The sequence below is a fragment of the Cnephaeus nilssonii genome (assembly GCF_951640355.1).
Source record: "Cnephaeus nilssonii genome assembly, chromosome: 6".
Classification (NCBI taxonomy): Eukaryota; Metazoa; Chordata; class Mammalia; order Chiroptera; family Vespertilionidae; genus Cnephaeus; species Cnephaeus nilssonii.
This window is the reverse complement of record NC_137077.1, coordinates 59121486-59265664: the sequence shown is the minus strand read 5'-3', so window position 1 is coordinate 59265664 and position 144179 is coordinate 59121486.

Sequence of the window (144179 nt, the reverse complement as noted above, 5' to 3'; positions counted from 1 at the left end):
AGACCGCTCGTCTCGGCGCAGGGCTCCGGGGCAGCAGCACCTCGGTCTAACAGGCTCTTCAAAAACCTTTGACTCCTCCTCTCTGAACATCGGGTTCAGGTGTGTTAATGTCTGGGTCCCTGAGGAAGAGAAAGTCCTCATGCTTTCCTAGACACGAGCCTCCAATGGCCTGCCTCCCTGCTTATATTTCTCCGGGTAGAGGAAGCCACTTTCTGGGGTCCGTACCTTACAGCCGCAGACAACAACTGCCTATTCCTCAGTTTGCCTGCAGCAAGGCTGTGACTACCCTCTCCTCTTCGCATCAGAATTCATCTCTAGGAAATGTGACTCACTGCAATCACCTTCAGCCACACTGGTTATTAAGTAGCTTGTCTTTCAGGATACTTCATGTACTCTACTGACCCCAAGTTTTGCCTGTATGCTGGTAATCCATCACAGTGCCTGGAATTTCCACTATTAGAGATCACTTTGCAGTGGTGGCAAAACAAACAAAACAAAAAACATTCCTGGTGTCTATTCCCCAAGCCTACTAGTATAATAATCAGAAGGAGGGAGATCAATGAATTTGGGATGATGTTTGATTACACCTAATTATTTCCTCCCAAGAACCATTCAGAGAAGGAAGAAATGTATTATTTGCCACAACTGCTCTGTTTTCCTTTTGTTAACAAAGTTTAGAAATGCTTAGTAATAAGGACACTGTTTTATCCGGGTGTCTCCGGTATTAACAAGTTGTCTCTAATTCATGTGCTTCCAATGATACATTTTACTAACAATACTTCTCATATCATGCAAGTGCACAGTTCCATCATCAGTATTATATGAAACCTTCTCTATACCAGGACAATGCAGTTCCTTCATCCCAATGGGACTTGAGGAATGCTTTGGGAAGCCTCATGTGAACATCTCATATGCACATGCAGTTGTTCATCTCATCATCAATGTCATCCCAGTGTCCTTCCTGCTGTTTTGCCTCTGGCCCATCGTCTTCAGGGCTAAGGTAGTGTAAGTCACTATTAAAGTGGAAAAGATGAATGCTCAAGTCACTATCAATGACTAAAACCGTAGTCATAAATAAGTTTATCAGATTCATTCTGGAAGCAATCAGGAGTCCAAAGGACTGGAATGAAAGATCAAAGCGACTTAAAGCCTCCCGGAGAGACAGACGTGGTGATGTCCACAGGAAGGCCTCTGGGAGCCAGAGCGGCGTGAACTCCAGGCCCTTAGTGGGGTTTCTGTGAGGCAAGAGGCTCAAGGATGTTGGCAGAAATGGAGCTAGATCCTCAGCAGGATCTTCTTCCCTGTTCTGCCTGGGCTCAGAAGCTTCATTAACTTAAAGCATCAGTGTCTGGGAAGCAACCACAGTGACTGCCTTGACCTGAGGGCTTGGTCCTGAAAATCCTTTTGCTGTCTGGGGTAAAGAGTAGGACAGCAGGAAGAGTCCACATAGGCACTGTAGGCAAAGACAGAAAATATGCACACTTTTTAAAGGTTTGAGTTGGAGGTTTCTGAGACAGAGCAGAATAGAAATTGAGAAATAAAAATAAAGGCATAGAAAGGAAAGGGACAGACATAATAATGCTAATGGCTGGGGCTATTTTGAATGGCTGAGAGGGAGAGAGAGAAACAGGAAAAAGGAGGGAAGGAGAAGGGAGGGAGGGAGAGGAGAGGCTTACCAGCATAGGCATGAAGAGCTCACAGATAATATCTAAGCAGCTCTGAAACCTCAGGTATAAAACAATCTTAGGAACAATACATTCATCTGAATAGAAGACCCAAGTTGACATGATGGCAGTTTGAACAAATGAAAAGCACTGCGGGATGTTTTGTGGAGTATCAGCCCAGCAAGAAAATAGTGGCCTGCTTGATGTTCTCTATTTCTGACTCATCTAGTTCTATGATATGAGACCTCTTCTTGGAAAACATTGTGGCTGAGATGTGCATATCAACATTTTTCTAATTTCATATAATTCCTAAGGGAACTTCCCTGATCTATACAGATAAGGAATAAGAGGTAGGGAAATAAACTACTTCAATTTGTTGCATTTAATGGTGATTTAACTAATTCTACCTCCTCTTATTTAGTGCACACATTTTATTCCCTATGTTCCCCTCTATAACCCTTTTAGCACTAATAAAAATTTTAGAATAGTTCAAGAAGTTATCCTATTTGTGTCTTAATTTGGAGACATAAGCACTAATTATAGCTATTATATTGCATGTGTCTTATCCTCATACCTAATAAATAGCGGTCTATTACCTCTTCTAGAACATTCCTTCAAGGAAAGCTCAAGACTTAGCCAAAGCACCGAATTAGGTGAATAAACATCTGTGTAAAGATTTAATCAAAAGGAGATCACAGAAGGGTTTATAACCAGAAAATGATTAACTTCATTTCCCCTCCCCACCCCCCATGAAAAGCATGGTAAATGTGCCCATCAAAAGTTGGTATAACCAGCCTTGGCCAGATGGTTTGATTCTCAGTCAAGGGCATATCTGGGTTGTAGGTTTGATCCATGGTTCTGGTCAGGGCACGTTCAAGAGGCAACCAATAGATATGTCTATCTCATATGGATGTTTCTCTCTCTCTCTCTCTCTCTCTCTCTCTCTCTCTCTCTCTCTCTCCCCCACACCCCCCTTCCTCCCTTCCACTCTCTCTAAAAATCAATGGAAAAAATATTCTCAGGTGAGGATTAACAAAAAAAAGTTGGCATAACCAATTTAATGTACAGGAAATATTTTATACTTAGACATAATAATAGAGAATCCAGAAACTAGAGGTAGAAATAACTTAGAGTTAGAAAGAACCTGGGAGGTGATTTGGCACAGCTGCCTGGCTTGATGAAGATAAGATATTAATATTTTTCTTGGCAAATGAGGAGACTGAGTTCTGAGGCAACCCAGCAAGGTAATGGCCAAGGGAGAATTAAATCCTATGTTCCCATCTTCGGTACATGTTATCTAGAGTTAGTAAATTATTTTTAAAATTTTATGATATTTTAGAAAAGCAGAGTCACAACCCCAATATATTAAATGAGAGGCTTCAGAAGGGAGATTCATGGAAAGAATATTTGTTATCAAAAGAATAACTTAGAAATTTATGGCTATATGACCTAGCTCAGGAGACCTTGAATAAAGAAACTTTTCTTCAATTAAAGTGTGGAAGAGGAGGAAGGGAATATTTTTAAAAACAACTTTTCATGATATGTGTTCATCTGTCAAATTTTTCTTCTATATTATTTCCCCAAACCACAAACACCATCACAGACGTGCAGTGGAGTTCACTAACACAGTGGTCAGCAAACTGCGGCTCGCGAGCCGCGGTTTGCCGCTGTTGACTAATGAGTTTGCCGACCACTGGGATAGGGGCTTAATCACAAGAAGCAACAACAGCCTGTAATTATTGGAATGGAGAGTCTAGGTCAGTGGTCGGCAAACTCATTAGTCAAGAGAGCGGCAAACTGCGGCTCACAAGCCGCATGTGGCTCGTGAGCCGCAGTTTGCTGACCTCTGCACTAAGAGATCAAACACTTTGGCATCTCTTTTCTCTATTACAAACACATTACCACTGAAAGTTTCCCTGGGCTATTGAGAGAAAGTATGCTTCCCTCTTTCTATATAGGACAAATATATTTAATTCATATTCTATGTGTATAGATTTTAAAATATCACTGATATTTAAAATAAAAGTTATGATCAAAACGACAAATTCTTTCCCTGGCTGGTGTGCTCAGTGGTTAGAACATCAGCCTGCACACCAAGAGGTCGAAGGTTCGATTCCAGGTCAAGGGCATGTACCTGGTTGCAGGTTCAATCCCTGGCCCTGGTCAGGGTGCATGCAGGAGGCAACCAAATGATGTGTCTCTCTCACATTGCTATTTCTCTCTCTCCGTCCCTCCTTTCCTTCCCTCCTTTCCTTCCCTCCCTCCCTCCTTCCCTCCCTCCCTCCCTCCCTCCCTCCCTCCCTCCCTCCCTCCCTTGTACTCTCTCTAAAAAGCAATGGAGAAAATATCCTCAGGTGAGGATTAACATAAACAAAAAGACAAATTCTCTTTCCTGTTATCTATATATATAAAAGGCTAGGCGACTGGCTGACCGGCCAACTGGCCAGTAGGTAGGATACACACTGACCACCAGGGGGCAGATGCTCAATGCAGGAGCTGCTGAGCAACAGCAACTTTGCAGAGTGCCCTCTCGCACTCCGGGACCCGTTGGGGGATGTCGGACTGCCGGTTTTGGCCTGATCCCCGCAGGCCAGGCTGAGGGACCCCACCTGCCGGAGGGACCCCACTCACTCCGCAGATGCCCTTCGAGCCAAGGCACTGCCTCAGGTGCGGCAGGCTTGGGAGAGACCAGGGGAGGTTGGCTCCAGGATGTGTCCGGCCCATCTCACCCAGTCCCGCCCCGCCGGCCACCTTCTAATTAATTTCCTTTCAATGTGCATGAATCTGTGCACTGGGCCTCTAGTAGTGTAATAAAAACATCACATTTCTTCTTTGCTTAAAATAAATTTTAATATAGTAATCAAGAGTAGATAGGGCAATTTTTCTCTCTGTTTTAGAATGAATTTTGTATTTCCCTTCTCCTTTTGGAAGCTTTGAAGTGAACTTGCATAAGACTTACTATAGACAGAAAAAAACAAGATAATGTACAAAACCTGTATCTTCACAACTCAAAAGACTGGAATGGACCGAATATTATAAGACTAAGAAGACATGAAATGATTGTCTGGATAATTATCAAATAGAGTTATAGGACTTGAAGCAACTACAGAGACCATCTCTTTGCCCTTACATAGAATTATAACTAGATCTGAGGCTTTTTTACTTAAATGCAGAAAAATACATCCTTCTCTGAGGTAATTTTCTTGAATTCTCAATTGGAGGTGAAGTACTGCAGCAATTTTTAAGCAGTTGAAGGAAATGAGAAGTGCTCATCAATGGAAATTTTAGTGGACTAACATGAGTAAGTTACATTTGCTGCCTATCCAAGATGTCTTTGAAATGAGATGATAAACCAAGTAAAATTTTTCTTTTCTTCAAATGACTCATTTTTAGATTAAATTGAAGAAGACCTTACTTCATGTGATAGAACATGAAAGAAAACCAGAATCTGATTCTTGAAGAAAATCTCAGACATCAGTTAATATAGCTTGCGTTATTACATTAATGTGACAAAATATTTCTTTGAATTTTAATGTCATTTCATTCTAAGGCATCTCTCTTCTTGATAATCTCATTTTGGTAAGGTAGGATGTATATCATTTTACCCATTGTATAGATAGAAAAAAATGAGGTACAGAGAGGTTAGGTGATTTGTAGGAACTGATTCTAGGTTATGGTGTTTTCTTCCTAATATACAATGTCTTTCTAATAAGGAGTGGTTTCCAAAATGGGGACATGGGGGCTATGTGTGTATGTGTATATATATATATATATATATATATATATATATATATATACACACATATATATATGAACCAGTGACCTCTTGGTTCCTGAATCAATGCTCAACCCCTGAGCCACACTGGCTAGCCTATTACATTAAATTAATATTTGAAAATTGATACACTGAACAAGTGAAACTCTTGAGAAGCAAATAAGTTATATTTTTGTCTTCCATTGTTTCTTAAAATATATTTGACTAGAGGCCCAGTGCATGACATTCGTGCACTGCGGGGGGAGGTCCCTCAGCCCAGCCTGTGCCCTCTCGCAGTCGGGGACCCCTCAGGGGATGTCCACCTGCTGGGTCTAAGCTGCTCCTTAGCGCTCGCTGCTCCTTAGTGCTGCCTCAGAGTGGGAGAGGCTCCTGCCACCACTGCTGCGCTCGCCAGCCATGAGCTCTGCTTCTGGCTGAGCGGCACTCCCCCTTGTGGGAGCGCACTGACCACCAGGGGGCAGCTCCTGCATTGAGTGTCTGCCCCAAGGTGGTCAGTGCGCATCATAGTGACCAGTCATTCCGCTGTTCAGTCAATTTGCATATTAGGGTTTTATTTTATAGGATGAGGATGAACTTTCCCTTCTATGAAATGATGCATGAGACCAGGGCTAGCCCAGTAGCATATCATAGTCCAACTATTCACCCAAAGGTAATAAAAAGTCCTCTGGCCAGTTTAAGTTGCAAACACAGTTTTCATTTTGTATTTAAAATGGTCTAGTTCAATGTATTAACCAACACTTCAATCTTAAGTCAAAAGTAAGACATGTAGTCAACATATACAACACACACACACACACACACACACACACACACACACACACACACCCTCCTGGCTGAAATCAGCTACAGGCTGTAGACATGACCACCTGCATGGGTCTACAGGAGAGGGCAGGTTCTTCACCCCTTGCCTTCCCCTTTATCCTCAGCTTTCTAGTCACTTTAGAATTGGCATGAACACAAAGGAGCAAAATGGGTTCAGGAAAGTTTGTACTTATCTGGTAGTGTTCTGTCAGAAACTGACTCCGGAATCTTAGAGACCAGCTTACGTTTAACATGACCTTCTTGGGTGTCCCAGGACTCTTTTAGGCCCACTGCTGGGAGCCTCCTTAGCCTGGGTGATGCCTCTCCATTGCCCTTGGTGGACAAAGACTATCTTTGCTAGAGCTCCCTTAGCTTCCCAGTTGATCCTCGAACAACATAGACTGATGAACAAGAACAGACCCGGAGAGAAGGAAGCACAGATCAGACTGTCGGACCTCAGAGGGAAGGTAGGGGAGGGTGGGGGTAAGGGGGAGAGATCAACCAAAGGACTTGTGTGCATCCTTATGAGCCTAACCAGTGGTCACAGACAACAGGGGGGTGGGGGCATGCATGGGGAGGGTTTTGGGATGGGAATGGGGGGATGAGGACAAATATGTGATACCTTAATCAATAAAGAAATTAAAAAATACATATTGAATCAGAAAAAAAAGAAACGAAGTAACATAGCATAAATATATTTTTATAAATATTCCATAAATGACGTAATTTCAAAATGTCTAACTTGGACCATCAAGTATTTGATTAAACTTAAGTTACACCATATTTTCGGGAAGTGTATTAATCTAAATAGAACAATTAGCAGAACATTTCACAAGGCCTTAGTATGTCTAGGCAGAAAAGTCCAAATCCTACACAGGCGCTGCCAAATGTTTCTTGTGCTTATAAGTGTGTGAATGACCCCTTTCCTTAACACGCCATTGCAGAGTTGCTTATTTTTGTGTGCAAAGTAATAGCTTATTTTGTGTGCAACTCTCTTCCTTGAAAGAAGATGTAGTTCCAAGAATTCCTAATTCAATTGTGAGGATAATACATACACATTTGGAGTCATGGGAAACAATACAAAGAAAGCACTACCATACAAGTTCAAAATAGTCTCATACAGTACATATAAAAAGCTCCTAATTACCTAGGTTATTATCTGTAAAGCTGAATTTTAATTCCATTTGAGAAGAAAGCAAATCTGTTGTTTAATTGTTGGAGGAAGTAGAGATAATCTTATATTTTACTCTAAGCATGAAAATTTGCACTTTACAAAATTTTGAGAGAAAAGACAATCTTAATCTCTTTTGATAGCAACCTTTTTCTAAATTTTCTCTCCCTCTACTCACTTGCCCTGTCTAAAGGGAGGCATATTCTTTTAAAGTATATCATCCCAATTATTTTGTTATGGCGCTATGGTTGAATGGATAACTATTTACAAAAGGCAATTATAAAATAGTTTCTTATTTTCATTTATACTTATTGCTTGAAAACAGAGGTTTATGACAATTGTGCAATGTATTTGTGGAACATACACCACCATTGCATAAGTTTCAAACTTTAAAACAGTTCTTGTCTGTTTTCACACTCAAAACAAGGCAAGCAGCCAAATGAGAACTTTTATAGCCCAATTAAAATTCTACTTTTTTCACATGGTATAAATCCCAAATGACCCAAAGATATTCCATTTTAAGCTATATCTACCAAGTGAAGAACTAATTTGGTAGCTGACCAAAGATATGGACAGTGTTATGGAGATGGTTCATAATTGACTAACTGTATTAGTATACAGAGCTCCCCCCCCACCCCCGCTGAAGGAAGGGTTCTATTTGTGCTGAAATGATTAGAACCCATAGCCTGTCTCTTGAAGGAGCTTAGAGTCTGTCAAGGCCAGCTATACCTAGTGAAAGCACTTTGTGAGAAATTGATATTAAATTTTCTTTGAAAGCTAAATGAAATAAAAGGGTAAATAGCTGAAGGAACAGAGAGCAAGAGTGGTTTGGATGAGGTGATTTTAGAAGGCTCTCTGAGCACTTTGGCAAAAATAAATTTTAAACATTTCTGCCACCCATATGCTCCAGAGGATATTTGAGTCGTGTCAAGGAGAATATATGGTCCTTTTTGAAAGGCTTCACTCTCTGGCAGTAAACGCTTACTGAAGATTGGGCAATTAAGATTGGACAACTGAATCTGACTCAAAGTCAAGCAACACAGTGCTGTAATTTTTGTATGGTGTGACTTGGGTGATTGAGTATATATCTTTCAGGCCAGTTAATACCTTCTAGCACTCTCCAAGTTGAAATTATTTTGTTGTTGTAAGTTTTAAAATGAGTTTATTAGGGTGACATTGGTTAACAAACCATACAGGTTTCAAGTGTACAACTCAACAAAACATCATATGCATACTGCATCATGCACCCATTGCTCAAAGTATAGTCTCTTTCCTCCACCATTTATCTTCCCTTTTTCCTCTTCTACTTCCTCCTGCCTCCTGGAACAACTCTACTTTGTTTGATTCTCATACAAATACTACAAAGAAGGCACTATTATTCTAATATACACTTTGCAAATGAGAAAATAGAGGGGATAAAATTTTAAGTAGGTTTAATTACAGTCATTTTAAAAGCCATCCAAGTAGACATTTTTCCTTGGAATTATCTCCATATGGAGACAGTCCAGGTCTGTGCATGTTCTATGGCTAAGTTTTCCCCTTCCCCTTCCTCTCCTCCTCCTCCTCTTTTCCTCTTCTTCCTCCTTCGCCTCCTCCTCCTCCTCTCTCACTTCCCCGCCCACCCCCACTTCCTCCTTCTCCTCCTCCTTTTTTTTTGAAAGCTGTTTAATGCCCACAATAAGTCCAATGGGGTGGTAGAATTTGCATGTTGACAAGTGAGAAAGAAGTGGCTAACCTAGACTAAAATAGTTGAAGATGATATGATTGTGATTATTTTTTTTCCTGAGGGCTATACATTCTGTTTAAAGGCTGATAAACTACCCAGTGGATCCATTTCCTTGGAATATGATATAATGGTTAAGAGTTTGTGTCTCAGTTCTGACCCTAAAGAAGTTTCTTCAACACTCTGAACCTTAGTTTCCTTATAACAATTGGGAAAATAAGAATATATGCCTCTATATAAAATAAGTCATGTAAAGCACTTAGCAAACTTCCTGGCATATAATTAGTGGTCAAAATATTATTATTATTATCACTAGAGGCCCGGTGCACGAAATTCATGCATGGGGGGAGGGGGGAATTGTCCCTTAGCCCGGCCTGCACCCTCTCCAATCTGGGATCCCTTGGGGGATGTCTGACTGGGATCGGGCCTAAACCGGCAGTCGGACATCCCTCTCACAATCCGGGACCGCTGGCTCCTAACTGCTCACCTGCCTGCCTGCCTGATTGCCCCTAATTGCTTCTGCCTGCCAGCCTGATCAACCCCTAACTGCTCCCCTGCTGGCCTGATTGACACCTAACTGCTCCCTTGCTGGCCGGATCACCCTCAACTGCCCTCCCCTGTTGGCCTGATCTCGCTCCCAACTGCCCTCCCCTGCTGGCCTGTTCACCCCCAACTGCCCTCCCCTGCAGGCCATCTTGCGGCGAGCCATCTTGTGATGACATCACACGAGGGCATGACACCACCTAGGCTTTTATTATATAGGATTGTTGATGGAAAAATACCAAGACTGCTCACCCTGGGCATTCTTGCTTCTGATCCTTTCTTCACACTATTCCTCCTTCATAGAGCACCGTAGCACCCATTACAGCAATGGGTACACAGTAAATGTTCAATATTTATTGATTGAGTGAAGCCAAACAAAATTATATGTAAGTTATTCAGAATGAGGGAAGAAAAAGAGAAATGCCCATGTACTGAGTGCCACATACTTGTATCACCTACATTATAGAATTCATCTTCACACACCCTTATGTGAGAAAGCTTTTTCTTCTACATAAATTGGGTTTCTATGAAAATGAAATAATTTTGCATGTAAAGTGCTTATCATAATGGTTGGCACATGAGTTGCTCAATTAATGTAACACTTATTTAATACCAGCAGAAAGGAAGAGGCCAAAAATGTCACCGCATTTTACAGGTAAAGCAACTGAGATTTATAGCCTAAAGCCAAACAGTAAGGCAGCCAGGAATTGAAACTATGACTTTGGGGTTTAGTATCTCTATTATACTAAGCTGCTAAAAGTTTCTTTGAAGAAAGGCTTTGAGTTTATGGTGATGGAGTGGGACTCTTGAGATCTCTCTCCCAGATAAATTGGTTTAATTTTCTACTGTTGTCAGATGATCTACAGGCAGGAGCAGATATTGGATGAAAAGTAGGGTCAGGGAAAAGAGCAATGAATTAGTAGCCAGAATCTAGTTCTAACCTTGGCTTTGCCTTTATATATAATTGTTTTCAATTGAACCTCCCTGTGCGTGTTTCCATCTGTAAAATAAAGGGTGAATTAGAAGAGAAAGGGTCTCTTTAAGCTCCGTTTAACATCTAACTTTTAAAACCTAGCATAGAGAGCTCTGGCTGGTGGCTCAGTTGGTTGGATCCTCATCCATAAACCAAAAGGTTGTGGGTTTGATTCCTGGTTAGGACACATACCCAGGTGGCGGGTTCAATCCTCATTCGGGGTGCGTACAGGAGGCAGAGGATGGATGTTTCTCTGTCACATTGAAGTTTCTCCCCCCCCCCCCCGCCACTCCCTTCCTCTCTCTCTCTAAAAATCAATAAAAAACATATCCTCAGTGAGGATTTAAAAAACCTTAGCATAGGGAATTTTAAGACATGGCACTCAATCATCAAAGTCAGGGTAGAACTTCTTCCTATTTTCATGAAAAAGCTGGAAAAAAAATCATCTCAACTACATGCTGAACAAAATACGCTTTTTGTCAGTATGTAGTGCTGATTCTGCCATGCTAACCTTAGTTGCATGGTTACAGAAACAATGAAATCATTCCTCATTCATTGTGAGAACATTTAGGGACAGTCTATTTTCTCTCCTTCCAGAAATGTAGAGTAAACATCATCTTCCAAATCCTGTTTCTGGAGTTTTCTCATCTAACCATAATTTTAGTAATGCCATATAAGGTCCCAAGAAGCACACACATTATTCTAAGAAAAATGAGGTGGGGTCTTTGTAATGCCACATGTCTGAAAGATTGAAAGTGATGTTTATTGAAGGGATATTTTTCTATGTATAAATATTTGATACTGGGTATATTTTTTAGATATTCTGGGTGAGGGAAATAATGTTAAATAGAGTAAAATGTCCCCAAATGATGACTAATGATCTTGTATCAGAGTCACCAAAGAGAGGGCTATAGTATAGAAAAACATCTTGCTTTTAACTCAAAGGCAGATTGGATCTGTGATTTGCATTTTTATGGAATTCTTAGAATACCATTTACTAACTGCATTTGTGGGAGTAGACTGTAATATGAATTGTTAATCTCTGAACAAAACAAAGAATAGAATTATACTCTGAACTAAATGTGATATGTAGGAAACCCCGTACTGAGGAAAAGATCTCTGTGCTCCCCATGCACTCCTGTGAAGACTGACAAATAAACCCTGGTAAGCCATGTGGCAACAGCAACGTGTAAGACAGAAATAAGAAGATGCAGGAGTAGAATAAGCCAATTACATTGCAACTAAATTGGTCTAATTCAAAGGAACAAGCCAGTAGTTTGATACTATGACTTCAGAAAGCAGCATCATTAAATGTCATTCAAATGTGTCTCTTTTAAACCAATAACTCCTAGGAAACTTGGATCAAATAAATGAGAAGAAATAATGTTAAAAAAGGAAACTCAGATCAAACAGAAACATCAAAGGTAATAAGGTTGGCTGCAGTTAGACCCACTTAGAGACACTTTTGCTCAATGGATTTCAAGGTTAAAGGAAGTTCAGCTTGTAAAGCCCTGCATGGACAGAGAGTGTTTATTTTGCAACCACCTGTGGGGACCACAACAGGGCTTACCGTTCTGCTGGATTGACTTCACAGATATATTGCATCCCTTCAAGGAAGATTAGCAGAAGGCTAAGGGCAAAGAGGCCAAAAGCTTTCATTTATAGATCTACCCCAAATCTTCTTCCCACCCCATATATGTACAAATATGCTTTTTTCCCCCTTGATGTTCCTATATTCCAGATTGTACTGGGAAAATGCCATCCACAAACAGGCTCCAGTGGGTTTCTAGTCCTTGGGGAGAAAGGAGAGGGAAAAGGCAAAGTATGGAATCATTTTCTTAGGAGGAAAAGCACAACAGCAATGCCATTCTGATGATTTCCTAAAGGATTAAACAAACTTCTGTACTTGAAGGTGAAATGTTTTTGCTGGAGGAGTAAAATGTTGCTACTTCTTTTGGAAGTAAGTTTTAGATTTTATTAATCAATGTTTTGTCTTCTTGTTTTAGATTTTATTAATCAATCTTATGCCATGAAATATAGCAGGCATTTTGGAAACAGGATATATGCACAAATCCTGCACCCAGGAATAGTGTAGTTGGACTCATTAAACAGTTGAAAAACAAAGCAGGATGCTAATTGGTGAGGCACAGAATGAAACATTTCCATGAAGTTAGAACATTCGATTGGGATGAGTAGTAACTTGTGTGAGACGTCACGTGTCATTTCAAGACTATGCTCAGAAATACACATTAGTGGGACAGATCAATAAGATTTTCTCATGCTTATTATTTTCTGATTCTAACTCTTTGCTCGTGATATTCTTTCCCAGCTGGAGTATAGCTCCTGCCAATGCAAGCACTTATTTTCAAACCTGGCTCAAAGCACACCTCTGCAGGAAAACCCATTCTGCTAACTCCTTTGCACTTTATCATTTTCAAAAATTCTATCTGACTGTGCTATTTGTCATTTTAGCTGTTCTTATGTTATTGGCTTGGGTGTGTTGGTTTTGCTGACCTTAACCTACTACTAATGAACAAAAAATGTAGCACCTTGTTCATTTGAAATTTTCTGTTGTTATTATTTTCCTTTTACTATTTTGGCACCCAGTACAAGTTTTTGCACCCAGAAGGCTGCTTGTTTCATGTGAATTTATTTTCCTGATCTTTTCACAGTTTCCCCCTTTATTGCCTCCCCCGCCACCATATTTTAAAATAAATCTTTATTCAGATTTTTACAGATGTTCCTCTTTTTTCTCCTCATAGCTCCCCTCCACCTGATTCCCCACCCCACCCCATGCCCTTACCCCCCACCACTGTCTTCATCCATAGGTGTTAAGATTTTTGTCCAATCTCTTCCCGCACCCCTACATCCCCTTCCCCCGAGAATTGTCAGTCCACTCCCTTTCTATGCCCCTGATTCTATTATACTCATCAGTTTATTTTGTTCATCAGATTTTTTATTCACTTGATTTTTAGATTCACTTGTTGATAGGCATGTATTTATTGTCATTTTGTTGTTCATAATTTTTATCTTTACCTTTTTCTTCTTCTTCCGCTTCTTAAAGAATACCCTTCAGCATCTAATCTAATAATAGACAAATATGCAAATTGACCGCACCTTCGCTACGCCCAAACCACGCCCACCAGCCAAGCCACGCCCACCAACCAATCAGGACGAATATGCAAATTATCCAAACAAAGATGGCGGCTAATTTGCATACCGCGACAGCGTAGAAAGAAGCCAAGAGCTGCAGAAGGGAGCAAAGCTGCAGAGAAGCAAGCAAGCCGGGGGGAGGAGAAGGGAGGAGCAGAGGCGGGGCCGGGGGAGAAGGAAGTTGAGCAGGCGGGGCCGGGGGAGAAGGGGCGGGGCCGGGGGAGAAGGGAGGAGCGGAGGCAGGGCCAGGGGAGAAGGGAGGAGCGGAGGCGGGGCCAGGGGAGAAGGGAGGAGCAGAGGCGGGGCCAGGGGAGAAGGGAGGAGCGGAGGTGGGGCCAGGGAAGAAGGAAGGAGAGCGGGCTGGCGGAGAAGTTAGAAAAGCAGGGGGCATGGCAGAGAAGGCGGGGCGGGGGAGAAGGGAGGAGCGGAGGTGGGGCCGGGGGAGAAGGAAGTTGAGCAGGCGGGGCCGGGGGAGAAGGGGCGGGGCCGGGGGAGAAGGGAGGAGCGGAGGCAGGGCCAGGGGAGAAGGGAGGAGCAGAGGCGGGGCCAGGGGAGAAGGGAGGAGTGGAGGCGGGGCCAGGGGAGAAGGGAGGAGCAGAGGCTGGGCCAGGGGAGAAGGGAGGAGCAGAGGTGGGGCCAGGGAAGAAGGAAGGAGAGCGGGCTGGCGGAGAAGTTAGAAAAGCAGGGGGCATGGCGGAGAAGGCGGGGCGGGGGAGAAGGGAGGAGCGGAGGCAGGACCGGGGGAGAAGGGAAAAGCAGGCGGGCTGGCAGAGATGGCGGGCCGGGGGAGAAGGAAGGAGAGCGGGCTGGCGGAGAAGTTAGAAAAGCAGGGGGGCTGGCGGAGATCGCGGGGCGGGGGACAAGGGAGGAGAGCAGGCAGGGTGGGGTAGAGTGCAGCAGGAAACCCTATTGCAGGATTTTTCCTGCAACGGGAACGCTAGTTTCATATAATCCTGGTTTGGTGGTGATGAACTCCTTTAGCGTTTTCTTGTCTGTGAAGCTCTTTATCTGACCTTCAATTCTAAATGATAGCTTTGCTGGGTAGAGTAATCTTGGTTGTAGGTTCTTGCTGTTCATCACTTTGAATATTTCTTGCCACTCCCTTCTGGCCTGCATAGTTTCTGTTGAGAAATCAGCTGAAAATCTTATGGGTGCTCCCTTGTAGCTAACTAACTGTTTTTCTCTTGCTGCTTTCAATATTCTCTCTTTGTCTTTTGCTCTTGGCATTTTAATTATGATGTGTGTTGGTGTGGTCCTCTTTGGATTCCTTTTGTTTGGGGTTCTCTGCACTTCCTGGACTTGTAAGTCTATTTCTTTCACCAGGTAGGGAAAGTTTTCTGTCATTATTTCTTCTAATAGGTTTTCAATATTTTGCTCTCTCTCTTCTTCTGGCACCCCAATAATTTGGTTGTTGGTATGCTTAAAGTTGTCCCAGAGGCTCCTTACACTATCTTCATATTTTTGGATTCTTTTTTCTTTTTGTTTTTCTGGTTGGGTGTTTTTTGTTTCTTCATATTTCAAATCTTTGGCTTGATTTTTGGGGTCTTTTGGTCTTCTGTTGAATTTCTGTATATTCTTTACTTCAGACAGTGTATGCTTAATTTCTGACTGGTCCTTTTTCACTTTTTTGGCATTCTCATTAAGATCCTTAAAGGTCTCACTAAGTTCCTCAGTGGTTTTTAGAAGATTCTTGAGTAACCTTATAAATGTGGTTTTGAACTCTACGTCCAGCAGTTTGCTTTCCTCCATTTCTTTCATTTGTGACATGTTTCTTTGTCTCCGCATTTTGGCTGCTTCCTTGTGTTGATGGAGTGGTTTTCTGTGGTAGGTGACCTATAGGGCCCAGTGATTCAGCCTCCCCTATCACCTGAGATGGACACTCTTGGTGCACCCCTTTGTGGGATGAGTGCAAAGTCTTGTTGTAGTTAAGCCTTGATTGCTGTTGGTACACTGGGAGGAATTAACCTCCAGGCCAATTGGCTGTGAGGACCCGCTGTGTCTATAATGGAAGAACTGCTGTGCTGGAGACACCCTTATGGGGCAGGACTGTTTCAGTGGGGCTTTGGTGCTCACTGAGTCTGCCTCTTGAATGTGTCACTTATGGACGTGAGGAGTTGAAGTCTGGTGTTGTCTCACACTGACCACTAGTTACACTGGCTTCTGAATCTCCAATGGGGTGCAGGTCAGCTACTGTCTGAGGCCACCCAACAGGAGCTACAGCGAGATCTGCAGATTTCTCCTTTTTGCTTGGGGTTTGGAGGTTTTGGAACTGTCTGACCAGAGCTGCAGTTTGTTAGGTTAAGCTGCGAAAGGGCAGGCCATTTATATGCAAAAGCCGCTGTGCAGAGCTTGGGTGGGTTTGTAAATTGTGCGGGGCGGGGTCTCAGGGAATCACTAGGCTAGAGCATGGCAAACAGCGATGGCTGCCAGTCAGCCATCTCTGCATCTCCGAGTTTCCGCATCCCTGCGTCCCGTGCCCCAGTGAAGTAAACAATGATTCCTGCGCGCACTTCTGCAAGAAAGCCACCCTCACTTTCTGACCTGATGGCAGACAGTTCAGCTTCTCCCTGTAGGAGTCTGGGTCCCCAGAGTCTCGCCGGGAACTGGAGTTCAGAGTAATCGGGAGCTTGTGTCTCCCTTCGAGTTGAAAAAAACAGCGCACCTAGTCGCCAGCCACCAGCCCGATTCGCATGCCTCCGTACCTTAGCTTTTCCGCACTTGTGCCCATTTCAATGCTCTTTTCTCTTTCCTTCTAGTTGTAGAACTTCTACTCAGCTAGCTTTCCCATGGTTCTGGGTGATAGACCTTTTGTCTTTTAGTTGTAGGTTTGGTGTGGTTGCGAGAGGCAGCACGTGCAGGTGTATACCTTATGCCACCATCTTGGTTTCTCCTCCCCCGCCACTTTTTAAATGAGGACCTTTTTTCTGGGTTTTTCCTGCTCTGTTCTCTTCTCCATTTGGATATAAATAAACTTCCATTTTCCTTCATCTCTGCTGTCCCTAACTTGCTCAATGTTTTTAAATACGCTTTTTTGAAGGGTAATTTGCATAGGAAAAATTGCAAAATTTAATGTTTGATACATTTATACATTATCATAACTATCATCACAATCATGATCTAGAATATTCTATCACCCTGAAAGTTCTCTCAAGTGCCTTTGAAGGCAGACCCCACTCCTAACCCCAGCAAGTCTTGATACGATTCTGTTACCACAGTTTTTTCTTATCTAAAAGTCTATACAAGTGGAATTGTATAGCATGTAGTCAGAATGATGTTAAGGCTCATGCTCTTTACCTGTACCTATGGCCTCTCTTTAACAGATAGAAAACGGCAAAGTTGTTTGAATAAGTTGAAATTGAAAACATTGCCCAGGATTGCCTCTTGGCTGCCAAGGGAACCCAATCTAGTCCCATTCAGACCCAACAGCCTTATTAATAATCAGTAAATCTTAAAAAATTGGGGCAACTACATTAATAATTATAAACAACTGAGAGAGATCTTAGGGATCCACAAATGAGTGAAATATGTTCCCTGCCTTCTAGAGCTTGCTGCTAGTAGAAGAGATAAGACAAGAGCAGGAAAAAACGCTACTATACCAGAAAGTAGGGGACAGGGAGGTACAGACAAACATTCTAGGAGTTCAGTGGAGGAGGAAAGCATATTTAGTGAGAGGACTGAAAAAAATCTTTTAAAGAAGATTTATTCAATCTTGATCTTGAAAAATCACTAAGGTGTCAAAAACAAGTGATGTTGAAGTGATATTTCAGGGGGAGACAGCAACATGGGTGTGGAACACAGAATAATGGTCTCCTAAGGATGGCCATGTCCTGGTGCCTGAAACGTGTGAATATGTTACCTTATATGAAAACATGGTGTTTGCCACTGTGATTAAGTTAAGGATCTTGGAATAAGGAGGTTATCCTGGGTAGGCCAATGTAGTCACAAAGGTCCTTGTAAAAGGGACCCAGAAGGGCCAGGGATGCAGAAAGAGATGTGATGAGAGAAGCATGGATGAGAGGGAGTCAGAGAGAGAGAAGAGAGATTCTTGAAGCTGCTGTATAACTAGCCTTGAAGATGGAGGAAGGGGCCATGAGCCAGAGATTGCTGGGTCTCCAAAAGCTGAAAAAGGCAAGAAAACAGATTCTCTCCCAGAGCTTTTAGAAGGAGGGCACCTCTGCCAACACCTGGATTTAGCCTGTAAGACCCATTTCTGACTCTCACCTCCGGAACTGTTAGATAATAAATTTATGTTTTTAGGCTCCTAAGTGATAATTTTTTACAACAGCAATTGGAAACTAACACAATGAGAAAATGTGGCTTTTAAAAGAAATAGTGAGTTTGTAGTCTAAGGTATTTGTAGGGAAGCAGGAGGAAATCAGGCTGAATCTGCAGGTTGGGAAAAAGAGCATGGCATCTTGGCATATGGTGAACACTAATAACTGTGTGGTAAGTGCATTTGTTACATGTTATTTTGGCTTAAATTGTGTCCCCTTCAAATTCATATGTTAAAGTCCCAACTTCCTAGGACCTCACTTGAAAATAGGATTGTTGTGGATGTAGTTAGTTAAAATGAGGTTATATTACGAGTGAGCCCCTAATCCAATTGGACAATTTTTTTAAAAAAAATCCTCACCCAAGGATGTGTTTTTATTGATCTGAGAGAAAGAAGGGAGAGGAAGAGAAAGAGAAACATCAATGTGAGAGAGAAACATCGATTGGTTGCCTGCCGTACACACCTAGACTGGGGATCAAACTCACAATCCGCGCATGTGCCTTGACAGGGAATCGAACCCATGTCCCTTTGGTGCATGGGGTGCCTCTCCAACCAACTGAGCCACACTGGCCAGAGCTGGACTGGTATCTTTATAAAAAGGGGGAATTTGGACACAGACCCATCCATAGGGAGATGCCAGGCAAAGATGAAGGCAGAGATAGGGGTAATGATTTTATAAGCTAGGGAACACTGAAGATTGCCAGCAAGCCACTAGGAACTAGATGAGAGGCATGGGACAGATTCTTCCTCACCTGCAGACTCCTTGATCTCAGACCTCCGGCTGCCAGAACTGTGAGATAGGATGTAGTTCTGTTATTTAAGCCCCTCAGTTTGCGGTACTTGGTTATGACAGCCCTAGGGAATAATGCACATACATTTAGGAAAAAAAATGGGGAGGCTTGGAAGAAGTTCAAACTGTGACTTAAAAGATTAATTGGATAGTGGTGTGTGGGGTGGTCTGGAGAGTGAGAAGTCATGAGTGTAATTTGCATAGGACAAATTGCAAAGCATGGGAGTACAACAGAAGGGAGAGTACTCCGAGTTAGCAGAGCAGTGCATTTTGGTGATTAAAACTTCCAAACCTAAAGTCAGAGCACATAATGCTTACAGGGACAACTGGACAGGATATTTGAAATCACAGCTGACCTAGCAAACCCAACGTGTCAGCAGTTCCCAAGTGTATTACATAGAACACTAATCCCACAAAATGCTCTGAAAGAAAAACATTTTTTTTCAGCCAAGTAAATGAGGGAAACAACATTTTAAGTATTAAAGTTTAGAAGGAGTCTTGCAAAAAAAAAAAAAAGAATCCAACTTTGTATAATTCAGCACCTCTTGGATTTATGTGAACGTGCAACCCTCCCTTTTTTTTATAGAACCCTATTTATATCCATGGAACAGCCTTGGGTCATGTTGTTCTAGTTGTAGCCCATCCTCTAAGACCTATGCTGTCTAATGCTGTGTCAGGAGGCACGTGTGACTACTGAGCTTTTGAAATCCGGCTAACCTCAATAGAGATATGCTGCGGGTAAAAATATACATTTGTTTCCAAAGCCTCAGTATGAAACAAAATGCAAAATATCTCAATAATTTTTTATTGATTACCATGTTAAAATGATACTTTGTGTATACCAGGTTAAATAAAATGTTATTCAAGTTAATTTTATCTATTTCTTTAAAATTTTTAGTATGACTACTAGAAATTTAAGTTTACAGATGTAGCTAAAATTATATTTCTGTTGGACAGCTCTGCTCTCGAGTATCCTATTTGCTTAGTATTCTCTCTAATTTCTAGGTGCTTTTTGAGAATTGTGAAGGGTCTTGAGGCTTTATCCTATTTGCACACCAACATGTTAGCTTGCCATAGTTTCAAGGATGCTAGTACAAGACATGAGTCTCATGGATCAAATATAAAGGATAGTTTATTATTCATAGCAACAGTAGAAGCCAGAATAACAGTTTGAGTTCCCTGAGTCCCAATTCCCATGGGTGATATGAAGATACTTACACACCGAAAGGGTGACATTACAGTAGAATCCTGAGTTTAGGAAAACCAAATCTCTAATGATCAACTAGCATGCATAGCCTTTGCTCTAACGGGATGCATTATCTTTATTATACTAGACAGTCAGCACGCCTGCCCTTTGCTCTGGAAGACCATACTGTATCTTCTAAGACTATAAGTAAACCTGCCATTTGCTCTGAACGGAGACATCTTCTCTTTGCTACACAAATACTCATAAAAAGACAATCTGGACCAAAGACCAGTCAGTGCCTTGCTTTCACGATGGGAGACAATTCTTGTGTTTCTGCACAACAGTTATCTTTCCCAGGACTTTGTGACTAAGAACAGATATGGAAATGAAGACCACTCTTGGACTTCTAACTTGGACTTAAGAAATTAAAGATGAGAAAAACCTTATTTGGATATACAGAAGAGAATCTCATTTCTTAGTATAGAGGAGAATGTCAGAGTCTAGAAAGGGTTTTGCCTTTTCTGCCACGCTTTTGTCTTCCTGGGAAAAATAAAAGATAACCTCTAGTACTTGGACACACTTTCTGGACCACTCTAATGTGTGCGAAAGCCTGCTCAGGGAGCTCAAGCATGCAAAGGACCAGGTGCTCCTACCACCCATCTTGGTGGCACCAATCCTACCTTAATCACTTGTTTCTCCTACATAGTAATAAAATGCAATATTATTGTAACAAGTCACTACATATATAAAATATGTAAGTCAAATATATAAAGTACAATATTTATAGAACTTATATGGCAAAATATATATCATTCACTTTTAGAAATTCTTAGGGTAGCAGACATTAAATTTAATAATAATACCATTGTGCAAAATACCTTCTGTAATCATCATCTGCATTCATTTTTGGAATCTTGTTTTGATTATGCCCAATGATGGAAATTTTTCTCCTTTGGCAAATGGTCAGATTTCTGTAAACATCTCAAGGTTATTCATAGTCAATGTGAATAAGTTGAGTAATACAGTAGGCTATTATTACTTCTTAAAAAACACACAAACAAACTCTGATTTTAAATCCCTGCATTAAATGGCTAATAAAGTAGTTGTAAGGGAATTTCAAAAAAAGTTCCAAAATCAACTGAGTAAAGACAACATTTCCCAAATAATTCAATAACTTCATAAAGTGACTGATTTAAAAGTACATGCCTTTTCCAATTGCATAAACATTAGTAATATTACTTTGAAATAATTCTTTTTTTCAACAGCCATGCCCTATTCCCTGTGCATTAATAATAATAGCTAATAATTATAGATCACTTACACTGTGATAAATACCTTATATGTATTAATCATCAAAAATTCTATTTATATGGAGAAAAATGAGGCACAGAAACTTTTAGGAACTTGTCTAAGATCACCCAGCTAGTTGTGGTAGACTCAGAATTTGAACAAGGGCATACTTTTCATATGTATTATTTCATCATGACAAACCAAAGTGACAAAGTTTGAAATATGCATAATTACATGCCAACTTCTGTATCTTCAAAAACATTTAATCAAAGATTTGTACTTATTATGCTGAAAAGATAGTTCTTTTTAGAACTTATGTACTTTATACCATATATTTTGGTTCCATTCAGTTTCAGTAGTTCATTTTCATATTCAGTGTCTCTCGAGTACAAAAAGAATGTGAAAAAATCATTAGAGATGTAAATCTAATTTTTTCTTTAAATGGGTTTTCAATGTTATATTTATAGATTCAAAAACAATAGATAAAAATAAGATATAGAAGCCTTTGAATTCTAGATATAGGAAAATTGTAATTGAAGTTATTCTTTGAAATCTTGGAAATAGAATATAAATGTTAGTCCTTGATTTTGAAAAGTAGTATAAAAACGTATCCCTGTAGAATAGCCTAGAAGTAAGATTCATTCATTCATTCACTCACTCATTTAGTTATTCATTCATTCATTCACATTTTTAATTCAACAAGTAGTTATTTAGGGTATTCTATGTGCATGGTACAGTACTAGAGGATGCAGAGGATACAAAGACATAGGAAACAAGACACCTCATAGAGTTTACATTCTAGTTAGGGAAATAAAACATGTGCATAAAACATGAAGGTAGTATATGACCCAAGGAAATCTACTTCAATTCAGTCCAACCAACTTCATTGAGCACTTGTGTGTCTATGTTTTACTAGTCATCGAGGATACAAATATGAATGAAACACTTGTAGGCTAGAAAAGGTCTTAAAGTTGGTCCTTATGAGGAATCACTATGTTGCATTTAGAGGCTAAGGGAGAAGTAAGTTTCTTGTCATCAGAGGTGTGATTCATAGGCTGGTGGTGACATCCTGGAAATATCAAGAAAGAGAGTTAAAATACTGACTGATTGGTTGTAGTATTTGACCATTACATTTCTTCAAATCTTGAGACTCTGTGACTTTAAGCTTCTATGTGCTTCTTTCAGGGGTAGATAGGTGTTTTAGAAATCTCAATATACGTGTCTGCAGCTGCCAATTCTAGGGTTAAATGGAGTCTTCCTACTATGGAGAAGTTGAAATGCTTCCTTAGAAGTCCTAGCCAGTGTTCTTAAACATATAATTTCTCATCAGCCCAGAAAACAATGTTTGTTTGTTGGTTATCCTTTTATTTTCTTTTTTAAAGCCTCATTCAAGAAGCATGCTTCTCCACTTAGAAAACTGTGAAGTAATCACAAAGTTGTTCAAAATTTAGTACATGATATTTGGCCTTTACAAATGGATTCCCACAATTTGTTCAAACCTAATGCTCTCTTCTTGAAAGGGTTGATTCACTTAAAATAGCATGCAGAGGACTGAACTTGGGCATCTGACTGGATTTATCAAAAGGGAAAGAGAAAATGGAGGTCTATTGTAGCAAGTAGCATGATATGGCTACCAAGCTCATTTATAACATATATTTTGAGGTATTGTTCTCTAAGTTGGTCTGCTTTCTTATTTTGGTTTAAAGTCTTGAGAGTAATGAAAATGATTTTCACATCCAAAATAGCAATGCACCCTTCTGCTTTTGTCTTTTTTTTCTATATAATTAACCATAAATAATTGGATTCTTTTTAAAAATATATATATCTTTGAGACGTAGAATTTCATTGTAAAATTTTACTCCTCAGCCATTCTACTTCAAGCTTCTGTCATAAACTTATCTCAGGAGGGAGAAATTTACGTGATTGTATCACTACATGGGCTTCTAGGAGTTTTGTTCTGTCATGAGCCCTTACCAGACATCTACTAGGACAAATGGTGTTAATCTGGTGGTAGATTAATGAATTTGGATGAGTTGGAATTATAGAAATAAATCAATCCCATGTTTAAGTCATCTGAATCTCAGGGTATATGGATAGAACACCAGGGTCATCTGAATGGCAAACGAGGGGTGGTCCAGCTACTCATAGATAGGAGGTCAAAGTGGGAAACAGTGGGGAAGCATGTTTGCTTTTGAAAAATGGGTTTGGAAGTTTGTTCCTGTTTTAAACTAATTTTAAAAGTGCAGTGTGTAGCAGCAACTAAGACTGTAGGTTTATAATCAGATAGGTTAGGTTCATAGCCAGACTCTACTGCTTACTAGCTTTTGATTTTTTCTTTAGACAAATTCCTTAACCATTCTGTGATTTTTGTTTCCTATTGTTAAATTGGGGATAATATTAGTACTTTAGTAGTCACAAGAATTGAAAGAATAATACATATAAAGAGCTTTGACTGGTGCCTGGCATAGTAAACACTCAATAAATTCTCAACCCTTTGAGGTTAAGTGTGACAATTAATTTCATGTGTCAACTGGACTGGGCTAAGGGGTGCCCAGGTACTGGTGAAACATTATTTCTGGATGTGTCTATAAGGGTGTTTCTGGAAGAGATTGACATTTGAGTCAGTAGACTGAGTAAAGGAGATTGCCCTCACCATTCCAGGTGGGCATCATGCAATTACTAAGGGCCTGGGTAGGACAAAGAAACAGGAAGAGTGAATTTGCTTTACTTGCTTGAGCTGGGACATTCATCTTCTACTGCCCTTAGCTATTGTCACTCCTGGTCCTTGGGCTTTCAGACTTGGATTGAGACTTACATCATTGGCTCCCCTACCTGGTTTTCAGGCCTGTGTTTTATTGTAACTACCCACTAGCATTCCTGGGCCTCCAGATTGCAGATGGCAGGTCAGGAGACTTGTCAGTCTTCATTAACTGCATGAGCCAATCTCTCATAATAAATCTCTGTCTACATTCGTACCTATGTATATCCTATCTGTTCTTTTTCTCTGGAGAACCTTGACCAATATTAATAACAAATAGTACTTTATAGATTAAGGAGTAAAGGCACAAAACAATTAAGTAATTTGCTCAAGAGCACACAGCTGGTCAGTGGAAGAGCTAGGATTTGAACCCAAGCCCTGTGGCTGGAGAGTGTATATAATGACTCCAGTAGATTTGAGAAATTGTGATTAAACTTTAGTAGCATTGTCGAGATTAGATCTCAGTTTATGAAAATATTAAATACTAACAGGAAGAATGCTTTGAAATAGGACTATTGCTAATAAAAACATAGTTAAGCCTATTAAGCCTCAAGATAAAAACAACCAAAGTTTCCTACAACTATGTAACTGAACACTGCTTTAATAGATAAAAAGAGAATGTTGTCCTAAAGGCCACATTTAGATGAAATTTGAGCCAGTGGGTAAGAATCAGTGGGTTATGGTACAGCTCACTCAGGAGTATTAATATAATAAAATTAAATGAATTCCTTCCATTATTTTTCTTGGCCCACAGGAAAGGCAATAAAAGCTAAGAGTAGGGGGTTTGAGGAAATTGAATTGTTACAAATGTCTTTTTGGCTTCTCTGGACAGGCCAGAGTTACGTTTATATTGAGCTTACTATCTACAAGTTACAGTTTAAAGTATTTGCTTCCTGAAGCCACTTGCTTTCTGAAGTACTTGAGCATGACCCAGGACAGTGAGAAAAATGCCATTCTGATATTGCAGTGCAGCCCCGTGACTTAAGAGCATGGATGGTGGAGTCAGACCAAGATAGTTTATAATCCAGCTGTGCCACTTCCTGGTTGCACTGGACAAGCTACTCAATGAGTCAGCACTTCATTATTTTTTTGTGTACAAAAGGGAAATAATAACGAAACTCACCTCTCAGGGTTATTGTGAGTATTAAATGAGTTGAGTACATCTTAGATGGATGACCAATAAAGGACAGATTAGCACTTGGTAATGTTACTGCTGGTGGCACCAGCTTGCCTTGTTAATTTGGCTGATGTGTCCACTGCTGATAAATGTGCTTATATCTATATGATAGCCATAGTGGTTTTAGTAGTGTAAAACCTCAGTTTAAGTATCATGAGGCCAATCAGACCTTTTAATTAACACAATTTTTAAAAAACACTTTGATTTTATAAGGGAAAAGTAAATAAAAAGAACACCATCATATTTTAAAAACTGAGTAAAGAGAAAACAACAGTGTTTAAGCAAAATGGCAGAAAACACCCTATCTTAACCTTTCACAATATCTCCCAAGATCATTTCAAGTTCAGTCCCATTTCCAACAGCTTCGAAATCTATCATATGATGAACTCATCACTGATAAATTCTGACAGTATGCCTCATGTGTCCCAGGTTAGTCCCTTAACATTTCCAAGTCTCAATGTTCTTATTTATAAAACCAAAGTACTCTTTGCCCTGCCTGACTCACTGGATAGTGGGGAGGGAGATGAGAAGCTATTCTAAAAGAAGCCTATTATATCTAAAATATCCAGCTAGTAAATGTTGGGCAAAATATGGCAGTACTTTATGATTCTTAGGCACCATAACATCTTGAGGTTTAGAAAGGCAAATTAATCTAACCCCCTAAAATCACAAGGAGAGAAAAATAACATTGCATAAAGATTTTCACCAAGCCTTACAAGAAAAAGATGTGCTGATTAAATGAGATACATACTTCCCAGCCAATATTTTAGCTGTAGAGGACTCTCAAGGTGTGTAAGGATATTGCTCCATTGAAGAGGGATGCAGAAGGCTACTAAAAACTTTAGTTTTCTTCTGGGAATTCCAGGCTTTCGAACAGGCCAGGGAAGAGATTAGTTCTAGACAGGAAAGCTTTAGGAGACGCCACACCATGTGAGATGGTAGCCCCTTTCTCTGCCGGTGTGTCCTGAGTTCCTCTGCTGAGGTTCTGGACCCTGGAGAGCAGGAGAAACCAGGCTGCAGCCGCTGCTTCTCTCTTTGCATTCACAATAGAAGGGAACACACTGACCCAGCAGTTCCCATAAGAATTGGTCCTACAGTAATACTTGCACTAGCAGACACTGCTCTATGATGTTACTACGAGACATTGCTTGTAATGCTGATAGCTAAGAACTGGAAACAATCTAAAGGCCCATCGGTCCAGAGGCCTTTAAATAAATTATGGTACATTCAATCTATGGAATATTTGTTCTATGTTTTCAAAGCATTAAAAAATGAAGTAGATTTCCATGAGTGGACATGGAATGGTGTTCATGATGTATTAGGTGAAAACAGAGAGCTACACTACAATATGTGAAGTATGATCCTACTTTTGGAAAGAAATGTAAAGCCTTTTCTCCCTCTTCTATCTATATGTAAACATGTATACATAACATATATGTAAAAGTGCACAGAAAAGCTTGTGAAAATGTACACCATATGTTAATAGCGGTTCCTTTTGGAAGTAGGACTTGGGAGAAAGGACAATTCAATTTTTTACTTTATGCATTTTGGACTGTTTGGATCTTTTTTTCTTTTTACAGTGAGTGTTACTTTTCAATTAGGAAGAAAATTTAAGTATACATTCACATACAACCACATACATGAACTGAAGTCTAGGTAAATGTTATAATCTCTCTCTTTAGTACCTTTCTGTTTTTTTCCCTCCCCATTATCCTTACCTAGCCTAAAGAATCAAAGTTCATCTTTGGATGATTTGTGTAGGTTCCAGGTTTAAACTGAACAAGGAAGATCCTTTAAATGTAAACTGGCAGGGGTGAATGCACCCACCTCCCTCGTTCTGGGACAGATGTTAGTAGCAGTTTGTGTAACAGCCTCTGTGAGCCCACACTAAGCTACTGCCAACTCATCTCGCATTTATGACCTCAACACGCTATTCAGAATGCAGCTGCTGAGAGTCTGCTTTTAATTTTCCATCGTTATATGTGTGTTTTGTCAAATTCAGAAGTTTGCTGTTGGGTTGAACTTTTACATTTTTTAACCAAAAAGCAACATTTGTATATGTTTCCTCCTAAAAATTTCTTTAGCAACATGTTCTCTTGGTGCAGATTAGCAACTACATTGATCCATAAGCCCTGTTAAATTGGTGGAGCATCTGTTGAAACCGGAACAGCTGTCCTATTCACATCGCCAATATTGGGCAGCCATGTGACCACCGAGTGTGGCCAACCGAGAACTTTACTACCAAACATGCTCATAGTTTGCCTTCACCTCTTTCCATTTTCATGCCTGTCTCAACATTTTCTCATGATAAATGAATGCCTTTTTGGTCTAGAATTAAGAGATCTCCTGGCGTTTAAATAAATAATAGCATGAGCCCCTGACGGTTGTAAGGAATATGTTTTAGAAAGTAGTAATTCCCAAACATGATTTCCCCCAGAAGATACAATAAGGCAGCACTAAAATATTTAAACAATTACTTCAAATCTCCAATAATATAATAAATACAACACTGAAGTTATGCTCGAATCGTTTGAACTTCTTTCTTTAAGGAGGTTTTTATTGTTATGCATTCTTGAGTCAAACTTGTTTAGCATTTACAAAAGTCCTCATGTACAAGAAGACAAGTAGAAACAATGGGGCCAACTTGAGATCCAGATACTGGGCAGACAGCTGGGCTCACTAGCTGGTGAAGACTCACTCCCACATATCAGCCTCACAGGACCTTGGTGCAAAATTGGAACCTTAGGAAAATCACAACCTATCATGGGAATCAGAGTCACTTATAAATGGTTAAACCATGAAGGTTAAATTAGTGCAGGCTAAAACCTTCTACATTCAGGGTGAATTAGCCCTTCTCTCTCTCTCTCTCTCTCTCTCTCTCTCTCTCTCTCTCTCTCTCTCTCTCTCTCTCTCTCTCTTTTGCTACTTATCACTTTATAGAAGAAAAGTTAACCACCAATATACAGCTCCATCCCTGCAAATGCTTTCCGTCTGCACGAACCTCCCAAAACCTTTATGTGCAGTTCAGTGGGAAAGGGTCAGGTGGGATGATATAGTTTCTTTGTTTCAGGGTCCATGTTTTTCTTGGAAAGGCAGTGGACATCTCCCATTTCTAAGCTATGATCTTGATCAGGTTACTTAATTTCCCTACAGTTTCTATAGAAACACGACCTGTTAGGGCAGGAAATCTATATATATATAAAGCCAGCAACTGTAACGCCTTAACGACTGGAACAACCGGTTGCTATGACGCCTACTGTAGCCAGTGAACCTGCCTGATGTGGGGGCGGGGCCAGCCAGCCAAATTCCTGCGGCCCCTCCCCCCAGCTGGCCCCACCCCTGATTGCCCCTCCCACCCCAATATGGGGTGGGGCTGGCCAGCCAACCTCCTGCAGCCCCTCCTCCTGCCCAGCCCCACCCTAGATCGGCCCCCCACCCCAATCATGGGCAGGGCCGGCCATCCAACTGCCTGCGGCCCCTTCCCCCAGCTGGCCCGGCCCTGATCAGGCCCCAATCGGGGTGGGCCAGCTGGCCAACCTCCTGCCATTTCCTCCTCCCCCTGACAGGCCCAGCCCCGATCCGCCCTGATTGGGGCTGGGCCAGCTGGACCCCACCTGTGCATGAATTCACGGGCCTCTAGTAAATCTATAAAGCTCCTGAGCTTCAGAATCAAATATCCACAAGCCTGTTTGATCATTCCCCTTGGATATTCTTTGCAATCCTCTAAACATCTCAAAGGTAACAAGTCAAAACAAATTCATAACTCTTCCCATCAGATTTGTTCCTATCTTGGTCTTTACTTGTTCCATTTCAGGGAAGGGTTTCACCATGTGCCCAGTTTTTCAGGACAAAAACCTAGGAGTCAGATGTCACCAAGACTGCAGTGTAGAGACCCGAGACCCCTTCTCCCCAAAGGTTAACAATTAAACAGCTACCCACAAATAAGACACCTCAACACAGTGGAACAAAAACTGACAATAAACACACACAAAAAGGAAACAGCTTCATTTTGCCTGTATCATCCCATTAGCCAGGCAACAGCTTCATTTTGCCTGTATCATCCCATTAGCCATTGCTCAGCCCCAAGAGGGAACTTCCATCTGGAAAGGGAAAGGGACAGTGGGGTGAGCAATGAACTCCCCAGCCTTTTGTGGTGCCACACAAAGGTTCTGCCACTTCACCCGCCACCCCCCACCAGTAAAGCTGAGAAGTAGAGGGACAGCTCGGAACAAGAAAGAAAAAGAGCAGGGGCTACCAGTGTAAGCCAGGCAGCGGAAGCAACTGTGTTTCCCAGTGACCTGCTCTGCAGATGGCCCAGGCAGCTTTCTTCATGGAAGAAATCAAGGGCCAGCACAACTGCCACAGACCACCTGCAGATTTTATGAGAACAGATATTCTTGTTCACTGACTGCAGTCGCCTGAGTCCCTCCCTGTTGCCTCTCTTCCCTCTGCCCCCAAAGAGCCAGGACCTTCTCAGGCAGCCAGTCCAGGCCTCTGCAGCTGTGTGAGTCTAAGATGCCAGTCGAGACTTCCCCAGTTGATGCTGTGCATGCACTCCCTTGGGGCTAGCCCCTCCAGCTGTGCACTTGCAGCCGCTGGCCTGACAGCTGTCACTGGCCTCCATTAAAGTGTGTGTACCCGTGGGAAGATACTGTAGCCATGGAAATGCATGCTGACAACCAAGGCTCACATAGCTGCTTGTGGGTCCAGATTTGGCCCTATCGCCTGTCATTGGCCTGTATGACTGGGCTCATCGGCAACTAGTTCACTCAGCTGGGCACCTGCACACCTCTGGCCTGCACCTGCTATGTGCACACCTATGGGGAGACTGTGCAGCCGCAGGAGGGCACATTGCTAGCTGCTTGTGGGCCTGAATTCAACCCTGTCTCCTCTCAGTTGGCCTGTACTACCGGGCTCAACTGCAGCTAGCCCTCCAACTGCACACCTATATGCTCCTGACTGACTCCCGACACTGGCCTCCAATGCAGAGTGCCCATGGCATTACCCAGTAGCCGCAGTAGTGCACATTGACAACCTGGGTCCCATCACTATGTCTGTAATTGCCCCTGTCACTGCAGCACCTGCAGCCAGCCCCTGCAGCTGAGTGTGTGCATACCACTGGCTCCGGCCACCACTACTGTTTCCCCCGGTCCCGACCACTGGACTTGCAGGCACCACTGAGAACCCCAGGAACCCTTGCAGCCTCTGCGGACTTTCCTCAGTTCTTGCCAAAGACCACACAGCTGTCAAAGGTGTGGACTCCAGTGGCCTGAGCGGACAAATCACCAGGCCCCACCCATACTCTGGCCACCAGACAGGGGGCTGCCACATGCCCCTGTGTTTGGCACTCTGCACTTCTAGACCCAGGGTCACAGCATGCTCCCGTGTGCCCCAACCGGGGTGAAGGCCTTTTTAAAAAAATCACAGTCCATAAAGCCTGAAAGAGGTGACTGCTTTTTCAAATGTGCAGACATCGGTCCAAGGCTTCAGGGATCACAGAGAGTCAGGGAAAGCTGACTCCACCCAAGGAACACAGGAAACTTCCAGCCACTGGCTCCCAGAAATGGAGATCCAGAAATCGCCTGACAAAGAACTCAAAGAATTGTTTAAAACATGCTGAGAGATCTACCAGAGAACACAGATAAACAACTTCTGCCCTTGGAAAACACCAAGCTCATTCCAATCTTAGGGCCTTTGCACTTGTGGCTATTTCTATTTGCAAAACTCTGCCCAGGATCTGTGCTTGAATGCCTCCTCTTCATCACGCAGGCCTTCTTCAAATGCCACTTTCTGAGAGAACCCACCTTGCCAGTCAGCTGACAGGGGCACACCTACCTTCCTGTCACTTTCTGGCTGACTACCTTGCTTAATTTTCTTCATAGTACTAATCACCACTGAAATGATCTTAAATTTTTTTTGAAATCTTCACCTGAGGACATGCTTATAGATTTTTAGAGACAGGGTAAGGGAGAGAGAGAGGGAAAGAGAAACATTGACGTGAAAGAGAAACTGATCGGTTTCCTTCCCTCTGTGCCCCAATCAGGGACTGAGCCCGCAATCTTCTGGTGTACAGGATAATGCTCCAACCAACTGAGCCATACTGGCCAGGGCTCTTAAATTTTTATTGATTTATTTGTAACTTCTCCAAGGACAAGAATTTTGTTTTGTTCATCTCATCCTTTGTATCCCTAGTGTCTGGCACAGAGTAGGTCCTTAATAAATATTTATTGAACAAACGAATACAACTTACGTACCTTTAAACAGGTACGTAAGTTGTATTCGTTTGTTCAATAAATATTTACCCTTCTTGATAACCATGATGGCCTTAACAAATAAGAATTATTTTAAAAGGATTACATTTTCTAATTATCTTGTTAATCAATAAAGGATGAGAGAAGAAAGTAATGTTGAAATCCAATTTTATTTCCAAAGGCTGTAAGTCTTTATTTTATTTTATATCCTTACGTTTTCTTGCCTGAAGAATGGTCTTTTATGCCCATTTAATTTCCAAAGTGTAAGAGACATGTCCCACAGACATCCCTACCAGTATTGACAGGCAACATCTACTTTCCTTTTATCGTAATACCCACTTAGTATTTACTTGACACTTTCCTTTGAATCATCATCAATTCTTATATAAATTGACCTGGTGCCAAGTCAAGCATAAATATAAATTTATAGGTGAAAAATTAAAGCAGAGGTTGTAAAAATAGCCAATTGCAAAATAGGCAAAAACTGATCTAAGGGAGCAAAATAATTGGACCACTTTTGTGTCTCTGCTGTTGTTGCTGAAGACCAACCATTTTGGCTTAATCATTGACATGCTTAGAATCCAATCTGTAGTGGAGTCTATTGCATAGTGATTAAAATGGATGAATACTTTAGTGTTGATTCAATTTGCACTGACACCTAACTAAAACAAACCACAAACAAAACAAACCAATAACTGGGCTATATTGGTTCTCTACTGCTGCTAAAAGAAATTACCGCAAACATAGCTGCTTAAGATAACACACATTCATTATCTTTCAGCTCTATAAGTCAGAAATCCCGGTGATCTGGCTGGTTCTAATGTTTGGATTGCACAAGGTGAAATCCAGGTGTTGGCCAGCTTGGGCCCTTACCTGGAGGCTCTGGGGGAGAACTCACTTCCAGGCTCATTCAGGTTGGTGGCAGAATTCAGTCCCTTGAGGCTGCAGGGCCCAGGTCCCTGTCTCTTTGCTGGTTATCAGCCAGAGCCTTTTTCAGCTCCCAGAGGCTGCCTGCGCTCCTCATCATGTGGCCCCCTCCTTTGAAGGCTTTCAGTCTCTCAGATTTCCTGTCAGCCTCATCTCTTCACCTTCCACCAGCTGGGGCTCAAATGATTAGATTGGGCCCACCTGGATGCTCTAGACTACTCGTTCTCTCATTAGGTCTGTAATTTAATTGCATCTGCAAAGTCCTTTTTACCATATTCATGGGTTTCAGCTGTTAGGGTGTGGGCATCTCTGCAGGGCCATTTTGCACATCACACTGGCTTATAAAGCTCCACCTGAGGTAGGGTCTGCCTCACTCTCCTTTCAGTATGCTGCATTCACACTAGCCTTCTTTCTGATTCTTCAATGTGCCATATCTGTTCTTTCCCCAGGATCTCTGCACTTGCTGTGCCTTTTGCCAGGGATGCTGTACCCTCAAGTCTTCATAAAGCCGATGCTCTCTCCTCATTCGGGTCCAAGTGTCAATGGCACCTCCGTTGAAAGGCAATCCCTGGTCTTCCTTGTAAAGCTGCCTCCCAGTCCTTGAATCACTCTATGGTCTATCCCAGTGGTTGGCAAACTCATTAGTCAACAGAGCCAAATATCAACAGTACAACGATTGAAATTTCTTTTGAGAGCCAAATTTTTTAAACTTAAACTTCTTCTAATGCCACTTCTTCAAAATAGACTCGCCCAGGCCGTGGTATTTTGTGGAAGAGCCACACTCAAGGGGCCAAAAAGCCGCATGTGGCTCGCGAGCCGCAGTTTGCCGACCACGGGTCTATCCCATTACATTATTTTATTTTATTTTATTTATAATTATCTTTGTTATTTGTTTGTCTACCTATTTATTGCTGTGCTTTCACCCACCATGATTGAGCTTGCTGAGGCCAGGGGATATAGCTTCCTTGCTTAGTATTGCATCACCTGTCTCAAGGTGTCAACACATAAAACATGGGGGTGGGGGGTGGGGGAGAATCAACATTTGTTGCCTAACCGGTTTTATTGTTTTTTTTCTTTGAAAGAATAAAATTAACAAACTTGTATCACTTTATCTTTCAGTTTTGCCAAAATGTTATTTTAATGAAAGATATAATATATTTCACCCATGAAAATAAGTACGTGTCTAAGTCTGAAACAAAGCCAGGTTGTAAGGAAATTGGGCAGCTGACTTGTGCTGTGAGTGGTAGAGCAGGGCTTCTCCATCCTGGGAAACATGAAAAAGAAACTTATTTTCAGGGCTCATACCAGACTGATGGAGGCAGAATCTCTGGAAATGGGGGTCTGGTATATTTTAAAGTCTTCCTAGTGCTCTCCCCTGATGACCAGCAGCTGTCACAAGAGCTCCAGAGCCTGAAGCAGAGCTGAAGCTGGAGAAACGCAGGTGCAGGGCCCACCCCGAGGGCCCCAGAGAAAAGGGCAGCAACATGAGGGCCGAGTTATTGGTCCTGGACCTATTCCTCTACAACAGTGGTTCTCAACCTTTCTAATGCCGCGGCCCTTTAATACAATTCTTCATGTTGTGGTGACCCCCCAACCATAAAATTATTTTCGTTGCTACTTCATAACTGTAATTTTGCTACTGTTATGAATCGTAATGTAAATATCTGTGTTTTCTGATGGTCTTAGGTGACCCTGCTAGCGGTTCTCAACCTGGGGGTTGTGACCCCCAGGTTGAGAACCACTGCTGTAGAGCCTAAGACCATCGGAAAACACAGTCAATAAGCAAATGCAAAACAAGTCAATGCAAAACGAGTCAATAAGCCTCAACTCCTACTTCACACTACATTAAAATTAATGTAAACAATTAAATTATAAAACATCTAGCAGGAAAGATAGTATATCTGATATATACCCTTATAACTAGGATGTATGTAGAACTTCTATAGGTCAATGAGAATAAGACAAAAACTTAAATATTTTTCAAACAAGGCAAAAACATTCTGTGTGCAAGACTTTATACAATGGTCAGTAGGCACATGCAAAGGCAAATTAAAAACACTGGGGCCCTCACCCCCGCCCAGTGTCCGTTGCTTATCCTTATGTGCATGCATAAACGTCTGGGGGAGGTCAACAGGGGAACAAGGAGACAGATGTACTGCTATTTGTAATACTTTAAACAATAAGAAGGAAGGAAGGAAGGAAGGAAGGAAGGAAGGAAGGAAGGAAGGAAGGAAGGAAGGAAGGAAGGAAGGAAGAAGGGAAGAGAGGGAGGGAGGGAGGGAGGCAGGGAGGGAGGCAGGGAGGGAGGCAGGGAGGGAGGGGGAGAGAGAGAGAGAGAGTGAGAGAGAGAGAGAGAGAGAGAGAGAGAGAAAGGAAGAAAGAAAGAAAGAAAGAAAGAAAGAAAGAAAGAAAGAAAGAAAGAAAGAAAGAAAGAAAGAAAGAAAGAGAGGCACTAGGGCCAATTCACATGTATAAAAATGGCAAACATTAAAAAGAGACTGAAAAATCAAATATTGATGAGAATGCACAGCAAATGTAACCCTCATACATTATAGATAATAGAATGAAATGGTATAGCCACCCTGGAAAATTGTGTGCCAGTTTCTTACATAACCATTTCCATTCCTAGGTATTTACCTAAGATAAATGGAAATTAAAATTCCATCAGTAGTCAAATGAATAAATAAATCATGGAATATTTATACAATGGCATGATAAGAAATTAAAAAGAGTGAACTACTTACTATTCCACTCATCAGCATGGATACAATTCAATAAGATTGTATTGAATAGAAGAAGTCAGACACAAAAGATTGCCTCTGAATGATACCATTTTTAGGAAGTTCAAGAACAATCAACATTAATGAATGGTGATTACCTCTGAGGTGGGCGAATGAGGCACAAAAGGGATTTTTAGAGTGAGGAACATATTCTAATCTAGATTGGCATATTGGTTTCACAAGTCTAACCTGTGAAAAGTCATCAAATTGTATACTTAAAATATGTGAAATGTATATTGACTTTAATAAAAGTTTTATAATTAAAAAAGTTTTTTTAAAAAAAAGGTTAAAAGCACATTTTAAAAGAAATTGTACCCATCCTCTGCTTTGGCCAGCTCTACTGGTAGACTGTTTGCCCCATGTGAGCTGGGTTCCAGGTGGAACAACACTGTGGGGCTCTCAGTGGTTTGTTGTCGGTTGCTGGAGCCATGACTACCCAGTGGAACTCTGTGGTGGACTTCAGTTCCACAGGACGGGTGGTGAACCCTCATGGAGCTTGGCTTTTGGCTGATCCTGGGGAAGTCACAAGAAGTGGTAGCAGAACTGCTGCCAGATGAGATGAGACCAGGGTTTGTCTACAATAACCTTCAGTGGGAGTCAGTGGTGTGCGTATCTGTCATTGGCTTTTTGGTGAGTCTTTTATATTTGTTCAGACTCAGGCATTAGATTAGAAGCTGATTTTACCCGAAAAGGAAATTGGAGTTGCACAAAGACTGGCTGCATGGATTCAGGTGAAGCATCCTTTTTTTGACACGCTTAGTTCTGTTCAAAAGGAATATTAAGATATTGAGTCACCCTTAGAAGATACCAGCCTAGAAAAAGAGTCATCAAAAATACAGACCTTGGTGGACATATATGGAAAGTTGAAGAGAACCAACCTGATCCTGGAGAAGGAAATGACTTACTTAGTAAAAAGAAGTTAATAAAGAGAGATCCAAACTATCATAAAGAGATGATAGCTGAAATTATAAGAATGACCCCGTCACCAGAAAATGACCTGACTCATCACCTCACGAGACTTTCCAAACACTACAGTGGCTGGAAGCCTGTATCTCCACTGTCCCTCACTAAGGGTCTGAAAGCAAAGCTGTTCACTTCCCTCAATCCAGACCCCTTGTGCTACCAGGTTCTGTTCTCTACCTTCCCCTCCAACATGAGGCCTTTTGTTGTAGGTGCTTCTGGGAAGCAGTTAAGAAGTCTTGTTTGCCACCTTCACACTGTGAAAACAGATGTGAGTTCCTTTAAGGTAAATTCAAATTTCAAATCAACCAACCGTTGGAACTACAGACATACACCAAGAAACTTGGGACTCTTTAAAATGGTCAGTCTTCAAAAGAAATTTTAACCTCAGTCATTATTTTAAGAACTGATGATACAAGACCAATTTAAGCTCAAAATAAAGCTTAATGAAACTTAGTTCTCAGAATAGTGGTTTGTATTATTTTCATATGAATTTTATCAGTGTATTACTTTTATTATATTTTTATCTTTATGTCATATACATTGTGTTTTATTTAATACTAGAGGCCTGGTGCATGAAATTCATGCACTTGGGTGGGGAGGGGTCCCTCAGCCCAGCCACTGTGCCCTCTCACAGTCCAGGAGCCCGTGGGGAATGTCCGACTGATGGCTTAGGCCCGTCAATGGGACATCCTTAGCACTGCTGCAGAGGCGAGAGAGGCTCCTGCCACCGCTGAGCTTGCCAGCCGTGAGCCCAGCTTCTGGCTGAGCAGCACTCCCCCTGTGAGAGCACACTGACCACCAGGGGACAGCTCCTGCATTGAGCGTCTGCCCCCTGGTGGTCAGTGCGTGTCATAGCAACTGGTCATTCCACTATTCAGTCGATTGGCATATTACCCTTTTATTATATAGGATGTACAATTTAGCAAAAGGAGATATTTAAAATGCAAAGGCAATTTTGGTTTGTATTTATTATAGTTACTAGAGGCCTGATGCATGAAAATCGTGCAAGAGTAGGCCCGCTGCCGAAACCGGTTTGACTCAGTGGATAGAGTGTCAGCCTGCGGACTGAAAGGTCCCAGGTTCGATTCCGGTCAAGGGCATGTACATTGGTTGCGGGCACATCCCCAGTAGGGGGTGTGCAGGAGGCAGCTGGTCGATGTTTCTCTCTCATCGATGTTTCTAGCTCTCTATCCCTCTCCCTTCCTCTCTGTAAAAAATCAATAAAGTATATTTTTAAAAAAAAAAAAGAGTAGGCCCGCACAAGCCCCACCTGCCTTGCAACCCTGAGGCTCTGCCCCCCACTCATCAGGTTGTTCTGCCCTGATGTCCAGCCGTATTAGCATATTAGTTCTTTATTATATAGGATAAGTCAAATGAAGGTTTTTTTTTTTTTTAATGGAAATGCCACATGTCATTATTGGGGGGTGTAGCAAAAGTGGTACGGAGGGAAACTGATAGTATTTAATGTTTCTGTCCAATAAAAATAATATAAATGTTTATATAAGAATAAAGGCTGCCCTGGCTAGTGTGGCTTAGTTGGTTGGGCATCATCCTGTGCAACAAAAGGTTGCCAGTTTGATTCCTGGTCAGGGCACATGCCTGGGTTTCAGGCTTGATCCCCAATAGGGGGCATACAGGAGGCAGCCGACTGATGTTTTATTCTCACATGGATGTTTCACTCTCTCTCTTTTCCCTTCCTTTCTCTCTAAAAATAAATTAAAAAAGAATAAAGGCTAAAGTGAAAAAAATAATTTATACTTCTTTACAGCAGTTTTTAGTAATTCTAATTCCTAGGCCACACCACAGACCATTTAAGTCTGAACCCCAAGGGATGGGACCAAGCACCAGTATTTTGAAAAGCTCTCTAGGTCATCCTCACATGTAGAAACGTTAAGGACCACTGATTCTTATGGTATGCAGAACGTTATATATAATTTCATTGTAAACCCATTCAAAACCTTTCAGTTACTTTGTCTCAATTATATAACAGAATATTTCAACCACAAAAGAATAATTTCATATAAATGGAATTCAAAATAATTGTTAACAAAAAATACTCCCATATAAATTGATAAAGAGATGGTGTGATATAATAGAAAAAAGATTATGTTTTAAGTCAGGAGATCTATTTATGGATGTATTATTAATGAAATAGTTAAGATTAATTTTTTTTCTTATTTTGTATGGTGTGGTTTGGTTCTTACTCTATCTTTCTTCAGTTTCATTGTTTCTAAAATGAATGAATAAACTAAAATGATTTCCCAGGTCTTTTATAGCTATAAAATTCTTTGGTTATAGAATAAGTAGAAAATTTTGGAGATAGAGGGATTAAGATTGAATTTTGACCTATTCAGCACAGGGCTTAATTATTAACCTTCAAAGCAAAGAATGAAGAATCTTCTCCTACAGATACATCTTTATATATTCCCCATCTCATTTTCTAATTCCTCATCACTGCCTTTTCTAATGCTGGAATTTCATTTCTTTCTGAAATTACGCTCACAGACCCAAAACTTTGTTCTGAATAAATTTCCTGCTATCTGAGTATAAACAATCACCTTTTCAACAATGTCAATTATCAGTATGGTGTCCACTAAACTAAAAATTTCACAACTTCAGTTCTTCAGATCATGAACATGAATACAGTATTTTCTTATTTTATCAATTAAATGAAGTAAAATGTGTGTGTGTGTGTGTATATATATATATATATATATATATATATATATATATACAGTATATAGCCTAGCTAATAAAGAGGGAATATGCTAATTGACCCTAACACCATCACAAAGATGGTTGCACCCACAGCCAATAAGGAGGGAATATGCTAATTGACTGCCCTGCCCTCAAAGATGGAGGCACCCACAGCCACAAGATGGTGGTGCCCAGTCCCCTCAGCCCAGCCGGGGCAGCAGGTGTGCGACAAGGCCGGGCCCGCCCCCAGGTGGGCCTGGCTGCTCTGCGCCCCTGCCTCCGGAGTCCCATGTCCCCTCAGCCCCCCAGCCGCCCAGGGCCAGCCCGAGGCATAGGAAAGCCTCGGATGGTGGCTGCCCAGCCACCCAGGGTGGGCCCAAGGTGCAGGCACGACTTGGACGGTGGCCGCCCAGCTGCCCAGGGCTGCCTGAGGCTCAGGTAATCAGGGTCGGCCAAGGCTTGCACTGCTGGCAGTGGCAGCAGCACAGGTGTGATGGGGGCCTCACCTTCCCCTGATTGCCGGGTCACCTCCTGCCCCTGAGGGCTCTCAGACTGTGAGAGGGGTCAGGCTGGGCTGAGGGATGCCCCCTCCAGTGCATGAATTTTCATGCAGCGGGTTTCTACAATACACACACACACACACACACACACACACACACACACACACACTAGAGGCCCATTGCATGAAGATTCATGCAATAGGCCTTCCTTGACCTGGCTGCCGGCACCGGTTTTCCTCTGGCACCCGGGACCCAGGCCTTTGCTCCGGCCGCAGCGGAGAAGCCAAGCCTCTTCAGTCTTCTATCTTCAGTCTTCGCTCAGGCCGGAGCCTTCAGTCTTCGCTCTGCGCCTGCGTATGCAAATTAACCCACCATCTTTGTTGGGTTAATTTGCATACTCACTCCTGATTGGCTGGTGGGCATTGTGATATATGGTCAATTTGCATATTTCTCTTTTATTAGTGTAGATATATATACAGTAACCTATTGCTAAATCATATATTCAGTAAGCTATTGCTACAGCAATGCTATTAAACTACTCCACAACTCAGAGGCAAAACCAACACAATTATTTCTTGCTCTCACATATATGGTGGGTTGGGTGTTTACCGGGGACTCAGATGATTGAGGCTGGGATTGGCTTGGCTTTGTTTTAGTCTATGGCTTGGGTCCATGTCTGTTCCAATGTCTCGCATTCTCTATGGCCTAGCAGCTTTCTGAGACAAAAGGCAGAAACACAAGAGGGATGAATGAAAACACACAATGCCTCTTAAGCAATTAGCTTAGAATTTACACCCTATTACTTCTGCCTACATTCCATTGACAAAAGTTCATAGCCAATCCTCACATCACTTGGACAGGAAGTATAGTCTACCAAAATGGAAGGGGAGTGAATATTTATTATGCAATAGTCCGTACTATCTAATCTATCTACCTATATACATGTAAAATGAAGGATAGCTGTGTTCTACAGGATATCTCTCTGCAATTTTTATTTTCTTAGGATGGCTTATTTACAGAAAATCTTTATATGTCTGCTTCAATAAATGTTTATATCCTGTTAGCTTTAAGATAGGCAAATTATTACCTCTGCTTTTTATCTTGTGACTTGAAAACCCCATACAGGCCTCAAATTTTATAAAGCTATAAGGAAATTAAATTTTTACAATAATTATTATAACTTTTTCAGACCCCGTGTTAGTATATATTACCTCTGATGTAAAACAAAACAAAATTCAAACAACATACAAATAGAAAAACCCTGATAAGGAGGTATTATTCCTATTTTAGTAGATGTAGCAATAGAATTTAAAAAGTGTAAGCAAACTGCCTAATGTCACATAGGTTCTCCTGCATCCAAAGAATGTGTTCTCCCCTTGAGTTGTAGAAATGCTCACTAGGAACCATTTCAGCAGAATTTTCTTGGTAAATGAGTTAACAGTGCAACTCACTTAATTAATCATTTCACAGTAACAATAATAGATCAGTTGTCATTCCAAGGATATTTGGTAAATTGAGTTTTCTTTGTAATTGAAAAGTTGGCATTGTCTATATTTCATGACATTATGTATCTCAGAGGAGAGTTTTATCAGTCATGTGGCTAAATTGGAAGAAAACAGATGAATTTTTTTTATCTAAGAAACAATTATAATGGCCCTGCTATGAATTCCCCTAAGCAATTCTCATATAACAAACACAATTATCCCCATTTAGACTACTAGATATTTACATTTTTAAAAACTACAATAAAATGTAGGCTCTCCTTTATTATTACTATAGGCCAAGAAAACATTTTCAAGCTTTATAGTGAGACTATATGAATAAAAACCATTATAGCTAGTCTGACCTCTCTAGGGAATATGAACTAAAATTCAATGATAAAAAAACAGGCCAAAGCAATATGTGAATAAGAATTTTGTAAATATTCCAGGGATAAGGAATTTGAAAAGGTCCTTTGTTATTGGTTAACGAATGACATTAGGAAAGAAGCCAGCAAGTCAATTGTTAGCATATCCTTTCCCACGAGATACTATGAGTAACATGATCATGATCAGTCTCTCCAGTTATCACAAAATGAAATGAAATAAAGCAGGGCTCCCTTCCCTGCTGTGTGTGAGTCCTTCATTGGGATCAGAGGCAGGTTCCCAGTGCTCCCACAATCTTAACCACGGCTACTTCTCCAGAACTAGGATTTCCTAACATTTCACTCTTCGGAACCAGGACAGCAAAGTCTGTTTGGTTGCACTGTTGTACCATTCATAAATCCCATATTCTGGATACAGAGTATTGAACTCTTATCAGGACTACAAGGATTCCTTAGTAGGCCCCCTTTTCTAGACTCTGGTGTGTAATTTCTTAGTCCTCTAGCCCCCATGAGAATGTGAAAAGAAATCTGGAGTTTACATAATCTTACTGGAACAAGGCAGGCATTCGTAGCAAGAGGTTATAAAGCCAGGTGAGTGCTGCTACAAACAGTATGCAGTAAAATAATTGGAAAGGGATAGGGTTTGAGTTTTTATTACCTCTGCTTGTTTGTTAATTTGCTTAGTGATGGGCAGTTCTATGACTTTTAACACATATCAGGATATGGGACAGTTAAAAAAAACAAACAACTCCCTCTCATCCCACTAAGTTTGTTTTTTTTTTAAATATATATTTTATTGCTTTTTTACAGAGAGGAAGGGAGAGGGATAGAGAGCTAGAAACATCAATGAGAGAGAAACATCGACCAGCTGCCTCCTGCACACCCCCTACCGGGGATGTGCCCGCAACTGATGTACATGCCCTTGACCGGAATCGAACCTGGGGCCTTTCAGTCCGCAGACCGATGCTCTATCCACTGAGCCAAACCGGATTTGGCCCACTAAGTTTTATTTGTTGCATTTTCATGTTTATGCTCATGAAATACTTTCTAATTTCCCTTACTTTCTAATAACCCATTCGTTTTTTTAGAAGTGCTTAAGTATTTTACAAATGTTTGGGCATTTTCTAGAGCTTCTTCTGTTACGATTTCTAATTTAATTTCAGTGTGATCAGACATACTTGAAAGGAATATTTATTCTACTGTTGTTGGATAAAGTCCTCTATAAATGTTAATTAGGCCAAATTGGTTGATAGTGTTTATCTAATCTTCTATATTCTCACTGATCTTTGTCCATTTGTTCTATCAGTTATTTAGAGAGGGATTTTAAATATCTAATTTTATTTGTGAATATGCCTATTTATTCTTCAGGTTCTATCAACTTTTGCTTCATGTATTTTGAAGCTTTGTTTATTCGGTACATAAATGTTAAGATTGTTATGCCCTTTTGATAAATCATCCCCTTTATGATCATGAAGTGACCTTCTTCATCTTTGACAGTGTTCTTTGCTCTGAAGTCTACTCTGCCTGCTTTAATATGCACTCCAGTTTATTTTGATTTTTGTTAGCATGGTATATCTTTCTCCATCATTTTGCTTTTAACCTACCTGTACCTTTTTTTGTTTAAAGTGTGTTTCTGAGAGAAACCAAGATGGCGGCATAGGTAAGCACGTACACTGCTGCCTCGCACAACAATTTCAAAACTACAACTAAAAGACAGAACAGACATCATTCATAACCACAGGAAAGCTGGCTGAGTGGAAATTCTGCAACTAGAAGAAAAGAGGAAAGCACACTGAGAATCAGAGGAGCTGCAAAGGGCTGAGGTACGGAGACACGAGTGCAGAGAGGAAGGGCGGCTGAGTGCCTGGCTGGCTTTCTCTGGCGGGAGGAGGAAGGAAGCCCCCGACTGCACTGAACCCCAGTTCCGACTGCACTGAACCCCAGTTTCAGGCGAAACCCTGTGGACCCAGGCTCATACGGGGGGAGTCTAGACTGTCAGGTAGAGAGAAAGGCACACGGAGACTTGGAGACTTGGGGAAGCCTTGGTGGGCAGGGGTCTGAAGGCGTGCGTGAGTGCGCACAGAGAAGACTGACTGTGGAGGTTGCCGCTAGCTCTCCCTAGCGGAAGTGAGTCAGAAGCTCCTGATTGCACTGAACCCCAGTTCCGGGCAAGCCCCTGGGGACCCACGCTCTTACGGGGGGAATCTGGACTGTCAGGTGGAAACTCAGGGGAGCCGCGGAAGGCAGAGATCTGGAGGCGCGTGTGCAAGGGCAGGGCTTACGGGAAGTCAAGACTGTCTGCTCAGCCCTGAGACTCCGCCCCATCCAAGCTGAGCACAGATGCTTTTGCAATTTTGCAAGTCTGGTCCTATAAGACTGTCTCCAGCACAGGTCTCCTGGCATAGACACAGCTGATACTCACAGCCAACTGGCCTAGAAGTCAATTCCTTCCAGTGATACCAACAACAATCAAGACTTAACTACAACAAGGCTGTACACAGAGGGGTGCACCAAGAGTGTCCACCTCAGATAACTGGGGAGGCCGACCCACTGGGCCATATAGGAAACCTAGAACAAAAAGCTACCCTACCAACTCAGGGAAGCAGCGAAAATGCGGAGACAAAGTAACAGATCACAAACGAAAGAAATGGAGGAAAACAAATGACTGGATATAGAATTCAAAACCATGGTTATAAGGTTTTTCAAGAATTTCCTAGAAAAGGCTGATAAATTTAGTGAGGCCCTTCAGGATATGAAAAAGGACCAACTAGAAATTAAACATCCACTGACTGAAATAAAAAAAAATATTATACAGAGACCCAACAGCAGACTAGAGGAACGCAAGAATCAAGTCAAAGATTTGAAATACAAAGAAGCAAAAAACACCCAAGTGGAAAAGCAAAAAGAATCCAAAAAGTTGAAGATAGTGTAAGAAACCTCTGGGACAACTTCAAGTGTACCAACATCAGAATTATAGGGGTTCCAGAAGAAGAGAGAGAGCAAGATACTAAAAACCTATTTGAAGAAATAATGACCGAAAACTTCCCCCACCTGGTGAAAGAAATAGACTTACAAGTCCAGGAAGCGCAGAGAACCCCAAACAAAAGGAATCCAAAGAGGACCACACCAACACACATCATAATTAAAATGCCAAGAGCAAAAGACAAAGAGAATATTAAAAGCAGCAAGAGAAAAACAGTTAATTACCTACAAGGGAGCACCCATAAGATTTTCAGCTGATTTCTCAACAGAAACTATGCAGGCCAGATGGGAATGGCAAGAAATATTCAAAGTGATGAATGGCAAGAACCTACAACCAAGATTACTCTACTCAGCAAAGTTATCATTCAGAATTGAAGGGCAGATAAAGAGCTTCACAGATAAGAAAAAGCTAAAGGAGTTCATCACCGCCAAACCAGTGTTATATGAAATGCTGAAAGGTATTCTTTAAGAAGAGGAAGAAGAAGAAAAAGGTAAAATAAAAATTATGAACAACAAATACATATCTATCAACAAGTGAATCTAAAAATCAAGTGAAAGAAAATCTGATGAACAGAATAAACTGGTGAATATAATAGAATCAGGGGCATAGAAAGGGAGTGGACTGACAATTCTCGGGGGGAAAGGGGTGTGGGGGGTGCAGGAAGAGACTGGACAAAAATCGTACACCTATGGATGAGGACAGTTGGGAGGAGGTAAGGGCAGAGGGTGGGGTGGGAACTGGGTGGAGGGGAGCTATGGGGGGGAAAAGGAGAAACAGTTGTAATAATCTGAACAATAAAGATTCATTAAATTAAAAAAAATAAAGTGTGTTTCTTATAAACTAATTGCTTTTTAAAAAAATTCAACCTTAGAAAATCTTTACCTTTTAATTGAAGTATTTATAGTATTTATATTTAATATACTTTGTTCCATCTTTTCCTTCTTCCTTTTTATCTGCCTTCTTTTGGATTAAAGTATTCATTATGCTTTTTGTTTGTATATTAGCTATAACTTGTTATGTTATATCAGTGGGTGGTTTAGTGTTTATAGTATACATCTTATTGCAGTCTAACTTTAGTGATAAGAATCTTACAATAATGCTATAAACAAAATGTTCATGTCCCCCCAAAATTAATGTCAAACCTAATCCCCAATGTTATGGTATTAGGAGGGTGAGGTCTTTGGGCAATCACTAGGTCATGAAGTCAGAGCCCTCCTGAATGGGATTAGTGCCCTCATAAAAGAGACCCCAAAGAGCTCCCTTTACGTGAGGACACAGTAAAAAGACAGCCACCTATGGACAAGGAAGTAAGCTTTTATCAGACACAATAACTGCCAGCATCTTAATCTTGGACTTCCCAGCTTCCAGAACTTAGAGAAATAAATTTCTATTGTTTATTAACAGTCTGTGGAATTCTGCTACAGCAGCCTGAAAAGGACTAAGACAAACAGTATACTTCCATGTAGAGTTCATTGGTCAGGCTCTGCTTATGTTCTAGCCTGCACCGCACCCGGGAACTTGGCCAAGGCAGTAGGCTGAGGCCACTGTAGCGCTCGCCTCATTTGCTGCTCTTCTCTCAGGGGTCACTGTTTCTCATTGCCTGATGTTCTGGGTCTTGAAAATCATTACTTAATATATTTTGCCTATATTTTTGTTATTTCATGGTATAGGATTAATCTAGTTCCTATTACTACATCATAACCAAAAAGCAGAAGTCCTCAGTTAATTTTCTTGAGTAGCAGACATTATATGAAAAACTGTACGAGTAATATGAGTTAGCATATACTGTCTCCTTTTAAAGAGATTAGATTTTTTTTTTCCTTCTGTTAGGTGGTTAGGAGCAATAGAAATCCCATATACCCACCATTTAGTTTATACAAATGTTAACTTTTTGTATATTTTCTTTATTTAAAACATATCTATTCATCTTAATTTTAAAGCATTTTTAAAGTAAAATGTAGACATCAGTACACCTGATCCATAAACAGTTCAGCATGCATATAGCTGGAGTTTAATATTTTGCTTATAGATTTTGAAGTAAAATTTACATAGAGCAAAATGCACAAACCTTTATTGTTCTATGATTTTCTACATATGCATACACCTGTGTAACTCAAACCACTAAGAAGACACAGAACATGTTTGTCAACCCAGTCAGTTCCCCATTGCCACCCCAAAGGCAACCACTATTCTGACCTTTTCATCAGAGTTTAGTTTAGCCTGCTCTGGAACTTCCTGTAATAGGTATAAGAGGTAAGTCGCATTGTGTTTTGGCTGAGGTTTATTTTATTCAGCATAATTTTTTGAAGATCCATCATATTTTTATTGTATGTAGCTGTTCATTTCTTTTTATTTATGAGTTGAACATTGTTGTATAAATGTATTACATTTAGTTTATTCATTCTCACATTAGTGAACATCAGGAATGTTCTTAGTTTTAGACTAAATGGAACATTTCTTATACAAATGCTTTCGTGGGCCTATGTTTTCATTTCTCTTAAATAAACACCGAGGGCTAGAAGTGCTTGCTTACAGGGTAGTTGTGTTTATAAGAAACTACCAGACTTTGCTACACAGGGTTGGAGATATATATTATGGTCCTAAAAGAAATGCATGAAAGAGCCCTTGCTGGTGAATTATTTTTATTGGAGGAGTCTCGGTGAGGATATTGGGAGCTGCATATGGCTCAGGGTACAAAGTCTTGAGTTAGAATCTGTTTCCTTGTCCTGGACTTCTCTTTTTATAAAAATCCTTCCTTCTTTAGCTAGAACCATGTAGGGCTTGCAATCCAGAAAGTGAAGAATGGAGGAAATGTGTAGGCTCGGCCAATCCATGGGCACCTGCCATTCCCTCCTTCCTATCCCAGCCAATTAACTTCATGGGGGCAAAGAGGCACATGGTGTATTTCCACCCAGGGCTGTGTAGGGGAGAGTACAGAGCCAACCAAACACGACATCATTCTTTTCCCTTCGTTGTCTTTTATTTGTGCCTGGTCCTCTTCCACTCTCAGCTGCTCTTCTCCATCCACCCCACACCCTTCTCCACACTGGGACCTAATCCATATTTTGTTGGCTCAAGAATTTCTCAGAATTTTAAAGTTAGTTTGACAGATCCATCAACCTCTGTACTTCCAAGGAGGCTTTTGAGGTGTGTCCAAGGTGGGGAATGGGCTGTAATCAACAGCTACTCTAATTTTTCATCATTTCAGGAAGCAGAACAAATATAAATATGTAAGTATTTTAACACATTGTGGGCGGGTCCCGAGCATTCTTGTTTTTTCATATTACACAGTGTTTTGCATAAATGTTAAAGACATGCCTTAAAATTAAATACCCATTGCATTTTGAAGTTATTTATTACATGTTCTTACAAGCTAATATCTTTTTAAAGTATGATACTTTGTAAAATGTTTTTTGTACTTGTCCAATAAAAACTTATCTGGCCACTGGGTAAAGCTAGCACTAAAACTACTGGTGCGCAACGTGTTAAGTCAGCTTATTGAGAGATAATTTACATTAGTGTAACCACCCTTTTCAGGTGTACAATTTAATTAAAAGTTTAGGCCAACATATAAAGTCACGTAACCAGTACCACAATGAAGACATGGAATAGTTTTGTCACACGCCCTCCCCCAATTTCCCTAATCCCCCTTTATATTCAATCTCTTTCTGAACAAAAGCCCCTGATCTTATTTCTGTCCCTATAGTTTTATGTTTTCTAAAATGTCATATAAATGAAATCATACAGTATGTAGCATTTTGTGTCTGGTTTCTTCCGCTTAGCGTAATTCTTTTTGACATTTATGCATGCTGTTGTGTGTATTGGTAGCTCATGAAACCAATATTTTTATTATGAAAAATTGACTCAAAAGAGTCAACAGGCAACATGATAATCTAAAGTGTTCTCCAGAGAAGAATTTTCCTAACGAAGCATCAGTTCTATAACATTAGATTCTTACCACTTATTCAAACTACTTTTCAATCCATCAATAACATGTATACCATCTTTTCTATTGCAAATCCTTAAAAAAGATTTCTTTCCCGTTTTAGAAATGATAGTAAGTTCACTGTCTTGCAGGAAAAGCAAGCTTTGATAAAATAAGTTTGGAAATGTTTCATGCTATAGCCCCCTCCTGGAGATTCACATTTCCATATGCAAGGTTCAGAAAAATTCTGGATTAACGAACTCCAAGGAATGTTGTTTAATCTAGCATTTTACAAAGTACCTATATAATAAAAGGCCAGCGACCATAAGCATAACGACAGGAACGACCACTGACCAGTCACTATGAGGTGCATTAACCACCTCTTGGTCCCTCCCCCTCTGCCCGCAGGCTCCGGTTGCAGCATGGCAAACAGCGAACCGGGGGGTGGGGGGGGGGTGGGGGGGGGTGGCGGCGGGGCAAGACTGGGGACTGGCAAGCAGGCAGAAGATGGCCCTGATTGCAGGCTAGGCCTAGGGACCCTACCCACACACACAATTTTGTGCGCTGGGCCTCTAGTTAAACTATAAAACAACACCATCAAATAGAGTTTTATGTGACAGCAGAAATGTTTTATAGCAGTGTCCAATATAGTAGCCAGTAGCTACTTGTGGCTATTGAATGCTTGAAGTGCAACAGAAGAATTGAATTTTTAATTTAATATCATTTAAATTTAAACAGCCACATGTGACTAGTGGCTTTTTGTGTGTTACTCTTTGTTTGTAGAGTCTTTTAAATTTTTTCTCTACATAACATTTCTTTTCACTTCTCACAGAACTATCATGCCATGCAGGAACAACCACATAATTTGCAGGGCTCAGTGCAAATAAAAATGTGAGCTCCATTTTGTTCAAAAAGCAGGGGAAAAGTGCCATTAAAAGTGCTAAACTATAGCCCAAACCGGTTTGGCTCAGTGGATAGAGCGTCAGCCTGAGGACTGAAGGGTCCCAGGTTCAATTCTGGTCAAGGGCATGTACCTTGATTGTGGGCACATCCCCAGTAGGGGGTGTGCAGGAGGCGGCTGATCGATGTTTCTCTCTCATCGATGTTTCTGACTCTCTGTCCCTCTCCCTTCCTCTTTATAAAAAATCAATAAAATATATTTTTAAAAAAGGTGCTAAACTATAAAGTAAACATTTTCTGTTTCTTCTGTGGTCTCTCTATTGAATTCTCATGAGAGTTTCTAATTTGCTGTTTGATGTCATTCTAAGTAAAGTTAAAACTGAAAATGATTAGCTTGAATTTTACCATTTATATTTGTACTAGTAGCCCGTTTGCACGAAGATTCGTGCAATAGACCTTCATTCACCTGGCTGCCTGCACCAGTTTTCTGCCGGCACCAGGGACCCCGGCCTTGGCTGTGACCACCACCTTCTGCCTTTTTCAGGGTGGGGGCTTGGCCCCGGGCGGTGGCCTTGGGCTCGGTGGCACCCAACATCCCTGCTAAGGATCGCAGGAGCCGACCCCCAGTGGTTTCCTGCGATTGGTGCAGGCTCCCCGCTGGTGCCCAAGGCCGGGAAAGCCTCCGCCCCGAGGCTTTCCTGGCCTTGGGCTCCGCCACACCCCAACGTCCCTGCAACGGTTTCCTGGTGGGCGTGGTTGGTGGGCGTGGCTTGGTTGGTGGGCGTGGCTTGGGCGTAGCGAAGGTGCGGTCAATTTGCATATTTGTCTATTATAAGGTAAGATTGTGCAATATCAGAGTAAAATACAAATATAAGGGCATTTAACTTTTATATGTAATCTCTAAAATTGTATAATTCATAATTAGTAGCTTTTACATACAGTAGTTTTTTTTTTTGTTCTTACCAGACCAGTGGAAATGCTGCACAAAACTTACTTGAATATTTTTATTTCACTTCTTGATATATGTTCATTCTATCAATATGCTCTACCTAAGGCTTATTGATGAATAAAGAAAGACTAAAAGGAAAAGGAAATATGGGTTACCTGATCTTTCTCTTTCCTTCTATGTCATTTTTTTTTTTTTAGCAGAAATGGTCAGCTAATTTGAGGAAGTAATATGAATAAAAAGGACACAATAAGGTTCCTTGGTTGTTTTTTCTTAGAACATTGCCTTTTTAAAAAGTTCTTAATAGATTTTATTTATTAGGCAGTTTTAGGTTCACAGAAAAATTGAACAGAAAGTACAGAAATTTCCCATATGCCTCTTGCCCGCACACATACAGAGTCTCCTCCACCACCAATACCCTCCACCAGAGAGGTATACATTTGTTACAATCAATGAAGCTACTAGACACATAATCACCCAAAGTCCATAGTTTATATTAGTGCTCTCTTTTGGTGCTGTGCTTTTCACAAGGAAATGTAGTTACATGTTATTCAGTGAAAGAAGCCAATTTGAAAAGACTGCATAGTGTATGGTTTCAACTATAAGACATTCTAGAAAAGGCAAAACCATAGTTTTATAGACAGTAAGATTAGTGGTTGCCATGGGTTAGTGAGGAAGGAGGAATGAATAGGTGGATACAGAGGTTTTTTTAGAGAAGTGAAACTATTGTATTCAAAATGACACCATAGGAGCAGATACATGTCATTTCTCCAAACCTGTTATTGCCTTCTTTCTGTGTACAGAGTAAATTCTGGTTCAAATGGAACTGGAGGCCTTTCAGGGACGGTAACGTGGAGTTCGTGGTGCTGCTGTCCCAGAGGCTTAAGTACAAGGGTGTTGTTTAATTGTCGTTATAAATGGTGGCTCCACCTCCAGACCGGAGTGTAAATGTCTACTCAATTCATTCTGTGGCTATGGAATTTAGCATCTGAGCTAGCCTGGGACCTAAGGTCCAAAGTTCCTAATAGGGAATGGCTCCAGGAGACCTGTGAAGCCACTAAATCTGTCTGAAAAACTAGGGCATCTATGCATATGAGAATTTTTCTAGGAAGTGTGTCCACAACTATTAATAAATTCTCAAAGGAGTTCATGACACAAAAAGCCAAAGAGCTACTAATTCAAAACATTGTTTATAAGAGGAAAATGGCTTTTCAGATCCAGAGAAACAACATACAAACCAACTTTTGGAAAACAGCCTGTTGGAAAGTTGAGGGCTACAAATACATTTTGTCATGATGAGTAATACTAAAAGATGGTTTTATGAAATTTTCAGTAACTGCTTGCTTTGATTTTTCTCAGTCCAAATGGAACTAAAAAGGGTTCTTATACTTCTTACCTACTCTTCCCTTACCCAAATTATCCAAGGGACCTGGGGCTCCAATCCCAGATATTACCATGAAATGGTTTCTCTAGGCTTTTGTATTTCTTATTTTGCATATCCTTAAAGGTCCTTTGCTCTGGGGAATCAACAGGTCAAAGGTAAGAGAGAGAGAGAGAGAGAGAGAGAGAGAGAGAGAGAGAGAGCAGGAGGCTGTGTTTAAATGTGAAAAATAGAAGTTTGAGGCTAAGGACACCCTGTCGGAGAGTGATACTGTTGATCTTTAGGGACTTGTAAGTCATTCTGAATAAACTCAGCCCTGACCCAAGCCTTTTAAAGGTTCAAAAGCTGAGGGCTAATTTTGTGTGTACTTGCTGAATTTTCACATGGTCCACAGTGCCTGCTTCCAGCTGGAACTGGACATGGAAATACTTATACTGAAATAACATTAGGAAGGGGCCCCTCTGAGGTTTCCGATCAGGCAGGAACCAAGAAAAACTAACAATCCCAGGAGACTGCCTCATTTATTATTTTCATCTTTTCTTCCACCTCATCCTAAGAAAGTCTCCGGGCTGACAAGGATCTGTATATAAGAGACATTTTTGAGACATATCAGCCTTAGAAAGTGAGTTTATCTGCCTGTGACTTGCTCAAGAAACCATCCTCTCAACAATGTTGATATTACTAGGGCGCCATATTTTTGAGCTAACCTTTTTTTCCCCCCTCAATTTCTGATTAAAGAATTAATTGAACTTTTTAAGAATCAGCTTCTTAGTTCTAGTCAGATTATGTTTTTAAGTTTCTCTCAAAATGCAATTTATGTATTTATTTTTGCATAGAGTCTACAAGATTACAAAAAAAAAAGCAAAACACATATAAATCGAAACTTAAATATTGATTCTACTTGATCCAGAGTAGACTTGTATATTCTACTCATCTACACATTGCACATGATAGCCAATAATCTCTTCAAAGAATATTTGTGTCGGCAAGACAGGTGACTCTGTCTGCCTATGTAAGAGCAACACGTTCTAACAGGAGCAACAGAAGCAAAGAAAACAGCTCTGGGCATTGGACCGCTGAGCTCTTGGCTTCTGCATCCACGGGGCAGGGGTCCTGGGTCCCTTCAGTGACTTCTCCACAGACCCAGTGCCTCTTTCCCCGCTCTGAGGCTGTATGCGAGCTGGAATCAGTTTTGTCTTTGGCTACAGCAGGAAAGGCAGGTCTATACTTGGCTTATTGTCATGTTGTGCTGTTTATCAAATACAAAACCAATTGACCACATTTTCACATTTTGTAGCAAAATTGTACTTTGATAATACAACACTTCTAAGGATATTCCCACGATTCCCCCGCAGAACTGCCAAATCTTAGCTAGGTTGGAAAATGCTTTTTAAAATGTACCTTCATTTTTCCTAATAGATGCGAACTTAATCAAATTTTTTTTTTATCCAATGCATGGATAAGTAGAATATACAAGTGATCACAGGTAAACAAGCAGAATATTCTTTCTTGAATGTTCCAAAGTTGCACTCTTGTATCATGTTATGAGTTCTTCATGGGCAAACACTAGATCTTGTTCGTCTTTGTTACGGCATTTTTTTTCTTTAATTCCTCAGAACTTGGCATGGTGACTGGCACATAGGAGAGACTCCATAAATGGTGTGTGTGTGTTTGTTTGTTTGTTTGCACAATTTGGTCAAATGGAGGGTTCAGGCTCAAATTTCAAGCATGAACATCTTTGAATAAAATTGTTAAGTGGGGGAAATGTGCCTCCAGAAACTATTTTCCCTTTTACTGTGTACATCACAGGTGCCGGTGTACTTTTGCTGTTCTCTGGTTGAGATTATGGCTTTCCACTGTAACACCGTCACCAGGACTATTTCTCTTGATCAAACTGTTTCTTGATCAATAAGAGCAGGTTGCAGTGATTCAGTATGTGGGATCTTCACATAACTTACTTCCTTTGAATCTCTGGGAATGATACCCATGGTAACAGGAGAGAGATTTTAGGGTGTGTTGTCCTTGAAAACCTCTTGGATCACAAGTCATATCAAGCAGGAAACAGCCCTAATTTCAGTCTTAGTTTTAAGGACTAGAGAGAAAGCAACACAGCATCCCCTTGAGACAACGCAGTTCCTCATTTTGAAGATGGGAACATTGGAAAAGAAAAAAAAAAAGAAAGAATATAAATGACTGCTCAATTTGACATTATGAGTTAGGGTCAGAGTGGGAAATAAAAAACAACGGACTAGATTAGATTTTCTACCATGTTAAGCATTTATTTACTCAAAGATGTATAAATTAACTTGATTTACAAATCTGAATCTTTCTTCAGAAAGTGGTAATTATATTCCTCAAACTGTAATTAATATATGCAATAAATATAAATCTTCTTCATGGGATCCTGGCATATCCAGTTTTCTGGGTCAGTATGTATTGTGCTCATAAACTTCAATAAACCTTTTAAATGCTATTTTGAATTAATTCAGATACAGAGACAGTTTTTTCTTTTTGAATGAAATAATACTTACTGTGTACTAAATTAAAATGAAGTGCTTTTCCTCCACATGTCTGTCATTTCAATTAGATATTGAAGACTGAGCAATAACATTATTATTTGACTGTGGCATTAATGTAACATTTATATACAAAGTTTTCTTGATTTTGAAAAGCTATTTCAAGAGCATATTTTTGCAACAAACTGTAATTATTGTTAAATTCTTTCAGCATAATTTTAATGTTCTACTCTTTTCTCAAAAGCACAGGGTAGAAAAAAAGTAATAAAATGAACTAGTTATTTTTAAAACTTCAACTTTGGAAGGCAAATACTTATTCATAAACAAAGTATTTTATTCATTGGGTTTTATCAAATTTATGTAAGAAAATTTATTTAATAAGACAATTTAAGGCACAGAAATGTTCTGATCATATTTTGGAGTGTGTGAAGTGAAACACAAAATAGAATTCCCTGAGTCCATCTCACATGGCAGTAGCAATTGTTTGGAGAGCTAGATTGAATATTTTGCGCAAGAAGAATATGATTTTCAGATCAGTGTTCATAAGAGAAGTATCTGGGTCACCTTTAATACCCTTTATTCATGATTCTAGCTGAATGCTCTGGTCACACACAGTAAGTCAGTAGTTTTGGAAAAACAGAACAGAAAACAGCTTTCTCCAGATGTCTTGTCAGTGGCCAATTCCAAATGAGGTCCCTGATAGTTTACTTAACACACGACACCCTGGTAATTGTAGCACATTTTAGAACAAATCACTTCTAAGATAAATTCCCAGTCCTTAGAGGGTGAGTCTGTACCTCAAAGACTGATTCATCACCAAGTTTGGCTGGTTATGCCCAAAAATTCTCACACAGCTTTCCTAAGTGCTAAATTGTATTTTGGGGGTGCCTGGAACCTCTGGGGAGTTAGAACATCCACAGAAGAGTGAGGCTCACAGCACAGCCCTATGTTGTTTGAGATGCATAGAAGGCATCCAAGCAGAGCTATAAAATACAAAAAAGTACAAGCTGTCCCTACCCACTTTAGAACTGTGTCTCCCATCAGCACTCTGCTCATTGTTAACGACTCAAGTCACACTGGTTTTGATTCTGTCTTAAGGCTTTTACAATTTTTTCCATTACCAGGACTCTCCATCTTCAGATGTTGGTGTGCTATTCTGGGACCATTTGCATATATTATGGAATAAAGCAAATGAGTAATTAATTATGTTGCTGTCACTGAGAACTGGGAATGTCAGCACTGGAGAGGGAAGATAAAGATGTAAGTTCAACAATGTTTAAGTAAAAAAAAACTGTAGTTCTGAATTTGAGTTGAAAATAATATGAATTCATGGAATAATTTATCTTAAAATTAAAAAAAATATATATATTCTATTTCTGTCTACTGAAGCAGCCAAGAAACAATGAACAACCCAGTGGCGATGAGAATCCCAATGCCTAGACTGTTGTCTAAAGATACCAGTTTTTAATAAACATAATCAGGGCTCCTTGAGGAGATGGTTTATTCTAGATGCGAGGCAGGAAATTTGTAAGATAAGCCTGGAACATTTTGTCAAAGCAGGGACCCAGAAAGTTATTAAAAATCCGTAGGGCCTTGTCAGGAATCAGGAAACAAAGATAAGATAGCTCGATCATCAATACAGACGATAACTTCAACAAACTGAAACACAATAAATGTCTAAATCCATTAGTTCATAATTATAAATAACACTTTTTTTTCGTTTTTAAATTGTCACTGCAGGATGTTATCTTAAAATCTGGTAAAGAAAAAGAATTAAGCACTTACCCTGACTTTTCTACACAAATGCATCTCAGGTTAACCAAATATTTGAGGAGGGGGGATTTTTTCCTTTGGAGATAAATTCTAGCCAATGACTAAAGAAGGTAAAGACCATTACTATTTTTTAAACCATATTTAAAGTATTAATGAATCCAAGCAATGATCATTCATAATTGCCAACATCTCAAAAATATACAATCAAGATATTAAATATTTTTGATGGAAGGACATAATACCACCCATATGGTATTGCACCAAAAAACAAACAAAACAAAACAAACAAAAAACCAAAAAACATAATCCAACCTGAATCTAATCAAGCATCTACCAATTTCCCAACAATATAGGAGGAACAAAGACCATGTTGAATGACACTATTGCAATGCAATCAGCAAAATCCAGACAATATAAAACAGTATAGGATAGACCACACCATTTATTTAAATTATATATTGCAAGGGATGAAAAAGAGAGGTAAAGAGGGAATTTATAGACTTTAGAGACCTGTTGCAATGCATGGACTTTATTTGAATTCTGATTTGAACAAACACAATAAAAAATAATTTAAGAAACAATTTTGAGACAATTGGGGAAGTTTGAACTCTGGATATTTGATGACATAAAGGACTTATATTTCAAGTGTGATAATTGGGTTTAAGTTTTCTTTTTAATAGTCCTTAGCTTTTAGTGCTATAAACATTACTACAAATGAAATGATATGATATGATATCTGGGATTTCCTTTAAAACCTGGGGGAGATGGAGGATAAGTAGGTTAAGAAGGGAAGAGTATAAATGAAAAAGATTGTCCATGAGCTGAAAATTGCTGAACTGGGTGATGGATACACTATATTTTGGTATACAGTATGTTTGAAATGTTTCATGGTGAGTAATAAAGACATCATAATAATAACCATAGCACTGGCACACAGCATGGGCACCCCGGAGCCTGGGCTAAGGGCCTGGATCATTATGAGTGCGTCTCAGCATTGAGTGAGCACAAATAGTCTGCTCATCTGTGCAGGGCCCTCCTCAACAGTATTACCATGTGACAGAAATGGACAGACCAGCTCCAGCACCTCCTTATTTGGAGTTTTAGAAGCTGGACTTAAACACTTTGGACTAGATTAAGTCCCTAGTATCTTACCTAATAAAATAGTAATATGCAAATTGACCGCACCTTTGCTACGCCAAAACCACGCCCACCAACCAAAGCCACGCCCACCAGCCAATCAGGGCGAGTATGCAAATTACCCAAAAATGGCAGCTAATTTGCATACGCTGAGGGAGGGAGGAGTGAAGACTGAAGACAACTTAGAAGGAAGAGGGAGGAAAAGCCCGGGCCGGAGCGGGGCAGAACGGGGCGGAGCAGGGCGGAGCTTGGCGGGCAGCAGTGGCGAGCGGGTGCAGGCGCGGCGGCTGCAAAGGCAGTGGCAGCGGCAGCGGCAGCGCACACGGCCCCAACGGCCGCTTGCAGGATTCTTCCTGCAAATGGGCTACTAGTTCTTGGATAAATTGTGGAGTGGGAAACGCTTCCAGAAAGATATCCTAAAATTCTGGCAAACCAGACACAAAGGGGGCTCCAAAGTGAACTGGAATAATAAAAGAGATGAGAATATATTTTGTGCATGTCAACTTAGTAAACAGTTATAGCAGTTAATTAAGACAGCACCAGTAGATTTTAATCCTCTGTTGATTCCCCCCTGCCTCCCTGCCACACACACGCTTATTAGAAAACACATTTTCTAACACTTCTGGAATTCTATGTTCCAATGCTGATCAAGAGATAAGATGATTTTATTGTAATTACTATTTGAATAAAAATTGAGGTGCCTTCATTTGCTGGCTAAAGAGTTTTCCATTGTCCTTAGGATTATATCAAAATTTAGCGCAGCCTGATAAGCTATTATCCCCCCTTTACCATACTCCAGCTTCATTTCCCCTCTTTCAGTTTTTAACTCTCTTCACTGCCTAAGATATCTTGAACTTAGTAGTCCATCTTCCCCAAAGTCCCTTTTCCATTCTCCCACCACCATCATTGCCTTAATCAATTCGTACTCATTGTTAAGGGCCAGATTAAAAGTCTCTCAGGGATGTCTTCATTGATGGTTCTGTGCAGGATATGTCTGATGAATGTTTAGCATCCTGCCCTTCTTCTTCCATAGAACTTAAACTTATCTATACTAATAAAAGGGTAATATGCAAATTGGTCAGGACCACCTCACAGTAACAACTGACTAGCAAGCTGCGTGGGGCAACAAAGCCATCAGGGGAGTTAGTGAGGGATGACCAAACGACTGAACAGCAGGCTGCATGGGCAACCAGGCCAGCAGGGCGTTGGGGAGGGATGAGCAAACGACTGAACAGCAGGCTGTGTGGGGTGTCCAGGCTGGCAGGGGGTGCAGTGAGGGGTGACCAAATGTCTGAACAACAGGATGCATGGGGCAACCAGGCCGGCAGAGGGAGCAGTGAGGGGTGACCAGGCCAGTAGAGGGGAGCAGTGAGGGCAACCAGGCCAGCAGGGGGGCAATTGGGGGCAACCAAGCCAGCAGGGGGGTGGGCAGTTAGGGACAATCAGGACAGCAGGCAGAGGTGGTTATGGGTGACCAGGCTGCCAGTGGGGGCAGTTAGGGGTGATCAGGCAGGCAGGCAGGTGAGCAGTTAGGAGCCAGTGGTCCCGATTGTGAGAGGGATGTCCAACTGCCGGTTTAGGCCCAATCACTAGGATCGGGCCTAAACCGGCAGTTGGACATCCCCCAAGGGGTCTCGAATTAGAGAGGGTACAGGCTGGGCTGAGGGGAACCCCCCCATGCATGAATTTTGTGTATGGGCCTCTAGTAATTATATAATTATTTGAATTCTTTTTGCTTACTGTTCATCTCTGTAACTGGAATGAATGCTCCATGAGGCTGAAACCATGTCTACCTTGTTCACTGCTTTATCCCCAGCACCTCAATAATATTGCCAAACTAGAGGCCCGGTGCACTAAATTCGTGTGGGGCGGGGGGGAGGCGATTTCCCTCAGCCCAGCCTGCACCCATTCCAATCCGGGACCCCTTGGGGATGTCTGATTGCTGGTTTAGTCCTGATCCCAAAACCAGCAGTCGGACATCCCTCTCACAATCTGGGACCACTGGCTCCTAACTGCTTACCTACCTGCTGGCCTAATCACCCCCAACTGCCCCCGCCTGCCAGCCTGGTCACCCCTTACTCCCCCTCCTGCCAGTCTGGTAGCCCCTCCTGCCAGCCCCCCCCTGCTGGCCTGGTCACCTCCAACTGTCCCCCTGCCAGCATGGTCATCCCCAACTGCCCCCCTCTGCCAGCCTGGTTGCCCTTTACTGCCCCCCCTGCTAGCATGGTTGCCCCCAACTGCTCCTCCTCCTGACCTGGTCACCCCCAACTGCCATGTGCTGGCCTGGTTGCCCCCAACTGTCCCCCCCCCCTGCTGACCTGATCACCCCCAACTGCCTCCTGCCACCCTAGTCACCCCTAACTGTCCGCCTGCCAGCCTGGTCGCCCCCAACTGCCCCCCCCCCCCCCCCTGAAAACCTGGTCACTCCATGCAGCCTGCTGTTCAGTTGTTTGGTCGTCCCTCAATAACCCCGCTGCCGGCCTGGCCACCCACGCCGCCTGCTGTTCAGACATTTGGGCATCCCTCACTAACCCCCCTGCCGGCGTGGTCACCCCAGCAGCCTGCTATTCAGTCATTCAGTCGTTTGGTTGTCCCTCAATTACCCCCCTGCCGGCCTTGTCGCCCCATGCAGCCTGCTGTTTGGTGGTCCGTCTGGTTGTTTCGCTTATGACGGCCCCTGGCTTTTTATATATTAGGATAAGTATTTGCTGAATTAATGAATGAAATCATTACAGTGTTTTCCTTATTAAAAATCCCTAAAGCCATTTCCTCATATTTGGCAACCTACCCTTGGGATATTTATCAAGATTTGTTTTATTTAAATTCTTAGCTGTGTGTCATTGGCAAAAAACAATTTCTTTACAATCTACTGTTTTGCTTCCTCTACTGACAATGTTTTCATCAAAATGTCTATTGTGTGAGTACTATTTTCAGTTTTAAGTAAAATGAGACAGGAAACAGAACCATTTCTCCTCTTTGCAGACAAAATGAGAAACAATAAGATCGTCAAATATTTAAACACAGATGTGTGGACTTCAAATTTATTCTCACTGTTTTCAGTCTCTTAGTCCATCAATTATACTAGCATTTCCCACAGTAGTTCCAGGTCACAGATCCTCATTTTTAGGTTTGTAGAATGACTTGGTTGTCCTTTCTTTTTTCTTTTTAAATATATTTTATTGATTTTTACAGGGAGGAAGGGAGAGGGATAGAGAGCTAGAAACGTCGATGAGAGAGAAACATCGACCAGCTGCCTTCTGCACACCCCTTACTGGGAATGTGCCCGTAACCAAGGTATATATATGCCCTTGACCAGAATCGAACCTGGGACCTTCCAGTCCGCAGGCCGATGCTCTATCCACTGAGCCAAACCGGTTTTGGCGATTGGTTGTCCTTTCTTTAAAAATTTTTTTGAATTTAGAATTACATGAAAAAAGTTTATTATTGAATAACCAGAAGATATAAACAAGAAATCACTATCCAGAGATACCCTTAGTTTGTATTTTGTTGTATCACCTATACAATTTTTGTCTCCACAAAATGGATCCTATTGTATATGCTGTTTGTAATATGATTGTTTTAACTCCAAATATGCCACAAATATGCATGTTATATGTGTGTCTACTAGGCAAGAAAACCCCATCTATTATTTTTAGGAATGGGAGGTTTTGCTGTGTGTTCCTCAGACTAGCACCATGCTCCTTGTGGACACTCAACGGACTCCTGTTGGCTGAGTCATGCTCAATTGCTGTTTTGTTTTTCTACATCATGAACCCTTTAAAACAAACCCAGCAGTAGCTGTGATGATCAGTCAATATGTGATATACAGTTCTCTGCTCTTTGTGGAAACATGTGATCTTGTTGTTCCCACATGTGGACTGATCAATTCCTCAGTGACATCCCATGGAACTGATCTCAAAAACTACCATCTGAAATTCATTACTTCTCAGTATAGCTTTGTACAAGATTACAAAGTTTTGTATTCTAAAATTCAACACTCAAAATTCCCTATAAGTCTAATGTACTCTAATTCTTTAGTTTTAAACCTATAATTTAGTTTGCCAAGCCATAAAAGTTCTGGTTGTAGTTATGTTACTAGACTTGTGAGGCATATCCCATTATCTGCCACTTTCTTTTGTAGTTAAGCCCAGGCATCCATAAATCTGTTTTTATATCAACAATATAAGAGGTAGCACTGCTTATCACATTAGTATATATGAAGGCCCATCTTCTCAAGCGAAGCCAGAACAAAACAAACACAGCAGCAGCAACAATCTGTTCCCTCTCCCAGTGTGCTTCATTATCCCAAATTGCAGAGAGTCTACCATTAAATGGTGATGTACTTTCTCATTTGTTGGCTCAACATTCTAACATCCTTCCCATGTGATAAACTTATCTCCCCACTCTTCTCAAAACAAACCGCACAACTCAGAAATAAACAGATACTCCTACAAGGACACAATGACTTATTGTATAATCACTATGTGATTGAAGGAATGTAGAAACACTAGAATAAAGGTGAAAAATTAGTTCATTCTGGAGGTCTTTGTTTATTCCTAGTCTTTGGACCCTGGCTGCACAATTTTTGAAAATATACCTTGATCCACACCTTTTTAATCAAAATCTTCTGAATATTTTCTGTTGCGTTTCAGTAGACCCACACCCCTAAAATAAACACTCAGTGGAAACTACAATGTCCAGGAGCCAAATAATGGAAATTTATTTACAATCACAAATAGGCACATCATGCATTTTTATTGCTTCCACAGTTCACAGAAACAATGCAGACATAAACATGCAACTCAAATCCCAAAAGCTTTAGAAGAATTCCCCTCTTTGTCATCCCAAGGTACTGTGGTTGCTACAGAAAAGAGAAAAAAAAAGTCCCGACACTACCAGAACTGAGTTCCTTTTCAGGATACTCTGCTCACATTCTTACTGTTGGGAGTGACAGATGACCTACTGCCAATCTGAGGTCAGAAGGAAAAGTTGCTTGACTGATATAAAAGGAAGCATGGTCAGTTCGATGGACTTTCCCTTCCCTCAGAGCCTTGGCCTCACGGGGATTGCAGAGAACTGGAAGGCATTCCACCCCATAGACACCCACGTCTAACAAAGAAATATCCAAGTTTCATGGAAACTACTTCCACTAAATAGGAATTATGAAATGTACATTTCCATAGAAACCTTTTCTGCTGAGTCCCTGGAGACAGAAATTATAAACACAAATACAGCTACGTATGTGTACAGAGCCATTTTGAATATCTCCAGGTACCAAGACAGAGAATATAGAGTACATTTTCGGGGCTCTTCTGTTTCACATTTATTGCTCCTCCTATCCTGCAAAGCCTTGTATTTATTAAGTAGTTTTGGCTGTTTGTGGCATTCATACCGACACCATAAATACTAACAGTTTCAGTAATAATCAACAGTAAACTGTCACTATTTGTTAGGCTGGGTTAAACTCTTTTCATCTTTATAAACTCTTACAATAAGCCTATAAGGATAGATAATTTTACTACCCCCGTTTTATTTTATTTTTTAAAAATATATTTTTATTGATTTCAGAGAGGAAGGGAGAGAGAGAAAGAGATTGAAACATCAATGATGAGAGAGAATCATTCATTGGCTGCCTCCTGCACGCCCCCAACTGGGGATCAAGCCCACAACTCAGACATGTGCCCTTGACCGAAATCAAACCTGGGACCCTTCAGTCCGCAGGCTGACGCTCTACCCGCTGAGCCAAACAAGCTAGGGCTACTACCCCCATTTTACATATAAGGAAACTGAGGTAAAGAGATGTTAAATAATGTGCCTAAGATTAGTCAGCTAAGAAAAAGTAGGGGCAGGGAAAAATCTTCCATCCGATTAAATAATCCATGCGTTATGGGTTTTAAGTTGAGCAGTTGAGAAGTGGCTTGCTTCCCCAGATATTCTGACTGAAGTTTGGGAGTGCTGTCCAACAGATGCTGCCTCTGTCGTGCTACTCTTGTCCAGCAGCAGGTTTGCACCTATTCACATTGGGTATAGTGGAGCGCTCTCTTTAACAATTTGAGCCCAGGTATTTTTCGTTGTTTTATTTTTGTTTAAGTATTGATCTGGAAGCAATGCTAAAGGGGAGAGAAGCATTGATCGTTGTCACCCATCAGCTCCCTATTCCCCTCTTGTGCCATCATTGTAGCAGCAGTCAAGGCCGTGCTGAGGCCTAGAGCCCCAGGAACACATCTGGTCCAAGAGCAGAAGCAAAATATGGTGTGACTTTGGAACTAAAGCAAGATTCTACCGCTCTTGGCCTGAGGACTCTCCAAGTGGTGTTAGAAAGAGAGGAAAAGCCAAAAGGGACTGAGTTGCTTCTAATCTGACAGGTGGGAATGTACAGGCATGATTATTAGGCAATTAATACAAATATGATCTTGCCTGCACTAACTGGCCAGAGAAACCTGGACATCCCTGTTACTCTTGCAAGTCCTCCTTTGCAAAAGAAGAACACTGCCCATTAGTAGTCAAGTGGATAAAAACGCTGGGGTATATTTATACAATGGAATACTACTCTGCTGTAAAAGAACGAAGGAAATCTGACCTTTGTGACAGTATGGATAGACCTGGATGGTATTATGCCAAGTGAAATAAGCCAGTCAGAGAAAGACGAATACTATGTGATTTCACTCATATGTGGAATCTAATGAACAAAAGAAACAGACAAAATAGAAACAAGCTCATAGATACAGAGAACAGACTAACAGCTGTTATAGGGGAGGGGTGTTGGGGGGCTGGGTGTAAAAGGTGAAGGGATTAAGCAAACAAAAACAAAGAAAACTTCAGAGATACAGACAATAGTATGGTTTCCAGAAGGAAAGGGGTTGATGGGAGGAGGTAGAAGAGGGTAAAGTGGGAATAAATTGTGACGGAGGAGATTTGACTTTGGGTGATGAATACACAATACAATATACAAATGATGTATTATAGAATTGTACACCTAAAATCTATATGTTGTATTAACCAATGTCACCCCAATAAATTCAATAAGTTAAAAAAAATCAGGTTATAAGTAATTAAAATAATACCTCACTTTAAAGTTATTGTTGTGCATGTACTAGTACATATATTTATAATACCATATCATGTAGGTAGAAAAATTGTTTTTCCTGTCTTTTTTTTCCCTGTCTTATTGTGAAAATAAAAGGTTTATTTAATGAACATTCTGGAATGTATCTCCTCATGTAGATATGCCAGGGTTTTCTGGTGTATATATGAGTAGAAATGGAATATTTGGGATACAGGGCTTAAGAATGTCTAAGAGTAGCTATTGTAAAGCAATTACATAAAAATCATTTGATTTTAGTAAAGTTAAATTCAGCAATTGTACTAAATTTTTACTAATTTTAATGATAAATTTATTTAAAATCATTCTCCAGAAATGTTTACATTTCTATGAATAAAGACAATTATATTTCTACTAGAGGCCCATTGCAGGAAGATTCCTGCAAGAACAGGGCTTCTGGCAGGCTTCCCTCCCACCACCGCCACCTCTCCCACTCCCCTGCGCTTTCCCTGCTGCCTCTGCTCCCCACCTCCCACCCCACGCTTTTCCTCCCACTGCCGCCGCCCCCCCACCCTCAGCGTTTTCCCTCCCGCAGCTGCTGCCCCCCCTGTGCTTTCCCTCCCACCACCATCGCTGCCCCGCACTTTCCCTCCCGCTGCCACCTGGTGCTTTCCCTTTCCTCCCGCCATCTCTGCCCCCCACCCCACGCTTTCCCTCCCGCAGCCGCCTTGCTTTCTGCTTTCCCTCCCTCTTCCTTCTATGCTGTCTTCAGTCTTCACGCCACCCTTCCTCAGCATATGCAAATTAACTGCCATCTTTGTATGCAAATTAACTGCCAATTTGCATACTCGCTCTGATTGGCTGTGGGCATAGCGAAGGTATGGTCAATTTGAATTTTTCTCTTTTATTAGTGTAGATATTTTCAATAGTTATATTTTTTCTTTAAGAAATCCAGCAAAATGTTGCTTAGAAATGTCTTTTGCTTTCTTAAATATACAATTGCTTTTATTATTTCACTTTTAAGTATTAGTATTCCTTTTCTTGCTCCTCTTTTGCTTGGTAAATCTCTTCCCATTATTATATTTTCAACCTTTCCATGTCCTTATGTTTTAGAGGTGTCTTTTATTTTGTTTTAAATCCTCACCTGAGGATATGTTTTCCATTGATTTTTATAGAAGTGGAGGGTAGGGAAGAGAGAGAGAGAGAGAGAGAGTGAGAGAGAGAGGCTCTTTTTCTTTGAGTTTAGTTTTCTGGACTAAAGATTATTATTTTCATTTTTGCTTTTGTATTTATCTTAACTTGAGATTTGTTGGATTTCTTCAGTCTGAGGATTGATTTCTTTCATTAATTCTGGAAAAATTTCAGCCTGGGTGGAGTGGTTCAGTTGGGTGAGTATTGTCCTGTGTATGAAGGGTTGCCGGTTCCCAGTCAGGGCACATAACTGGATTGTGCATTGATAGAAGGCAACTGACCGATGTTTCTCTCTCTCTCTCTCTCTGCATGTCTTCAGATGAGGATTAAAAAAAAAAAAAGAAGGAAAAATTTCAACCATTATCTATTTCAATATTGCCTCCCTCCTATCTTTTTTTGTTTTCTCCTTTTGGAAATCTAACAAGATGTAAATTGAGCCTTCTCTATCATCTACATCTTTTTTTACTTACTTTTGCTATTTTTTATCTTGTCTGTCTGTGCTTCTGTCTTCTATCTTCCAGTTCACTGGTACTCTCTTTAGCTGATTCTATCTGCTATTTAATTTGTCACACTGAATTTCTAATTTGAATTCTTGTATTTTTCAGAAATTATATTTGTTTTCACTTTTTCAAATCTTTCTTGTCAATTAGGATAGTCTCCTTTTCTTAATGGCACTTTTGATTTCTTCTTTTACTTATTTGAAGATATTAAACATAGTTGTTTAAGTGTCTTCACCTGATAATTCCAAAAACTACATTCTTGGAGGGCCTACATCTATAGTTTGCTGTTTCAGCTGATGCCTGCTCAGGAAAATTTGTTTTCTCAAGTATTTAGTGAGTTCTTATTTTAAGCCCTTGTTCCTTGAAACTTCATTATTAGGGATTATTCGAAACTTTATTTAGCACATTCTTCTAGAAAGGATTTGTGTTTGCTTTTGCTAGGAACCTGGGAACAGTGTGGGGAGCCCCATAGGTAGAGTGTTTTCAGGCCCAAACCTGTTAGAAGAGGTGGTTAGAGATTTCCCGAGAAGACATTATCTGCTTTATCTTTAGAGCCGACAAAAAGACAGGAAAACTGTCTCCCTCTGCAGGGTGACTATTTTCTTTTTGGGGACTGTGTCTCCCAACAGAATAGGGTTTTTGCTTAGTCTCTGATGTTATTATCTTTTGGGTTTTCTGCCCTTAAGTGGAGGTCTCTGGCCCAAATCCCTGACTTCATTTCACCCCTCCCCAGATTTCTCTCCCATCCCAGGTACAGGTAGCCCTAGCACTGGACCACCAGGATTACTAGATTCTCACAAGGTCATGCTCACCTTTGTGGATTTTTTTTCTTTCTTGTGACTTCTGACTTCTAAAAATTCTCTAATTTAGTCATAACTCAGTCATATAGTAAAGCATCTATTATTCATTAGTTTAATGTGAGCTGCATTAGAAAGTCTTCTCTCATGATATAGTCTACAATATTGCTAAAAATGAAGTCTAAAACTTATTAATGTGTATTTATAAAGGGATTCTTATTGCAAGTCAATATGCAACAAACCAATGCACTTAGAAAAATGTTTAAAATAAATAGCAAACTTCAAAAGAGATGCCAAACTATTACTGGAATTTCATCATTTTGATTTGTGTTTACTTAGAAAATAATTTTTATTTTAAAAACCAACTAGATAATTATTGATATACACTAACCTTTCACATATTTATGTGACAATTTTTCCACTGTAGCAATTTAGCTGAGAAACTAAATATTTTCCATAGAGCACCATTATATGATACAATTACTATAATAACTAGAGTCCAAAATGCTTCTCAATGAGCCTTGCCTCTTGGCATTCATGTCCTAGAGACTCCCTCCACCACAGCCCCCCCTCCACACACACACACTAAATAGGGCTGACCTTTGTAATACTAAGGTATAGAGGAAATTATGATGTGGAGCTTGTAGGGGGCTAGGTCATAAAAAACATTGGGGCTTCTCTGTGGATTATTTGCTCTGGGATAAGCCAGTCCCCATGTCATGAGGGCAGTCAAATAGCTGATGGAAAAGACTCCTGTCAAAAGCAGCACCAACGGCCCTGCCATATATATGAGCCCTCTTGGAAGCTGCTCATCCAGCTTTGTCAAGCCTTCAGGTTCCAGCCACGGATGATATCTTGACTCATGAGAGACTCCTAGCTAGAACCACCCAGCTAATCTGCTCGCGATGTCCTGCCCCACAGAGACTACGTGAGATAATAAATGTTTATTGTTGTGGTAAGCCACTAAATGTGGGGCTACTTTGTTATTGTAGCAATACATAAATCATACAATTGCTATACAAGTTGGGTATGCTGCTTTTTTCACTTAATTGAAAATTTTACATCACTTTTTTTTTTTAAAAAAAACAACCAACTGGTGACCTCATCTGAACATCTATTAGAATAACAAGATCCATGTAAGGACTGCACTCAGCTTTTGCTGCTACATACAATTACCAAACACTGGAAAGATGAACATATCTCTGGAGATCAGAGCGATGTCTATGACACACTGATGGCTGACTCAAGGAATAGTAAATATATGCATTGTTTATATACAAAAGCTCTTAGCCCTGGGCTAGTGGCTTAAAACACACACACACACACACACACACACACACCAGTTCTGGTGTCTGGAGGGTTTGTGTAGTGTATGTATTATACATCACAGAACATATTTCCAAAGATATGGATTGCATCACTTATTTCATATAACATCTAATCTTCTTACATACTCTATAGTACTTAAGGAGACTCTAGGATTGACATTTTTTTCTCTTTTATCCATCTTCCTACCACACAAAACTTTTACCTTGAACCCTTTACCTTCTATACTTTGTCCTTTCTTGTACTGACCTCTTAACTCCCCTCTCTTTAACTACTAAGACATTTTGCTTTCAGGGATAACCTATTGACAATAGAATAAATGTAAATTCCTCTATAATTTGGATTAAAACTAGCTTCCTATCCTCTTTCTCATCCTGCTGTTCCATGCAAACCTTTCATACCAGCAAAAATACCCCCTTCCTGCGCTTCACATATTTCTGCTCCCAATGGTTTCACTTGAGCCATTTCTTCCCACAAGAGACCCTCCCCCTTGGCTCAGGCATGTCTTTTTACCTTTCAAAGCCCAGCTATGATATCCTCCATGAGGTTTTCCATCACTGTCGTAGTGACCCCTGTTATAGCAATCTTTTGTATTACCCCTCCTGGGACTTACAGCTATCTTTTTACAATTGCTTGTGCCTGATAAGATCACCCTCCCTCACCACCCCCACTCCCTAACTGTACACAGACGAGCCTCACTTCCCCTCTGACCAACCAGCCTTTAAGTTCTTGGAAGGCAGGATTGATGTCATCTTTGTCTTCTCCAAGGCTCTTAGCACAGTTCATTCTTTATACCCAGTACTTGTTCAGAGGAGCCGGCCAGGAAGGGATAAACACCTCTCAGGACAAGGGGAACCACAGTGTGTGTGGTGGTCAAGGCCCTCAAGGGGGCAGTAGAGAACTAGTTGTTTAATATCCACCACCAGAAGTATTGATTTGGGGTTCTTAAAAGTTTTGTCAACTGGTGTGTGTGTGTGTGTGTGTGTGTGTGTGTGTGTGTGTGTGTGTGTATCGGGGCGGGGGTGGGGGGTGGGGTTAGAGTGGGGGGTAAGTTAAATCCAGAAAGTGTGAAGGAAACAAACAGGAGTTATTTGGAATTCATTCTAAATAGGATCAAAACCTGGAACACAAACCAACCACATGATGATCATCAAATGGGGACAAAACCAGGAAGACTGTAAAAAGAAAGGCATGAAGGTTCCAAAACACACATAAAAGCTAGAATTCAGGTTGGTCAAGAGACAAGGTCTAAGCCAGGTTCAGGTTTTGACAAGAAAGAGAAGTAAGCTCAAAGTATGGGAAATTTGACTCTGAGAAGGTGGCAGGAAATCATACATGGTCAGGGTCAAATTATCTTAAAACTCTGCTAAATTTTTGAAACTTGCACTTAAATTTTGTCTATGAATATAAGACAAAATCCTAAGTAAAATATTAGTAAAGAGAATTCATCATTGCCTTAAATGGGGTTTATTTCAGAAATATATAAGTATAGTTCAATATTTAAAAATATATTTATCAGAACTAATATAGATAAGAAATATTATAGGATCTTCTCCATAGATTTTTAAAATGACTTTTAACAAGATCCAACACCCATTATTGATTACACTTAATAAAATCAACAATTTCTCAACATGGTAATATATTAATACTAGAGGCCCAGTGCACAAAATTCGTGCATTGGGGGGGGGGTGTCCCTCAGCTCGGCCTGCACCCTCTCCAATCTGGGACCCCTTGGGGGATGTTCGACTGCCAGTTTAGGTGGATCGGGCCTAAACTGGCAGTCAGACATCCCTTTTGCAATCCAGGACTGCTGGCTCTTAAATACTCGCCTGCCTGCCTGCCTGATCACCCCTAACCACCTCTGCCTGCCAGCCTGATCACCCCTAACTGCCTCTGCCTGCCGACCTGATCATCCCCTAACTGCTCCCCTGCCAGCCTGATTGCCCCCTAACTGTCCTTCCCTGCCAGCCTGATCACCCCTAACTGCCCTCCCCTGCCAGCCTGATTGCTCCTAACTGCCCTCCCCTGCCAGCCTGATCACCCCTAACTGCCCTCCCCTGCCAGTCTGATCACCCCTAACTGCCTCTGCCTCAACCCTCGCCACTGTGGCTTTGTCCAGAAGGATGTCTGGTCTAATTAGCATATTACTTTTTTATTAGTATAGATAGGTGGTATTATTCACTGCAATTTAGACAACTAGATAAATAAGAGCCATGAAACGTGGAGATTATACTTTTTTAGATATTTTTTATATAAATTGACAATTCTGCAAGATTAAACTAAAACTGTACTATAAGTAATAACAGACTTCAATAAAAATTGGGTGGAATAAAAATAGTATGCAGAATTAATGTCCTTCAGAAATACAAGCAACAAGTAACTAAAATATATAATGAAGAAAAATCTCACTTTACAATGGCAACAAAATAAAACACTTAGAAACAAATCTAACGGGGAAAAGATGGCGACCGGCAGGAAGGTAGGGAGAGAGAGAGTGTGAGTGAGGAACCCATAGAGGAGAGTGTAGATGTGTGTGGTGTGTGTGTGTGTATGAGATAGGGTCAGTTAGATTCTGCAGGTCTTCCAAGGGGCTCCCGAACAGGGCAGCCCTAGACGGCGGAGCCCCGCGCACAAAGCGGACACTTCTCGGCGGCTGGTGCGGACGCAGAGACCACGCCATCTTGAGAAACAGAGCTGCCTGAGACTCAGATCCTGGCTTCTGACACAAACCAGGACCCTGCAGCCACCGGGGACAGAGAACTGCTATCACAGCTTCAGACAAACAAACAACAAGAATCCAGACTTCCTGGCAGATTTCCGTGAGTCAAAGAGCCTATCCCCCTCCTCGCAGGCGCTGATAGCGCCATAGTAACTGATAGACCTGCCCCTCCCCCAAGCTGCTGAGCGCCCACAGCGCGCGGAAAGCGCCATAGTAACTGATAGACGCGCCCTTCGCCCTAGCTGCTCACAGGAGCGCGCACAGCGCGCACAGACAGCGCCATAGTAACTGATAGACCCGCCCCCGGCCCAAGCTGCCGAGCTTTGCGCAGGGACGCGCTCCCTCTTAGGGAATTTGGCGCGCGCTCGCGCACGGGACAGAAGCAGCTCCCCGTCGGGGAAATCTGTCAGTGCGCACAGAGGGCTCCCCTTCGGGGAATTAGGGGGAATTTGGCTCGCGGGTCACAGCTCCCCCTTCGGAGATTCTTAAGAGCCTGCACAGAGGGGCTTCCCTTTGGGGAATTTGGCGCGCAGGACGGACTCCGCCCCCCTTCTGGGACTTTGGGAGAGTGCACTGAGCCGGCTCACCTTCAGGTTTTTAAGAAAGTGCGCTCTAGCCGGTTTGGCTCAGCAGAGAGAGCACACACAGGACGCAGCTCCACTTCAGGGAATTTGGCACGCCGGACACAGCTGCCTGGGATCCCTGACTCACAGCGCATTCACACTAAGAGCCAGCGACCCCAATTGTTGGTGCGTGCACACACAGGGACCCTGATTCTCAACGAGAAACCGCACAAGGCAACAGAGACTTTGACACTCGAGTCTTGGTGCAGACACAGGGAAACTCTGACTCCTGGCACATGCTAAGGATCTCATTCTCGGCACATACCAACAGTGTGGTGCAGACAGGGCCCCTGATTCTAAATGTGCACATGAGACCACACAGAACACTGGGGACACTGATCCTGGGCAAGTCTGGTTCCCACCAACCAAAGACAGCCACACATCCTAGTGTCAGAGCACTTCAGTGAAACTAGGGTGGAGCGAAGTCCCCACAGCACACGGCCCAGGTCCACGCAAACAGAAGCTTGAGCTTTCTGGTAATAGCCAGAATGGGGAAACGAAATAACTCACAGAGGAAAGAAAATGTGGAGTCGCCAAGAAAGGAAATTAGTGAAAATGAAGCTTGCAACATGACCGAAAAGGAATTCAGAGTAATGGTCATGGAATTTATACATCGGATGGATGAGAAAATCAACAACTTATGCAAGAATCAGGAAGAAATGAAAAGTGATATAGCTACAATCAAAAACACCATGGAAAGTTTCAACAGTAGACTACAAGAAGCAGAGGACCGAATTAGTGAGTTAGAAGATCAGGTACAGAAACAAGCTCAAGCTGAACAGCAATTGGAGAAAAAAATTAAAAAGCAGGAGGAAAGCCTAAGGGAACTTCAGGACAACATGAAACGAAGTAACATGCGTATAATAGGGCTGCCAGAAGGACAAGAAGAGCAGCAGGGATTAGAAAATCTATTTGAAGAAATAATGACAGAAAACTTCCCGGATATGGGAAAGATAAAAGTTACGCAAGTAAAGAGAGTCCCAAGCAGGATCAACCCCAAAAGACCCACGCCAAGACATGTCATAATTTCAATGGCAAATATAAATGATAAAGAGAGAATCCTAAAGGCGGCAAGAGAGAGACAGAGAGTTACCTACAAAGGAACACCCATCAGATTGTCAAATGATTACTCATCAGAAACACAACAAGCTAGAAGTGAATGGAAGGAGGTATACAAAGTGTTGCAAAGCAAAGGACTGAATCCAAGAATACTATATCCAGCAAGACTATCAATCAAAATTGAAGGGGAAATCAGGAGCTTTGCAGACAAAAAAAGCCTCAGGGAGTTTATCACCACCAAACCAGCAATGCAAGAATTGCTAAAGGGAATACTGTAAAAAGAAGAAATAAACAGGTAAGAAGGAATACAGACACAAAAATAGATATGACTGCAAACAAATACCTTTCAGTAATAACTTTAAATGTAAACGGACTAAATGCTCCAATCAAAAGACATCGAGTAGCTGAATGGATAAAAAAACACGACCCATATATATGCTGTCTACAAGAGACCCACCTCAGAACAAGAGACTCACACAGATTGAAAGTGAAGGGATGGAAAAATATCTTCCAGGCAAATGGAAATGAAAAAAAAGCTGGGGTAGCAATACTTATATCTGACAAAATAGACCTCAAAGTAAATGCCATAACAAGAGATAAGGAAGGCCACTTCATAATACTAAAGGGAGAAATCCAACAAGAAGAAATAATTCTGGTAAACATATACGCTCCCAATATAGGAGCACCCAAATACATAAAAAAACTCCTGGAGGATATCAAGGGAGAGATTAATAGCAACACAATCATAGTAGGAGACTTTAATACCCCACTATCACCACTGGACAAATCCTCTAAACAAAAAATCAGCAAAGAAACAGCAATCCTAAATGACTCACTAGACCAGATGGAATTAATTGACATCTTCAGAACATTTCACCCCAAAGCCACAGAATATACATTCTTCTCAAGTGCACATGGGTCATTTTCAAAGATAGACCATATGCTGGGTCACAGGCAAAGTCTCTTCAAATTCAAGAAGATAGAAATTATATCAAGCATCTTCTCAGATCACAGTGGCATAAAACTGGAAATCAACTACAATAAATACAATCCAAAGAAATCAAACACATGGAGACTAAACAGCATGCTATTAAACAAGGACTGGGTCACCAGAGAGATCAAGGAAGAAATAAAAAACATCATGGCAACAAATGACAATGAAAACACAACAATCCAAAATCTATGGGACACAGCGAAAGCAGTCTTGAGAGGGAAGTTCATAGCTCTACAGGCCTATTGCAAAAAACAAGAAACAATGGTAATAAATTACTTAACCCTACAACTCAAAGAGCTAGAAAAAGAGCAGCAAGAAAAGCCCAGTGTAACCAGAAGGAAGGAAATAACAAAGATCAGAGCGGAGATAAATGACATAGAGACCAAAGAAACAATACATAAGATCAACAAAACCAAGAGCTGGTTCTTTGAAAGGATAAACAAGATTGATGGACCTCTAGCCAGGCTCACCAAGAAGCAAAGAGAGAGGACCCAAATAAACAAAATCAGAAATGAAAGAGGTGAAATAACAACAGACCCCGCTGAGATACAAAGGATTGTTACAAAATACTACGAACAACTCTATTCCAACAAACTGGACAACCTGGAGGAAATGGACATATTCCTAGAAAAATATAACCTTCCAAAAATCAATCAAGAAGAATCTAAACAGCTCAATAGGCCAATAACTATGGACGAAATTGAAGCAGTCATCAAAAAGCTTCCGACAAACAAAAGCCCGGGGCCTGATGGCTTCACAGGAGAGTTTTACCAAACATTCAAGGAAGAACTAAAACCTATCCTCCTCAGACTATTCCAAAAAATTCAAGTGGAAGGAACACTTCCAAGCTCCTTCTATGAAGCCAGCATCACCCTAATACCAAAACCAGATAAAGACAACACAATGAAAGAGAATTACAGACCAATATCCCTCATGAACATAGATGCCAAAATCCTCAACAAAATTCTAGCAAATCGGCTCCAGCAGTACATCAGAAAGATCATACACCATGACCAAGTAGGATTTATCCCAGGAATGCAAGGATGGTACAATATCCGCAAATCAATAAACGTGATACATCACATAAACAAATTGAAAGATAAAAATCACATAGTCATATCAATTGATGCAGAAAAAGCATTTGACAAAATCCAACACCCTTTCTTGATAAAAACTCTCAACAAGGTGGGAATAGATGGCTCATACCTCAACATAATAAAAGCTATATATGATAAACCCACAGCAAACATCATACTCAATGGACAAAAACTAAAAACATTTCCCCTAAGAACAGGAACAAGACAGGGATGCCCACTCTCACCACTCCTGTTTGACATAGTACTGGAAGTATTAGCCATTGCAATTAGACAAGAAGAAGAAATAAAAGGCATCCAAATTGGAAAAGAACAAGTAAAGCTGTCTTTATTTGCAGACGACATGATATTGTACATAAAAAATCCGAAAGACTCCGTCAAAAAACTAATAGACTTAATAAATGAATTCGGCAATGTAGCAGGATACAAAATTAACGCCAAGAAATCTATGGCCTTTCTATATACCAATAGTGAACTTACAGACAGAGAGACTAAAAAGGCAATCCCATTTACCATCGCACCAAAAAAATTAAGATACCTAGGAATAAACTTAACTAAGGAGGTAAAAGACCTATACACGGAAAACTACAGGACACTGAAAAAAGAGATAGAGGAAGACGTAAACAGATGGAAGAACATACCATGTTCATGGATTGGTAGAATCAACATCATTAAAATCTCCATACTACCCAAAGCAATCTATAGATTCAATGCACTCCCCATTAAAATACCAACGGCATATTTCACAGACCTTGAAAGAACTCTCCAAAAATTCATCTGGAATAAAAAAAGACCCCGAATAGCCACAGCAATCCTGAGAAAGAAGAATAAAGTAGGAGGGATCTCAATACCAGATTTCAAGCTGTATTACAAAGCCACTGTTCTCAAAACAGCCTGGTACTGGCACAAGAACAGACATATAGATCAATGGAACAGAATAGAGAATCCAGATATTGACCCAAACCACTATGCTCAATTAATATTTGACAAAGGAGGCATGAACATACAATGGAATAAAGACAGTCTCTTCAATAAATGGTGTTGGGAAAATTGGACAGATACATGCAAAAAAATGAAGCTTGATCACCAACTTACGCCATACACAAAAATAAACTCAAAATGGATACAGGACTTAAACATAAGACGGGAAACCATAAAAATACTAGAGCAATCCACAGGCAGCAAAATGTCAGACATATGCCAAAAGAAATTCTTCACTGACACTGCCCCTAGGGCAATGGAAGCTAAAGAGAAAATTAACAAATGGGACTACATCAAAATAAAAAGCTTTTTCACAGCAAAAGAAACCATCAACAAAACAACAAGAAGGCCCACTGCATGGGAGAACATATTTGCAAATGGCATCACTGATAAAGGTTTAATCTCCAACATCTACAGGCAGCTTATACAACTTAATAAAAGGAAGATAAATGATCCAATAAAAAAATGGGCAACAGACCTAAATAGAATCTTTTCAAAAGAAGACAGAAGGAAGGCCAAGAGACACATGAAAACATGCTCAACGTCACTAATTATCCGAGAGATGCAAATCAAAACAACAATGCGGTACCATCTTACACCTGTCAGAATGGCTATCATCAACAAATCAACAAACGACAAGTGTTGGCGAGGATGCGGAGAAAAAGGAACCCTCGTGCACTGCTGGTGGGATTGCAGACTGGTGCAGCCACTGTGGAGAACAGTATGGAGTTTCCTCAAAAAACTGAAAATGGAACTCCCATTTGACCCAGTAATCCCACTCCTGGGAATATATCCGAAGAAACTAGAAACACCAATTAGAAAGGATATATGCACCCCTATGTTCATAGCAGCACAATTCACCATAGCTAAGATTTGGAAACAGCCTAGGTGCCCGTCAGCAGATGACTGGATCAGAAAACTGTGGTACATCTACACAATGGAATACTATGCTGCCATAAAAAAGAAGGAATTCTCATCATTTGCAGCAACCTGGGAGGAATTGGAGAACATTATGTTAAGTGAAATAAGTCAGTCAATGAAAGAAAAATACCACATGATCTCACTCATTTATGGATAATAAAGAACATTATAATCTTGAACAAAAAGATAGATACAGAGACAGTAAAGCATCAAACAGACTGTCAAATTACAAGGGGAAGGTTAGGGAGAGGTGGGGGAGATAAGAGATCAATCAAAGGACTTGTATGCATGCATATAAGCATAACCAATGGATGCAAAACTCTGGGGGGTGGGGGCATATATGGGAGGGGGGTGTGGGGAGGGCAATGGTAAGATATGTACACATATAATACCTTAATAAAAAAATTGGAAAAAAAAAAAAAAAAAAAAAAAAGAAACAAATCTAACAAGAAATGTATAAAACCTTTATAAGAAAAACATTAAAACATCCCTAAAGAACACACAGAGATTTTTATTCTTTTTTAATAAAAAGACTCAAAATTGTAAAGATTTTATTTCTACCTAAGGTAATTTATAAATTTAATATGATCCTTATTAAAATGTTGATAGTTTTTTCCCTTTGCTTTGACTTTCTCTTTACCACAAGCAAATCAAGTTTGTCTTCAGAAGTAGAATAATGACTTCTCAAAGTTTTCCTTTCTCCCTCTACTGAATCAGGACATAGACTAATATGAGAATGAGGCCAAGAAATATATTCCTAGTGAAGGGTGAAAAAAGGAAGAAGGAAGAGAGAGAAAGAAAAGGAATGAAGATGGAAAGAATGTATGAAATCTAAAGTTCATATAAAAAAATGAAACAAGAATAAATAGCCAGAAAATTTATTAGAAGAGCATTAAGGGTATCAGATACTAAATCACATTATAAAACCTCAATAATTACCACATTGTAAGATATAAATAGAATGGTATATAGAATCCTATATAATAAAAGCCTAATATGCTAAGTGTCCAGTCGTCAGGTTGTCCATTCAACCAATCAAAGCATAATATGCTAATGATATGCTAAGGCCGCTCAACCACTCACTATGACATGCACTGACCACCAGGGGGCAGACGCTCCAACTGGTAGGTTAGCTTGCTGTTGGGGTCCGGCCAATCAGGACTGAGCGAGATGGGCTGGACATGTTCTGGAGCCCTCCCGTGGCCCCTCCCCAGCTGGCCAACCTCCAGTATCCCTCCTCGGCCCCGACTGTGCATCGGTGGGGTCCCTTGGCCTGGCCTGTGCCCTCTTGCAATCTGGGACCTCTCAGGGGATGTTGGAGAGCTGGTTTCAGCCTGATCCTGCAGGCCAGGCCAAGAGACCTCACTGCCTAAATTTGTGCATGGGGCCTCTAGTAAAATATAAAGTCCATGAATAGACCCAAGTATACATAAGGAAGTTAGTATAAAATAAAGGTGTCACATAAAATAAGTGGGATAAAGAAACTTTAAATAAATGTTAGAGACACTTGGCTGGATTTGGTACAACTAAAAGTCCCAGGGAGCTTTAATTTTTTAAAGCAACGTTTCTTAAAATGTGTTTCTCACTATTTCATCAGAAAAATCAGGTACCTGTTGAAATTCATATTCCAAGGTTCCACTTGAATCGCCCACTAAGTTAAAAACTTTTAAGGCAGCTCCTGAGAACTTGCATAATTACCAAGTTTCCCTGGTGATTCTGATGGACACAAGTTTGGGAATCTCTCCTTTAAATCAACTTTCCCTGCTGAGTGTAACTATCCCACCAACTTAGTCCTCACTGCCTTTTTTTCCAGTTGGGTCTACAGCTTTCACCACTATATCTGTGCAGTTGAAGCCAATTGAAAAGGGCATTGAGATCTCTAACTATTCAGTTTGACTGAAATATATAAAAACCTTTTTCAAACCCTTAGTTTAGCTGAGATAAGGTTGGAATTTCTTTAAAAGAATGTTCAGTAAAAAATAAAACAAATGACAAGTTATACAATGGGTTGTTTACTGAGTACTGATTTCTTATTGACATTTATCTTAAATTGAGCCTCAGAATGACTAGGGCTGGTAAAATGCAGGTGCTGTAACCCTGTAAATGCAGATGTTGCACAAGACTTGTTTCTGGTCCCTCTGTTTTTCTTCCTGGGACTTCAAAATTCTCTCCTATGCCCTAGCCAGTTTGGCTCAGTGGATAGAGTGTTGGCCTGTGGACTGAAGGGTCCCAGGTTCAATTCCGGTCAAGAGCACATGCCCAGGCTGCGGACTCGATCCCCAGCCAATCAATGATTCTCTCTCGTCATTGATGTTTCTGTCTCTCTCTCCTGCTCCCTTCTTCTCTGATATCAATGAAAAAATATAAAAAATTCTCTCCTATGTAGTAGATGATTCGTGAATTCATATATCCAGCTTCAATATCTCCTCTAAGTTCCAGATACATATATAGAGCTAGATACTTGACATATCCTCTTGTATATCCATAATGCACCTCAAAGGCAATGTTTTCAAAACTGAATTATCTTTATCACCCACCCAGCACTATCCTCTGCAGCCCCGACCCCACCCAAACCAGTCTGCTTTCCGTGTTCCTGTTTGGAGCAAGAGTACCTCCATCCAACCAGTTAGGTGAGCCTCAATTTATCCTGGACATCACCCTTTCCTTCACTTCCAAAATTTAATCCATCTTAAACTCTTGTCAGTTTTCCCTCTCAAATATTTCTCAGGTTCATCTACTTACCTCTACTTCTGCAGTACCCCTCATCCAAACTACCATAATCACAAGAGCCACCTAACTTGTCTCTTCCCTTCTGTTAACAGGTGAGCTAACCAATATACAAATGGATCATGTTCTGTAGACACCTCAGCCTGGTTAATAACATTTTTTAGTTTCCTATTACTCTTGGGTCAAAACCAGAAATCTCTTAATGTGGTGTAAGAGCGCCTGCAAGTGCTGCTCTTAGCTATCCCTTCAGTTTCCTCTCTACTCTTCCTTTACCATCTTTGCTTCAGCAACACTGGTCTGTTACTATCTATGCTCTCTCCCAATTCAGACCTGCTCACATGTCACTACCTCCACTTGACATTCTCTTCACTCACTTTGGACTTCATTAGCTCTTATTCATCCTTCCATATCTTAGCTCCGTAGTCACTTCCCAGGGGCATTTCCCCAGAGTTTTCTATGCAGGTTAAATTCCCTTTTTATGCCCTCTCATTGCATTATGTCCTCCCTGCTCTAGTAATTATCACCCATGGAATTTAGCATTTATTTATATGATAGTTTTAAAAATATGTTTTCATTGATTTTTAGAGAGAGGAAGGGGAAGGGATGGAGAGATAGAAACATCTATGAGAGAGCAACATCATTGATTAGCTGCCTCCTACACTTCCCCTACTGGGGATTGAACCTGTAACCCAAGCATGTGCGCTGACAGGGAATTGAAACAGTGACCTCTTGCTTCATGGTTTGATGCTCAACCACTGAGCCACACCAGCCGGCTGTATGATTTTATTTTTTTTAATGACTGTCTCTGCCACTAGAATGTAAGCTTACGAGGACAGGGACCATGAGTGCTTTGCTTGTATAAGAGCCCCTGGCACAGTGACTGCCACAGGGAATGAGTTCCTTGAAAATACTGGTTGAATGAATGAATAAACTTATTCCCAGTTCCTTTACTTTCTTTAATGTGATTCAGAGTGGACAGTAGAGGGAATATTGGGCAAAGGTAATCAACAAGATGAATAATAATAATAGCCAATATTTATAGAGAGTGCTTTATATACCTGTACATGGCAGCTATGCACATTACATTCATTGTCTCAGTTTACTTCCATATAGCCTTAAAAGGAAATACCATATTTTCTTCATTTTGTCCAAAGTCCTTTAACTCAGAAGTAGCAGAGTTAAAATTCAATCCCAGGTCTTTGAATCCACAGCCTGAGCTCTTAACCACTAAGACAGACTGCTTCAGTCTTCTAGCTTGAGGTCTATTTAAACTGACCTCACTGTTATGTCTGGTGAAATTATGTCCTTCTAGAACCTTCTTACTTTTTACTCTTCTAGCTTTTGGGTTTTCAGATAATCTTATCTGGACTCAATTGGGCTGTACTTCTTTGCAGCTGTCTGGACTCTCTCATATCTCTGGCTTGTACCTGGACCCTGAGCTGTAGGATGATGGAGAAGCTTAGTATCTGGTCTCCTCTGAGCTTTAGTCATCTTGTTCTTATCTTGTGGTAACTTCACCTCTTCTGGGCATTAGGGGTTCCTGTAAATCCAACATCTACCTCTATCCCATTTGTTTTGTTTGTTTGTTTTTAATTTACATTCTTTATTGTTTAAAGTATTACATAAGTCTCCCTTTTCCCCCATTGACCTCTCCCCAGCCGCCCCACCCCCTAGCATGTGCCCCCCGCATCTGTGTCCATTGGTTTTGCTCATATGCATGCATGCAAGTCCTTTGGTTGATCTCTTACCCCCTCGCCCTTCCTCTTTCCTCACAGGTTGGACAGTCTGTTCGATGCTTTTATGACTCTGGTTCTATTTTGGTTCCTCACTTTATGTTGTTCATTATATTCCAGAAATGAGTGAGATCATGTGATATTTATCTTTCTCTGACTGGTTTATTTCTGTTAGCATAATGCCTTCCAGTTCCATCCATGCTGTTGCAAATGGTAAGAATTCCTTCTTTTTTACAGCAGCATAGTATTCCACTGTGTAGATGTACCACAGTTTTCTAATCCACTCATCTGCTTATGGGCACTTAGGATGTTTCCAAATCTTAGCTATGGTGAATTGTGCTGCTATGAACATAGGGGTGCATATGTCCTTTCTGATTGGTGTTTCTGATTTCTTGGGATATATTCCTACAAGTGGGATTACTGGGTCAAATGGGAGTTCCATTTTTAATTGTTTGAGGAAACTCCATACTGTTTTCCACAGTGGCTGCACCAGTCTGCATTCCCACCAGCAGTACACAAGGGTTCCTTTTTCTCCACATCCTCATCAGCACTTCTCATTTATTTATTTGTTGATGGCAGCCATTCTGACAGCCTTCTGTATGTCTTCTTTCGAAAAGTGTCTATTTAGGTTCTTTGCCCATTTTTTTTATTGGATTATCTTCATTTTGTTAAGTTGTATGAGTTCCCTATAAATTTTGAAGATTAAACCCTTATTGAATACAACATTGGCAAATATGTTCTCCCATGCAGTGGGCTTTCTTGTTGTTTTGTTGATGGTTTCTTATGCTGTGCAGAAACTTTTTATTTTGATGTAGTCCCATTTGTTTCTTTTCTCCTTAGTTTCCATTGCCCTAAGAGCTGTATTGGCAAAGATATTGCTATGACAAATGCCTGCTATTTTGCTGTCTATGGCTTCTTCTAGGATTTTTATCGTTTCTCGTCTTATGTTTAAGTCCTTTATCCATTTTGAGTTTATTTTTGTGTATGGTGTAAGTTGGTGGTCTAGTTTCATTTTTTTGTATGTATCTGTCCAATTTTTCCAACACCATTTATTGAAGAGACTGTCTAGTCTCCATTGTGTGTTCTTGCTTCCTTTGTCAAATATTAATTGAGTATAATGGCTTGGGTTGAACTCTGGGTTCTCTGTTCTATTCCATTGATCTATATGTCTGTACTTGTGCCACTACCAGGCAGTTTTGAGAACAGTGGTTTTGTAGTATAGCATGATATCTAGTATTGTGATCCCTCCAACTTTGTTCTTCTTCCTCAGGATTGCTGCAGCTATTCAGGGTCTTTTTTTATTCCAGATGAATTTTTGGAGAGTTTGTTCTAGGTCTTTGAAGTATGCCATTGGTATTTTAATGGGGATTGCATTGAATCTATAGATTGCTTTGGGTAGTATGGACATTTTAATGATGCTGACTCTACCAATCCATGAACACGGTTTATTCTTCCATTTGTTTATGTCTTGCTCTAACTCTTTTTTCAGCATCCTTTAATTTTCTGAGTACAGGTCCTTTACCTCCTTCGTTAAATTTATTCCTAGGTATCTTAATTTTTTTTGGTGCAATGGTAGATGGGTTTGTTTTTTTAGTTTCTCTTTCTGTAAGTTCATTATTGGTGTATAAAAAAGCCATATATTTCTGGGTGTTAATTTTGTATCCTGATACATTGCTGAATTCATTTATTAAATATAATAGTTTTTTTGATGGAGTCTTTGGGGTTTTCTATGTACAATATCATGCCATCTGCGAATAATGATCATTTTACTTCTTCTTTTCCAATTTGGATGCCTTTTATTTCTTCCTCTTGTCTGATCACTATGGCTAGCACTTCCAGTACTATGTGAAACAGGAGTGGTGAAAGTGGGCATCCTTGTCTTGTTCCTGTTCTTAGGGGAAATTATTTTAGTTTTTGCCCATTGAGTATATGTTGACTGTAGGTTTGTCATATAAGGCTTTTATTATGTTGTGTTATGATCCCTCTATTCCCACTTTGCTGAGAGTTTTTATCAGGAAAGGGTGTTGGATTTTGTCAAATGCCCTTTCTGCATCAATTGATATGATTATGTGATTTTTGTCTCTAAATTTGTTTATGTGATGCATCACATTTATTGATTTGTGGTTATTGTACCAGCCTTGCATCCCTGGAATGAATCCCACTTGGTCATGGTGTATGATCTTTCTAATGTAATGCTGGATCCGATTTGCTAGAATTTTGTTGAGGATTTTAGCATCTATGTTTATCAGGGATATTGACCTGTAATTCTCTTTCTTTGTAGTGTGTATATCTGGTTTTGGGATTAGGGTAATGCTGGCTTCATAGGAAGAGCTTGGAAGTGTGCCTTCCTTTTGAATTTTTTGGAATAGTCTGAGGAGGATAGGATTTAGTTCTTCTTTGAATGTTTGCTTAAACTCTCCTGTGAAGCAAGCCGTCTGGCCCCGGGCTTTTGTTGCTGGAAGCTTTTTGATGACTGCTTCAATTCCCTCCTTAGTTATCAGCCTATTGAGATTTTTTTATTCTTCTTGATTGAGTTTTGGAAGGTCATATTTTTTTAGGAATACGCCAGTTTCCTGTAGGTTGTTTAGTTTGTTGGAATAGAGTTGTTCATAGTATTCTTTTACAATCTTTTGTATTTCTGTGGGGTCTGTTGTTATTTCACCTTTTTCATTTCTGATTTTATTTGGGTCCCCTCTCTTTGCTTCTTGGTGAGCCTGGCTAGAGGTTCATCAATCTTGTTTATCCTTTCAAAGAACCAGATCTTGGTTTCATTGATCATTTATATTGGTTTTTATTGGTCTCTATGTCATTTATTTCTGCTCTGATCTTTATTATTGCCTTCCTTCTGCTCACTTTGGGCTTTTCTTGTTGCTCTCTTTCTAATTCTTTAAGTTGTAGAATTAGAGAATTTATTACTAGTTTTTGTTTGTTTGTTTGTTCGTTTTGTTTTTTGAGGTAGGTCTGTAATGCTATGAACTTCTTTCTCAGGACTGCTTTCACTGTGTCCCATAGGTTTTGGATTGTTGTGTTTTCATTGTCATTCATTTCCAGGATTTTTTAAATTTCTCCTTTGATCTCTTTGGTAACCCAATCATTGTTTAATAGCATGCTATTCAGCCTCCAAGTGTTCGAACTTTTTTATTGTTTTTATTGTAGTTGATTTCTAATATTATGCAATTGTAGTCTGAGAAGATCCTCCATTTGTTTTTTTGATTCAATTTAAGTATAGACCAGAGCAGTGACCTCTCCAGTGGAACTTGATTTAAACTTACTTAGCATTTGAGTCCTGTCTCACTGAGCAGCCTTGTAGCTTTGATGGCAGATGCCCTCTTTCCCTGGAATTTTCCTTTTCCTAATAATTTCCTTCCATAGACTTGAGGCAGTTTCCCCATGCCTTTCTAGTTTGAGGAATATCAGCAAGGTTTCTACTCTCTGAGGAAAGCTTCTGACTGACTCTTAGTTTGTGTAGGGAACAGAGTGAACCAAAAGACCTTGTGTCCAATAACTTGCTTTGAGATTACTTGAAATTACTCCACAAGGTTCTCTTTGATGGCATATTGCCACCTAAGAAAGTGCTTTTATAGGATGTCATCATTACTCAAAATTCTGTATATCTTGGCGAGCAATAACAAATTAATTACTGGCCTATAAAATGACACTTTTGATTTCTTCTTTTACTTATTTGAACAATTTTTCTTTTTAAAAATATTTTTTATTTATTTTAGAGAGGAAGGGAGAGGGAGAGAAAGATAGAAACATCAATGATGAGAGCGAATCATTGATTGGCTGCCTCATGCATGCCTCATACTGGGGTTCAAGCCCGCAACCACAGGGAATTGAACCGTGACCTCCTGGTTCATTGGTTGATGCTCTACTACTGAGCCATGCCAGCCGGGCTTTTAATGGGTTTAAATACATTATTAGTTTGAATTTTAAGTATTGTTGTCTCTGGAAAGAAGCCAGATGATTCAAAAGTTAAGATGATTGAGGGAGGGAGCATGGGGAATATCTGTAATACTGTCAAAAATATATATATATATATATATATTAAAAAAAGATGATGGGTCTTTAAGTCATTTTCATTGCTAAATTATTTCTTTCTGCAATGTAAAAGTTGCCACGACAGTGGCTACAAACTGGGCTTTACAGATTGCATTTGTAAGTGTATGATTAAACAAAATATAGTAAAACCTCAAGTGGCTGTCTCAGAGGATATATTTAAAAGAGTATGAGACAGTATTAAAGAATTGGTGGCCTGTGTGCCGAGGGAGGATTGCCTTCTCATCTACACCTATAGCAACCTTCCCGGCTATGAATCTGAAAGCGCCTGAGGCACAGACACAGTCTAGCTAGGAGAGCCATCCCAGAAGAAAACAGCAGCAGGGATTGTGGAGAGCAGCTCAGCATTTGCCCCATCCTGTGAAACAAACAAGTGTTAGATACAGACAAGGAGAAGAGTCTTCCAATACGTGAACCCTGAGCAGTTAAGAGTTAAAAGGGCGGGAGAGACTCTACAATTAAGATAAAATTGATCGTTTTAGTGCAAGGACATAAAAGATTAGCTGCAAATTAAGCAGAACAAGGAACACTATCCAAAGGAAATGCTCTAAAGAAAACCAGGTTCTCATGCTAAAAAGAACAAGAACAAACAATCCTGTAGAGAGGAAATGCAAAAGGATAATAAAACATAGAGAAATCCAACCTTTCTAATATTTTCATCAAATTGTCAACAATTAAAAGAATGAAAATGGTCAGGTTTTTTTTTCTAGAAGGTAAAATTCTGTGGGAGTTTATCTTCTAGTGAGAGTTTAACCAGGCACCATCTTTCTGGAAAGCAATTTAGGGGTATGTTTTAAGAGCCTTAAACATGTTTTTATATATTTGACTGAGTAAATTTGGCATGAATTTACCTGAAAGAAAAAAATTACATATTAGGATATGTGTTGTTATTTATTTACAATAGTAAAAAAAAAAAAAAAAAAGTAACACTTGGAAATAGCTTAAAGGAGCAATAAAAATTATTTCATCTAATTATATGGCAAAAAAACCCACACACATTATACAGGCATTAAATTATGTTCTCCTTAATATGATATGAAAATGTACCCAATGTGTTATTTTTATAATAAGAATGGTACTTTACAAAAATATTCTGGTGGCCAACATGGGCAGACTGGGCAGACTTGGTTTAAAAGAAAAAAAACCTCTTCTGGAATTCCTTCTGGGCAATAAATCGTCCAAGATTGCCTTTCCAGAGACTGTTCCAATTGCCAAAGGAGACCAGGAGGTTATGCTGCTGGGCTCAGATTTAGGAAGAATAACATGCACAACTAAAAAGATTATTCAATAAAGGAGACCTTCCAATAAAGCACATCTAGAAGCACATGTTTCTTTATGTAGGTAAGGCAAACAGAATAGATTAGGGCACTCAAACTTTCATTTATGAAAATGGCTTTATTAATAAAGGCAACAACAAAATAATGAAATTCCAAATGACAGTAATGATGACAGCTTCTATGAATTCTGGAATACTTTAAAGGATTGACATTTTGTCAATGGCAATAACAGCTACCCACATTTGAAAGACAGAGGTTTGCATTTGCATGAGACATTCTGCTTATTCAGCTTGTAATCAAAGCTTGGAATTCTACATGAGTTCACAGATTTGTTCCAATAATTCCATGACATCCTAGAGTAAATGGGAAACACTTGCATAGCTATTTGTGACAAGATAAACTAGAAAAATCCTCTTTCCTCCCTTCTATTAGAAGAAGCACACTAGATTTCAAAAACAATTAATCATAGTTGGTGCACTGGAAATGGCATAGTTTCTGATATTAGCAAGATACAAGAGAACAAATTCTGGCAGCTAATGTGGTGACTAATCATTTTAGTTGCTCTGAGGCTCTTCCCATCTAGTGAATCAACGACATTGCTTGCTTCTGAGGAAGGTGAAAGGTGAAGGTCAGATATAGCCTTGGACTAAAAACTAACCTGAAGTGATTTTTTTTTAACTTCAGAAGGACTCACTTTAAATGAAAGGCTTTTACTTTATAAGAACAACTGTAAAAGAGAAGTGAATATATTTTAAAATCCAAAAGGACCTAGAAAATCTGAGACAAAGCTTGGAGGACTAAATCACAGAGCTTATAAAAAAATTATACGACATGGAAAATAATGAAAAAATGCATATGAGTGGTTTCTCATATACAGAGGTCAGGAGAAAAAGCACCATTTTGCTGGGCTACACCATCTTCCTAAAGAGAAAAAGAGAGGGAATAGATTTGTCTTCTCAGGCTGTCATAACAAATTCTCAGAGACTGGATGGGTTAAATAACAGACATTTATTTTTTCACCGTTCTGGAGGCTGGAAGTATAAGATCAAGGTGCCAGTGGGGATAGTTTCTGGTGAGGCATCCTGGCTTGCAGAGAGCCACCTTGTCAGTGTGTCCTCATATGGCCTCTTCTTCTTGCATGCAGAGAGGGAAGGAGGGAGGGAGGGAGAGAGGGAGGGAGGGAGGGAGGGAGGGAGGGAGGGAGGGAGGGAGGAAGAGAGAGAGAGAGAGATCTGGTGTCTTTTCCTCTTATAAGGACACCAGTTCTATTAGATTAGGACCCCAACCTTTTGAGCTCATTTAACCTTAATCACCTTCTTAAAGACCCTATCCCCAAATCCAGACACATTAGAGTTAGGCCTTCAACATATGACTTTTGAGGAAACACAGTATAAACCAGAATGAGGAGAATAGAGGAGAAGGATTAGGTGTAGGTGAGGTCCCTGAAAGGACTTTGGCTCTGTCTCTTCCAATAGAAGACCTGGAGTTGGATGTCCTTACCCACCCTGTCAAAGTCAGAGGTCATTCAGTAAGTTGTATTTGATGAGATATCATGCTGCCTATATTACAAAGAGACGGCTTCCTGGCTTTAGGACTTACTACCCAAAACACCTCTGTGGAAAAGAACTATTCCTTAGCAGTGGAATTAACTCAGCAACACAAAATCAAAGAGATGAGCACCAGAGTATTAAACTGATTACTGTGTAGGCCTGGTCACTAGACATGTTCCAAGCCATGGTTAAAGCTTGGCAATGGAGCTGAACTACATGTGTTCTAGCCCCAGCTCAGGGATCTTAGGCAAGTTATAGAGCATTTTTGTGTCTCAGTTTCCTAAGTAGATAGAAGATGATTTGACTTTAGGTGATGGAAACACAATGTAATATACAGATCATGTGTCATCAAAATGTACTATATGATCCTATTAACCACTGTAACCTCAAAATTTTAATTAAAAAATCCTATATAGTAAAAGCCTAACATGCTAAGTGTCCAGTCATCCAGTTGGCCGTTCAACCAATCAAAGCATAATATGCTAATGATATGCTAAGGCTGCTCAACTGCTCGCTATGACATGCACTGACCACCAGGGGGCAGATGCTCTGACTGGTAGGTTAGCTTGCTGCTGGGGTCCAGCCAATCGGGACTGAGATGGGCCATACACTCCATGGAGCCCTCCCACGGTCCCTCCCCAGCGGGCTAACTTCCCGTGTTCCTCCCAGCCCAGATCATGCACCGGTGGGATCCCTTGGCCTGGCCGGCACCCTCTCGCAATCCAGGACCCCTTGGGGGATGTCAGAGAGCCGGTTTCTGCCCGATGGCGGAACAACTGGTCACTATGATGCACACTGACCACCAGGGGGCAGACGCTCAATACAGGAGTTGCCCCCTGGTCAGTGCGCTCCCACAGGGGGAGCACCACTCAGCCAGAAGCCGGGCTCATGGCTGGCGAGCACAGCGGCGGTGGCAGGAGCCTCTCCTGCCTTTATGGCAGTCGGACATCCCTTGAGGGCTCCCGGACTGCAAGACGACGTAGGCAGGGCTGAGGGACACCCCCCACCCCCATGTCCCCCAGTGCACCGTGCCTCTAGTAAATAAAATAAAATGGGGTTAATGAGTAGCTACCTCATATGTATTCTATACATGAAAATAAGTAAATACATACAAATGGCCTGGGCCAATCTATGTGTTGGATATAAGTGCTCAGCAAATGTTAGCTTGCATCATCATCATTATTATTATCTAACTTTTATTGCAAAACTTCAAAGGTAAGTCATCTACTCTATAAAAAAATCCCACCCTCAATCATAGAAAAAGCATAGTCTTTCAGGCAAATAGCTTTACAGGATTAAAGTCAAGAAACTATTAAAGGAAAAATGCAAATGTATCCCAGTTCAGCTGTATGAATATAAAATTATAGCTACTAGACCTTCGTATCATGAAACAGATTATACAATATATTTTAATTCTCTAGTAAAAGCAATTGTTCTAGATATAATTTTTTCTACTAGCTTATATCATGGGTCTTAGACAAGTAGTTTTCTACAAAATTAAACTCTGCAAAATGCATTAAGAAGAGAATCTTCATGGAAAAATATGTATAGGCTTGACCAGAGCGATGACCTTTATTTTTTTTAAAGTTATCCCATGCAATCTCATTAGTTGTTCCTACAAAATTAACTTGGAAATGTCCATTTGGATGAAGTAAGAGGTTATATAATCTGTACTAAAACATGCTCTGAACATGCCACTAAATATAACTTTTAAATGTGGAATTGTCACTAAACCGTTTGGGCATTTGATGGTAATTCTAGGTTTTCTATTGAAATGGGAGCAATAGGTGTATTTTAACCTTAGGAAAAGAGGTAGAGTTTTGAATTATACAGTGTTACATAAGACGATGAATAATTACAAATGAGAACACTAAATCTGATATTGGGTTAGAGACAGATTAATCAACGAAGTTATGCAAAGGTAATAAAAATAAGAGGAGAAATATGTTTGTGTATCTAAATGAAAGTAGGTTTAAAACTGGGAAAGACTCTCATAGTATCTTATATCTATGACCTTCAGCTCCTGGAGATTCAGTTGATTTGAGGAGAACTTGCTGAAATTGATGCTCACAATTGAAGCAAAAATAAATCAGAAAATTTATTCACCTTTCATGATTTTAATTTTGCAGACTTACTTCATGAAAATATCCTTTTTGTTCTGTGTCAAGTATAATAATTGGGAGAATATTTATCTTGATATTCTGTTATGTTAGTCTCATCAAGAAGTTTTAAGTCACCAAAAGAGAAAAAGGATGGTGATTGAATATGTATTTAAAATTTTACTGGTAATAGTCAAAGTAAATTCACCGTGCCACTTAATATTCTGATTTCTTAAAAATGCATGAACATTCTCCTTTGCTGTTTCAAGTCAATCAAGGATTTTACCAAAAACTGTCAAGAGGAAATGAGCTTTATCCACAAATTGGCCTGGCTTGAAAATAATCTCTTTTGTTAAATTTCATAAGCCTCGCTAAATTTTTGGTCATCAGATGCCCCTTATTCTGAATATTTTCAAATATAAGTAAAAAGCTCCACATGTAAGCAGTACTAATTGAATCTATAGATTCAATTCTAATTATGAGTAATAGATAACAAAACTAATTTGCATTTAGCTTTTTTAAAAAGTCAGGTTTGTTGAGGTATAATGTACATACAATAAAATTCATCTTTTATAGTGTACTGTTGTGTAAGTTATAGTTGCATAACCATCACCATAATCAAGATGTAGCACAGTCGTCCCCCTCCAAAATTCCCTAATTTACTTTTTTAGTGAATTTCTTGATAACCAAAGATTTTGTTCTGCCCCTATAATTTTGCCTTTTCCAGATTGTTACATAATGGAATCAGAGCCTATGTAGCCTTCTGAAACTGACATCTTTCACTTAGGATAATGCAATGGGCCTTCATCCATGTTATTGCATGTTATCAGTTGTCCATTTCTTTTTCTTGCTGATAGGTATTCCATTGTATGGATGTAATAGTCTATTATTCATTTGCCTTTGAATAAATTCCCATTTGATTATATGTTCTCCTAACATTTTTAATTCTCTAATTCTAGGGACACAGAAATCTAACTTATGAGGAGGAAACCCTTTTCTCATGTAGTTCTATACTTGTCCCATGTGTCTCTATCCCAACTCAGCAAGCTAACTTCTTGCCTGAACACTACTCTACGTTCTCTCCTCAATTGTTCTTTCAGAATTATTCTCAACGTTGAAAACACAAAATCAGGACATAGTAAATTAACCACAACTTTGGCTTCATAGACCATCTGGCAATTCAACCTTATCACTAAAATATTAGAAGGCTATTGAAATAGAGTTGTTAAAAGTCTGGTAGATTTGTTGGTATAAGGCATTTAAGGAAACTTCTGTTTACTCATTAGCTGTTCAGTAAATTGAGCAGACTTCAATGGCCTTAATGACAAAGAAAATAGACATTACAGAATTAGTCCAGGAAAGTCAGTAAATAAACCACAAAAACAAAAACAAACCCTGGAGTTGGTAGTAATCTTATTTTTAGAGTTGTCATATTGTTTTATCTAAAATGTCCAGTTTACCAGATATCAAGCTGTATTACAAAGCCACTGTTCTCAAAACTGCCTGATACTGGCACAAAAACAGACATATAGACCAATGAAACAAAACAGAGAACCCAGAAATCAACCCAAGCCTTTATGCTCAATTAATATTTGACAAAGGAGGCAAGAGCATACAATGGAGTCAAGACAGTCTCTTCAATAAGTGGTGGGAAAATTGGACAGATACATGCAAAAAAAAAAAAAAAAGAAAGAAAGAAAAGAAAAAGAAACTAGACCACTAACTTACACCATACACAAAAATAAACTCAAAATGGATAAAGGACTTATACATAAGATGAGAAACCATAAAAGTTCTAGAAGAAGCCATAGACAGCAAAATAGCAGACATTTGTCGTAGCAATATCTTTGCCAATACAGCTACTAGGGCAATGGAAACTAAGGAGAAAATAAACAAATGGGACTACATCAAAATAAAAAGTTTCTGCACAGCAAAAGAAACCATCAGCAAAACAACAGGAAAGCCCACTGCATGGGAGAACATATTTGCCAATGTTATATCTGATAAGGGCCTAATTTCCAAAATTTATAGGGAACTCATGCAACTTAACAAAAGGAATATAAACAATCCAATCAAAAAATGGGCAAAGGACCTAAGTAGACACTTTTCAAAAGAGGACATACAGAAGGCCGAGAGACATATGAAAACATGCTCAAAGTCACTAATCATCCGAAGATGCAAATCAAAATGACAATGAGATACCATCTCACACCTGTCAGAATGGCTATCATCAACAAATCAACAAATGACAACTGCTGGTGAGGATGCGGAGAAAAAGGATCCCTTGTGCACTGCTGGTGGGAATGCAGACTGCTGCAGCTACTGTGGAAAACAGTATGGAATTTCCTCAAAAAATTGAAAATGGAACTCCCACTTGACCCAGTAATCCCACTCCTAGGAATATATCCCAAGAAATCAGAAAGGATATATGCACCCCAATGTTCATAGCAGCACAATTTACAATAGCTAAGATTTGGAAACAGCCTAAGTGCCCATTAGCAGATGAGTGGATTAAAAAACTGGTACTTCTACACAAGGGTACTTCTAAGCTGCTATTTAGAAGAAGAAGAAGAAGAAGAAGAAGAAGAAGAAGAAGAAGAAGAAGAAGAAGGAGGAGGAGGAGGAGGAGGAGGAGGAGGAGGAGGAGGAGGAGGAGGAGGAGGAGGAGGAGGAGGAGGAGGAGGAGGAGGAGGAACTCTTACCATTAGCAACAGCATGGATGGACCTGGAGAGCATTATGCTAAGCGAAATAAGCAAGTCGGAGAAAGATAAATATCACATGATCTCACTCATTTGTGGAATATAATGAACAACATAAACTGATGAACAAAAATAGATCCAGAGACAGAGAAGCATCGAACAAACCGTCAAACCTCAGAGGGAAGGTGGGGGCAGGGGGGATAAGAGATCAACCAAAGGACTTGTATGCATGCATATAAGCATAACCCATGAACACAGACAGTAGGGAGGTGAGGGCATGTGCTGGGGGCTGGGAGTAGCTGGGAAGAGGTCAATGGGGGAAAAGGGAGACATATGTAATACTTTAATCAATAAAGAATAAATTAAAATAAATAAAATGTCCAGTTTAAACGACAAAAAATTAAGACACACATGAAAGAGGAAGTATGGCTCATACAGAGAGGTGAATAAAAAAGGCAGGTAACAGGAACTGTCCCTGAGAAAGAACAAGCCTTGGACCTACTAGAAAAAGTCACAAAAGCAGCTATTATAAATATGGTCTAAGGACTGAAGAAAACGAAATTTATAAAAAATTAAAAAGACAACATGAAACAATATCTTACCAAATAGGGAATATTGGTAGAGATAGATATGATAAAAAAAGAACCAAATAGAATTTCTGGAGTTGAAAAGTACAATACCTGAAAGGATAAATTCGCTAAAGAGACTCACTGTCAGATTTTGAGCAGCCAGAAGAAAGAGTCAAGAAAGGTCAACTGGCATTTATTCAGTCTGAGGAACAGAAAATGAACAAAATTAACGACAAAGGAACAGAGCCTCAGGGCTCTGGGGGATACATCAGGTATAATGGGTATCCCCAAAAGGACAGAGAAAGGAACAGCTAAAAACTTTACAAATTTGCCCTCCCGGGGTGGCTCCATTGGTTGAGCGTGGTGTGGTTCACCAAGAGGTCACTGGTTCGGTTCCCAGTCAGGGCACATCCCCGGAAGGGGGCGTGCAGGAGGCAGCCCATTGATGTTTCTGTCTCTCACCCCCTTTCCCTCTAAAACAATCAATTAAAACATTTCTTAAAAACTTTTCAAATTCGATGAAAAACACGAACCTGTACATTCAAGAATCTCAACAAAATCCAAGAAATATGAACTTTATAAAAGAAATATACCATTAGACACGTTATATCAAACTGTCAAAAGAAAAAGACAAAGAGAGACTTGGAAGGAGCAAGAGGAAAATGACTCGTCTCATATAAGGGATACCAAAGGACCTGGCTGAAGTGAAGGGATACTAAATAGGAAGGTGAATCCACACAAAGAGTAAAGAGTGCTGGCAAAGCTGCCTGTAGAGATAAATACATAAGACAATAAAAATGTATTCCTGTTTGCATTATTTTTTTCTGACTTAAAAGGAAACTACATAAAGCAGTAATTACAAAACTGTTTTGCTAGGTTTATAAAATTAATTTGTAAGCACAAAAGAGAGGGAAGGAAATGAAGCTATTTTGAACAAAATTAGCATTATTCAAACTAGATTGTTTCAAATTAAGATATTAATTGTATTCTCCAGGGAAACTACTAAGAAAATAGCTAAAAAAATAAATACATAAACGAAGTAAAAGAAATAATAAGGAAATTAAAATGGAACACTAGAAAATATTCTATTTAGCACAAAAGAAACAGGATTAAAGAAAGAAAGACACAAAAAGACATTGGCATAAAAATTAATGGCAGACAGCCCTGGCCTGTGTGGCTCACTTGGTTGAAATGTCATCCCATTCACCAGTATGTGGTTGGTTCAAATCCTGGTCAGGGCACATACCCGGGTTATGGGTTCAATCCCCAGTTGAGGCATGTGCAGGAGGCAACCAATTGATGTCTCACATTGATTTCTCTCTCTTCCTATTTCTAAAATAATTTTTTTAAATTAATGGCAGACATACATCCTACTTTACCAGTAATTACTTTAAATATATAGACTAAACCTCCAATCTAAGTTCCTAGTATTTCTAGAGCTGTGAGAAAAAATACAGCCACTACTTGAAAGGCTTCAAGGGACAGTGTTGTCAGGGGAGAGCCAGGTTTCCAGTGAAGGAAAAAGACAAAGAGAAGCACAGTAAGATGGTTTCAAAAGTTGAGACAGGGTAGAAGAATAGGATAGAACTGGGGATGAGCAGAGCCTTGTGGGGATTAGCATATGAAAGATGAGGAAGGATCTGGAAGGTTAGGGCTTCTTGTGGTGTCCCATGTAATTGAGATAACAAGCATGGGATTGGTCTTGGTGGGTGGACTCATGGCTGTAAGTATATTGGTGGCAGGGTTGGGGGTGGGGGGAGGCTTGTCAGTGGCTCCCTCCTGAATTTGGTTAATTTGGTCTGGAAATGGACATATAAGAGTTATGAACACATGGATGACATTTGAGGCTACGGAGGATAGAAGAGATATAGAGGGTGAACATAAAAGGAGAGAAGAGGACTGAGGACTGGGCCCTGGGGCAATCGAACATAGAAAGAAGAAAGAGGTCTGGCAAACAGGAAAAAGAAAACAACAGTTACTGAGACTGAACAGTAACCAGGAGTAATTGATGGCCCAGAGGCCGGTGAGTAATATAATTCAAAAGGAATAAGTGGTCAACTGCATTGAAAACTCATAAAAGGTCACATAAAATGAGGCCTTAGAATGTAGCACTGGCTTTGATAACTTCTCACATTCTAACAAAGCTGGCGTTGACAGGGAGCCCGGGAGAGAGATTTGAATTACAGATGTAGATTTGGCAGGCACAGCATATTAATAGTACTAGAAGCCAGAGACTGGATGAGATTGCCCAAGGAAAGCGAACAGAATAACAAAAAGATTGAGGGAAGAGGGAGGACCAACTTGGGGAACTCAGACCTTAATGCTACCGGCTGAGAAACAGGACCTTACGAAGAGAACCGGATGCAGCAGCCAGAGACATGGGAGAGACAGATTGTGATGTCATAGAAGCCACTATGGTGTCTCTGATGGATGGATCCTTTGTAAGTTGTGCATATATTCTAGGAAATGCAGATAGCTTGAAATTAATTTTTTAAATAACATCTTCTTATCATTAAAGTTATTCCACATTTAAAAAACAATCGAAATACCAGATTCTCTGGCTACTGGCCAGAGAAAAGTAAAGACGAAAAAGGGAATGAGAGGTTTGTATGGAGCAGGACACTCGCAGGGCTGAGAGGACTCCTACAGTGGACACTCGACTGAGGAGGCTGAAGGTTTACCCGAGGGCGCTGGAGTTTAAAGGGCAGAAATATTTTAAATCTTAATTTTTTGGTTTGTGTCATTTTCAACTTCACTGAGGTATAATCCTCCTATATAATAAAAGGCTAATATGCAAATAGACCGAACGGCGGAACAACTGAACTGGTTGTTATGATGTGCGCTGACCACCAGGGGCACGCGCGTAACATGGCAGGCGTTGGCAGCAGGTGGCAGAGTACAGAACATGGCGGGCATCGGTAGCGGCGGGATGGTGGAGCAGGTGAGCTGGGGTACCAGACCACGGTGGGGCGCAGGTTGCTGTCATCAGGGTGAGCCTCCGGTGGTTACTGAAAATTCTTTACACCTGCGTGCTACGGTTCTGCCCGGTGCTCGCACCTGCTGCTGGTGCCCAGCACTGGCCCCAATCTCTTGTCTCCGTCAGTGGGTGCGAGCAGTGGCTGCTGGCCTTGATCGCCCCTGAGGGCTTCTCCACTTGGCCCTGCTGTTGAGGGGCGATCAGGGCAGCAGCTGCCGCTCGCACCCGCTGACAGCACCAGCCCCACTCACACCTGCTGCTGGCTTCGGCCCCAATTGCTCCACGCCATCAGCAGGTGCAAGCAGGACTGGTGCAGTCAGCGTATGGGAGCAGCTGCAGCAGGAGAGGGGCTGCTAGCTGACAGGGGACCGGGGGTCATGGTGGGAGAAACTGGGTGGAGGCACAGATAATGGGCCCAGACCTGCCCCTGTGCCCACTGCAGCCTTGCGGCCTACAGTTCCTTTCAAGGTGCACGAATTCGTGCACTGGGCCCCTTGCTTACATATAAAATCCACTCATTTTGAGTACAGTTTTATGAGTTTTGACAAACAGTGTAAGTACTGTTACAATCAAGACAGGACATTTTGCCCAGTCCATGTGGCTCAGTGGTTGAGCGTCGACCTATGAACCAGCAGGACATAGTTCAATTCCCAGGTCAGGGCACATACCCAGGTTGTGGGCTTGATTCCCCGTGTGAGGCATGCAGGAGGCAGCTGATCAATGATTTTCTCTCATCGTTGATGTTTCTATCTCTCTCTCCCTCTCCTTTCCTCTCTGAAATCAATAAAAATATCTTAAAAAAAAAAAAAAAGGACAGGACATTTCCATCATCTTCCCACTCTAAGACATTAGATACTACTAATCTACTGTTAATTAAAGTATTCATTTGTAAGAATTTCATGTAAATGGAATAAAACAGTGTTTGTTACTTTGTGTCTGATTTCTTTTGTGCAGCATAATGTTTTTGAAATTTTTCATTTCTATGTATATCTGAGATATGCGACAGTTTGCTTATCCATTAACCTGTTGATGGACATTTGGGGTTTTTTAAGTTTTGGGTTATTATAAATAAAGCTGAAATTAACATGTTTCTATGAGTATTTTTTTTTGTGTGTGTGGAAATAAGTTTTCCTTTCAATTGGGTAAATACCTAGAAATGGAATTTCTGGTTGGTATGGTAAGAAGATGTTTAATTTTGTAAGAAATGGCCAAATTGTTTCCCAAAGTGGTTGTAGCATTTTACATTCCGACCAGCAAAGTATGAGAGTTTCAATTGCTCCACATTCTTGGTATTGTCCATGGTTTTAATTTTAGCCATTCTAGTGGGAAGTATAGTATATCATTGTGACTTTAATTTGCATTTCCCAAATTGCTATTGACAATGAGCATCTTTCCATGGGATTATTGACCATTTAAATCTTTTGTGTAGTTTCAATTTAATTTTTAAAGTGCATTGCTTGTGTTCTTATTACCTAGTTGCAAGATTTTTTTTATGTGTTCTAGATACAAGTTCTCTGTAAGTTGTATGTATTGTAAATATTTTTTCCAGGAGTTTGCCTTATCATTTTCTTAGTGGTTTCTTTTGAAGGGCAGAAGTTGTTGGTATGTGGGTTATTATTGTTTTTCTTTTTATGAAGTCCAATTTATCAACACATTTTTTAAGGTTCTTGCTTTTTATTACTTCTATAAGAAATTTTTGTCAATTCTAAGGTCATAAACTCTTTTCTTCTTTATTTTTCTAGAAGTTTTAGTTTTTATATTTAGGTGTATGATTCACTTTTGGTTAATTTTGGGGTATAATGTGAGGTAAGAATCCTTTTTTTCCCCCTATATTGGATATCCAATTGTTCCAGCTGCCTTAAAAATTATTCTTTATCACAGTATTATATTAACATCTTAGTTTCAAATCAGTTGACTGTATATTTGTGAACTTAATTTGGGGTTTCCTATTCTGTTCCATTGATCTATGTACCTACTTTCATACTAATCCAATACCACACTATTTTGGTTACTGTAGCTTTACAATAAGTCTTAAAATCAGGTAGTGTAAGTCCACCAACTTTGTTCTTCTTTTACAAAATTCTTTTGACTATTTTAGGTCCTTGTATTTCCATAAACATTTTAGAAGCAACTTGTCACAATGTTTATAAATAATTCTTTGTAGAATTTGGGGTGGGATGGGGAGGGATTCCATTGAATATACAGGGGTGGGCAAAAGTAGGTTTATAGTTGTTTATAGGAAAAACACAATATTAATAAGTAAATAATAATACAAGAATAAACTCTGTGTTTCATGTACTCACAACTGTAAACTTACTTTTGCCCACCCCTGTTTAGGTACATTGTAGACCATTTATAGAATTGACATTTTAAACTATTATCAAATCTTCTAATTTATGAACAGAGTACAGCTGCCCATTCATTTGTATAGTCTTTAATTTATCTCAGCAGTGTTTATAGTTTTGTTCTATAGTTTACACATACTTTGAAGAATTCATCCCTCAATATCTCATGTTTTTATACCATTGTAAGTGGTATATTGCTAGTATTCTATCTAATAAAGAGGGAATGTACTAATTGACCATCACACCCTCACAAGATGGTGGTGCCCACAGCCACAAGATGGTGGTGCCCAGTCTCCTCAGCCCCGCCTCATCCAGCCTCAGTCCCCCATCCCCTCAGCCCTGCCTCATCCAGCCTCAGTCCCCCAGTCCCCTCAGGCCTGCCTCATCCAGCCTCATTCCCACAGTCCCCTCAGGTCAGTTGGGGGGGCAGGGGGGGCAGGCGCTGCGTACTTCATCCAGCTGGAGTCCCCCAGTCCCCTCAGCCCTGCCTCACCCAGTCCCCACAGCATCCAGCTTCATCCAGCCTCAGCCCCCCAGTAACCTCAGCCCTGCCTCATCCAGCCAGAGTTCCCCAGTCCCCTCAGGCCTGTAGGGGAAGGCAATTGAAGGCGACTGGGCCAGCAGGGGAGGGCAGTTGGAGGCAATCGGGCTGGCAAGGGAGGGCAGTTGGGGACAATCATGCTGGCAGGGGAGCAGTTAGGTGCCAAGCAGGCTAGCAGGGGAGCAGTTAGGGGGTGATCAGGCTGGAAGAAAGAGTGGTTAGGGGCAATCAGGCAGGCAGGCAGGCAGGCAAGTGGTTAGGAGCCAGCAGTCCTGGATTGTGAGAGGGATGTCCGACTGCCAGTTTAGGCCCGATCCTGCAGCAGGATCGGGCCTAAACTGGCAGTCGGATATCCCCCAAGGGGTCCCAGATTGGAGAGAGTGCAGGCTGGGCTGAGGGACACCCCCTCCCCATGCATGAATTTCATGCACCGGGCCTCTAGTAATAGTATTATAATAATACTAGAGGCCCGGTGTATGAAAATTCATGCATGGGGAGGGGGTGTCCCTCAGCCCAGCCTGCCCCCTATCACAGTCCAGGAGCCCTCAGGGGCAGGCAACCTGGCGATCAGGGGAAGGCAATGCCCCCATCACACCTCTGCTGCTGCCACTGCCAGCAGTGCAAGCCTCAGCCAGCCCTAGTTACCTGCACCTTGGGCGGCCCTGGGTGGCTGGGGGGCTAAGGGGACTGGGGGACTCTGGAGGCAGGCACATGGAGCGGCCGGACCCACCTGGGGGCGGGCCTGGCTGTGCCCCAGTGGGGCTGAGGGGACTGGGTGCTGCCATCTTGTGGCTGTGGACGCTGCCATCTTTGAGAGCATGGCAGTCAATTAGCATATCCCCTCCTTATTGGCTGTGGGTGCTGCCATCTTTGTGAAGGCATGATAGTCAATTAGCATATTCCCTCTTTATTAGGATTGCTTCCAAAAGTTTTCTCTGCTCTGACTTGTGGGAACCTCAATGATTTCTCTTGGTGTCATCCTGGGAATTGTTTAGCCTATAATTCCCCAATATTAGTTCTTTCCCTGAAAGGTCCTCCATGCATGCGCAGACTGATTTTTGGCCAAAGACACAAGGGGGTCCCCTATGCAGATATCTGGAACTCCTCCTCTTGCGTACTCTACCCCCAAATTCTAGCCACCTTGGCCTTCCCAAACTCCAGTCTCTCTCTCCTCACATGTGACTTCTGGGCTCCATTGGTATTTCCTGTCCCTGCAACACAATCCAGAAATCACCTCCAAGCAGAAGGCCCGGGCAATGAATGGTAAGACTCACCTTATGTGTTTCCCTTCTTTTCTGGCTACAGTTCTATACTGCCTGTTGTTCAATGTCCAGAAATAGTTGTTTCGTATGTTTTGTCCAGTTTTCAAATTATTTACCACAGAGGAGCAATCTTGAGTTATTGCTCCCTCATGGTTAGAACACAAAATGTTTTAATTTTCCTTTACATTGTGGAATTTAAAAATATTTAGTATTTAAAAGTTATATCTAAGCACTTTCCCATCAGCAGGAAAACAAGTGGGTCCTGTAGCAAATTAAGCTGGAAACATCATTGGAGTAAAAAATGACAAAACAAGCTATCTTAATTCTGGCATATCACGAGAAGTCAGGGTTCTTTGGAAAAGACAATAATGATGGGGAAAATGGAAGGCGACAGGAAAAGAGGAGACCAAATATGAGATGGACTGATCCATAGAAGAAGCCATAGGTGTGAGTCTACAAGAGCTGAGCAGAGCTGCTGAGGACAAGACATTGTGGACATCACTTGATTCACGGGGTCACCAGGAATCTGAGTCAGCTCAATGGCAGGTAAGACACACACACACACACACACACACACACACACACACACACACACACGGGGTGGGGGAGAGGGAGAAACAAGAGCTCTTGGTATCTAGCTGTAAAGAATACAGTTAAAATAGGAAGCTACCAGATGATTTCATTGTTAATAATACCTACCAAAAACAACAAATTTTAATTTACAAAGTAGATTTGATGGTGCACTCAATGCTTTAAATTTTAGTATGGATTTTGTATAATCCACAGCCTTGCAAGCCCAGAGACTTAATCTTATCAGTGCCCAGAGTTTATCTGAGTTGGAAGAATTGTATGCTGAACTAATTCACAGGAGACTGACAGATAAACAAGAATGCCAAATGCATTCTCTGGATGAAAACTTATATTGGTTCAAATCCCATCTCCACAACTTGTTAATGTAACATTTGAAAATAGAGTATTTTCTAATGTCTTTGAGGTTCCATTTTTCCATCTGTGATATGAAGATAATAATAGCTAATTTACAGAATTGTCATGAAGATTACATGAAATTATGTAATAACAAGAGGTAGGGCAGCCTGCTGGTAAAGAGTAGGAACTTTGAAGTGAGGCTTGTTTGAGTTCAGATCCTACTTCTATTACTTACTAGACATGTGACCTTGGGTAAAACACTTAAATTTCCTATTGCTCAGTTTATTCAAACAAAGTTTGAATATTAATAACCCCTACCTTACCAAGTTGTTTTCAGGATTAAACCAACCAATGGACATAAAGTGCTTAGAATACTGTGAATGGCACATACTAAATTCTAAGTATGGTTATGTGATGTAAAGTTTCTATCCGAATGTCCAGCACACAAGAGGTGCTTTTTAAAATGGAGTCTATCTATGACTGCAGCAAGAACCTAAACCTATACAGAACCACCAAAATGACAGAGAAGATTGTGGAGGTGGAAAACAGAAAAATATAAGATATTTTAGAAAATAAGTTTTCTAAGTGATTCTTACAAAAATTCAATACCTTAATTCCCTAAAAACTACTGTTATAAAGATGTAATCATTAACATTCACTGGGTCATTGAATAGCATAGTCAATGGGCTTTGAGATCAGAGGGGGGTTGGGATCAGCTTACTATTTTTTAAGAAAATATGTTTTTATTGATTTTGAGAGAGAGAGAGAGAAAGGGAGAGGGATAGAAACAATGAGGAGAGAGGAACATCATCAACCAGCTGCCTCCTGCATATCGAGGATTGAGCCTGCAACCTGGGCATGTGCTCTGACTGGTAATAGAGCCAGCGACCTCTTGGTTCCTGGGTCGACAACACTCAACCGCTGACCAGCTCACTATTAGTAACTTAAAAAGTACTTGGTACTACAATGAGAGATAAAGCTGTAAAGGATACCTGGATAATCTAGCTGGTTCTTCCTCTCTTGTGGATAAACTACATAGAAATCAGGTTTAACCTAGAAGGTTTCCTGGTGCACTAGGGTTCAGAACATGGGGAATTGTTTGAAAGAATTAAAGTTTTCACATCTTCTATCATATCTAATAAAGAGGAAATATGCGAATTGACTGTCATGCCCTCACAAAGATGGGGGCCCCCACAGCCAATAAGGAGGGAATATGCTATTGACTGTCACGCCCTCAGAGATGGTGGCGCCCATAGCCACAAGATGGCGGCACCCAGTCCCCTTAGCCCCGCCAGGTCAGCAGGCATGCAGCATGGCCTGCCTTTAGAGTACCCCAGTCTCCTCAGCCCCCCAGCCACCCAGAGCTGGTCTGAGCTGCAGGAAAGTCTCAGATGGCAGCTGCCCAGCCGCCCAGGGCCACCCAAGGCTCAGGTAACCAGGGCCAGCTGAGGCTTGCACTGCCAGCAGTGGCAGCAGCAGAGGTGTGATGGGGGCATCGCCTTACCCTGATTGCCTGGTCACCTCCTTCCCACCCCTGAGGGCTCCTGGACTGTGAGGGGGCAGGCTGGGCTGAGGGATCCCCCCTCCAGTGCATGAATTTTCATGCACTGGGCCTCTAGTTAGAATATAAACTCTATGAAGCCACAGATTATTTTTTTTTACTGTTGCATTTGCAGAAACTAACTGACATATAGTAGATGTTCGATAAATTATTTTGACTGAGTGAATAAGTGGATTAAAGGACATGGGTAGATTTTACTCTTGGGTCAGGAGAGAGAGAGAGTAAACTTCCCTGGAATATGCTCGGGAAGGTTCCTGGAAAATGCTCGGGAAGGCACTGTCAGTGTGTGCCTGCTTTACTACAATTTTTCTTGCTTCCATTGCTAGTCTCACCCTCTTTTAATTGATATTTTTCTTTAAATATCTTAATACATTCAGACTGATGACTATCTTACTTGCATGGTATTTATGCAATATAGTTAAGAAGAGTTTACAAATGTGTACGATGATCAGTTCTCATTTAATTGAAAATTAACCTTCAAAGCACAAATTTAATTGTAACTTTTTCAGAGGTATAATCATCAGGAAAATTACCCTTAAACTCATTTGTAAAATGTTCTACTTTTAATGGAATAAGCTGACTGTTTTCTGCATGTACAGTATTTGTATATCTGTGGTTATGCCTTGCAAAGTGCCCATAAGTTTCTAAGTGCAAATTCTTTCACATTTTATCTAGCATGTGCCAAATGGGCTACATTTTGTTGTGTCACTTTTAACTATAGAACATAGTAAAAGACAGGACATTTTTCTTTTAGGCATAGAAAAGTTTATTACAAAATTATGTTACAAGAAAACTGATTTAAAGAAACATCCCAATTCAGATTTTCCAAGATAAAAATAAATATGTAGGTAGATAATTTGTTATTAATCTTTAACTTTAAATGTAGTGAGGCTGAATTGGCCAATATCTTTTTAGAGCTAATTAAAGTCAGTAATAATGTGGGGTAGAACTCATTCACCCTCAATCATAGATGGCTAATACATGGTTAATATGTGGCTGCTAGCAAGGCAATCACATGATAATAAAATTACTGAAGGGGAATCCATGAAGCTTACATAACACACTCATATTTATAATTCTACTAGAGGCCTGGTGCATGAAATTCGTGCACGGGGGGGGGGGGGATGTCTCTCAGCCCAGCCTGCACCCTCTCCAATCTGTGACCCCTCGAGGGATGTCCAACTGCCCATTTAGGCCCGATCCCGATGGGCAGTTGGATAGCCCTCTCACAATCCAGGACTGCTGGCTCCCAACCACTCGCCTGCCTGCCTTCCTGATTGCCCCTAACCACTTCTGCCTGCCAGCCTGATCATCCCCTAACCACTCCCCTGCCAGCCTGATTGATACCTAACTGCTCCCCTGCCAGCCTGATTGCCCCAACTGCCCTCCCCTGCAGGCCTGGTCCCCCCGCAACTGCCCTCCCCTGCCAGCCTGGTCACCCCTAACTGCCCACCCCTGGCAGCTTAATCGCCCCTAACTGCTCTCCCCTGCTGGTCTTGCCTCCCCTCCCCCAAATGCCCTCCCCTGTAGGCCTGGTTCCCCTCAACTGCCTTCCCCTGCAGGCCTGGTCCCCCTCAACTGCTCTCCCCTGCAGGCCTGGTCACCCTCAACTGCCCTCCCCTGCAGGCCTGGTCTCCCCCAACTGCTCTCCCCTGCAGGCCTGGTTCCCCCCAACTGATCTCCCCTACAGGCCTGGGCTCCCCCAACTGCCCTCCCCTGCAAGGCTGGTCACCTCCAACTTCCCTCCTCTACCAGTCTGGTCACCCCTAACTGCCCTCCCCTGCAGGCTTGATCGCCCTCAACTGCCCTCCCTTGCAGGCCTGGTTCCTCCCAACTGCCCTCCTCTACTGGCCATCTTGTGGTGGCCATCTTGTGTCCACCTGGGGGCAGCCATCTTTGACCACATGGGAGCAGCCATCTTGTGTGTTGGAGTGACAGTCAACTTGCATATTACTCTTTTATTAAATAGGATAGATGTCTGGTGCACAGGTGGGGGCCAGCTGGTTTGCCCTGAAGGATGTCCCGGATCAGGGTGGGGGTTCCCTTGGGGTGTAGAGTGGCCTGGGCAAGGGGCCTGTGGTGGTTTTCAAGCTGGCCACACCCCCTGGTGACCCAAGCATAGGCCAGGGCCAGCTGGAAGCAGGTATCTGGGATTTATTTATCTCCTATAATTGAAACTTTGTAGCCTTGAGCGGAGGCCAGGGCAGGCCAGGGCGGGTGGGAATCTTGGCTTCCTCCATCACCGTGGGCAACCCAAGCCTCCTGCTTGCTCCAGCTCTGTGGCTGCCGCCATCTTGGTTGAGTTAATTTGCATACTCACTCCTGATTGGCTGGTGGGCATGGCTTGTGGGCTTAGCGGAGGTACGGTCAATTTGCATGTTTCTCTTTTATTAGATAGGATATTTAACACTGTTTACAGAAGCATAAATCAAAGACAAAGCAATGCTATTTAAATTGAAATTGCATGCCAATGGCTTTTAAACATCAAGGATGGAAAGTTCCCAAACAAGAAAATTTCAGAGTCCTAACTCTAGCAACACTAACTTGGAAACAATTTTGTGATGTGTCTTGAGAGGTGCACAAGGTTGAAAATGCTGGTTTGTGCTAACCATAACCTTCTTGTTCCTACTCCCCAGATTTCTCCACACACATACACATATTAGACTGCTGCTGAATACTCCACAGTGTAATGGAAAGAGGGATCGTTTGGCCAATGTTGGATATTTGTTGAATACTGCCAAGGTACTCTACCCAGACTGGAATTTAACAGGTATTTATTTTTATTTATTTTTATTTTATTTTATTATTTTTATTTTTTTATTTTTTAAATTTCTTTATTGATTAAGGTGTCACATATTTGTCCTCATCCCCCCATTCCCATCCCACACCCCTCCCCTTGGATGCCCCAACCCTCTGTTGAACTTAAGCATTGGTTAGGCTCATATGCATGCACACAAGACCTTTGGTTGATCTCTCCCCCCTCCCCCCACCCTCCCCTATCCTCCCTCTGAGGCCCGATAGTCCGATCGATGCCTCCTTGTTTCTGGTTCTGTTCTTGTTCATCAGTCTATGTTGTTCATCATTTCCCCTAGATGAGCGAAATCATGTGTCACTAGAGATATACTTATAAGAATTGAATGTGCGACGAGCAATAATAGTTATGCTGACAGGCAAATGAATCAGTCTGTAGTGAGTTTCTTTCTGGACCAACAGTTCTTTTGAGACCCAATATCAATGTCCACCAGTTCCCTATGAGTACATGTCGGCACTGACCCCTCAGCTCTGGATGGTGGACAAATGGTGGTAATGAAGGTCCGACTCCCTCTGGTTTGGTCTCGGCCGGACACAGGGGCACTGATTCACCCGGATCCAGGGGCCCACGGCCTCACCCGGACCCGGGGCCAGGCTCACCCGGATCCAGGGGCCCGCGGCCCCACCCGGACCCGGGGCCAGGCCCACCCGGATCCAGGGGCCCGCGGCCCCCCCCGGACCCGGGGCCAGGCTCACCCGGATCCAGGGGCCCGCGGCCCCCCCCGGACCCGGGGCCAGGCCCACCCGGATCCAGGGGCCCGCGGCCCCCCCCCGGACCCGGGGCCAGGCCCACCCGGATCCAGGGGCCCGCGGCCCCGCCCGGACCCGGGACCCAGGCCCACCCGGATCCAGGGGCCCGCGGCCCCACCCGGACCCGGGACCCAGGCCCACCCGGATCCAGGGGCCCGCGGCCTCACCCGGACCCGGGGCCAGGCTCACCCGGCTCCGGGGGCCCGCGGCCTCACCCGGACCCGGGGCCAGGCTCACCCGGATCCGGGGGCCCGCGGCCTCACCCGGACCCGGGACCCAGGCTCACCCGGATCCGGGGGCCCGCGGCCTCACCCGGACCCGGGACCCAGGCTCACCCGGATCCGGGGGCCCGCGGCCTCACCCGGACCCGGGGCCAGGCTCACCCGGATCCGGGGGCCCGCGGCCTCACCCGGATCCAGGGGCCCGCGGCCTCACCCGGACCCGGGGCCCAGGCTCACCCGGATCCGGGGGCCCGCGGCCTCACCCGGACCCGGGGCCAGGCTCACCCGGATCCGGGGGCCCGCGGCCTCACCCGGATCCAGAGGCCCGCGGCCTCACCCAGACCCGGGGCCCAGGCTCACCCGGCTCCAGGGGCCCGCGGCCTCACCCGGACCCGGGGCCCAGGCTCACCCGGCTCCAGGGGCCCGCGGCCTCACCCGGACCCGGGGCGCAGGCTCACCCGGCTCCAGGGGCCCGCGGCCTCACCCGGACCCGGGGCCCAGGCTCACCCGGCTCCAGGGGCCCGCGGCCTCACCCGGACCCGGGGCCCAGGCTCACCCGGATCCAGGGGCCCGCGGCCTCACCCGGACCCGGGGCCCAGGCTCACCCGGATCCAGGGGCCCGCGGCCTCACCCGGACCCGGGACCCAGGCTCACCCGGATCCAGGGGCGCATGGCCTCGCCCGGACCCAGGGGCACGTGGCCTCACCCGGACCCGGGGCCCAGCCTCACCCTGACCCAGTTCCCAGCCTCACCCGGACCCAGGGGCACGCGGCTTCACCCGGATCCGGGACCCAGCGGAGTTTCGTCTTCTTAATCCCAATTCCTGTTGGTCAATTCCCTCTCAGCAATTCCTTCGGCCATTTTCTCAGAGTTCCAGGGCAGCCACCGCAGAACTCGTTGGGCGGCGGGCTCGGCAAAGCTCCGGTGTGCCCGGTGCGCGGCGGCGGGCTGGTCCGGGGTGGCTGCGTCGGCCCTTGGGTCTGCAGCGGTGGCCGGTCGCCGAGCGTGCGCACCTGGCCGCTTCCGGGGCGTTGAGATTCTTGAAGGACTCGGAGGTCAGCAAGCGCGTAGTCTCCCGCCCCATGTCTCCCAGGGGCTCGTCTGTCCATGCTCGGCAGCGAGTGAAGCCTTCCCCTCAGCCGGAGACCGCTGGGGGAACTGCGCCGAGCACGTTCCAGGCCGCCATTGTGTCGCCTGAGCCGTAGTTTTTAAAGTGTGGTCTTTGGGTCACCGGCATCAGCTTCATCCCGCGTACCCCTCTCTTTTATTCTAGTTGTATAGCATCCGCTCAGTTAGCCCTCCGGTGGTTCTGGATGGTGTCCGCTCCGCTCTCCCGTTGTAGTCTCAAAACCGTTGTGGTAGGCAGCAATCAGGCTTCTGCCCTATGCCTCCATCTTGGTCCTTGTTTGTATAGTTAAGTCTTGATTGTTGTTGGTGTCACTGGGAGGAATTGTCCTCCAGGCCTATTGGCCGTGCGGACCCTCTGTGTCTATAAAGGAAGAGTTGCTGTGCGGGAGACACGCCTATGTGCCGGGTCTTGGTGCAGCAAGGCTTCGGCGCTCACTGCGTCTGCCTCTTGAATGTGTCCCTTATGGGAGTGGTCGAAATCTGATGTCATCTCACACCGACCACTAGATGCCTTCGTTTCTGGGTCTCCAATGGAGTGTAGGTCAGCTACTGCCTGTGGCCCCTCAGCAGGAATTACAGCATCCCTTATATTCGTGACCTGTTTCGGTGTCTTCCCCTTTTGGCTGCCTCCCTATCGCTCAGCTTCCCCAATCTCCCTAGGTGGTCGCTCTTGATACCCCCCTTTGTGGGCTGAGTGCAAAGTCTTGGTGTTGTTAAGCCTTGATTGCTATTGGTACACTGGGAGGATGTGACCTCCAGTCCAATTGGCTGTGAGGATCAGCTGTGTCTATGCCGGGAGACAGCCCCATTCAACTAGATTTGCAAAATTGTAAAAGCCTCTGTGTTCAGCTTGGATGGGGCGGAGTTATAGGGCGGAGCCTACCGCCTTGGCTTCCCGTCAGCCCCGCCCTATGAGGTTCCTGTGTCTCAGTGTCCCTCTGTACTCCCAGCAAACACCTCTGAGAGAAAAGCGCCCTGGAGTTTCGCGCGCTGCCAAACAGTCTAGTTTCTCCCCCAATGAATCTGGATTCCCAGATTCTCTCCCGGAACTGGGTTTCCGTGTAGTCAGAATTGGGGCTCACCTCAGTCTGGCGCTTTTGTCTCCTTCCCTCCAGGGCGACTCAGCGGCACAGTCAACAGCTCATCCTCCGCGCACAATCCTGTGTGCGCCTCCGGTGCTCTGCTCTTCGCCGCCTCTCTGCATCTCTGCCTTACAGCCCAGCTTTCCCCAGTATGAGCATGGCTTCCCCGGGTCTTTCCCGGAACTGGGGTTCAGTGCAGTTGGAACTGGGGGTTCAGCACAGTCCGGAGCTTTTGTCTCCTTCCCGCTAGGGCAATCCAGCGGCACAGGCAACAGTCCCTCCTCTGTGCACATTCCCGTGCGCGGCTCCGGCGCAGCTCCTCTGTGTCTCTGTCCCACAGCCCAGACTCCCCCAGCATGAGCCCGGCTTCCCAGGGTTTCGCCGGGCACTGGGGTTCAGTGCAGTCGGAGCTGGGGTTCAGCACAATCTGGCGCTTTTATCTCCTTCCCGCCAGAGAACGCCAGCCAGGCGGCCAGCCGCCCCTTCCTCTCCGGCTCCGGCTTCCCCGCACGCGCGCGGGCTCGTGTCTCCGCCCGTGTCTCCATACCTCAAGCTTTTACGGCTTCTCTGATTTTCCTTGTGGTTTTCTTTTTCCTTCTAATTGTGCGCATTTCAGTCAGTCAGCTTTCCTGTGGTTCTGGATGATGTCCGTTTTGACTTTTAGTTGTGTTTTTGATATTGTTGTGCCCGGCTGTAGGTTAGGTGTTTAACCTATGCCGCCATCTTGGTTTTCCTTAACAGGTATTTATTAATACCCTATAGGAAAAGCAATGTGTTAAGGTCTGTGGCATGGAAAAATGACTCAGATTCAGATATTGCCCTCAAGTAGCTTGCAGGCATTGCAATGTTTGTAACAGAAGTACGTTACAAAAAAAACACCAAAACACCAAAAAACAAACAACAACAACAAAAAAAAACTGATTTAAAGAAACATCCTAATTCAGATTTTCCAAGATAAAAATACATATGTACCCAGATAATTTGTAACTAATCTTTAACTTTAAATGTAGTGAGGCTGAGTTGGCCTTTACTAGAGTAAAGATGGATGACATACATGCTCATTAAAACAACAAACTTTTAAAATTGAGTCAGTAAGTACAAGGTCTCTGATGACAAACTGTGTGAGTTCTAAGTAGAGAGATTATTTGGAGGGAGGTATGGTAGAATCAGAGAAGTGATCATAGCGGGATGGCAAAGAATGCAACTTGAAGTGAACTTGGAAAAATGACAGAAAGGGACAAGCTTCTACAGTAGCTACCCCTGGCATTTTCTCCCAGTGTGAACACAACAATTAGCAGCATCACTACTCTTTTTTGCCTCCCGTCCCCTTTCTCTGCTGTCCCAATAGCTTTTTAAGCCCCCATTATAACAGTATTATTTTTGTATGATTTTTCACTCATCAAAATTATTTCGAGATTCATCTATACAGGTATATGCATCATTTTAAAATTGTTGAATAGTATTCTCTTTTATGGATACACCACAATTTGCTTATCCATTCACTTGTTGATGAACATTTGGGTGGTTTCCAATTTTCAGCTATTATAAATGAAGCTGCTTTGAACATCCATGTCCAAGTCATTGTATGGGCATTTACTTTCATTACTCTCGGGGAAATATGCAGAGGTGGAATAGCTGGGTCATGTGTAGGTGCACACTTAACTTGTTGAGAAGCTGCCAAACTTCTTTCCACAGTGGTTGTGCTATTTCACATTCCCATCAGTGATGCATGAGATTCAGTTTCGCCACATCTTCACCAAAACTTGATATGGTCAGTCTTTTTAATTCATGGTGTGTAGGGTTGTTTCATTATGGTTGTAATGTGCATTTTCTAATTGGATAGTGATGTTGTATATATTTTCATGTGTTTATTTGCTATATGCATATCTTTGATTTTATTATCATACTAGAGGCCCAGTGCATGAAATTCATGCACGGGGAAGGGGGGGGTGTCCCCTCAGCCCGGCCTGCATCCTCTCCAATCTGGGACCCCTCGGACATCCCTCTTGCAATCTGGGACTGCTGGATCCTAACCACTCACCTGCCTGCCTGCCTGATTGCCTCTAACCCCTCTGCCTGCCTGCCTGCCTGATCGCCCCTGACTGCCCTCCCCTGTCGGCCTGGTTGCCCCTAATTGCCCTCCCCTGCAGGCCTGATTGCCCCTTACTACTCCCCCCTGCTGGCCTGATCATCCCCAACTGCCCTCCCCTGCCGGCCTGGTTGCCCCTAACTGCCCTCCCCTGCCAGCCTGGTCACCCCTAACTGCTCTCCCCTGATGGCCTGATCGCCCCTAACCGCCTCTGCCTCAGCCCCTGCCACCATGGCTTTGTCCAGAAGGACATCCAGATGGATGTCTGGTCTAGTTAGCATATTGCCCTTTTATTAGTATAGATTATCAATCATATTTTTTGAGTTTTGAGAGTTCATTCTATATTTAGAATATAAGTCCTTTATCAGTTATATGCTTTGAAAATATTTTATCTTAGTTGGTAGTATACTTTTCCTTTCTTTCAGTAATATTTTGTGGTTTTCAGTGTGCATGACTTCTCCATCTTTTGTCAGACTTACCCCTAAATAATGTGTTAGTGGTTGCCATATTGCAGAGCACAGATATGGGACTTTTCCATCACTGCAGAAAGATCTATTGGACAGCACTGCTCGAGAGTGTACCTTGGAGTTTAATGCACTCTCCTGTGTATGTATTCTACACATGCACGCCCACCACTGAAAAATATTCATGGCAATTTTGTAGTAATAACATGGCTTTGTAAAATATATTATGTAAAATCAGATGCATATTTTTTTTCCAGAAAAAAAATCAAACCTAGAACATAGTCTAGTGTCAGTTTCCTTGTTTGAGGTCATTCAGTGATTTTTTTTAAATGTATGCACCTCCTTTCATAAACAGAAAATCAAGTTGACTTAAAAGTTTCAAGGGATTATTTGATAATCAAACTAAAAAGGATGATCCCTGCTTATGTTTTTAAAGCAGCAAACACAAAGTTATCAGACTGCAATGTAGGATAGGCATAATGAGGAAAAGAGGTTTTAATTTAGAAAAAAAATTTGTATATTGAGAACACCCATTTAATTTTCAACTCAATGCTTTACAGAAGAATTATTTGTGAACATTACATATCTTTTTGACAGCAAAAGACATTATGTAAACTTCTGTAACTTCCTACTAATTCATCTTTTCCTTATATAACTCCAATATCTACCTCCATACAATTCCTATGAACTGCCCCTTGCTACTGTGTAAGAAGAAAGATCTGCCCTTGGATTGTTTTTCTTCAGAAACCCTTTCTTAGGAAATATCACCTGGACTTTCCTCAGCTTCTGCCCCTCTATTTACATTTACTGCCCTGAGTTGAATTTTAACAGGTTGCAGTTAAAAAGCAACAAAATCACTCACCCAGACTATCCATAAAGCAAAAAGCTACTTATTTTGTGAAACTATTCAGCATTAATCATTTTAAAGAGATAAATGTATAAGCTACAATAACTGACCAGCTTTGTGGTGCTTTTGCCCTTTCAACTAAATAGAGAAGACTAAAATTGTGAAAACGTTTTTTTTCTATTAAACGTGTTTTTTTTTTCTTTCTATTTTTCACACGGATGGCAGAATGGCACAATCCTTTTTCACACAAACGAACAGATAAGTGAATGAATGAATGAATGAATGAATGAATGGGCCAACAAAGGAACAAAACAAGAACCCACTTAACCCAATGCTTCATTCTCCTCACTCCATTCCCAGACTCTGCTTGTGTGTCCACCCGGAAGAGACTGCGCTGCCTCCTGAGAAGCCAGCTCACTGGCGCACACTAACTGCCATGGATAGCCCCTTGTGTGGACCGGAAATCATTTCCCTTATGCTTTCCAACTACAGGGCTCTAGTGTAGTTCTCTAGGTTCACGAACTATAATTCTAATCCCACCTCCCCAATATCCTTCAAATATTTGAAAATATAGTATGAAACACTTCATCTACCCTCTTTTTCTTACACACAAGCAGCACACTCTCACAATACACCCATGCCACTACCACATCATATATTTTTGTTAAACTTTCCCGTTATTTTCATCCTTTCTTTAAACAAAAGACTCTAGTTCTTTCACTGTCCTCTGGATTCAGGTTTATTGTGAGTCTTTATAGTGCACAGAGCTAACCAATTCTGGACATGGTTGAGTCAGAGCAGGTTGGGGCAGGATTATCTTCCCCTCCTCTCTCAACTCTGACTTTATGCTATACTAGCTCTTTTTTGAGATCACTCCCTTTTGGCCCCCACATCACAGTTCTGACAGATACTAGGGTTCTGACCCATGGTCCCTGAGGTAGCATGCCTCTCTATTCAGTTCTCATCAAAAGCACAAAGCAGACTTATACTAGTACAATCAGAGCCCTGTCAACTAAAACTCTCCAGTCTTTTGTCTCTTTTGTAACTCTACTTTTTATTTTCTACATGACTCAGGAGACTAATACATTTTAAAAATCCATTAGTCTAAAAGCTGGTAATTTTATAACAATGGTTTGTAAAGCCACCATTTGTTCTCTACATAATGTAAGAGATTAACGAATTAAAAATGATTACTTTGTTTTTGGACACACAACATATAAAGATGTAATTTTGTGACATCAACTGCAAAGGGTGGGAATGGAGCTGTTAAAGGAACAGAATTTGTACATATTATTGAAGTTAAGATGGTATAAAAATAAATAAATAAAAATTTATATATGTTCCAAGATGATGTATTATTGTATTATAGAATTTTATGGGCACTTAAGAAAACTGAGATCCAGAAAGGGGAAGTGACCTGCTAGTTGCCACACAGCTAGATATTGACAGATCCGGGGGTTGGAGGGCACAGAGCCCCTGGCTCCTGGTACTGTGTTCTCTCCACATACACTGTCCAGCTGTATTTTGAGCTCATAGGAGGCCCTATTATATTTTTTTCAAGCAAACTTTAACGTTACCAGAGTCATTTGGGTATACTTTGTCATAACAATAATTAAAATTTCTCAATCTTAAAAATATACACAAAAACACTACCTCATTTGAATCACATTTTGTGGTTTACAATGCACTTGTTATACATCATCATTAACTATCTTGGGTTCCCTCCCAGATCATTGTAACTGCACATTTTATAAGAATTTTTTTCCCATATCCTCACCCAAGTCATTATTAAAACTACTGCACTGGAAAGAATCAAAGATGGAGGTCTTCAACAAAATTCTAGAAACCTTCAGAGATGCATCAATCCATTAGTAATAACGATTTGGATTTGGTCAACCAACCAATTAGATTTCCTTCCAACCACCCTCATCTCTCACACCTGCCTCACTCATCATGCCACTTCCATTATTCCAAAAAGACAAGCATCCTGCTGAAATCCAATGGCATTGCTCACACTATTATAACTGCCTTATGAAGAAAAGGAGAATAGGTTTTCTGACGCTGTTGTCCATTATAGTAGTTAAAGGATTTTCTCTAAAGTCTTGCTACTCAAAGTATGGTCCTAAGAGCAGTGTTATCAGCCTCACTTCCAAGATTGCACAAAATTTATTCATGTATTTTGTTTCTTATCACCAAGTGCTTCTGAATTGTAGATGTCCTGTAACTTCATTCAGTCATCTTTGCCCAAGAATCATTTGGAGACAGAAGTTAATTCAAGTGGCAAAAAACACTTCAGTTATATCCCAGTATAACTTTATAAATATTTCTTTTGTCACAAAATACCAAATTGTACACATTTTCTTTTTAAAAAATTTTTAAACCAAATCTAACAGTAAAATAAAAAATAAAACTAATTATGAGTTTCAGGTATGTGAGTACTTTAAAAAAAATAAAAATATAATTAAGAATTCTAAGCCAAACAGTAGAGACTAAAATAGGCTGGAGAGAAACAAGTACTGAAATGTGAAAACTAAAGGTTCAAATTTGTATAACCATTAACTTTACCTATTTCTGGTCTTAGCTAGTCTTTTGAAATACCTATTTTGTTTGATGTGGGCTCCAAAATATGTTTGGCCAACAAGTGTGATAAATGTTTACCCTAATACCACACCAGCCCTACCCCATGCAAGCTTCAATAACCTTCAATGACCTAATTCATTCAAAATATGCTTCTTGTTGAGAGTGCTTTAATGAGTCCATCACCATTTGCACTTTCCTTCATATCTAAGTACTAATTTGAGGTTTGTGCTACTCATTAAACATGATTCCAAAATAGGACACAGAGATCCCCACCCCAAACTCAATCTGTCTCGTGTTTCAGTTTGTGTGGACATCTTTGAGATTATTGATCTGTTTTTTTGTGTACCCTATGCCCTTGTTGAGTTTGCACTTACAGACTGTTTGTTGTGCCCTGCATGGCTCTGATTTTGAAATGTCAATTTGGAAAGCTTTATTTACTCAGATTCCATAATGCTGATCGGGTGGTCGTTAGAAGCAGGATTTGTTCCTTCCCATGTGAGGGTTGTGGAAAAGAAAACATCAAAATTGGTCTCTTCTCAAGAGGTTCTCCATTATTTAAAAAAAGAAGGAAAAAAAAAAACATCACACACACAAAAAAGCAAGAACAAACTTGTCTCATAGGTTTTTGTTTTGTTTTGCTTTTCTCATCTGTGACATGCCCCTTCACATCCCATGTTAATGCATAAGGAATTTTATTCAGCCAATAATACAAATCATTCAGCTTGAAGAAGTTGATTGAGGAGACTTCTGTCATCAAAATGTCTAGTCAAGCTGGCAGTGTAATGTGGGGTGTGCTGTGACAGTGGCCAATGCTCATCCAGACTTCTGGACACAAATGCTGTCATGAGCACAAACTACTCTAAGTCTACCCACCTGGTAGTAAGAAAGGATGAGGAGCCCTGTCCAATGTGGCTCAGTTGGTTGACTGTTGTCTTGTGTACTGAAAGGTGATCAGTTCAATTCCTGATCAGGACACATGCCCAGGTTGCGGTTCCATCCCAGTCATGGCATGTTTGGGAGGCAACCAATAGATGTTTCTCACTCATCTATCTTACCTAATAATAGAGAAACATGTAAATTGACCGTACCTTCACTATGCCCACAGCCAATCAGAGTGACTATGCAAATTAACTCAACAAAGATGGAGGTTAATTTGCATATGCGGTGGGGTGGCCATCGCCATGGCCAGGTCCTGGGGGTTGGGGTCCATCTGGGCGAGGAAGGCTGGCGCCAGACACTGCCCACAAGGTATCAGTCCATCGGGCCAGGGAGGGGGTGTGGGGTGGGCAGCACCAGACGCCACCTGAGGGGTCTGGGTCCATCGTAGGCCCCGGGAGGGGCAGCGGCCTGCCTAGCCACGCCTGCAGGGCCCTGGGAACATTGCAGGCATGGGGTTGCTAAGACACAGACCGGGCCTCTGGCCACAGATTCACAGCTTCGCGGAGACCAAGGGCAGGGATCTGCCTCACTGCAAAGAGAGAGAGGTTCTGCAGTGGCCCCAAGACATGGGTGGGCCAGGCCAGGGATCAAGGGGCATGGAAGGAAGCCCGGGGGGAGGGGCAAGGACCCGCAGCTCTGAGGCAGGGGTTGAGGGGCGGTGCCACATCAGTGAAGGGGTGCCGCACTGCAGGGTACTAGACTGACTGACTTGATTCAGAGAAGCTCCCAGTGCTAACCTGCCTAGGCCTCGCCCAAGCGGCCTTCGCACTTCAGAGGAGGCGACTCCTGCTCCTGCCTTGACCCAAAAGCAAGCTCACGCCACCCTGCCCCACAGCAGAGCATGCCTAGGCAGTGAGTGCGAAGCCTTCCACCTGCTCCGGAGGTGGGGGGTGGGTGGGGGCAGTATAGAATGGGAGGCAGGGGACGGGGAGAGGAAAGAATGTGGAGCATCCGAAATGAAGAGGTGCTTGAGAAAGAGGCTCGGAAGCCTGACTGGAAGGTTTGTTCTGTTTGCCCGGTGGTTGCCCCTTAGGAAGCTCAAAGAGCATGGCTCCTAGGGTTCCCTGTGCACTGAGTTAAGTTCCACAGCATGTCCCAGTGCCTTCACTGAGCTTTGATGGACAATTGAGATACTATATAAGGAAAGTGATGAAGAAGTGAGAAAGAAAAGGAAAGGCGAACAACACAAAAGAAAGACTGGAAGGAACCTGTAAACCCATTGTCACTTAAATAGGGAATATAGTCAATAGTGTTGTAATGATGGTATGATGCCAGGTGGGTACTGGAAATATCTGGGAACACTTTGTAAAGGATATGATTGTCTAGCCACTATTCTGTAACTAATATAAAACCTTAAACCAATACAAAATAATATTGAATGTAAAGAAATGAAATTGGAGTGAAATTTTTATAAATTTCGAAGTTTAAATAAAGGCTGTAAAGGAAGGAAGGGGGAGAATAAAAAAAATAGTGTTTTTCATTTTACCACTTTATTGTCTTTTCAGTACATGAAAAAGACAGTTATCTTTATATGGTGCTTTTATTCTTTTCTAAGTCATTATCTCATTTTAATTTCAGGGCAACTTAAAGACAAGATAAGTATTCCCTCCACTATTCAAAGAAAGGAAATCTTGGTGTCTGGTCCCAATGATTCAATTGTCAAGCCCTTATTGTAAAGCAGGGTTAGTAAAATTTTCTGTGAAGGGTTATATCTATACTAATAAAAGCCTTGGGGGTGATCAGACCAGCAGGGGAGAGTAGTTGGGGCAATCAGGCCGGCAGAGGAGCAGTTAGGGGGCAATCAGGCAGGCAGGTGAGCAGTTAGAAGCCAGTGGTCCCGGATTGTGAGAGGGATGTTTAGGCCCAATCTCTGTGGGGTCCGGCCTAAACCTGAAGTCAGACATCCCCCGAGGGGTCCCAGATTGGCGAGGGTGCAGGCTGGGCTGAGGGACACCCTCCCCAGTGCACGTAATTCGTGCACCGGGCCTCTAGTTGCTATATAATAAATCATTTCAAAACTAAAAGATTCCTTTATTGTTCATCATGGCTTAAACAGTAGTTAATTGTTCATCATGATTCTATGTGCTGGCAATCTGGAGGTCCTTCTGCTGGACTTTTCTGGGGTCACTCTTGTGGCTGAGGCCATGTGGCAGCCTGACAGGGACTGAAGAGTCCAGATGGATTCACTCCAAGGTCTGGCAAAGGTACTGGCTGCTCACTGGGACACCATGGTTCTCCTTCATGTTTTTTTATCCCCTGGTAGATTATCCTGGTAGTCGTGAGTTACAAGAAGGCAAGCCTCAAAGCAAAATAATATATCAAGTGTCTGAGCCCCACAATCCTGTCCACACATTTACTCATGCTCCAGTGGACAGAGCAAGTCATAGAGCCAAGTTCAGAGGCCATGTTTGAGAGGACTTAGACTGCTCCCTTGATGGTAAAAGTGGCTAAGAATTTGTTGCCTTTGTAATCCACCATTCTGGCTGTTAATTCAGCTTCATTTTTAATTTTGTATGTTTGTACTTTCTTCCCTTTCTTCTTAATTAGGATCCATTGTGGTTCATATGTTTTATTGTTTCAGTAATTTTCTCTCCAGAGAACTTCAGTAAATTTCTTAGGTCCTGAGTAAATTTATTAGGTCCAAATTTTTTCTCAATGTGTTTCTAAAATATATATGTATTTTATTTATTACATAGAATACATAATTATATATTTTATAATATAACAGTGCATATCCTACCTAATAATAGACAAATATGCAAATTGACCGTACCTTCACTATGCCTGCGATTGGCCAGGAGGCGCGGGGGGGGCGGGACTCAGGGTGGCCGGGGTGGCCGATTGGGCCGGCGGGACGCTGAGCTCGCGTCGCCAGCAGTGGCGCGAGCTCAGCGTCTGCGCCATGGCTGTGCTGCGGCACAGAAGGGGCCTCTGGAGCAGCGAGCTCACGTCCCACCGGGGACCATCAAAAGCGGGGGAGCTGGGTGCCTGTCCACTCAGACACCAGGCCTTTCAGAAGCCTTCGCCGCGCCGGAGGCTTCTGAAAGGCCTGGTGCACCAGCAGACAGGCACCCAGCTCCCCCACGATCAAAAGCAAAAGCGTGGGAGCTGGGTGCCTGTCCACTCAGGCACCAGGCCTTTCAGAAGCCTTCGCCGCGCCGGAGGCTTCTGAAAGGCCTGGTGCACCAGCGGACAGGCACCAAGCTACCCTGTGATCGAAAGCGAAAGCGTGTAGGGGACCCTACACGTGCATGATTCAATCATGCACTGGGCCTCTAGTTACTCTATATTAACATAAAATTATATACAATTCACACATAATACATGTATAGTCTATCCCCTAAGAGCACTGCTTTAGCTTAATACTATTGATTTTATTTTCATTCTCATTATTTTCTAAGTAGTCTGCAGTTGCAATTCTGATTTCTATTTTGAATAAGATTAGTTAAAAGAGAAACAATCTTCAGCCTTGGCCAGGTAGCTCAATTGGTTAGAGCACTGTCCAGATGTAGCCAAGGTTGTGGGTTTGATCTGTGGTCAGGGCATATACAAAAAGCAACCAATAAATGTGCTTCTCTTTTAAATCAATAAGTAAAAAATGTAAAAAGAGAGAAACAATTTTTATGTATTTATTATAAAATTTTTGTTTTTTAATAACCAGAGACTAACCTTAGTACTACACTGACATTGTAACAATTATTGAGCTATTATTAATTGTGATCTAATTGATTAATTTATTATCTATTTTTTATAAATTAAAAATATATGAACAAAAAAGGATTATTCTATATTTTCAGGTTATAGCCTCTGACATGGATGTATATGTAATTGATAAGGGAAAAGATGAAAAAGCAGATGATATATTTACAAAAAATTTGTATACATATAACAATGTCATAAATTAGTCCACAAAGATTACCTCAGTAATTTCTAAATTTAAATACAGACCAAAGTATAAATTCTGATTTTAATTAACAAGTAATAATAAAAATGAAATACAAAAGAGTCCCTGCCTTATTAATTCCATTCAAAATAAAAGTCAAAATTAAAATTGAAGAATATTTAGGAAATAATGAGAATGAAAATAGAATGAATGGGATCAGGTTAAAACAGTCTCAGAAGATATACATATATCCATGTTCATATACATATATACACCTTTTGTTTTATTTTTATATGGATTCTTTATGTCTGTATTATATTTTGTATTATATATATATTCATTCATTCCAGTATTTCCTGCAGATTTTGCCATACTAATTTTGATAATCGTTTCATAAATAAACATTCTTAAGATCTAATCTTCATGTAAATTGTACCCTTTGTCATCATAAATTCTTTCTTTTTTATTCACTGCTGTTCACCTGGAACTCCAAACTTTCTGACATTGATATAATGTCCTTTTTTCTGGGGTGGCAATTTCCTGATATGTGTCTGCACTGATATTCTTTATCTATGAAGCTCAAAAATTTAATTTTTCCCTCCTTAAAAATAAAATTTCAAGTCCAAAATATTTTAGTTTTTTCTCATTCCAGAAATATTTTCTTGTGTTATGTATTTGAATATTTTATTTCCCATTTATGATGTTCTCTACTTTGCATTGTGTATCATTGCTTAGTTCTTCTTTATCTGACTTGCACATTTATTATTTTTTCTTCTGGTTCTTTAATCTTAGGGGTTTTTTTGTATTTTCATACACTGAATTCTTCTTCCACATCAATCACTGTATTTTTAGCTATATATTTTGATTTATTGTTTCTAGTTTGTGTTGGTTATGTAATAATGTTCATGATCCTTAATGTGTTTCCTTAGGTTTGCACTGCTGTTTTTGTCTCATTGTGTTGTTTTCTGTTGTAGGGAAGTAAAAATTTTCCTCAATCCTCCCTGGATGTGTCTGAAAATTAAACTGTGAGATTAAAGACAAGAAACATACAAAGTTACTTAATATAAATTTTTGCGTGATACAGGTGCCTTCATAAGGAAATGAAGACTAAAAGAAACAGACCTGAGTATTTTTTAATATGTTTTTATTGATTTCAGAGAGAAGGAGCAAGAGGGAGAATTAGAAACATCAATGATAAGAAAGAATCATCGATCAGCCCTCTGCTGCACATCCCCTATTGAGGATTGAGCCTGCAACCCAGGCATGTGCCCTGACCGGGATTAGACCCATGGCCTCCTAGTTCATGGGTCCGATGCTCAACCACTGAACAAAATCAGCTGGGCCAGACAAGACTATTTTTATGCTAGGTTTGATGAAGAGTAGATAGATGTGGCAGAATATGATAGGTCAAAGAATCTGAGATAATTATGGTAAACTGGGGGAAATTTAGCAAGGTCTGTTTGTTTGGGTTTTTCTAGGTGTCCCTTTGTCTATAGAGATAAGGATGCTTCTCCAAGTATAGGGAGGGCACCTCTCACAGAGAGTTTTAATGCCTGTTTCAAAGGAAAAGGGTAGAAGGAAGATTACAGTGACCTTCCTTCTTCTGTTGTTTTCTCAATCTCCTTCTTTTCAAAATATTTAGTATGCTAAGGTGGCATATTTTGGGGTAGTGTGTGTCTTGAACCACATCAGTATTTACTATTTGAATGCTTATTTGATTGGATTTGGCTCTCATTCATTTATTCCCAAACATGAAGCTCTTGTAGGAAACTTTTTTTGTTTGTTTGTTTCCTGGTACATGTCTTCACCAAACTTTTTTTTTTTTTTTTTTTAGTTTTTATTTTTATTTATTCATTTTTATTTATTTATTTATTTATTTTTAATTTCTTTATTGATTAAGGTATCACATATTTGTCCTCATCCCCCCATTCCCATCCCACACCCCTCCCCACATATGCCCCCACCCCCCTGTTGTCCCCAACCGCTGGTTAGGCGCATATGCTTGCACACAAGTTCTTTGGTTGATCTCTTCCCTTTACCCCCACCCTCCCCTACCCTCCCTCTGAGGCCCGACAGTCTGATCCGTGCCTCCTTGTTTCTGGGTCTGTTCTTGTTCATCAGTCTATGTTGTTCATTATTTCCACTAGATGGGTGAGATCCCAAACTTTTCTTGATATGTGTTTTTTTAATTGCTTTTGTATATTCACATTTTTATGAGATGGCTCAGCAGTGGTTGTAATAGAAAATCTTGGTGAAAATTGAGATAACATAGAAAGACTTGAAACTTCATTTTTTTCTCTTGGCCAAAGCCTACATTAGAAGATACTCATGTATCCCACAGTACCCTGTGCTCACTGCCACCTTAGAATTTGTCTGTATTTCCCATTAGATCATTGCTGTTCAGAGAATAGTCCCAATCAATCTGCATCAGAGTCACCCAGGGGCTTACTGAAAATAAAGATGCTTGGGTTGCTGTCCAATCTACTGAATCTAAATTAGTGAAGGTGAAGCTTAGAAATCTATATTTTAAACTCAAGTCCTGGTGAGTACTTTTGCATAAACTCTGAACTCCTTGGAGGTATCTTGCTCATCATGGCTTTAACATAGTGCCAAACAATAGAGTAGGGGATCAAGATATCAGTATTGGATAAATAAATAATTGAGTAATGAAATTTTGTACTACATGCACCTTACTGTATATGTGTTAGCCAAAGAAAGTGACATCAAATTCCGGTTTTCTTTTTTCGCCAATGCCTAGTCTAGTGAAACAGGGTAGTGTTTTATGAAGTCACCCATGGGTGTTTTCCTCTGCTTTTTCCATTATCAGGATCCAAAAAAAGTTATTCCAATGAAACATAAGAAAATGTCTCCACATCACCCTGCTTGGCCCCGGAGGATGGCTGGTTAGCCAGAGACGGGTAAGATTCCTCAAGGGAGGAACAACCTAAGACAGGCACAGTTGCAGAGGGACCATCAGAAGAGAATTTGGGGATCAACAGAAGTGGGGCACAGGCCCTCACCCCCCCCCCCAACATTGCAGGGGCCTGAACCCTAGCCCCTTCTGAGGGAGGTCTCCTGCCCCCATGGCTGCTTCGTGCTTCCCATGCCCAGCCCAGATGAGGACTCAGGTGACCGACAGAGACTTGGTCAACAGCAGATGCCCTCTCACTCCAACAAGAATTGTTTGAGTTGTCTTGTACCCATGGTGTGGGGAAGTGGGTTTATGATATCTAAATCCAGCCTACCACCAGGAATGCTCAGGACCTACTCAAGAAGGCAAATAATCCTTTCCACTAATATTTACAGGGTAAAATAAGATTGTTGTCAGAGTAATAAATTTTACAGTAATATAGTAGTCAAGTTTTCAGGCAAATTTAAATTGGCTAGTTAAAACAAGTGAATATTCTAGAAAAATTAATTGTACTGGACAAAAAGGTGTTCCTAAAGTGTTAAATAAAATTTTTATTGGTAGTTCATCTCATGATAAAAATGCGTACCATGTAATGAACCTAAAACAGTAATATTATAGTGCTAAAAATTAAAATTTAAAAGCCATCAAGACTACACTATAAAATTTTCAAAAGCATCCTAATATTTAAATCAAAAAGGGGGGGTAGTAGAAGAATATCATGTAAGGAAAAATATCCTGTAAGTAATTACATCTAGAAAATTAATACTTTAGAAAATTAATTGTAAGGCTAAAAGCAAGACACCCATGAAAAACACACAAGATGTCAAAACAAGCCAGAGGAAAATCATTTGGGCAAAAAATGAAATAGGATCCCAAGTCAAATTTATAGAAAATATTCCTTTATTAACTTTTGTTCGAGAATATGTTTGTATATTTCCAGAAAACAACTCAGAGACCATGTGGATTCCAGCAACAGAGAGGAATTGACAGGACTACTCCAGCCATGAAGACAGAAGAGAAGCAGTCCAGAGATGGAAGATGCTGACGTCGCCTTGCCATACTAACAGTTAACAGCTGTGCATCACTGCAGGTTGCCCAGGACCAAACCAGAGAGGGTCAGACCAGCATTACCACCATTTGTCCACCATCCAGAACTGAAATGTCATGGCTGACATGTACACATAAGGAACTGTGTGACATTGAAATTGAGTCTCAAAAGAACTGTTGGCCCAGAAAGAAACTCACTACAGACTGATTCATTTGCCTGTCAGCATAACTATTACTGCTTGTCTCATTTTCGGTTCTTATAAGTGTATTTCTAATAGCACATGATCTCACTCATCTAGTGGAAATAATGAACAACATAGACCGATGAACAAGAACAGACCCAGAAACAAGGAGGCATGGATCAGACTGCCGGGCCTCAGAGGGAGGGTAGGAGAGGGTGGGGGTAAAGGGGAGAGATCAACCAAAGGACTTGTGTGCAAGCATATGAGCCTAACCAGCGGTTAAGGACAACAGCGGGGTGGGGGCATGTGTGGGGAGGGGTGTGGGCTGGGAATAGGGGGATGAGGACAAATATGTGATACCTTAATCAATAAAGAAATTTTTAAAGAAATGTCTCATGCATTGAAAACTCTGTACTGAAATAACTTGGCTTGGAACATCATTTAACGGTTGATAACTATTTGGCTCCAGAATTAGCATCACCAGCAATTCACTGTTGATAAACTCTGACAGATTTAGATTTGTCAAATACCTTTCCCCTTAGTTGGAACCAAAAGGAGTTGATTGCAATAACCGTATTGTTGTGAAATACACTGGCATTGGAAGCTGAAAGACCTGTTTCAGTCTCATTTCTGTCCCTTGCTATCTGAAACTCAGCACCTTTTCAGGAGTTGTTATGATGATTCAATGAGATTATATGTAAATAATTAAGCACAGAGTATGTACTAATAAGTTATAATGATTATTTTTTAAATTATAAATAATTTGAGAATAAAATGTAATAAATAATTATGTCTGGGAGGCACTGTAGTTTAATAATTTTGGCTGTAGGCTAAGATGATTTCTGTACAAAATACTAGGTTAAATACGTAGAAAAGTATTTTAAAATTTTGTAAGTGTGACCTATATAATGAACACTTGGAAACATGGGTAAGGGTATAATCATCAATCAAAATGCTTTTAGTTAAAAGGATTCTGGGAATTACCAGGAGGTTCATTCCAAGTGCCTGAGCAGTGATCATGGAAGAAAAAAGTGTTGCTTAACTTGGCAGAAGATCTTGTTCTCTTCAACAAGAACAATAAGAACATCAATCAAAAAAATTGATAGGATGTGTTGAAAGTTAGGACACAGAGGACTACAGAAGTCCCATTAGCTTGAGTACCATGATAATCAAGATCTCATCAAAGACTCAAGAGAGACTTTGGAGACAAGCTCCACATCAGTATAAAGAAAGAATCTGCTGTCCTTAATTTCCCAAGAATCGGCTCCTGGCTAACGTTACCATCTACAATAAACGTAAGAATCAAATATAAAATTTGGGAATAAGTTTAGTGAATTGTGTGATGGAATTAGAATACACTGTCTATGGCCAAATTTGTCTAAAGTGATCTTTTTGAAATTTAGCCTTCTAAATATCACATTTTCAAACTTTCTATTGGATATGCTTTGACCAATCTTGCCTCTCCCATCAGGTTTTAATGCCAAAGCAATCAATAGCCCTCGATTATATAGATAATCATTTTTCTTTCATTCTCTTAGGGAAAAGTATTTTTAGCTTTCAGTTGAATTTAATCAGAGGCTAGATCCTGATAAATTATTTTTCTTCAACCATGTAAAATTTCATTTCTTCGGAGAATACCAGACGACAAATTAATCTTTCATGATTTCACGTCTGATATGTCCTATATTGCGGTTCTGACTTTTCACCTTCCATTGACATTCATTTTAGAAAGTGCATCAATCCTGTGTGGAATATCCCACACATTTCTCTCCCAACCAAATAAGTTGGGATATTTCTCTCCTAAGAAATATCCCAACTTATTTCTCTCCCCATGCTCTCCCCACCCTACCTCATCCCAGGGTTTACCTGCAAAAATGACTGACAAAACAAGCACTGCAACAAATAAATATATCTTTTCAACAAAACATATTTCTTTCTCAAACACACAGATTTTACCCAGGCCCAAAATTCAACTTGATTTTAAAAGTACATTGTATCTTGATATTTGAGCCAGAGAGTACCCACCAAAGTCCAAAGTTTCTTAGCATCTCTGAATCCACACCTCCTCTAGGTCCAAGTTTATTCTAAAATGTTTTGACTTAGAAGAACAATTTATAATTCACAGTGTCTGTAACATAATTATTTATAACACATTGAAACATTATTATGACTTTATAATAACCACAATGTTACTTATTGAGTACAAGCACCATATATTCTTTACACACACAATCTCATTTTTTATTGTGTCTGCTTATCTTCTCTTACCTTAGCACTAAGAAGAGTCCAGTGCTTGTTAAATAAATAAATGCATGCATGTGTGCATGGATTAAGACATATAAACTAAATTTTGGATTGTTTATATTTCTGAAGGTACAGCTAAGTAGGTTCTTTTTCTTTGAAAATTAAGTTTGCTTTTATTAAGCAGAACTCTTCTATACCTTTTATATGCTTTATCTTGGTTCATCTTCAGAACAACCTTATTAGGTATTCCCATTATCACGATTCCTCTTGTAAGAATGAGAAGATAGAGACACAATGTGGTTGATGGGTTAAGCAATTTGTCCGTGGTCATAATGTTCATATGTGGTGAAACTAAGGTTATGAACCCATGTGGCCTGACACCAGAGACTACTGTTTAACAAGAGCACACACCCTGCCTCCCAGAGGTGACATGGGTGGGGTTTACACAAACAGCTTTCTTATGCCAACACGTATCCCCAGGCCCATTGAGAAAGATAGGAAAGACACCCTAGCCCAGCCCTCTCTCCATTAGCCAAGTTGGCCATGATGCCAGTAGAGAAGAGGAGTGTGTCTAAGCATTCCCCAAGTCTCTGAGAAATCTGGATCCTGGCCCATCTCTTCAGAAAACCAGTAACCAACGTCAGGATTGCCAAATGTTCCATGTCACTATGTTCAGAAAACCAGCCAACAGTAGTTGGAGAATCTGGTAATTGTTACATGTGGTTTCATTTTATAGAATTGGAACCATGCTGCCCTGGAGAGAAAACAAGCCCAATTTTGAAAGCATTGATTGGGTATAATTCTGATTCTTTGTAAAATTGGACAGGCATTCAGATAAACATGTACAAGGTCACCCAAACCTTGACATTTTAAATACAGCATTTAAGAATAAACTTAAACTACTGTATTATAATCAGTTGAATAAGTCTGATTCATATTTAAGGTCTATAGGCATCAGGGGAGAAAGCTTCAGTATAAAGATATGACTGAAGAAGAACCAAGATGGCGGCATAGGTAAACACCTATACTTGCTGCCTCTCACAACCACATCAAAATTACATCTAAAAGGCAGAACAACTACCACCCAGAACTGCGGGAAAGCAGTTCTGGGCACTTCCAAACTCCATACAAAGAGGAGGAATCTGCAGATGTCTCTGTAGCTCCTGCTGGGCAACCCCAGACAGTGGTTGACCTTGCACGTCCTTGGAGATCCAAGAGCCAGTGTACCCAGTGGTCAGAGTGAGACCATACCAGATTACAACTCTTCACATCCATAAGAGACACGCTCAAGGGGCAGACTCAGTGAGCACCAAAGCCCCACTGAAGCAAGTCCTGCCCTATAAGGGTGTCCCCTGCGCAACAAATCTTCCAGTGTAGACACAGCTGGTCCTCACAGCCAATTGGCCTAGAGGTCAATTCCTCCCAGTGACACCAACAGCAATCAAGGGTTAACTACAACAAGACTGTACAAACAGCCCACAAAGGGGTGCACCAAGAGCGTCCACCTCAGGTAACTGGGGAGGCTGAGCCACTGGGCCCTATAGGACACCTACCACACAAGGCCACTCTGTCAACTCAAGGAGACTTAGACTTAGCAGCTACTCAGTACATAGAAACAAACACAGGGAAGCAGCCAAAATGCAGAGACAAAGAAACAAGTCACAAATGAAAGGAAAGAAGGAAAGCAAACTACTGGATATAGAGTTCAAAACCATGGTTATAAGGTTACATAAGAATCTTCTAAAAACCTCTGAGAAATTTAGTGAGACCTTCAAGAATATGGAAAAGGACAAATCAGAAATTAAGCATAGACTTATTGAAATAAAGAATAATATACAGAGATCCAGCAGCAGACTAGAGAATCCTAAGAATCAAGTCAAAGCTTTGAAATACAAAGAAGCAAAAAATACCCAACTGGAAAAGAAAAAAGAAAAAAGAATCCAAAAATATGAAGATAATGTAAGGAGCCTCTGGGACAACTTCAAGCGTACCAACATCTGAATTATGGGGGTGCCAGAAAAGAGAGAAAGCAAGATATTGAAAACCTATTTGAAGAAATAATAACAGAAAACTTCCCCTACCTGGTGAAAGAAATAGACTTACAAGTCCAGGAAGCACAAAGAACCCCAAACAAAAAGAAACCAAAGAGGACCATACCAAGACACATCATAAAGTGCCAAGGGCAAAAGACAAAGAGAGAATATTAAAAACAGCAAGAGAAAAACAGTTAGTTGCCATACGACTGTCAGCTGATTTCTCAACAGAAACTATGCAGGCCAGACAGGAGTGGCAAGAAATATACAAAGTGATGAATAGCAAGAACCTACAACCAAGATTACTCTACCCAGCATAGCTATCATTTAGAATTGAAGGTCCGATAAAGAGCTTCACAGAGAAGAAAAAGCTAAAGGACTTCACCACCACCAAACCAGTATTATATGAAATGCTGAAGGGTATCCTCTAAGAAGAGGAAGAAGAAAAAGGTAAAGATAAAAAATTATGAACAACAAAGTGACAACAAATACATATATATCAACAAGTGAACTTAAAAATCAAATGAATAAAAAAACCTGATGAACAGAACAGACTGGTGAATGTAATAGAATAAGGGGCATGGAAAGGGAGCCAACTGACAATTCTCAGGGGGAAGGGGTTGTGAGGGGGTGCAGGAAGAGATTGGACAGAGAGCTTATACCTATGGATGAGGTCAGTGTCAGGGGGGAAGGCCTGGAGTGGGGTGGGAACCGGGTGGAGGGGAGCTAGGGAAGGGGGGAAGAGGAACATCTGTAATAATCTGAACAATAAAGATTTTTTTAAAAAGAAACCCACACTTAAAACCTATATAATTTTATTAATCCATGTAACTCTAATAAACATATTTTTAATGGAAAAAAAAGAGATGACTGCAAGGAGAACCCAAGTTCCTAAAAGATTTTTTTTTTCTTGAGTCCCCTTAGCAATATATTTCTTATATGTGGCAAATTATTCAAAACAGAAACCTCTCAGAAAGAGAGAAATAGAAAGAATCAACATTATATATGAGTTCTAAGTTGCTTTGTCATGTATTAATCAAAAATAATTTATTTATACTTGGACTTAATAATTCCATTTTTAGGACATTTCAGGAACATCACTTAAAGAAATTATCAGAGTTATAAATACTTGCATTGGTGTTAGTCTATATTTGTGTTACTAGTGTCTGGGGTCCTTGAGAACTCCTAAGATGGAAATCAGGAGAGTTCACCACAAAAAATAATGCTCAGGCAAGAGGTTTACTATAGCTCGGAGACCAGGGAGACAGAATTCAAAAGGAAAAAGAAAACACTGCTCTCAGAACAAAGGCCAGGGAGAAGCTTTAAAGAAGTTGAGGCAGGAAATCTTCTGCACTGGCTTGCGCACACAGTATAACTACATGCTTGTTCATGTGCCCTGTGTCTCATTAGCGTGTTCATTCTCCACCCTGGGTGTGTTTTTTACTATTATAATGAGGGTATGGTAACACAGGGGTATTCTGGGGCTGAAGTGTGCATGTGGTAGAGTCAAGAAAGTTTCAATGGAAATTTCAGTCTTATCAGAAGCTCAGCCTATCTCATTTGTAATAGAAAAAATTTAATAATATGGAAATGAAGAAGTAATGTGGAAATAGAGAAAATTTAATAAAGTAGAAAATTTTAGTAAAATAAAGTCTTTTGTACAATGAAATATTCTCTAGCTATTATAAATCATGATATAGCAATAGAAATGTTTCTGATATTACACCAACGTAAAAAAAAAAAAAAGACATACAGCATGATCTCAATTTTGTAACAGAAAAATATATCCTATATAATAAAAGCCTACTATGCTAAGTGTCTGGTCTTCTGGTTGGCTGTTCAACCAATCAAAGCATAATATGCTAATGATATGTGAAGGCTGCTCAACCATTCGCTATTGAGTGCACTGACCACCAAGGGGCAGATGCTCCAACAGATAGCTTAGCTTGCTGCTGGGGTCCGGCTGATCGGGACTGAGTGAGACAGGCCAGACATGCCCTGTTGCCCTCCCCAGCTGGCCAACCTCTGGCCCCGATTGTGCACCAGTGGGTTCCTTTGGCCTGGCCCATGCCTTCTCACAATCCGGGACCCCTCGGGGGATGTCAGAGAGCCGGTTTTGGCCCAATCCCGCAGGCCAGGCTGAGGAACCCCACTGGTGCACAAATTTATGCACTGGGCCTCTAGTATGCTTATAAAAGGACTGGGGGGGGGGGAACATATCAAAATGCAGTGTTAGATATCTCTGGATGATAACTTTATGGATGATTTCTATATTTTTATACTTTTCAGTCTTTCTCAACTTTTCTGCAATGATTCTATATTATTTTCATACTGGAAAAATGCTTTAATAATCTAATAGTTTCATGACAAATTGCTAGCTGTAGACTTCACAAATATAGAGGCAGCTCTGTGTGGTGTTTAGAGAGGTAAGGAGACTATGTTCATTCTATCTTTTATGTTACAGATGCATATGGGGGACCCAATGATTAAAATGTGGCCAGTGAATGTGCATTAGAAGGGAATAAGATTAGCATTTCTATTGTTTTTACAACATGAACATGAAGATCACTAAGTTTTTCTTGAGTGAGTCTTGCTTCATCAACCAGAAAAATAGCTTTAATTTTATTTTTATACTTTATTATGTGGTTGATATTTTAAACATTTATCCCTAAAAGTAATGCCAAGTTCTTTTGATTATACTTTTACTCAGCTAGCAAGAGCTGGCTCAATGAAATGGAATGCCCTGGACATTAGTTACTAGTGACAGAAGTCAGTTGCTTTTTTAAAGACTTGATGCAGCTTCCAGGCAATAAAGAATGGCAGCTTCTACTCTACACTCACAGCCAAGCTCCTAGGAACATCAGCTATGTGATTATGGTAACAACTGGGCCTTATAACTTTGGCAAAGATTTTGGCAACAAAATATTGTGGAAGCTTCATAACCAAAATAAATGTACATATTGGGTTTGTAACTCATGAGTAGTACAGCAAACATTGCACTTTTGGAAATTGTGCATCTAATAAATGTATAACACTGACTCAATTGTTTAGGTTTCATTCTAATGGCTCATAAATGCCATAGTTCCTCCAAGTGGAACTAGTTCTTTAATCTGCAAATCATCTTTGGTACAACACCTACTCTCTTGATCAGGAGCTGGTAAGTGTGAACTGAGAGGTAATTATTTAGGATTATGATTTCCTATCTTTTAAAGATTCTATTGATAAAAATGTATGTCCAAGAAATGGCTCTAAAGATTTCATTCACAAGTAATTCTCTTTCACAGACCTTTCCATAAGCTGTAACACATGCCAAATCTGGTTCAGTGAAAAGAGCTACTTAAGAATTTCTCCATGATGGGCACACTCAGAGTTGCATGTTATCATGCATTTGAGAAGTCCCTAGATGAATGGCATGGTTTTCAAGATAAACTTTGATTTTATTAAGAACTATATACTGAGTACCTGCCACTTGCCAGAATATACTTACACTAAACTCAATACCATATCTAGAATTTAATGAACTTGTCCTGAAAGCGCACAACTGTTGAGAGGAAGCACCTCAAAATTCTGGCCTATTGATTCCAAAGTCTGTGCTCTTTCAAAGCCAGCTTTATGATTTCTTATTTACTGTCTCAATATTCAGATAATTTCTATAAAGTTGTGGGGAGTAGAGGGAGGGCCACTTTCATCAGAACTAAAATCAAGGAGGTTTTCTGGTTTATTTCAGGGAGAAGGGATAATTATTCACCTAATTCCCTCAATTCTTGATGCTTTCATGCCAGTGGAGGAAATGGTCTTAATGTTTGGTCCATGTTTGCAGTAGTAATATGAAATTGCTCTCAAATATTTATTCATTAAAATAAGGTCTCTGAGTAACATACAACCATGAAGTAAAACCAGTTGTTCAGAAGTTAACTGGATTGTTTTCACGCAATGCAGTAAAGTAGGTATTGTTATTGGCTTCATTTTACAGAACAAGAAATGAGGCATGGAGTGGGTTAAATAAGTTGACTATAATTAGTAAGTGGTATATCTGGGTTTGAACACACATATCCACTCTACTGATTCTCACAGGTGGTGATGAGAACTGACCCAAATTTTTACTGCATGGCAACCCTAACATTCATGTGAACTTAAAAAAATATAATAGGCCAGCAGTGATTTTCAGCCTGTTTCATCTCATGGCACATGTAAACTAATTACTACAATTCTGTGGCACGCCAAAAAATATATATTTTGCTGATCTGACAAAAATAGGTATAATTTTGATTCATTCACACTGTATAGCTATTATTGTGTGGACTAGTGTCATTTTTTATTTTACAATATATGGGAAAAGAGGTCAGTGTTTCAGACTAAATAGTCAGGTACTGCATTTTTAAAAAATTCTTGCCACACACCAGTGTACTGTGGCACACCAGTTGAAAATAGCTGTACTGTGCTAGGAAATCTATGCCACAGCATATTTTAAATATGCAAATGAATAAGTTATATACACAATCCTTTCCTTTGGACCATACGTAAATAATGACTGAAACACTATATAATTACATAAATATTATGAGTTCCTGCTTTGAAAATATTTCACAATTTATCATCTGAGTAAAAATAAGTATGTCAACTTAGTAGTAGTTATCTTGAATTTCTGGTATTTCTTATTCTAAGTTTCTTTAATTAATTCTGAATTTGTAGGTGGAACAGAAAACATATAATGCAAAATCAATATGCAATGATTTTTTGGAAACCTTGATTATGAATAATCAGAATTAGATTAGAATAGATTCTGAGGATACAGTGTGAATGCATATTGCCAATTGGTAGTAAAAATAGAGGTAGGTTCTGAAATGATCTCGAAGAGTATACAGTTTGCAAAAATGGATTTAACCTCAAGTTCAAGTTGTGCTTAGGAAGGGTAGTATTGACACTGAACACCAAATAGTGACTAATTCTATATCGTCTTGGTTGGTTCTGGAATATATCATATACTTTTTTTTTTTTTTTGCATATTTGCTTTTCTGATTTGAGTTTTCTAAGACCAGTCTAAAAATCAGTTCTATTTTCTGGGCCAGATAAACTGATTGTAGATGGAAGCAGTCCATCTGTATTTAACCCTTTGCACTCGCTTGCTTTTTTCTCGAGCTGCTACCGATGCTAACGGTGTCGAGTCCCACTTGACATCCGAGTGCAAAAGGTTAAGACAGCAGGAGAAAATCAGATTGGTATTTACTTGCAGTTATTATTATCAGCCTGTGTATTGGGACTCAGGATATCTGTGCTCTCTACAATGAACCATATTCCCACATGACTGAACTGGATGGAGAGGTACTCCTTTATAACCCAACTGACCAAAACTGCTATAATGGAACTGATGGAACAAAAGTAGCAGTTCCTTTGGTTGTAAAAACCTATTCTCAATCTTTTTCCTATTTCAACACACCAAGGGATATTGCACATCTCACCATTATCAGTGGGTCACCAGACAGAGATCTCATGACAGATGAGAGGGACTGGTAAGTGTACAAAATCCTGAAGGGAAGTTGTCTGTGTTTTTTAAATCCCACCAAAGGGAATCGCATATACTGCCCAGCTCATCTCGTAAAATGATTTAAAAATACAGGGATTTCTAAGGAGCAAAATTCCGTACATTCAGTGAACAGTCTATAAATATTCATAGTAGATAATGATGACAACCATTATTGCCACTAATGACAGTCATTGCATCCTCTAGATTATTTTTAAATTTAATGCTATAATCATTCTGAATAATTGTGTGCCTGTTCTATGTTAGACTGTTTTGTTTTTAAGTTTATGACAGCCTTATAAAAAAGAACCTATAAAACTATTAAAAGACAATTTTTATTTCATCTTGTTGGATCCTTGCCTATACTAGAGATCCGGAGACACAAGTGGACTTTTTCAATGGTTCTATATGCCCTGCCAAAGAAAACTGTCTTAGTAAGTTTAGGCTGCTATAAACATATACTGTAGACTGAATGGCTTAAACAACAAATATTCATTTCTAATAGTTCTGGGGGTAAGCTATTCTCCCTCTTCTTACAAAGACTCTAATCCCCTCATGGGGGCTCTTCCCTCATGACTTCATCTAAACCTAATTGTCAAAGGCCACATCTCCAGACCATCACACTGGGGATTTAGGCATTCTACATATAAATTTTGAGGTGACACAAACAGTCAGTCCACAGCAACAATCCTATATAATAAAAGCCTAATATACTAAGTGTCCAGTCGGCCAGTCATCTGTTCAACCAATCAAAGCATAATATGCTAATGATATGCTAAGGCCACTCAACCGCTCACTATGACATGCACTGACCACCAGGAGGAAGATGTTTCAACTGGCAGGTTAACTTCCTGCTACGGTCCAGCCAATTGGGACTGAGCCAGACGGGCAAGACATGCCATGGAGCCTTCCCGCAGTCCCTCCCCAGCTGGCCAACCTCCTGCATCCCTCCTAGGCCCCGATCATGGTGGGTGGGTGGAAGGTAATCAACCAAAGACCATCCTATATAATAAAAGACTAATATGCAAATCGACCAAACAGCAGAACAACTGGTCGCTATGACGTGCACTGACCACCAGTGGGCTGATGCTCAATGCAGGAGCTGCCCCCTGGTGGTCAGTGCGCTCCCACAGGGCGAGTGCCATTCAGCCAAAAGCCGGGCTCACAGCTGGTGAGTGCAGCCGCAGTGGCGGGAGCCTCTCCCACCTCCGCAGCAGTGCTAAGGATGTCCAACTGATGGCTTAGGCCTGCTCCCCGTTGGTCAGGTCTAAGCCATCAGTCGGACATCCCCCGAGGGTTCCCAGATTGCAAGAGGGTACAATCCAGGCTGAGGGACACCCCCCCCCCCCAGTGCACAAATTTTGTGCACTGGGCTTCTAGTAATATAAAAAATTCAACAATAATTATAAATTGCCTATAAAACGTCAGATAAAGAAGTTTCTATTTGTAACTCTGTCATAGTTTCTCCTATCTTTTGTGATGACATTTTTCATAAGGCCTTAGCCAGGGAATATGAAAGGAGGAAAAACACCTAACAAAAGATATTGTGAACTGAGAAACTAGGAGTATTATAATAGATTTTGCAGTTTGATTTTAACAAGGTCCTTAAAGTCTTTAGCAAAGTCACACATTGTGCATGTGACTGCCTTTTCAGTGAGGTCCTTTTGAAAGTCAAGTAAGTAAATGACTAAATTAAGTCCACCTAAGATAGACTTGACATTATTTAATTCTAAAGAACTTTTTCTGATTAGTCAGAATTCTCTATCTCTTGTCTATTCTTCCTCCCTCTTTCTTTTCTTGCCTTTTTCATCTCTTTTATTCCTGCTCATTTTTTACCTTTTTGAGGAAACAATGCAGCTGATGTGTCTGGTGTAGATGAATGCCACTTCAACATCTCCATGTTGAGAAAGACCATCTCTTCAGGATGAACTTCAGTGGTATCCAAAGATAGATTAGCTAGAGACATTACATTTTTTAGAAGGGAACACAAGGAAGTTACTTCAATTTAATTGCTTCATGGAAAGAAAATTCCTATTTTATTATTGCTCTAAGCAGTTTCTATTAAAAACAGGTAAAATCAAGAGATGTGGCCAACAAAATACATGACCATATAACGTAATGTTTTGTCAACTGAGCAGAGATTTCCAGACATCTCAATTAGTTCTCTCCCAATGGTACTAGAATGTTCAAGATCATTTCAAATGCTCTTCAGACTAATATGGGGGTTAGAATAGCAGAGAAAAAGGTAATAACTTCAATTAAGCCAATATTCTAGTTTCTCTATATAGAGATGAAAATATACTGTAGTATTTCAGGATTTTCTCTGAGACATTTTCTTTTTGGACCTGTATAAAATCTCTTACACCACATAGAACAAACTTCCCCATATAAAACTTGAGAGACTCCATGAAACTTAATTAGAGGAGACAAATGTAACTTCTTCAGACAACCAATCTCCAATGTCAATGCAGGTGATGTGCACTAAGTTCCCTTGTTCCTTGTATAGGAGCCCTTATTTTCTGCCCAGATATTTTCTTCATTATAATTATTAAAATTATTTATAATTTCATTCTGAAGATATGCAGGAATTATGCATCTTCTGTACTCTATGAGACATTGTTAATAATCCAAAATTTTCTAATTTTAATTGCTAAATTATAAATAATTCCCTAAATCTACTTAATTCACTGAAATTATAAATGCTGTTCCTACATAAAGAAGAAATAATCATGGACAAAATTAGACATATATAAATCTTGTTTCATTATATTTCCTATATAGGCTTATACTTAATTTTTCTTATCCAAAACTAAGTGTTTTATTAGTGATTTGATAGTGAAAAATTACTCACAATGCCTGGCCTAGGATGAATTTTAAAATGTTCTTTCTGCCTGGACAGTGTGACTTACTTAGTTGGTTGAGCATTGTCCCGTTCACCAAGAGGTCACTGGTTCAATTCCCAGTCAGGGTACATGCCTGGGTTGCAGGCTTGATCCCCAGTTGGGGCATGCTGGAGGCAGCCAATTGATGATTCTCTCTCATCAATGTTTCTGTCTCTCTTTCCCTCTCCCTTCCTCTTTCTATAAAATCAATAAAAACATATTTTTATAATTAATTTTTGTTGTTGTTAAATCTCAGCTGAAGACACTTTTCCATTGATTTTTTTTTAGAGAGAGTAGAAGGGAGGGGGAGAGACAGAGACAAAAAACATTGATGTGGGAGAAACACATTGATTTCCTCTCACACACACTCCGAAGGGGTCGAGGATCGAGCCTGCAACCGAGGTATGTACCCTTGACTGAAATTGAACTTGAGACCCTTTAGTCCTTGGGCCAACGATCTAACCACCAAGCCAAGCCAGTTAGGGCAATAAAAACATATATTTTTTAAAATTGCTCTTTTTGATGTTATTAATTAGAAATTTATTTGGATGTTTATAGAATTAATTACTCATTCTTTCAAACAAAATACCTAGTGAACACTGGGGGCTCCAAGTAATGTGTGGGCCACAGAAATGGAAAAATTTCTCAGCAGGGACAGCTGAACCAGTGGTTTCGGGACTTTATCCATTTACAGTAGAATCTGAGGCTGAAGGCATAGGTAATAGAATCCAACCTTCCTAGGGCAAAGAGCTAAAAAAATCTAAATGAAGAACCAACCTATTTGAGGTTCATAACAGAGCTCTCACTCCAGTGAAGAAGGGTACTCACCAGAAAACCAAGGTCAAAGTCCAGTCATGTGTAAAAAAAGGGACCAAAACTTGGCCTGTGTGCAAATGCCCTTCCCTGTCACTTACCAGGAAGACATTGGGAGGACTACCTTGAGATTTCACTGTCTGATGAATTGATCAGGACTGAATCAGAAACCAGAGAACTGAGACTCTGTGATGGAAGTGTCTGGGGAAGACAGGGACTCATGTAATATAAAATTGTAGCCCTGGAAGAAGAGTGGTAAAAGTTCTAGTTTATTACTTTTACCCTATGAAATTAATCTATCATTGATACAAAGTGCCAGAGGCTAAGACCAACAAGTAGTTAGCATAATTATGTGAGAAGTCCATCAGAAGGCTGATGGACTTTGATATTCAGCAAGGGCTGAAAATCAGCATTGTATTACCCTGCTGCTGGCTGAATGGCTGAAGGCAATCCCCTAACCTGATAATCCTTTATTGTTTACCAAACCTTACCATTGATATGTCTGTTTGCTTTGTTAAAGGGCAAATGTGTATTCTAGTAAATAAAAAGCTAATGGGTATGGGCATTCAGGGAACCTCTCCACTAGAGAGTAAGGTCTCTGCCTGGCTCCCTCCATGCCTTCTAAACTTATATTTCTTGTCTAGTATATCCATTTGTGCGCAGCCCCTTCTCCAGACCTTGAACCCTAGCCATGCTGGTTGCGGCTTCAAACAAAGCCTGTATCAGAGTTGAAAATTGCCCTTCTGCCCTAAAGTATTTGACATGATCCAGGAAATAATGATTAATGCACATGGATGCTTCACATTCTATTTTTTCTTTCTTTCTTTTATTTTTCCCCAATATATTTTTTTATTATTTCTTTATTAAGTTATTACATATGTGTCCTTATCCTCCCATTACCCTCCCATCCCCCCCACTCATGCCCTCACCCCCCTGTTGTCTGTGTCCATTGGTTAGGCCTATATGCATGCATACAAATCCTTTGGTTGACCTCTCCCCCTTACCCCTCCCTTACCTTCCCTCTGAGGTTTGATGGTCTGATCGATGTTTCTCTGTCTCTGGATCTGTTTTTGTTCATCGGTTTATGTTGTTCATTATTTTCCATAAATGAGTGAGATCATGTGATATTTATCTTTCTCTGACTGGCTTATTTCACTTAGCATAATGCTTTCCAGTTCCATCCATGCTGTTGCAAATGGTAAGAACTCCTTCTTTTTTACCACAGTGTAGTATTCCATGTGTAGATGTACCACAGTTTTTTAATCCACTCATCTACTGATGGGCACTTAGGCTGTTTCCAAATCTTAGCTATGGTGAATTGTGCGGCTATGAACATAAGGGTGCACATATACTTTCTGACTGGTGTTTCTAGTTTCTTGGGATATATTCCTAGGAGTGGGATCACTGGGTCAAATGGGAGTTCCATTTTTAGTTTTTTGAGGAAACTCCATACTGTTCTCCACAGTGGCTGCACCAGTCTGCATTCCCACAAGCAGTGCACAAGGGTTCCTTTTTCTCCACATCCTTGCCAGAACTTGTCCTTTGTTGATTTGTTGATGATAGCTATTCTGACAGGTGTGAGATGGTACCTCACTGTCATTTTGATTTGCATCTCTCAGATGATTAGTGACTTTGAGCATGTTTTCATATGTCTCTTAGCCTTCCTTCTGTCTTCTTTCGAAAAGTATCTATTTAGGTCCTTTGCCCATTTTTTGATTAGGTTGTTTATCTTCCTTTTGTTAAGTTGTATGAGTTCCCTGTAAATGCTGGAGATTAAATCCTTATCGGTGATAACATTGGCAAATATGTTCTCCCATGCAGTGGGCTTTCTTGTTGTTTTGTTGATGGTTTCTTTTGCTGTGCAAAAGCTTTTTATTTTGGTGTTAAAGTGCTACAGCGTATACTAGCCTATTTAATTCTCACAACAACTTATGAGGAGTTATTTTACAGATGAAGAACCTAAAGTGTGAAAAGGTTAAGTAACTTGTTAATGAAGACTTGAGTGTAGGCAGGCCCCTCCAGAGCTCATGCTTGTAACCACCAAAAGATGCTGCCTCTTCTGCACAACTCTCCTTCTGTTCTCCTCACGGTGTATGATGCCACACACATAATAAAAGCCCCATAAATACCTGTTGGACTGACACATCAATGAGGATGGATGCATTTGTGAATGGACAGATGGAAGAAGTCGCAGCTGAGAGAATACAAGCTTTATTTGGGGGGAAAAATTTCTGAGAATCTTCCTATTATAGAATCTCATAAAGCAAAAAAAACAACACTTCACTAATAAGCCACCCATCTCCATCTTTTATTATCAAATGCTTTCTGTAAAGCTTCCACAACTAAAATAGAACCCAAATTGGCTAAGTACCATAAACAATATGTGTGGCTCTTTTTTAAAGAATATGGAAATAAAAGAGAACATAGAATAATTGGAACAAAATTGTTCTGAGCCAAGCACAGAAAACTGCCTGCAGTCTTTCATTACTCTGTTTTTACGTGTCAAAAGTAGTTCTTTAAATACTCATTATTCATATTTATAGTAAAGGACATCATGTTTGTTAAATTCTGACTTGAATGAAATGTGGATGAGAGGAAAGGGAGCTTTGTCATCAATATTTTCCCTCCTGGTATAATTTTCTCTTTATTATATTGTAAATTAAGTACAGATTATAAGTGATTTTTCTGGCATGTTATAATGGTTGGTAATGGACAGCCCTGCTACTATTATTGCTGGTCTTATTGTAGTATTTTGCCAATATGCTCATTGAGCATGATTTCTTTTAGAAGTACTCTTGACAAATAAAGAACTTTTCCCAGGTATCTTTTATACTGTGATGCTCTAAGAACACATTTTCTTATTATTATTAAAATATAATTGACTTACAATAGTATATTCATTTCAAATGTACAACATAGTGTTTTGACATTTACATATGATACAATTACTATGTAATCACCACACTATGTCTAGTAACCATCTGCCACCATGCCAAGTTATTACAATATTACTGACTATATTCTCTGTGCTAGTTACTACATCTCCATGGCTTATTTATTTTAAAATGGAAGTTTGTACCTCTTATTCCCTTTCACATGCTTCGCCCATCCCCTACACCTTGCCCCTCTGGCAACCATCAGTTTGTTCTGTTTCTGTTTTTATTTTTTGTTGTTGTTGTTGTTGTTGTTTAGATTCTACATGTAAGTGAAATTATATAGTATTTGTCTTTGTCCAACTTATTCCACTTAGCATAATACCCTCTAGGTTGAAAATGGCAAGACCTCATTCCATTTTTATTGCTGAGTAATATTCCATTACACACACACACACACACACACACACACACACACACACACATATACATACATATATATACATACATACAGGATGGGGAAAAATAATAATGCAAAAATAAACTCTCTTCATGTACTCAGAACTGTAATCCCACTTTTGCCCCACCCTGTACATACGTGTGTGTGTGTGTGTGTGTGTGTGTGTGTGTGTGTGTATACCACATCTTCTTTATCTATTTATCTACTAATGGATATCTAGGTTGCTTCCATATCTTGGCATTTGTAAATAATGCTACAATGAACATGGAAGAGTATTTATCTTTTTTAATTAGTGTTTTTGTTTTCTTTCAATAAATACCAAGAAGTGCTGGGTTATATGGAAATTCTATTTTCAAATTTTTGAGAAATCTCCATACTGTTTTCCATAGTGGATGCCCCAATTTGCAATCCCACCAACAGTGCACAAGGGTCCCCTTTTCTTCACATCTTTGTCAACACTTACTATTTGCTAATTTTTTTGAAATAGCCATTCTGAGAGGTGTGAAGTTGTATTTCATTGTGGTTTTGATTTACATTTCCCTCATGATTAGTGATGGTGTATTTTGCATATGTCTGTTGACCACCTGTAAGTCTTCTTTGGAAAAATGTCTTTTGATACCCTCTGCCCATTTTTCAATTGTATATATCATTTGCAAATATATTCTCCCATTAAATAGATTGTCTTTTTTGTCTTGTTAAAGGTTTCCTTCACTGTGCAGGAGCTTTTTAGTTTGATGTAGTCCAATTTGTTTATTTTTTCTTTTGCTTTCTTTGCCTGAGGAGACATACCAAAACTATATTTCTAAGACCAATGTCAAAGAGTTTACTACTCAAGTTTTCTTCTAAGAATTTTATGGTTTCAGGTCTTACATTTAAGTCTTCAATCATTTTTTGTTTTGTATATAGTGTAAAAGACTGATCCAGTTTCTTTCTTTCTTTCTTTTTGCATGCTGATCCAATGTGTACACACACCTCAGCACTTGCTGGTCCTGCTGGAGTGAGCTGCAGGGAACAGACTGCACAGCCTTGAAGACCTGCCCGGGGTGCCTGGGCAGAGCTCCCACTGGCACCATCTGGATGGAAGAGGAACACTAACAATGGTGCACCTTCAATCTCAGAGAGTTCCCTCAGATTCCAGGGAGCTCTCACAGTTCCCAACCTTCTCTCTTTGATCTTTCTCTCTTGTTATTGAAGAAGCTGTTCAATGGCCCTCAGTTGTCTCTCAGGAGGAAATGCTGTAAATATAGGTGCACCTTTGATGTGTTCATGGCAGGGGCCAGTTCCGAGTCCTCCTCTGCCACCTTTGTGCGCCTGCCTCTCCCAGAACACATTGTTTTTAAAAGTAGCTATTCTAAACCCAATAAACCTTATCCATCTGGGCATGAGTTAAATTTATTTTTTCTTTATTCTGAAACCAAATTCTTTTTCACCAAGTGGGAAGAAAACTTACAGGAAAAAAAGCTGGCATTTTCTTAAGCATTTAAGTTTTCATCTAAGTATTATTGATGTAGTCACTTAATGCATGCACATTGTTTATACATATTTAAATTTTAGGGTTTGGCATTTTTCAAATAACTGAAGGCTGTATGGTGTCTTTGATAATAATAACTTTGTACAGAGTCTGTGTGGATTGACTATTGAAAACTCATTTGCATATTTTGTGGATTTTGGCTTCCAGCCCACTTAGCTTAGGCCTTGTCTGGTCATCTAGTCATATTTTCACAACAATTCAAATGATAGGATCTTTCCCACTATCATTTGAAATGCCTTACAGCTGTCCTTGTTAACCTTTGTATTTACCCATACGGAGAGCAAAGGGCAAGTTGTTTGCTCAGTTGAACTCAAGCAAAAACACTAGATTTTTAAAAATGTTTGTTTCAGGTCTCACCTAGCTCACTCCTTTCTACCCTCTCTTTAAGGACTAATGCCCTGATCTTTAAGTCAAAGTGGTTTTTTATAGTCATTCTTTTTATTGTATTTTGTTAATTTTTTTAAATCCTCACCTGAGGATATCTCTTCCATTGATTTTTTTTTTAAGAGAGACTAGAAGGGAGGGATGGGGAGAGACAGAGAGAAACATCTATGTGAGAGAGATGCATCTATTGGATGCCTCCCACACACATCCAACTGGGGCCGAGGGATGAACCTGCAACCCAGGTATGTGCCCTTGACCGAAATCTAACCTGTGACCCTTCCATGGGCAGGTTGATGCTCTAATCACTGAGTACACTGCCCAGGGCTATAGTTATTCTTCCTTTCATTCATTTATTAACTTGTTCATTCAACATAATTTCAGTAAGTCCCTAATATGTGTCCAGTTGTATAATACACAAATAAATAATAGTTAATTGACAGTCTAATAGGAATGAGGGATGTGTAAATAGGACTTAGAATGTCATGTGCAAGTGATACAGAGTTAAGTACAAGGCTTATGAGATATAAGATGAGAAAGAAGTGGGGGTTGGGTAGAATTGGGGGAAGAACTAGAAACTAACTTTTTATTCTAACATATTTTGATTTTGAGGGACTTTTCAATGTTTTTTATTCATTTTTGGTTAGAAACACAATATACTAGAAATAGAACAGACTTGAAACCCAGTTCTGTCACCTACTACTTTGTGTCTTTGACAAATGACTTAACCCTTCTATGCCTGATGCATTCGAGTTTTGATATAGTGACTGGCCCACTTCCAAATTCCTCTTTCTATTTATGAGAAATTTTTCATTGCCTGAATCTTGGTGTTGGCCAATTTGTGCTATAAAAATTAAAGGATAATGATACTTGCTTTCCTCCACACTTTTGGAAGCTAGAGCTCAGGATAGCATCCCACTAGGTTGTTTTTTTGTGGGTCCTGCCATCAAACCTTCACTGGCACCTGCTCATTTTCAGAACCCAATTCTCCAGCCTTCTTCACTTATTTCCAATAAATTCCTTTTCTGATTAAATCAGCCAGGCTTCATTTCTATTGCTTGATACCAAAAACCTTGGATAAGACACTCATTTAATGTCTCAGGTAAGGTTTTGTTGCTTTAAGATTTTGTTGATGATTTATAATGATAAAGTAGGTAACATTCATAATGCAAAGTATCTAGCACACTATGGATTTCATTATCAAGGTGGGATTCTTAAGGTGTTTGGTGGAGAGCCCTATACACTAAAAATCATATCGCCAAATCTTCTCATTAGATTCAATGAAAGGGTTAAGTTATTTGTCAAAGACACAAAGTAGTAGTGGAGCAAACTGGGTTTCAGGTCTGTTCTCTGTTCTCAATAGATTCGGGACAGTGAGGCTCAAAACACCACTTCATTGGTAGCTGCACCTAATAATCAATGCTGAGATTTGGTGAAGCTGCTTTAGAGCATGTGGCTTTGGCTCTCAGTACTAAACGAGTGTGTCACATCTTTGAAGACCAAAATCTATTTTTGAAACCTTTCACATCCTGGTTGATTGCAGGAAATAAAGACATAACCACCTCACTCAGTCAGGGGAGAGACAGAGAGAACGATGTGTACTTATAATTGGTGTTTAGAGCACAGTGAAGACATCCATTAGTAAATGTGTATAAATTTCTCTCTCTTTCTGAATGCATTTTCTGCACCCCAGGCCTAGAAAGTTGAATTAAGCACCATTCATTCACACACAATTGTTCATAGTACATTATCACTATCAATCTAAATGAGTCCCCTCTCCTGTTTCATTGTAATATAAATCTCACCTTTGTTCCCAAACACCACTTCCGTTTCCTTCTTTCCATAGGCATGCACTCTGAAATATGTGATATACTCCTCAAATATTTATGCATACTAGCAGATTATGCAGTTGTTGTTGGGTGTATGTTGAAATGTACATACATTGTTGAGCTATAAATATTTTGTTTCTTACTATGTTCAACACTGTTTTAAAGATCAATTTGGCTGCTTGTGCCTCTGGAGCTTCTCTTTTAACTATTGCATAATATCCTGTGGTATGCATCTACCATATTCTATTTATCTATATTGCCATGATATACCTACTACCACA